The sequence below is a fragment of the Clinocottus analis genome, unplaced genomic scaffold (assembly GCF_023055335.1).
Source record: "Clinocottus analis isolate CAN_PGR_092001 unplaced genomic scaffold, fCliAna1.0.p SCAF_17, whole genome shotgun sequence".
Taxonomy (NCBI): Eukaryota; Metazoa; Chordata; class Actinopteri; order Perciformes; family Cottidae; genus Clinocottus; species Clinocottus analis.
The window spans coordinates 12,044,386-12,160,468 of record NW_027175898.1 but is presented as its reverse complement, the minus strand read 5'-3'; the positions used below and the strand labels follow the sequence as shown (position 1 = coordinate 12,160,468).

Below are 116,083 nucleotides of genomic sequence, written 5' to 3'. Positions count from 1 at the left end.
CAGGTCTTTAAACAGGTAAACTGTACATGTAAACACATTACCAGACATCTTTCTTCTGTAATAATGGCATGCATAAAAGATTCAGTGAGGGAGAACATGAACCGCATGTAGATAACAGTAAGCAAGCTATACATCTAAATCCAAACCGTATTCTCCTTTAAATTGCGGCAGGAAAAAACCTCCAGAACCGATTTCTGCCCTCAGTTCCTGTTGACTCTGTCACACAGTGAACAAATTAGCCTCTCATAGCATCTTAACTGCTCTTTAATCACGGAAAGTCTTTGCCCCCTCTGTCTTTGTTTGCTGAGTACAGTTCCACGCCCTCCCTCGCCGCCTTGCTGGCTGCTGCTCAGTAAACGGCTGGTGGGAGGGGGAAGGAGCAGGCTGGCAGGCAGCGGAGGGCAGCGGGGGAGGTGGAGGGAGGGGTGGAGGGGGGTTACTGAAGCTGCTCGGGCCCGGGTGGGAGGGCAAAGCTGGACAGTGACAGAGGGAGAGAGAGGGCTCTATGTATTCGGGCTTTTGGCCCTCAGCCCGTCTCAAGTGCGTCCTGAGGGGAACATCCTGCCCCTCGTTGGAACTTCCTCGGCCAGCTGAAGTGGCCCATTCACGGAGGTCTTGTGAGGGGGGCTTGTTTTTGCTGCTAAATGGATGTTTCTGTTTCAGAGGTGTTTGCGCTGGTGGACGCTTTCCATTCCTAGCCTACTCCTCCTCCTTCTCCTCCTCCTCCTACTCTCTCCATCCCCCCCCCCCCCATTCTTCCTCCCCACTCCCCTCTCTCTCTGCCATTATTGGCTGCCGGTCATGAAACCGACTCTCCCTCTTTAGGCTGCTGTGCGACCTTTAAACCATCTCTCACCCGGCCGACCAGAGGAGGAGGAGGAGGAGGAGAGGAGGTTGCAATAAAGCAATGATGCTAAACCGAAATTGATTATGAATATATTTCTTTGCAAATGTATTCCAATGTAAACTATGCAATAGTTTTCAAAAGAAAGGCTTGTAGCGAGCCAAAATGTACCTTTCAAGAATATTGTAGTTTATTTCACTTTAGATTCTTGTGTCTGGTCAACGTGCTCCATCGCTCTAAAACATTACTCTATAGCTGCTGGTGGACTTTATATTTCTGTAGATCATTCACTCTTCTTTAAATTTTGACTATTTAAAACAAATATACGTATAGACTCATCAGTGAGCACACGTTAGCATGGACTCAGATCCATGGCATTAGTTTTAGCTCAGTTTATTATCCTCTCTGATATTGTAGAGTGAAGAGGAGACAGATCCATGCCACTAAAGACAGGAAGCTCACGCTCCCGACGAGCTGGCGAGTTGTTGTGCTATTTTGGCCTGTCAGTCACGTGAGCTTTGCCACTTAAGTTGTAGTGGTTGTAGAGTCTCTCTTTTACTAAGTACCCCTACTGCAAACTGAGATTTTAGAAGACAACTTTTGAGAAGAAATATGAAGTATTTTGCAGCTGCTGAGTAAACTGTGCTCTCGAACTGAAGAGGAAAGACTAAACAGAAGAGCAGAAACCGAGCCAGACAACAGAAGGAAAGGTTTTCTTGAAGATTCTCATGATCCAGACAGGCCGAGCTGAGGGGCCTCAGTCGCTGAAAAAGCTCAGTCATTTTTTTTTTTTTTATCGCCCTCTGGGTTCATGTGCTGCCAAGGAGCACTTTAATTGTTTCCCATTCAGTCAAAGCCACAAAGCTTCGAGCACTCCACTAGACACAAACTATCAGCCTCCTTTTTTTTTTTTTTTTGCAGACAACTAAAAATAATTACAAGTTTCAGTCTGGCTTTGAAAATGCAGCTTTATGTGTTTTGCACAGTTTTGGAGTTATTTCAGTGAAGTCTGAGGAAAATCAAAGATGGCTGCCGAGCTGCAGGACTGGTCGTCTCATCATGAGGTTTCTTTACGCAGCCCATTGTGATAATGTGGGAGTTGTAGTAGTGTGTGTGCGTGCGTGTGTGCGTTGTGTGTGTGTGTGTGTTTGTGCGTGTGTGTGTGTGAGTGTACTAAGTTCCTGAAACTGGACCTTGGTATGTTGTCACTGTAAGTGTGCCAAATCAGCGATTAACCGCGCTCCCTCTGAGACAGGCGTGTAGCCGAGTGACGTTCAGGAACAGGTGTGTGTAAAACAATCCGGTTTTCAGCGCTCCTTGGAGAACTCCAGTCCCACTGAGCAGCAGGAAATAGACCCGATGATAGTTTAGGGACCAACATAGGTTTGTTTGCTGCTTAGGTCGTGGATGCCCCTCTGGCAGCGCCGCTCGTCTCGGGTGTCTGTCAGAAAAGCAACCGTTGGTTTTAGAAATAGTTCACTTTTGATCTGTTTTTGTCTTTTAAAAGCAAAGCAGAAATATGTGTGTGAGGTTTTTGTAAATACATTATGTTGAGTTAAAGTTTGATTTTAATTAAGCCGAGGTCTAACTGTACTACACAACATAGTTTCTGAGGACAAAAAGAGGAAAACACAAAGAGCAGATCGTCAAGCTAGAGGAAATCCATTTATGGAGTTAAGACATTACAGTCCCGCCCATGTTTGATTGACAGGTGAAAGCTTATAATAATAATAATGATAATAATTACCATAATAATAATTCTCTGAGACCAATCAGTGTCTGCAGCGTTTTAACTCTGACTCGTATCGCTGGCACCAAACACGTACACGGCACTTTCCACAAGTTTTGCCTTTGAAAAACAAAAAGTAATTCAAGTTGCGTAGAGGCGTGCTGTTCCATGCAGTAGAAAATGTGAAATACTGTGTGTGTGTGTGTGTGTGTGTGTGTGTGTGTGTGACTGGAGAACCAAAACAATGAGTTAAAAAAGGTTAAAAAGCTCCGCAGAGCTAAAGAGTTTGGTGCTAACGCTCAATGGGCTCGGCACGACGCGCAGCCTTTTCACATTGGGATGTAGTCACTATTTTTCAAGCAAAATCATCCAACAACCATTATACTTGAAGCATAATAACCCCTCAAGTATCAACCCCCCCCCCCCCCCACACCTCGCCCTACCTCACCACCCCTGGCAACCGACAGTGTTTAAAACAAGCCTCATGAGTTACAACAGCACAGTTTGACCCCCGTCTGTTCAGCAGGAGGGTGGCTGCTCCCTCTCTCTCCCTGGTTGTCCTCCTCGGAGAGATTAGGAATACCATCGGCGGCCAGGACTCCCTCTACCATTCCCATTTATGGAACATCTGTTCCATCTCCCTGGCCTTGTCTCTAATTGCTGGATTAGAGGGTGACGGGAAGGCCCTGGTTGTTGAGAGTCGTCTCTGAGCTGTTTTGACATGTTCACCCATGATGTGCGATCATGAGGGAAAAATGTCGGTGTGGGTCACGGTATCTCAGTGTTCAATAGCCTTTTGCAGGGATGATTCAAGGGAGAGGAGGGCACAGTGTGTTTACGATTCCCTCTGGTGGTTTTCTGAAGACGTCCACGGTGATCTACAGGGAGGGAAGCCATGCTAACAGATCACGACAAACTAAAATAAGTGTCTCACGATTACGTGACGTTTCTATCCAGCGTTCAGCAATTTCACACAAACCTTTGTGTGCATGAAATGTTAGCTTTTTCCATTTCAGTAGAATGAGGCTTTATGTTTTAGTTATGACCAATAGCATTGAAGTGCAGCAGCCAGCGACTGATACAATGAATATTCATCCGATATTCGTGTATAATGGAGTTTTACCAACCAGCTGTTTGAAATAGTTCTTTAACATATGCAATAGTTGCAATCACAAATTAAAAACACAGAAACTGGAGGCAAGAGAAAACCATCTCATGTACAATCATTTGAATACATGAATATTAATGCAAAAAGAAACAGAATGGGCTGCTTCAGATAAGATCTTTTATTATTTCCTTTTTGTTTTCCTTCGTGATGCAGCAGCTACCCAGTGGCTCCGTGGGAAATTACTGGATAATGGGAATCTGGTTTCCTTCTGCACCAACCTGACATAGATACATCCTGGTTACTAACTAAGACATACCATTTGTTCTAGTCCTCAATCCTGTAACACTTAAGTTAAAACAGATAAAGGTTCCTCACTGAGTTAAATGACCCTGAAGTATCAGAGTGGCAGCCGTGATAAGAGCTGGTCGAACTCTCTAAATGCTAAGAAAAGCTGCTACCATGCCTCCTTTCTTATCTCCTTCAGCATATAGGACACACTGGACCATTCTAAGGAAAGGAGGAAAGGAAAGAATGCCGTCCCACAATCCCTTGCGGCATCAACAATTCGTCCGTCAATGACATCCGTCGTCGCCGTTAAATTGTACTTAATGGATAAATTGAAAACGTCCTTCTTAAATCCTTTTCAATTTTTCTTCATATCTTTCTTTGACCTCATCAAGGTCAAGGAAAAACGGTTTGGAAAACACGGGACGTGATTTCCTCAGTCTGTGTCTTCCTGTTTTGTAGGCGTCAACATTTCATATTCCCGATAAAAAAAAAGAGTGTTTAAATAATCACTTTGAACAGGAAATTATGAAGGTTTTGTTTTTGGCTCCTGTGCGCCCTGAAGAATTAATCAGAACAAATATAACATACAACAAACCCACTGTAACTGAGATTAGATTAGAGGTTATATCTAGATTAGCTCGTTAGCCCTGCTGACCTGAATGCAAACAAGCTTTACTGGACTGGAGCTAGCTAGGTTGCGCTAGCTCCAAATTAGCAACAATTCTCTTGTTTGGTAAAGTCTAATTTAATCGTATTAGTTCTGTGAATTTTAAAAGTTGTCATATATCTTGCATTGATAGACATAATGAGGACTGTCAGCACGTGTTGGAGTGATGGTTTCCCAACTCGAAGGTCACCGGGCCTCAAACAAACAACCCGAACCTGAAAAACAAGATCACAACAACAAAACCAGGGCGCTTGCAGGTCGATTGGTAGATAAGAAAGGAACATTTTAAGCTGCTCTTTAACTGGAACAGAATGCAATTTTGTCTTGTAGCAAAGTGAAGAAAGGAGCGAGACTCAAAGGCATCATTGTTTAGTTTATTTGCCATGAAATTAGGAGTCATTAAGGCTGGGAGGAAAATCGTTCCACATGTGAAAATCGGCCTCCATCTCTCACTCAAGGTAAACAACAAAATAAAGACAGCTTTCTCCTGTTCTCTCTCTCTCTCTCTCTCTCTCTCTCTCTCTCCCTCTCTCTCTCTCCTGCCCCAACTCTTTTATTTGTATAACCTTTAGCTGGCTGCGTTTGCCCCACTGAGAGCACAAGTCTCTCTCTCCCGTCTGACCTAGAAAGAGGCATCAATGACAAGCTTAACAACGTACACCACCAAACAACACATCTCTCTTTGTCACCCCCACGTTCCACATTTGAGTTTGACCTTGCTGAGAGTTTTTGATCACGCACATAAACACACTTCCTCGTCCTACTTCTTTTGTGAGCGAGAAACGAACATGACGGATGACACCGCGGTAGCTCGATGCTACCGATGAGGAATTTAAAGTGCTCCTCTGAAACAGAGCTGCCACCGTCGGGACAGAGCTGGTGTGGGCCGTGTGGGAGAGGGAGATGGCTGCTGCACTTCTGCACAACTTTAAGGTACTTGTGCTGTACTTGGGTATTTCCATTGTATGCTACTCCGCAGTTTAGAAGCCAAAATTAATTATATTGGATTTAAAAATGTGAAGCCAGCCACACAATATAATCTCAAGTAGTTATGAATATGGGGTGCTATCTATCTATCCATCCATATATCCATACATCCATCTATCTATCTATTTATCTATCTATCTATCTAAACAAAGGACTTTCACCCACGGGGCCACACTTTGTGTCCCGTGTGAAACCAAAAATGAAAAGTTGACTTTTAGGAAAAATTATGAACAAAAGTTCTTTTGTTGTTAAGTCATGTTGCAACCTTGTAATTGTACTATTATAATGCTTTTTCTCACCAAGTGGTTTTGTTGCCTCAACAATTGTTTCACAACGTCAACCACATGCCATTGTGCGTTTCTGCAAGCTTGATACGAGGCTACGAGGCCAACATTTTTTCTGGCAACTGGTTCCTCCTGTAGAGGAGTGGCCGCCCATCCAGTGAGCACCATGAGGAATGATGTCATCTGTATGAACTCGGCCTATAATTATAACCTCCATCCATACACCTGCCGTCCGAGGACTAAAACACATCATAAATACCTCACCTGAGCCACACAAAGCACGATAATAATACCAGCTTTAGTAGGACACAATACTGTATGTGACGCTCTGCTCATACTAAATATTCAGTATTATTCGGGTTAAGCTGTCAGACCTTTATATGAACCTTTGATACTGTGGGATTAAGTCTCCCTCGTGTCACAAAAAAAGTTAATAGAATATTCCTGTCTGCTCCGAGTCGTCCTCTCCATAAAATATATGAAAGGGTTTTGCTGCCGGCTCCCTCGGTGACTGAGGCTTCCTCTAACAGCCTACAGGGGAAATAAATGAGGATTCCCATGGCAGCAGTGATCGCGGGCTCCGCTCGCTCACGCTGCCGTTTTATTGACATCCAAATCTACCTGCGACCCATAATTAAATTATGAGTTTAGCAAGGTGAGTCAGAGCGATGACATTTGTATGCATTGATCCAAGCAGGGCTGCCTCTGTGCATGTAAATGAAATATCTCTCTTCAGCGTTCATTTGTTTTCCATTCAAAGCAAAGATCTACGCGCTTTACGCATAAATCAAAGTATTATTTACTGAAAAAGGTCCTTCATTTGTCCCCCGAGACTCGAAATAATTTAAAAAAAAACGCTCGAGTAACCAGGTTAAGAAGTGAACACTCGCGCGGCGCGTGTGGACATCGCCGCTGTCTCCTGCGCTGTCAGCGTGTGATGGACGAGCTGTGAGGGAGATTAAACGCTCCTCAGTGTGCAGTGGCAGGTGAGTCCGGCGGCTCTTACTCCAGCGATTTCCACCCATCTCCAGATGGAACGAGGCCCTCTGTCAAGAGCCGGACTACAAAGACCCTTCAGGTCTCCGTGGTTCTCTGCAATCAATAAGGAGCTGCGGGTTTGGAAAAAGCACCGCGAGCACTGTTCAATTAAAAATAATGGTCAAATGTAGTGTATCGGGGGCTAAGAGTGCCTTTTATAGCCATGCAGCTGTAATGTGTTTATGCACAGTGATCATGCAGCGGGAGATTTCCATTTTCAGTCACAGTCTGCGGGTTCCTCCATCCTGGTTTGTTGGTTTTATCCACTCAAAGACCTGCAGTGATATTGTGATTGTAGTATTTGGGGGGAAGTTTCCTCTACTCTCCTCTTGTTTTCCCACATTATAGTCTGTCAAAGCAGAGTGGAATGAAGTCAAAGTCTCTCCTTTATCATCAGTCAGAGGCGTCACAGTGTTTAATGTATTCAAAGACTGCGCCTTGTTTTCGTTGCCTCGTGTTTTAAAGTGATTACAGTGCATCAGGCTTCCTTGAGCGCTATCCTTTATGTCCTTTTATCGTGACGAAGAAAAGGAAACCACATAATGGAATTTTTCATTCTTTTTTTTTCATTTGATATAAGAGGCGTGCAGCGAGCGCAACATATCATTACATGCTCTCATATATTTACATTTATCATCTGTATTTAAGGACAGTTTGACACACTTCCTGTTTTTTCCAACGCACGGCAAAGAAAAGCACCCGACCCTCGACTTCTTTACTCAATAACAGACGCCTACATGATGATAAAAAATGATGTAAAGACTGCATAGTGTTACATGCACATTTCCTACAACACGTTAATGCAGAGGCAAATGAAAGCAAGTGAATTTCAAACGTATTTTTCCCTAAGCAGCAGAGTCCGCATGCACAGCTGTGGTGAAGGTAATTATACAGCATACATATATGCATAAGCTATAACTCACATTCGTGCATACATTTACAGTGTGGTGTTGTACATGTATTTGAAGCAGAGCAAAAGCACACACACACACATCTCGTTTCCTTTTGTTGGGTTTGACAACAAAGGTCGTGATTGTGGTTTACTGCCTGACCCTCAAGTGGCCTAAATACAGTAAAACACACACTGCTGGGATGAGCTCAGAGGTGAAGAGAGGCAGTGACCTACAACCTTCCAGTTTAACAATGTGGGAGGATAATAACTTCCTCATTGTCACCAGTAAGGTCTACGTATCTCTGAGCGAGCCACATTGGACGACTCTAAATGTTGACCCCTAAAATGAAATACATGAGCGTCACCAGGAAGCAAAGGAGCTCATGCAAGAACATTTTCATATTTCTCTTACTTTGGTTTGTGCCTCATCAGATTTAGAAAATGCTTCAGACAGATGTCAGATGTGTGAATCACCACCGTGAACATGATAATTCATACCATAGAAGTGTCTTATATTGTTGTTCTGCTCTCAGAGATCCATAAAGGAAAGTCTATAACTTCTGACAGAAGAAAATATTCCATATGAAAAACGTCTCGCTAAAACAACACGATCAATGACTCCAACAGGAGGGGATTAAATCATTAAGATGTTCATGACATATTGTCTTGTCAATAGCCAATTTAAATATAGTGATATAGTTATTAACAGGTTTAGAATTATATTAGCTTCTAATTCAAACAAGATAATATCAACATCATTATGACATGTAATTCATAGGTATTCAAGAAAATATTGAATCCTGCAAGCACTTTGTTCACTGATCTATTGCACATTTTAATTCCTTTACTCACATCACACATAAAGTAGCGCTGCATGATGTTGGATGTTACAGGAAAAGTGAAAAATACAAACGTAGATCAGACTGCTCTGATTGAAAGAAAAGTCAACTTTTTTAAATTCATATTTCATGCACACGTGTTCTTTTAGCTATGACAGTTCTCATTGGATTTCAAACTAAATCTCATCGTATCGCACTATATTGACTTGTAACCCCTGCGTCACTATACGTAGCACCAGATTCTTGCCAAAACAAAGCACAAATCATGTAAGTAGAGATTTTCAAAGTAATGAAATACACAATCCATGAGTGAAAAACTTGCCCTTTCTTTTTACAAAGGTTCTTGCATGAGTTGTTACACATTGGTACAGCTCTGTCTTCCCCTCACAGGGTGAACTGTAGAGCAAAGGAAAGACGCAGACGTCTCGTCCTTTGCCTATTTTTTTCTCAACAACCGCCTCTCATGTTGAAAGCAACCACAAGCTGTGGTTTATAGTATAATCACATACTGTACTATATACATTGTGTAATTATAGTATCGCATGCAGCCATACAGTTGCCGCGTGTTTTCAAACATCACGCCAAACGAGAGCCAAATAAAATCACAGAAGTCTCCCGCTCTGTGTTCTCTGAGCTGAGTTTCTATACAGTGTAACTGCTCACACACATGTACGGACTGTGTGGGCATCGAAAGGGAGGGCAAAATGAAAAGCGCATATTTCTGTCTTCTGCTCTCGCAGAAGCGGAGCCTGCGACTGATTACTATAATTATATAGTAGATCCCTGCATCCATCCATCTGTTTATCCCATCCAGGGTCACCGAGGGCTGAAGCCATAAAGTACAAACATACATTCAGTGAGTAATTATGGTACAGTGGAGTCGGAAAGTGGCGGGACAGTGACATGTTTTCCTTTTCCACCCCAACTCACTGGATTCAAACAAAGACGACTGAGCACTGTGTGACACAAAGCTCTTTTTATGCACTGGCACCGTGCTTCATGTTTGACATATTTTTCTTTTCCATCTATAGTCAATTGTTCCTGTCCTTTTTTATTGAGTCTTCATGTGCTCAGCCTCCAGTCAGAGGAGGAGGTTTCTCACCACTTTTTTGATTTTGCATGATATTTCACTTCATGCCAAAAAATGGCAAACACAAAAATCCCAGAAACCTTGTTGCCTCGCTCTTCCGCTAGAGACGGTCAGACAGTCCATCCCAGCCAGAAGTATTTAGTTTGCTGCGAGTGTGACACTGAGCTCAGCCAGCCAATACACACACACACACACACACACACACACACACACACACGCACACGCACACACTCCACCAGCAGCACCGCTGGCTCTCGACCGGCTTGATTGGGCTGGAAGCGGGAGCCCGGCTTCAGCTTCGGGGCCGGGTCGGGTCAGAGGAGCTCAGCAGGGAGGACGGCCAGCTCTGGCGGCTGCTGTTCCTCTCCAAGACAACTGTTGACGGCCCAGAGAAGCCCAACCGGGCCGTGGCCGGGCACGCTCAATAGTTCCCATTGACAAGGCACTTCCTGGAGGCAGCAGCGCCCGGAGGAATAAGCAGAGAAGAAGAAGACGATGCGAGAAAGGGAGAGGAAGAGAAGATGGCGGGCGGAAGGAGAGCGGAGAGAGAGGGGAGAGGAGAGGGACGTCAACGAGGACAAAAGGAGGAACGCCGGAGGAGAGACGAGACGAAGAAGAAGGAGAGGAGGAGTTCGGAGGACGTGGACAAGAGAGGAGATGAGGAGAGAAGACGAGATTACAGGATTTGAAAAAAAAGCTGGCAGCTCGGTGGTCTATTTGAGTCTAAATGGAGCATTATTTACCAAATCAACATAATGCTGCACTGAAGAAGACTTGAAACTAGAGATTGAGACCATAAACTCCTGTTTCCAATGTTTACTGAGGGAATAAATCAAGTGGGACGTAGAGTCATTTTCTCATAGACTTCTATAGCCAGAGGAGGCGCCCCCTGAGAGAGTATACACATTTTAAGGTAATTCGATTTCACTTTTCGGAGCCGGAGGTTGCCGTCAGTGCTTTGAAGGCAACGTTTCCCTTCTGAGTTTTGCATGTTAGCATGTGAACATCTGCTAATTAGCATTCAACACAAAGTATCTCAGAGGCTAAAGCCATTAGATGTCCAAATATTTGGTCATAAAGTATAAGACAAAAATGTTTCTGCCTGGTGATGGTGCTCAAGGAAGTCAAAGGATAACCAAATAAACCATTCATCCTGACAGGATCATGGACTATCTGAACCCTTTGCAATTCATTCAACCCTTGTCGAGTTATTTCAATTAAAAATCTGAACCTAAAACTCGAGGAAAAGGTCAGAGAATCATTTAAACACATCGTCTACAAAAATGTTGTTTCCGTCCATCTTGGAGAGAGATTTTAATCTGCTGCCGTATCTCTGACTTCCACTGGAGGCGTCAGAGATGATCAGGGTTCATCCTCTGGGAACCCTGAATGTCTGCACACGATGATATTGAAATCCATGCAATATCTGTTGAGATATTTCAGTCTGGACCAAAGTGGTGCCCGGACTTCTGCTCGTATCACACCACTGGGCTTCAAACGCGACGGAAAGAGGAAGAAAGAGGACAAGAAAGGGGTGACGACGGTGAAGATTGTCAAGTCGGAGATGAAAGCAGAGAGAAGGAAAGGACATGAGAAGAAGGAAAGGAGGCAGTTTGAATGAATAAGATGAAAATAGGTTGTGTGTGTGTGTGTGTTTGGGGAATGTAATAATGTAGACCACGGTGTAACATAGTGCCCAAAGGTTTCTTCTTCTTTTTCTCATCACCTTCACCCCTCACCTCTTCTTTTACTTTTTGGTCTTTTTGCTTCTTTTTTTTCGCCCCCCTTGCGACTGTGAACAATTATCACATCTGGAACCATCTTCCCGGCGTCCTTCGCTCGCCGTATCAACAAGCATCTACCACCTGCTCCACCTTTCATGTGACCGGAGACAACCGGATCGCCGTCGCCGTCGCCATCTGGAACTTCAGCTCGTTCGCTTCACTGATGCGGAAAAACGTTGGCTGCTAATGTGCAAAAATGCACAAACAAATTACAAGTTTGTTTTCCTGGTTCCGTTTATCGCCGGCTGATGTAACGGAAGCGTGAACACTAAATGTTGAGTTGCTGTTTTTCTGCGTTGCGTCATCCTGTAACACGTTTTCTTTGGCAAATCCTATTTATTATTATTTGAAGAAAATAATGCTTTTTGAATTTTCTGAATTCCCGGCTATACAAACATTAAAACACACTTCAAATCACATGATAAGGAGAAAAAAATAAACTGGCTGCTGATAGAAAATGAGCAGGCTGTAGGTGACATTAGTCGATTCAGATAAAAAAAAACACTTCTGGAGGCAAACGTTTTGGCAGAAAACCAGCAGGGACGAGGTTCGAAAAAAACTGCAATTTGAGTTTATCTGCAGTTGGCGAACAGACATTAAAACAAACCCACAAGTACAAGATTAAATACAAAGGTTCAATACGTGTTTGATGATGATTTGAAAGCGTCTGAATAACAAAGAGCCGGGAGCGTCTCGCTGTATCTCTCGTCTGTGGAGGTTTTTTGTGTTTAAAAGTGAACTTTGTAGGAAACTAAAGACAGAACTATAGGTTTGTTTGAAGTTGTAAATCAGTCCAATAAGAACATTATTCTTGCTTTTTGTGTGTCATTTTACGCCGTGTTATTTGCACTTTGACTACACTTCATACCCGTGAATGTGCTCTGCTCACAGCAGGGCAGAGGAAAAGATGGAGGGAAGGTCGCTGAGTTATTCTTCCTATCATTATGTCAGTGATCAGGTGTTTTCTGCACTTAAGTTATTGATGTTTTACATAGTTTACATACTTAGTTTAAGCCCAGGCAAGATGTTTTATGAAACCCATTTAGTGGTTTTGTCGTAACTCCTCGTACGCAGCACTACAGCGAGCAAAGCAACAGAAGCATCTGAAGTATTCCTTTAAAGCTCATCTGCCGTCCACAATGATGCACTGCAGGACATCACATGTGGCAAAGGAGCAACTTGTGTATTTTAGGCAGATGTAAAAAAGTACAAAGTGGATTTGAAATCGTCGGAGGGCCTTTGGCAGCTCTCCTGCTTCTGCACACACACCTGCCTCTCATCAGCGGGTCGTCGCTGTGACCCGCCGCCTCGGAAAAACAGTTTGACCAACATGGACGGAGCTCGAAGGTCTAATACTGACAGGACAACGCAATCTTAAGGTTTTTAAAGAAGGTCTTAAAATATAGTTCAGAGAAAAACAACATTGTTCACACATTTGACGCCCCTGGAACACATAGTTTTACTTTGTGTCTTTTATTGTATTTTATCACATTTTATTCTATTTTTAAAAAAGCCTCCTGAGAACAGGTGTTGGAAATCAGCATTTCTCTAAATACACTTAACACAAGTGCATAGATGTATGGTATGAATTATCCGTCCACATCAAGTAAATAAAGTAAAGTATCACTTGGCCGTCATGACGTGTGGTGTTCAAGAGGATTGGCACAGAAACTCCGGCAATGAGCGCTTGAGAGACATAAATATAGCCATAAATAAAACACAAAAGCTGTTTAAATGGTGTTTAAAAGTTCTCCACGGCTGCATTCATTTAATTTTGGAGCAAGGTCTCTTTCAAAATGATGTCTCTTCACGCAAAAATGTGGCTTGAAGTGACACCACTAAAATTAAAAACAGTGACAATATCCCTTTTTTTCTTTTTACTAAATTCTGATGGCTTGTTAAATCGTGAATTATGTGCCGAGGAGTCACAGCCCGAGTGTTCAAGCGCCAACATTTAATCACTCACAGGGTGAAACGGAGAGGGGTGGTAGTGTGTTTTAGCTCTTTTTCTTCCTGCGGGTGCCTCAGTGAAAGGCCCGCTCCATATCTTCCCCGCTGTTTAGACTGAATTGCTTTTTAGAATAAATTCCATGCCTGATTTCTTATGGCTGTTAGCGCCTTGCTGTCCATCTCTTCTGTAGAAGGAGGGAGAGAGGAAAGACGAGAGAGAGAAACACTCTGGTTGCAAACCTAGTTAGCTGCAGCGCTAAAACTGTCCACGCCGCAGCGCCGCCCGCTCGCCGCGGTAAAACGATACCCATCCCCGAGGTCGTAAAACCTCTTTGCTAAGCAGAACACCAGGTTAGTGTGTGTGTGTGTGTGTGTGTGTGTGTGTGTGTGTGTGTGTGGGTGTGTGTGTGTGTGTGTGTGTGTGTGTGTGTGTGTGTGTGAGAATATCAGAATATAGTGATGTGGAGGAGAGAAGCGAGGGGAGCTGTTGCCTGGCAACGGGCAGGCCTGACAGGTGGATGGGATGTTGAGTTCATCCAGTTGTTTTCTTCCCCCCTTTTTTTTTTTTTTTTTTTTAAATATTTAGCTTCCTTTGGTGCTCGCCAGCTGCAAAGGCATCTGGCTTTCTCAAATAACATCATTTTTTCTCTCTTTTTTTATTCAGATGATGGCGCTACATTCGGCACCTCCATTTCTCAAACCAGCGTCCATCAACAAGCTCTTCAATGTCGCCATCCGTTGATTGTTTACACGGTAAACACTGAGCCGTATTCATCTGGACATTTGTTTGTGTCTGAACACGAGGTTAATATTCACGCTCCTGACGCTCGTGAGTGGACTGCTGGCTCTTTAGCGGCTAAAGTTAAAAGAAAAAGTAGAAAAAAACAATGAGCGGAAAGATTCTGTTCATTTTTTTTTAATTCATTTGAATACAATTGTCCTTCTAACGAGTTTATGTTGCTTTTGCACCAAGAACTCAGCAGGTAGAACAGTAAGAGAAACATTAAAATGTGAAATGTTGTGAAATGTGAAAGGTCCAATTTCAACATGACGGAGAGAAACTGTATTTGAGATTTAATATCCTTCGATCGCTGGAAAGTGTTGCCGACCTCCCGTTATAAAATGATCACCAACTGTATGAAGAGGCTCATAATTTCCTGTCACTGTGTCTGGATATCAGAGTTGATCTTTGCAAAGAATCTTTTCCGTGAGGTTCATTTGCACATAAAGGGCTCTGCATTTAAATACCTGCAAAGAGCACCGAGACGATATGAGCTCGGCCGCGCAGCTAGTTTGCATTTCACCCTTTGCGGGTTCATTTGAGAATCACACGGTTTCTTTTTTTTTCCATATTTGTGCAGGTTCAGACTCAAAAGCAGCACACTGGAGGTTAACTTCTAAGTATTCATAAGGTGTGAAGTACTCTAATCTTGAGACTATCCTGGTAAAAACAATATAAATATGTGTAAAGTGGGTGTAGACGGTTACTAATATACTCACAGGTCAGAAGTTATTTATCCGACACGCCTTTTGTTCTGTTAGTGCGCTGGTCCTCATCTACAGAAGCACTCTCCGAATGAACCGCGATATTGTGAAACAGATATCATTGTTTTCCACCGGCCGGAACCGTCTCATATCCATAACTCAGTTTTCCATCATTCACCTTTTGATAACGTTGACACCTTCATAGTTCACGCCCGCTCTGCACATCGCCTGCAGGGGGCGTGTCCGAAGGAGAAACCGCCTGAGATCAGCGAGTTTCATTCAACCTCTCATGAGCACCAATCCCCCCCTCCCTCTTCATCCTCTTTCCTCATCAGCGAAGTGCCGAAAATAAAAAAAAACAAAACAGCAGAAGAGCTTGAACACTTTAATGTTTCCTATGTGATTAACAAACCAGTGTTTTCTTAAATGAAATAAGCCCCTAAGGCTCTCCCTCTGGTGTGAAAGCAGGGAATAACGGGATGATGGAGTCTTAATCGCCCGCCGAACTTCTCAATCCCACCCACAGACGCGAGGAGAGGTTTTTTGTTGGGGGGGGGGGGGGGGCAGCCGCATTAGGAGGGAGGGGTGGAGGGCTTTACAGGTGGCTAGGTGGGAGGGAATGGATTAAAAAAAAAAGGAGAGGAAGAAGAAAAAAAAGCCTAGAGGTCAACTTGACTGCCAAGACGCTGCCTTTCATGCTCCCTCCGTCTCCCTTTCATCTGCCGCTCCTGCCTGAGGAAAATGAGGATGAGGAGGGCGAAGAGGAGAGGGGAGGGGGGAGGGGGCTTGGATCTTGAGGGTGAGGCAGGGGGAGCGACACAATGCATGCAGGGAGAGAAAGACGGGGCGCTCTTAAACCTTGCTATGAGATGGGTTTTTTTTTTCTTCCTTTTTTGATCTGCAAATTAACATTCATTACACATTACATCACATTCAAAGGGAACTTCTTTTTTTTTGCAGCAACAGCAGCAGACACAAAGTGTCAAAGTATATTTTCACGAGACTGAGTCGGTTACCTCACGCGGATGGAAAGCTGACCCTGGCATCACCCTGAGGACCCAGAAAACCCTCCGTTCATTACAGCTGTACAGTCGCTGCTGGCGCTGCTGCACTCACTTCTGCTGTGATGTCAAGGTTTTGGTGAGGAGTTGAAGGGGGAAGGAGAGGTGGGGGAGGGTGGTGGTGGAGGGGGGGAGGGGGGGGGGACAAGGGGCACAGCTGGGCAGCTGTTGGGGAGCGCCAAGGGTCCCTCAAGTCCTTTTTTTTTTAAGTAGGCCTTTTCATACAACACCCACTCCAAGCACTCCAAGAAACCGAGAGGAGGGAGAGCGCGGCGGCCGAGGAGGGGAGGCGAGCGCACCGTAAACAGAGCTCGACATATCGAAGCCGATACGCTTGTTTTACAGACGGCAGACGTAAACTGTAGTTCCCTCTGTTGTGGAAAAAGTGAGCCGCTGGTCTCTTCTGCTCCACGATCATTTCATGCTGTCAACGCTGTTGGTCAAGTGGCTTTCGGAGCGATGTATAAACAGAATGGGACGGGAAGGGAGAGTGGTGCACTCAACAGGACGTTTTTGGTTAAATACAAGTTTGGAAGTTCACTTGGATGCTTTGAGACCAAAGGTTGTTGACAACCAACCGCTTTTAGTTTGTTTTTACGGCACGTTCTGTAAACCAGAGGCTTTTAGGATCAAGGTCGAAAGCCCCACTGGTGACCTCTAACGGCCTCCCTGTTCATTACATCGTATGAAGAAGTTGACAGAAATATCACACAAGAGTCTGGCCGTCACTGGCCGTCAGTCTGATGAACAATTGAACAATTAATCAGACACCACCTGCACTTTCTGGACCACTGTTTACTGTTTTTCCGTTTTCTTTAACCTGAAAACAGGAACCGGCGTCAAATTCCATGTAAGTGAACATGTTTCTGATTCTGTAGGAAGATAATCCCTGGTTTACAATCTAAGAAATTCCACAAAACATTTTATATTTGAAACTGAATAGGCAACAATCTTAAATCCAAAGTAGAATAACACTTTTTCCAAATATATATACTTATTTTTCTTGCATACGGAGAAATATATGACCTTTAAAAGGAGAAATAATTGACCTTTTTTTCGCAGTCGGACGTGTTCTGTCAGCAGTTTTACAGATGTCTCTATTGCAAATGTTTTTGGGGCCACAGGAGATTTTTCTTTTCCTGCAATGTCAACTGGGACAAATTAGCAGCAAGGCTGAGTGGCCGATTCCATTAAAATGAGTTGTTGGTCTGGTGGGCTGCTGCGTGTTCATCTGGGACTCATCTTTTATAGGCAGGAGCTGAATCCTTGAAAAATAGCTTTTCAGGGCTTTTTATAGTGGCACAAGGTGAACAGTTAGGTGGGGAATGAAATATTCAGCCATCATTATTCGTCCCTGGAACATGTCAAGGATCACAGATCTGGATTTCATGGTCCACAGTGAGCTGCTGTCAGATAGACCACAATAAAGAACACACCACACAACAATATGCATAAACAAAATCACAACTGCAATCAAACAACAGCTGCGTGAGCACGGCTGTGGAAGTCCGAATTCATAATGTGAAATATGTAAAAAAAAAAAAAAGATGGCGAGGAGGAGGGGGAGGCGAGTCCAACGCGGCGAGGAACGCGAGCCTGTCCGCGAGTGGGAGATGAGAAGGTGACATCGAGGGAAGAGGAAGGGTGGGAGGGTGGGGGGGGGAAAGGAAGCGGAGATTATGTTTATGAAGAGCCCTCATTATGTAACCTTATCGGCTCCGCATTACAATCACGGCCATTCCAGGAATTTCTCGTTGGGTTCACATGGAGTAAAATGGCGTCCGTTGTTTTTCTGGCTTGGCAGCTGTCGCCCCGCTCGGCCCTGCGGTCGCGGAGGATTGTGGCCCCACGATGAGGCACGACATTGTTGAGGGAGCATAAGTGCAGCAAAATGCAATACCCCAAGAATGTAAACCCCGACCCCCCCGACACTTCCCCCAGAGTGCTGTTCTTACAATTATCACACCCCCAAGTTCCTCACATACATTTGTACTTGGGGTTTTCTTCAAGACGCAACTGTACAGTGAGAGTTGACCTTTTTTGGAAGCGTTGAGATTAAATATATATATATATATATATATATATGTATATATACATTTTTCTTTAGCTTCTTTTTTGGCTGGATTCTAAGAGGAAGTGCCTTTTTTTGCTTTTCGCAGGAGCGGTGCAGCATATTTGATCTGTAAAAATATACTTTTTTTTTGTTTACCCCACAAGTTGTCCTTTCTGCTGCTGCTGTCTTTTTGTTGATTCACAAAAATCCTTGAATTTCAAATTTGCTTTTTTGAGACAACTTTTGCAGCATGTTTTGATTTGTCCAACGTACAAACTGTCAGCTGTTCTTATGTACAAGTTTGGCTCATTACTATTACTTTGCATTAGTTTATTCCACATGTTCTCAGGCCTTTCTTGCATATATGGAGTCCTAAAATATCTACAATGTCCTTTTTTTCAGTATACAATATGGTCTTGGTGAGGTTTCTCTCTGATGGACGGGAATATATTTCTTGCTTCTCTCGACTGTAGTCCGACTAGTCTGAGTCTGGATGTAGACTGTGCTTTGAAGTCTGGCATTGGTCGCCATTTTTTAGCCAGGATCCCCTTAACTATTGATTTTGCGAGGGCGTTCCGTTTCTTAACGCCGCCCAAGACGACTGATTGGTTGGAGAGGGTTCTTCCCCCCGACAGCAGAATAACGATGTGTGGAGCCGGATCGACGGCACATCGCTGTTTAGAGAAGGTATGGACGAGTAGAAACTCTTGCTGTTGGCTGAGCAGTTTGACAGGATGCTTCTTGGGTCCAGAGCAATATTTAAACATCCCTCCCTTTTGTCTTACTCACAGATTATAATAAAGATCGACAAACCGGAATAGAACATACAACTAACAGCTCTAATAGTGAAACCTCGACACAGTCATTAGAGCAAGTGGAGAAACAAAATAAAACGCCCCGAGATTGTAGATTGTGCCGACTTAAATACAAATAAAAACTTAACATAACCATGACAGCTGCGTGTGTTCACTTGTTTCAGTAAAGACATAACAATGAATGTATTAAAGACGATTTCCATTTTATTATAACGTTTCTTTTTTTGTAAGAATATATGTGAAATAATCCGTCTTGGTTAGATAAAAAAACAAACAAATGCTGACATATTTACATACAGAATCTGGACCTGGATACATATATCACTTTATATACCATAAACACAGACAAGGCTTTTATCCCTTTGCAGCCAAAGATGCAACAGAGCAACTTTTTCATGGTCTAATGTGAAAACCTTCTAACGCTGGAAACAAATCAACCGTAACGCAGCGTGGTGTTGTACGTCATTAATTCCCCACACTGACTTCATAAGCAATGCAGGCCTATCATTTAGCTAAGAGGGATCCGTGAGTCAATGCAGAGCGCATTAATGGGTGAAGTATCGAAGCCTCGGTGGGAACGAAAGAGCTCGATCCCCACGAGCCGCCGTGAGTTCACCCTGCCGGTTCATTTATCACGCCGTACCTCTTACCGCCGCTTCCTCCATTTTGTTTACCCTGTGCCCAATGAATGGAAGGCTTGTCCCTCCACAGGGCTTTCTGAATGCACTATCAGAGTCATTTTGGTGATCCTAAGCCATGAACCATGTTTAATCTGCCCAACGGTTCCTAAAAGTACTAATACTCAATTTATTCAAAGTGTAGTTAAACACTAACCCAACACCGAAACTCATTACTACGCTTACATGGCTAACGAATAGTCCACTCATATTCCTGTTTACAAGCAGACGTATATATGTATTTAATGAACATAAAACCTTCTTCCTACTGCTACTCAACTGCAGTCGTGTTGCTCCCATGGTGCACCCTCTAACCAAGTATTTCTTCATCATAGTCTAAATGTGCTGTATATTCAAAGAATGTTCCTAAAACCTGAATAATATCGATCATCTGGCTGAGAAGTTCAAATGTTGTTCCTCCTTTTATCCTACGAAAGATTGGTATCTGATACTGAATACAAAATATAAACAATGAGTCGGGGAGAAGACATTTGCAAACCCATTGGTGGGATCATCTTTAAAGCGACATGGAACTTCTATTTCTGGCGACCCCTGTGGACAAAAGTGGTAGTGTTTCCCAGCACCAGACTCCTTTTCAGGAAACCTCTCACTTTGCTGCAGGTCCGCCGGTCTTCCCCGTGGCCCCAGCAATACGAGCTGCGTCTCCAGCGGCGGTGTCGGCTCCCAGCGGGGACCTGAAGGAGCAGAGAGGACAAGCTACTCATGAAGGTCACAGGGGATTACATCGGGACTGTTGCACTACCAGTTACAAAGTTCCTCACGGCAACTTTACTCAAAAAGCTCTTCTTCTACCTCTGACTCTGCGGGATATCCATCATATAGACCCTGAAACACTGGACATCTGAATAAATCCCCCCGCCCCCACCAAGAAGCCCCAGCTAATCCCGCCCCTGCAGCCCCGTGTCAGCTGTCTGCACCCCCTTCCAGCTGTCTCCCTAATGATATACCTAATGAGACATCTGGGGGGTCTCTCTCTCACACTGAGACACTATGAGCTAACCGGAGGAGGTGGGGGGGGAGACGGAGAGACATCAACTTTCCCACGTGTCCCAGTATAGCAGTGTGACTAACTCTTTCATGAAATTTCATCAACTGCTCCTTGAGGTTTTTGACCTGCAGAAGCACAAATCCACAGAGAGATGAAGCCGAGCGTGACGCCGAGCCCGAGTGTCGGGGGTTATCCGTGAAATCTACCAATATTTGAGATTCATAAGTGCCCACGCACTTGAAAGGATAAGCCCGAGTCAATCAATCACATCTACCCCAGTAGTTCTGCATAATGTCATGGCAAATAGGTTAAGCCTCCCCGCTTTAATTCTTATTTCGCCGGAGATCTTTTGATACTTGAGTCTGCACAAACAGAATAAATCTACTGCAGTCGACAGTTCGCCGTGCGGCTCGAGAAAAGCTGCAGTGTCTCAACAGCTGATTTTGTCTTAATTGACCTAATAATAGACGCATGCATTTGTCACTCCAGTGGACACATTTTCTTACATTTTAGACTTTTTTTTTAAAGGTATGATTCGCTTTTTATCTACTCTGTAAGAAAAGAAAAATTGTATTTATATTCAATCTGCTTGTCTATGTGGTTTTCTATTTGTGAGCCAATGGGAATGTGCTGTCATCAAAAGGATATTTGACAAATATGAACGTCTGAATTCCTTTGTAATGCCACTCTGTTCTTTTAAATGACAAAAATTGTTGTTACATACGAAGGGAAAGTTCAGCCTGGTTCATGACCAGAAAGACATCTAGACATTTTTTTGGGGAACAGCGATCCTATTCAGTCAGAAAAACTATATTTGCCATATTTTTCCCACAAATTAAAACCCGCATCTGCCTGTCATCATTAGTGAAGGTAGAAGTGAGGACACGCTCACACACAGTTTCAACTCAGCACAACTGGACCGGCAGCTCTCTGCAGGTTCGCTGCATTTGGATTCACACATCGTTTGGGAAACACTCCACTCAGCAGGTTTGCTCGGATCCAATCAGGTTTGTTGGCAGCGGCGCCGTCTGCCAATCGGAGCCCAGATGTTCTTAACCTTCACTCATCGGGAGGAAGTCGCCAGAGCCGGAGCTGCTTCACATTCATGTTGCGCAGTCCCCAGGTCGCCCACAGACGAACTTCCTCTCGAGCGAGCATCGATTTGTTGTATTTTGTAGATCGCACAACTCCCGGAGCGTGTGGAATAAAACTGTGACCGGGCGTTTTTAGGATTACATTCATCTGTTGTAGCTATTTAAATGAGTTCATCAGAAGGATCCAAAACTTGCATCTTAAAATGTTTTGTTTCGTAGAATATTTTGGCATCTCATAAACCTTTTAAAATGCATATGTATTAATACAACTGGACCAGCTGGTTTGTATTTGATCTTTGCAAAAGGGCCTTCAGCAACACCGCCACACACGGAGGGATTACTGAAACATATCTACGGGGCAAAGGCCCAGGTGCTCGACAGGTCCGGCGTCCCAGAGCCTCTGTTTGAAGTTACTGCAAACATTTATTGTTGGGAAGCCACGAAAAGAGACGACAAACTAACTACAAAGAGATTAAAGAAAAAAATGTGTCCAAAAAACAATTACAAAGGTATTGAGATGGACCAAAAAGAGACACGAAAAGCGACAAAGAAATGAAAGATTGCAACAAAAAAATGTGCAAAACAACCGCAAAAAGAGAGCATGAGGAGACGCTCAAGGTCTACAGTGAGAAGCAAAACCACCCAAAATATGTCTCTTTACATCTGTGGCTCTTGTTGTTGTTGTCGACGTTGTTGTATGAGGGGCGGGGGCCCGTCACACAAAAACAGATCGTTTTTTTTATTTTTTTATTGTAATTTTCCTATTTGTGTTAGTCGTGCTCATACATGCAAAAACTCCATCTGTCTTTCAAACTTGCCACACCTAACAGTTCAAGACGAAACAGGCGTTTTAATGTAATCCATTTCAAAGCTTTTCGATGCAGCTGAGACTGAAGCGCCTCGGGGAGAATCGTCTCGACACGTCGCTGATAACATTAAATCGTCTGCCGTTGTCCTGCTCCCAAAATAAAACAATTGTGGTTCGTGGTCCACGTGTTCTTTTTTTTTTTTCACTTGTATTTAAGTGTCTGTCTGCCTCCGGATAAGAAAAGTAGATTCCCCCCCCCTGAGACTGCGACTCCACCGCAAAGCCTGTCCACAGACAACAAAACACATTACTGCGAGGAGAGCGGGCCTGCCGCTCACCGCGACCCTCGGGAAGCTCTCGATGGCGGGGAAATCACAGAGAGGCGGTAAGAAAAGGACTCCGGGCTGCCTGTGCGTGAGGTCTGCCGGGGGGCCGCGTCTCAGTTTAACCTGCAACCATGGATTTATGTGATCTTTTTTTATATCTATAATATGCTCATGTGAATAAACTGGAAGTTTAGAAAGTGGGCAGAGAAAAGTTTTTGGGGAATCCATAGCGTGGTCGTCCAGCGTCTCCATCTGGTGAGGCTGTTTTGGCTGCGTAATGAAAACAAATGGCGATGCAGCCGCGCGGCGGCGGCTCTTCAAGGCGCTCCATCCATCCCCGTCTTATTGAGATCTATTCGCCATCACGGCGAGAGGACGCGGCGCTCCCGAAGCCCCAGCGCTGCAGTTAGTCCTCCGGACTTTGGGCTCAGGCTCCTAAATGTGTTCAATTCAATCGATCTGAGAACTTTGCACTGAAGCCCCAGCCTCGTGGAAGTACCAGAGAATTAACACCAACACAGGACTTAATTTCAAATAGATGCTGAGACCAGCTCGAGGGAAAGAAGGTGTGATCTTTCTCTTTAAACAATATGTTGATACACATTAAGACACGTTTAAAGAGTCTTCTCACCGGTAAATTGTCAGCGTTGCTCACCTGCTGATGCTAAAAACAACTATTTGAGTTCAGCTTTAATACCACTATAGGTGCTGTATAGTTAAAGAGAACTTATCAAGCTCATTTTCAGGTTCATACTTGTATTTGGGGATAATGGAATATGTTTATAATGTTCAACAAACACTTGATTGTTCCCAATATTGTATTATTCTAATGAGCCTGGATGTGACATAGGAACAGGAGTTTTGTGTCCCATGTAAACCAAATGTTGTTGCCTAAACATAATGAGGTATTTTAGTTTTTGTATGTGTACATTTTTTATGTAATTTAGATTTCATTTTTTAATAAACCAAACAAATGAGTTGTGTTGCTTAAACCTCACCAGGCAGTTTAGTTTTAGTTTCAACTGCGACGACCCTGGAAAAAACAACAACTTTGGGCTGTCCGGGGCAAACAAACTCAAATGTCTGAACACACTTTGATGCACTAAAACTAGAGCAGGCACCAGGCAGCTTCGCTTTGGTGTCATCAAACAAAAAAATATGTGCCACATTTCCCTAAAAGCAGTTGGCAAGCTTGGTAGCAACAAAGGACGGATGTTCGCAAATTTCAACTATGTTTACAAATGTCCAGGACTTCAGCACACAGGCTTTGGTTTTGATTAATTAAAGGAGTCAAAATGATCAAGAGGACATGTTTCTCTGGTTGCCAATCCCGGCGTGCGAGGTGCGACGATGAAAGAGCACCCAGAGTACCCAGAAATACAACAGCAGTGAACCTCACACAAACACGTTCGTTTGTATTACTATTAGCAGGATCCATTATGTCTTTTAAAGGCACATCTTTGTTGTTTTATTAAATCCTGCATCACATAAAACGTTCAGCCATCCGTGTTTCATTCCAGATGGGAACATACGACACCAGAAAAAGTTTCCTGTTGAGCTGAACTGCATGAGATATCAGAGAAGAATGAGGTTCTCCACACATATAGTGTTCATCTGACTCCATTGCAGCCTGAAGACAGATATAAATTGGTTAATTTTCTACTTATACTCTGGACTTTTTGCCTGCTGAGGCCTTAAAAATTTCCAATCGAGTGACTGAGGAGAATCGGCCATGCAAAACAAAACATCAAGACAGAAAGAGAAGAAGAAGCGACTACAATAAGGGGAAGTAATGAGAGACTGGACACGATATAACTCGACCTGGCAGACCGAGGTGCACCTGAATCACAAGTGCTGAAGAAGAAACATGAAATAACTGCAATATATTGTGTCTTATTATAGCATTTTAAAGTATATGGCACATTACTTTACATTGTAATTACACCGTACATGATGAGTTTAGCTGTTAGAAGTCTTTATGGTTATTTTCCGTCTCGCTCATTGGTAATATTGGTTCCCCACTTCACAACAAGTGGCTGGATTAGCATGAAATATGGTACAAATATTCATAGTAACCGGAGAATGACTTGTTTGAGCAATACCGTGTGCTTCACAATAGATTATGAATACACATAAAGACCAATGCAAAAAGAGAGAAACATTAACTACAAAGATGTATTCACAAGCATCTTTTTTTTTCTCCCTCCCTTTAATCTACAAGTAAAGTTTAAACCAAAAAGTAGGTTATTCCTCTTCCTCCTCTTCCTCCTCTTCCTCCTCCCTTGAATTAAAGGCGGTAAACAAAGAGCGGCGCTGCTGTCGGTGTTGGGAGAGCTGGCTCAGGACTGCATCAGTCACGATGAAGGCTTCTCTCCCTCTCATCAACAGCAGCAGCAACCTGGCAGCCTTCCAGTGTGTAGGAGACAGGGCTGGTGTGCGTGTGTGTGTGTGTGTGTGTGTGTGTGTGTGTGTGTGTGTGTGTGTGTGTGTGTGTGTGTGTGGACGCCCTTCAAACACTGGTCTTGGCCGCATAAATGAAAATGCAGTTACTTGGGGAGAAGCGGGGAGAGGGAGAAGGAGGGAGCTCCACCTGTCTTCCCTCCTGCCAGACTGCGTCTGTGGGTGTGTTGGTGGGGGTGTGGGGGTGGGTGGGGGTGGGTGGGGGTGTAGGGGTGGGGGGGTAAGGGATGGAGGGAGTCTCCTTCCAAACAAGGTGAGCCCCACTGCTCTCCACCTCCTCCAATCTCCTTTTTCCATCTCTCGCTCTCTGCTCCCCCCCCCCTTCCTTTCCTCTCCTCCGTCATGCCAGAGTTTTAAATTGGAGGCTGAATTGGTGGCTCCTGGGAGGGAGGGGAGGGGTGGGGGAGGCTTGAGGATGGGAAGGGAAAGTGGGGCTTCTACCTCTGTGCCCTCCCCCCCCCCCCCCCCTCACTTCCTCCACCCCCTAAATTTCAGAATGTCCCGCCTGTTTGAGAGCCAAGGTGGCGGCAGGTTATCCAGCTGTAGCTCTGCCAGGCCGTCAGCAGTCCAAAACACCGTGAAACCGTTTTTTATTTTTTTTAAAGTGTGTGTGTCCTTTGGTCATCTGTCTGCAGAGAGGGAGGGGGCAGGGGGAGGAGGAGCTTCTGGAAAAGGTGTTGCAAGAGTTGGGGAGGGCAGAGTTTCATGCACACACACACACACACACACACACACACACACACACACACACACACACGCTGGCCCCTCAAAAGAACTAAGAATGAACATTCATAACGCTGGTGTTCGTTTGGTGGAATTTTGTGCTGTTTTATTTCACACCACAGTGTCATCATGAATGTTGCGCATGTGTAACATAAAAGGGTCGTGTGCAAAGGACAAGTCCATGTGCATCCATCTCACAGATGGGCACGTTATCCATCCTGACCCTGAAACTTGTAACTTTGACGTGGGGGGCGGCGGCGGCTTACGCCCCACCTGCCACCGCCGATCAACCCAAACAATAGTCATCACAAGGTTTTAATCTGTTATTGCACAATGATGTGTTGTCTTGTGTTGCTAGTTTAAGGTTTTTGGAAAACACCAAGTGAGAAGACCTCGTTGCCGAGACCCTTGAGTTCTTTTTGTTTTAAACTAAACTCGACAAAACCTCTTCCACAGAAGTGGGAAGTTAGCAAACATGAGCAATGTAATAATCAATTTCTTAGTATTCTGTAACTCTTTCTTTATAGTTATTGCCTACAACATGATATCATTTTGGAAAGCACTATTAAACAATGTTGTCCCACCAGAAAACACTTCTATTCCTGGAAGAAAAGTTAAGCTTCTGTAAAGGAGTTATTATCATTGCACCAAAGCTCCCGGCATCGTGATGATGAAAAAAAGGTTTTGCTGTTGGTTTAGTGAAGAAAACAACTGCATGCAGAAGCTTATGAAGAAGTTCCTAATATATTATGTATTTATTTTTTGCTCTTTCCATATGTTTTCAACAAGTTTGTTGGGTCTGACAGCTAATCCTGAAAAATGACTGACGGAACAAAGTCAGTTGTTTGTATGAAAGGATCCATTGTAGGAAGATGATCTCTTCATCCTTTTTGGCAAACGGGTGTGATTTATGGTTACCTCCGCCAGAAAGGTTTCATTTTTCATGCCTAATAGAGAGTTTGTCCGACTGCCAAACTGGAATCGAGCGTCTCGATACCTGATCGACACGTCGCCGTGACATTCGGTCGACACACTCGGGGCCGAAGCACGGTTTTCTGTTCAGGAATCAGGAATTTGGGGGAGAAGATTATTGCTTTTCGGCCATAACTATGCAGATAATGAAAACACAGGCTGGAGTTCAAATCCAGAAGGAGGTTTCCATGATAGAGAAGTCATGCTTAACTGACAGCTGAGATTCCTTTGACAGTGGCAGGAAGTTAATGATTTTTTTTGGCATTCGGAGTTTGAGTCCCAGAGCTGAGTTTCAGACTCCGATGTTTTTCTTTCACCGGATTCAAGACCCTGCTGTCTCTGTGAGTCTTTTACATCCCATCAAGGTCAGTTTGTGTTTTTTGGGTTTTCAAAGTACTTTTAAGTGCTTCTTCCATCAATTAAATCTTCCTTGCCTCACTTTCACACCCTTTTTTATTTGTTTTGATCCCAAGCCCTCGAGAAAATCATTTTATTCCACCATGAAAGCGACCTCACATGCTCACTGATACTCCGTATAACTTTTCACCCCCTCGCTTTCCTCTCACCGGTCTCTCATTTCAAAGCCGACGTTTAAAAACGCCGTCTCTTCTCGTTCGTCTGTCGTCATCGCCGAATTCGAAGACATCAATCACCCATTTGTTTTCCATTTATCAGAGATGCTTTTAAAAGAAATATGGAAATATCCTCTTGGCAGCGCGTCGGTACGCTTTTCCTCTTTCAAGCCGTCTTATTCAGCCGGGCTCACACCCCCCCCCCTCCCTTCACACAGCAGAGCTTCCACCACATCTGTAGTGTGGTTTGGTTCGGAGAGGAGGGAGAGCCCGAGGGAGGGAGGGAGTGTGTGTGTGTGTGTGTGTGTGTGTGTGTGTGTGGTGAAGGAGAGAGTTAAACTTCTGCATGCAGCTCCATCACATCCCCCCCCGATGACCCTGAGAGCCGTCTTCAAGATGCACGCAGGTGTGCGCTGAGCAGGCTCTCTCAGAGGTGATGAAACGGCATTAGCATGAAGATACGGGGCATCTTATCACACCGGGAAGCTGCTGGAGGGAATCCCAAATTTGGTCTTGAGGGGAATGTGGTTCCTAATAGGGAAGAGGGTGGGAGGGAGGGATGAGGGAGGAGGGGGGGGGGGTCATGGCACGTTTCCCGGCCGGCTGGATGCCACTTTAAAGCACCATGCTGGTGTTTTTTTGTTTTTTTAATACATTTTAGCTCATTATCCACAAATCTCATGCGACCTACCAGAAACTCTCCCATTTATTTCCAACCATGTGGATGACTGCTGGCAGAGATGGAGACTCCAGAAGTCAACTGCAGGCGGATTTTTGTGAACTTTGACCCATCAATGCAAGAGCTGGGTCGCTCCACATTCGGTTGCTACATTAAGTTATCGTTGCGGCCGAGTGCAAAAATGCAAAGACACTTTACATTTTTCTTAAGTCAAGCGTTCACGGAAATGCCAAATATTTCACAAATAATGATTGTCACTAGTTTTTTTTTCATATCCCTGATACGGTTGTGAACCTCTGTGTGCAGTAGAAATAAAGGGACAACAGTTGAAAGACACGTTGACAGGTTTGAGTGCATCGCTGGGTGGAAGAAGGAATCTGGGTCATTATCTCAAATTGAGAACAGACTTTTACCACCAACGTATTCAAATGTTCACATTCAAAGGCGAGATTATAAAAAGGAAATATAGAGCACTAGCAAATGCCAAAAACCGCAGCTAACTAGCACGTACGTTCTGCACTTCCATGAGAGGAAAAACTCCCCAATCGGTTGTCTGTTAGCTATTCCAGAAGGTACATCAAAATACATCGCAGGTACACAAGCTATATGACATGAACAATGATATCAACACAAAAATAATCATATAAGGTCACCATCAAGCTGCTGGTGGCTCACTTTCACACTGCGATCTGGAGCTTTAGCTTCTATCTTTATCTTTTTAACCTGTTTTCCCCGCTGGATCAATCTGAAGGATAGATACCCAGGATGTGACCCTTCTGTCTGCTTCTCTCTGAAACAGCTTTTTTTTTGTTCCCCCCCCCCCAAAAAATTTGACAATATCTGAGCTGGGAGTGCAGTCGGGGACAGTGTGGGCTCCACGGTAACGCAGCTGACAGCTGGATGGAGTAGTAGCGGGGGGTCCGAGCTTCGGGGAGGGTCAATTGACTCGCATCAACGCTGCGGAACAGGACGGCGGTGCGTCGTAAAAAGTTGACGAGTAGACGTGGGGATGACGACAAATACTTTTTCGGGGCAATATTCTCAATGTGTCTTTGGGGATGGAGGGTGTGTGTGTGTGTGTGTGTGTGTGTGTTGAGGGGGGGGGGGGGGGGGGGTCACATCCAGCTTCCAGCTCTGCTGCTGTCCAGAGGGGAAGAATGTGACACATGACGGTGGTTGCCGAACAGGATACGAATTCTGTCACTCTGCCTCTGTCGGCTGCTACCGGGGGCGGACATTTACAAACCCAGACTTTCTCTTTTCCCTGTTTACAGGAGATGAGTAAGTGCACAGGAGGAGAGCACGTCTCATTCTGTGCGGCGGTGTGAATTAACCATAATGGTGATAGAATGCTGATGATGGTCCTTAAAAAGCCCTCAGTGAGAGAGCTGCCAATTAGAGGGAAGATGGTGATTAAATGGGAACAATAAAAGCTGTATCTGCTTTGCCGTGCGCACACGCACGCACAGACACACACACACACACAGATATACAGACACACACAGAGACATACAGACACACACACAGACACAGACTTGCATGTATAAAATAGGTACATGTGCAGCGTTCAGAGAGTTATACACACACCATTATGACATCACACAGAACCTCAGACACCCACACAAACAGATGTGTGGACTACTTGTGTGTGCCCATTAAATGCTGTGTACTTTCTTTCCCCTTTAACCTAAATGTCACGTTAACCTTCAGATAGCCATTTCAAAGACTTGACAAAATTAGATCCCCACCTTCAAAATCCTCTCTTTGCAGTATTTTGGCCGTCTCCACCTTGGTTTATTGCCACCAGTAAATGGAAGTGACCCTATTTGGACTTTGGAGCAGTGGCATCGGGACGTCATGCACGATCCTGAAAGCACACTCTATTTTATTGCCTATTTGACTCTAAATGAACCATCATTTACAAAATGAACATCATGCTGTGTTGACGAAGACTTGAAATTGAAGATTGAGACTATAAACTCATGCTTACGATGTTTACTGAGGGAATAAATCAAGAGAGAAGTAGAGTCATTTTCTCATAGACTTCTATACAACCACAAGAGTCACCCCCTGGTGGACACTAGAGAGAATGCAGCTTTAAGGGTCTTCCTCATTAGATGATTGCCGTCCTGAAGCTCCCCACAAACCCACCGGCAGAACTCTGGACTTTCTTGTTCCACAAGTTCTGTCACACCGAAAAATAACATCATAGATGAGATCAAACCTTTATTGATCCCCGTGGGAGGAAACGTTTGATGAAATGTCCAGAATTTGAGGGGCTGAAGCTCATTCGTGCACAGATAGTATTCTCAGGGCACAATGCAATCCCACCTCCCTACACACACACACACACACACACACACACACACACACACACGCTCTCTCCAACAGAGCAGTGCTCCTGCCAGTGAAGCAGCAGTTGTGGGTTTTGCTTTGTTTTCTCTGGTGTTTGTGAGTTGAACTCAGCGATGCCACCAGACATCAGCACCCGATGCAACTCCTAATGAGTCTCCGAGGAGCGGTGAGCTGTGCAGCGGCCAGGAAACAACCCCGTTTAAAAACTATCATGTCATCCCTGACGCTGGCCCACTTCCCTCGCAGACATCCCAGCGCTGCATCGGACCTCAGCGCCGGCCAGGCAACGCCTCAGAGTCCGTCCCTCCGTCTCTCTGCACTGAACTGTGAACCCGGACAGCCGGCCAATCCCTTGGCCTCCAGGCACTCGAAGGCATCGTCTGCATTTAAATTGGAAAAAAAAAAAAAAAAAAAAAATCACTTTGGTGACTCATTCTCACTCCAGGGGTCTGGTGGTGTTTCAGCGAGAGGATTTTCATGAAGGAGAGCGACATAAACAAGGCGCAGTCGTCGTTTCTTTAGCGAATGTCCGTGGCTTTCTCTCTGGGAAATGAGGAGTGGGATTTGAAGAGACGTAGATGTACAGATAGAGATAATAAGGAGACACATTTCTTCATCTCATGTGTGAATGCAGCCATTCAGAAATGTGAGATAAGAGTGAATACATAAATACTCAACGACATTAACAAGAATGAAGGAGATGTCCTGATTCTCTTTATGAATAAAAGTACATTTATTATATTTAAAATGACGCCTGATTCTACTATAATAGGTAGAGGTGAACACTTCAGGTCAATATCACCATGAAACGTCCCCACTTGATTATTTATATTGATAAAATGTTCTGAAATGTTATGTTTGAATATGCAAATGAGGCCTTATCTTGTCAACTATGTGGGAATTTGCATACAGAACACAAATCTGGACATTGGATGAAACCATTAAAAATGATGGTGTGATTTTGTTATGATATTTGAGGTAATTTGGTTATCTCTTTGTATCACAATCAGAAAATACTGCTAACAGACAATAAAAATAAATCTATTTTCTCCATGTTTTTAGTCATACAATGTAATAAAAATCAGGTTACAAATGATATTTGAGCAAACCCCTCTGTGAAAAGCTTCAGAATGAAACTGAAAATATGTTTTGTAAAATTGCGTACATTTAAAGAATTGGGTAAACGATTAAATAAAAGATATCACCATGAAACTTACCCACATGATTACGTACATTGAGACTATTTAATACTGTTTTGGATTACAAGTTTCCTGGAATGTTATTTTTGAATATGCAATTATCTAATTTGTTGAATATGGAAGAAAATCTACAAACTGACAAAGCAATAAAATAAACACATAAATGTGTAATTTGGATGTTTTCTGTGCACTCGTCTGAAAGAAGACGTATTATGGAAGCAGAATAGAGTAAAATCTCTGATATGATCATCATATAACACCATATATTTGCCTGTAGTGCCCCTTTAAGCTCCGATGGGACGCATATTGGTCACATTAATTTAGTGTTTTGATAACACGAGGAGGGAACACAAGCGTTTCTCTCTCTGGTCGCGGTTGGAGTCGTTCCCAGTCAATATCTCCTACAAGGCCGGAATAAAAATGGCTCCCCTGTTCATTTAGCTCAAGCGGCGCAAAGAAACACCACTGTGAGAAGTTTGAGAAGTTTTATTACCTCTTCAAAAACTCCTGTGTGTACTCTTGGTGACTGTGAGGCCGCTCCAAGGCGTTCATCATCGCCGCACTAATGCTGATCCCCCGTGAGTGACCACAGAGGCTGGGTGGCCCCGCAGGCGAGCCAACCTGTTTACGGGGGGCGCCAGAGAGAAGGCTAAGTCGACGCCAGATAGCAGAGGTCACCGGCGGCCGGGCGAGATGGATGTGTGTTTGGTCTGGAAGGGAGACAAGGCCTCGCTCTCTCGCCGACAGAGAGGCCTCAGTGCAGCGAAATCACACATAAAGACGTACTGAGCGGTGAAACACCGTCCGCGTTGACTCCTGTACTGCGTTTAGGAATGATGTCGCGGTAGTACTTGACTGGTATTTCCTGCTACCGTAAAAGACAAGGCTGCACATTTGTTCTTTTGTTAATATACGATGCGCCCGATAAACTAGATGGCCATCAGGCGGCGAACTTCGCCTCTGACGTTGAGGCAATACGGGAGTGTCTTAAACGTGCATTCTCTCTACTGACCAGCAGGGGGCGACTCCTCTGGTCGCAAAAAGAAGTATGATTGTATAGAAGTCTATTAGAAAATGACTTCTTACTTGATTTATATAAGTGAAGTAGTTTATAAGTAATGACTAATCACAATATCAAAATCAAAAATACTTTATCTGGTTATTTTTCTTTTTGATTTGGTTTTAGAGCACAAAAAACATGTGGCTGTCTGGTAAAAAATCTTCTCCAAAATGTCACAATTTGAGACATTTTAGAGGGCGGTAAACAGTTGATCTTTAAAACATGCCATCTTTTCATAATAATGTCATTTTATATGTACATTGTTTGGATTTATTGATTCATTTTTACAAAAATAAAGACCATTTTCCACAATTAGTCACTCAAATGTCAGACATCTGGGACAGTTTTTGGTGCTTCTGTTTAACATTCTTGCAAAGTAACATTTACATTTCACGTCCATTATTTTTGTGTTTGTTTTACCGTTGTGGTGTTTTTAAAGTAAAGACGTTCTTCTTCCAGACCATATTGTATTCACCATACCCTGAATCATTGTGACATTTTTAAACAAACAAAACAGTGTGCATTTTGTCAATTTAACCCTACATGACAAGTTAACTCCTTCATTGATTCAGCCCATGCAGTTTCATGAAGAAACACTTTTCTAATGGCTGGATTTCCCTGAGGAGATGCCATGAAGGCGGAGTTTCTCTGCAAGGAAATACAAAGAGCGGAGAGGTTACGCAATCACAGGGAAGTGAATGCCAATTAGACGGCGTACAAAAAATAAACTCTCACCTGATTTAAACCCCCGTGTGAGGACAAATGGTTTCGTTGTCTGTGTATATTTCAGTCGCTGTGCGGCTGACTGGTCTTTGCTCATCCATCACTCACCGGTGAGAGAATTCTTTCATCTGAACCGTTAAAACAGTCACACACTGCCATCTGGTGGCCACGCCGCAAACACCACGAAACCGTTGATGTGCATGAAGCTTTTTGCAGACTGACAGCTGATATTTGGTTTATGAAGTTGCTTTAATCTCAGTTATCCGACTGTCCTGAACATTGAAAACGAAGAATCAATGATGTTTTGCTCCATTTCAAATATATCTATAGACAGGTGAAATAAACGGCTGCACAGGGAGAAGCTGTTAAGTGATGTATTGCAGTTTTATTTCAAGCGATATGAACAACAGCGTGATCACAGCAGCGACTGAACAATCCAGATGTCTCAGATGTGTTCGGTGGTCCTCCGTTTAGGAGCAGAGCAGTTGTTACATCTTCAGACTATAAGCAGACAGACAGCAGTGTGCAGTTTACACTGCAGCAGACAGGAGCGGGGCTTCCCTGTCACTGGATCTTCTTTATTTACAAACCACTTTGAAAAGATTGGAATCTACTTTTTCTCGCCTCAAGTGTCTCCGTGTGAAACGACAGTTACTAAATGAGCACATTTTCAATCCGACTGTGTTCAATCCCAAACGTTCTCACAGTGCTTCCCCAGCTTCCTGTCGTGTGACATCATTGAGATGTCGTGACTGACTGCAAATCTCTAACATGGCGTTGAAATACAATCACAGAAAATATGAACCGATGACGCTTAAAGCAAAACTCCAAGATAATGTAGAAAATGCCATCAAATCTTCAACTGATAGTTATAACATCATGTCAATTACAGTATGGTGAAAATAATGAGTAAATGTACATTCCTGACACCTTTATCAGCTGAATTAATATCATTATTGCAAAGCCCTTAAGATGTAACAAAGGGGGGTTCCTAAATCAACATTTCCAGCCAGCACAGCTGGCTGCTGATACATTATCAGTTAGCACCAATGTGATTGTGTTTGCATGGATGGTGTATTACAAACTGAAATCTGGGCCGATTCTCGCAGCGTGCAGCCTCTTTGACCTCCGTTCATCTGTAGATGTTTTCACGGCACAGTGACTAACACACGGAGACTCGTCACCCAACGTCAGAGTCTCCTTTTAGTCCGGTTTGGATGATTTGTTCTGGTTTTCACAGGCCGCAAACTCAAGCTGCAGAAGGCTGCTTTCAGATAAGAAACCCAGACATAGTTAGAGACTGGCAAGTGAATAAAGTGGAGCATCTAACTGATACAAATACATTAAAAAAAAGATGGTGGTGGCGGAGAGAAAAACAGAGCTAAAAGGAGAGTGTGTAAATAAGCAATATTTGCCTCATAATAACAACTTCAAAAGATTATTGTATATCACTGTTGTTTTCACAGCCAAAGAGATCTATTAACGCAGCTTTCCATCCGATCGTACAGTCTGACAACTGACTGAAGCAAAAATAAATGGAAACATAGTTTTCCGTGAGAGTCCAGGTGGAGAGGCACTGAGGCAGCAGAGCGAGTCGTGATACTGTTGAGGCGCTCTGCAAGATGCAAACCCAACGTTCACCCGCAGCAGAACAACCGCTCCAGTTGAAGGTCAGAGGTCAGAAGGATGGTGTGTACGCGCGTGTGTGACTACAACTTTAATTTAGAGTTTAATTATACTTCTCTTGACATTTTGGATGTGACCCTCTTGCTTTTTTGCTGGATGTGTTTTGGTCTCTTTTTCTTTATTTCAAATTGCCTTTTCCTTGTGATTGTGTTGCTCTGATGCATTTCTTTACCTTTTATATTGAACTGTTTGAATTGCCTCTGTGTATGAAAGGTATTGTACAAAAAAAAAGAGGCTTTGGCCTCTTTTTTCCTGATGCACGCAATGTAAAGGAAATTAAAAAGCCTAAATGTTCATTGTTCAAACATGAACACAGTGGAAAGAAATCTTATATTTGTATTTAAACCCACTTGTTTTTGTTTTTTTTAAACTTCAGTCTAATCAAAGGCCTGACGAACGTAATGTTGATGGACGACTGAGTGGGAAATCACATTTTATGGTGATAAATTCCTTAATTTCTTTTTTATGAAATCGTAACTTCTAAAATGTTAAAATCCCCTCGTAACACACACATAAAACCATCATGCTGCTGTGGAAAAACTAAATAAATAAAACTGAAACCACAAGTTCCTTTGGGGACCGAAACAAGATGCGGAAGTTAATGTGTTTACAAAATTAAAATGTCTGAAGAACAATTTGTTTAAAGGTTAACCAGAATTAAAATGATTCCCAGGCACTGATGTTGCAGACGAACTGAAACGCTGGACTTCCAGAGAAAAATAATAACAATGACAGTACATAAGCATGAAGCACCTGCGGTGAGATGATATTTCAGCTGAGAGAACATCAGCTGTGTTAAAACAAGTCACTTCTTCTTCTTGAGTGTTAACAGTCCAGCAGTCTCCCGGTGAAGCCGGCTGGTCCAGTCAGTTTACATATCTGAGAAAACTGCAGCTCCCAGATCAACACGGGAGCAGAGAGAAGAGTCTCAACACTGAAATGTTCGGGGTGACAGTCTGTGTGTTGTTTCTCAAAAGCATCAGGAAAAAAAACTCCCCCAAAATGTGAGATTTACAACATTACACACTCATGTATTTCACTATTATAACATATGGATCTTTAAACCGGCATGCAACAAGATGGTTATGTCTTCTCCAGCATGCAGTAACTCATTTACATTAAAATGTTACTTTAAAAAGAAGGCCTTTGTACAGTTTAGACAGCAGTTGGGACCTAAATTTGCTGTTTCAATAATGTGGACTGAGAAACACTTTCAAGTTTTCTGACTAGATCTAAATCTCTGGTAAGTTTTATTCATATAAACATCTCATCTGGAGCCCATATCTATCAGACTTCTACAAATTACACTTAAAAATGTTCTAACCCACCAACATAAGCGTCAAAAAGCCAATTATTTATTGAATCTTCCGAACATTTCGTACCTGCAAAACCTTTTAAAGCTACTATGAGGAACTTTATTTCTGTGTTGAGCCTGGCGCCCCCTGTGGACGAAGGCGGTAGTGTTGCAGAGCACCAGAGTCCCTTTAGAAAACCTCTCATTTTACTGCAGCGGGGTCTGACACTCTGCTCAGTCCTGGTTATCTCGTGCCTCCCTTCCCTCCAGCTATATTTATGATATATGAATGTGGGAAAGAGATGAAAAAGGGATGAAAAAAAGTAGGAAGTTCGCTGAAATGGAAACAAACGACATAACGCATTGTTTGTGAAGCGCAAACGTGTCCACTTTTTGTTTGTACATTAACATTTTCATCAAGAAATCTAAATTGGTAGTGTACAAAAGTCATTTTGAAGAAAGAGACTTTTTTTTTAAGCCTATAGGGGAAATAATTTATACATGAAATAATCCAGTATGTTCCCTTCCTGTCTCAACATCATTTACACTTCATGTCTGGGACAAAAGGCCCTCAAACTCATGACCTCAGCTTCCTGTATTCCTTACAGCCCTGATTGTCAACACATTTTCATTTTCAATTTCTAAACCGCTTCAGAATTTTCCTTTCTCAATCTTGTATCCAACAATACCTCCTTACTTTCTATTTACAGAATATTTAGTGGGCAATAAATGGTACATTTATTTTATCTCAACTTCTAAACGGTTCCTACAAATATAGCAACGAATAATAAATAGTTTCAAAACACTTTTATGTCTGCAGCAGCAGCAGGAAAATTGAGTTTTAGGATGAACAATTCTGATTTCCCAACCTTTTCCGTGCACATTTTATCTCACACATCTGCACATAACAATTCTGATCCGTGGCATCAAAATCTCAAAAATAAAAAGGGATTCAGGCCCCAACAATATCTGCTGTTTGAGCTTTTTGAAGCCTCTCAAAAGTCTCTCTTTTTGTTCTCCTCCCTCTGTAATCTCACCTCCTCATCGGAAATATCGTACCTCAAAAAGTCCCTGAAGTCACACGTCATACGATCAATGAGCCTCTTTAAAATACATTTGAAATACAATGTCGTAAAATATTTTTCTGTCTGGACAAAGCACTCAAAAGGAGTTGGATTAGACTAGATTTGCAAATATTTAGAATCTACAAGGTCCAAAATATTTGTTAGTTAGGAAGTTAAAGTTATGTTTTGCATTGAAATCCAGTGCTAAACACTGAATATTATTTGCAGGTACATGACTACCTAAGACACAGATTAAACTTTAAAGGTGTTTTAACTCTTTTGAAATGGACGATGAAATTGTCGCTGCAAAAATAAAGTCTGGTTGCATTGCAGCAGCTCTGTGAGGAGTAACAGAAAATGGCTGCGTGGAAGGAGAGATGACACACACACACACACACACTATCTAAAAAAGGCTGTGTGGAAGTGATGAGTTAAGTATAAGATGAGATGAAAAAACAGGACGAAAAGAAAAGAATCCAGGATCATCCATAATTTATTCAACATTCCTGATTTCATTTAGTAAATGATGTTTCTTTACATGAACATGTTTAAAAAAAGAGGAGAAAAAAAAGAAAACTGATGCTTCTCATACATTCCAGAGTCAAGTTAAACTAGAATTAAGTCCAATTCGGTCATTTTTTAAAGATCTTTTGGATGAAAAACCAAAAAATAAATAAATAAATAACATAATTATCTCAAAACAAAACTGCAGTAGGCTATATCTGATAATGATTCAATGACTATATTTTTGAAATTGTATTTGCATAAACATAGTGGTGTTATACTGCAACATGTTTCACCTTTCAAACTGAGATGTATCCAGATTTCCAGCTGTGAAGTTCCTTTTAAAAAGCTGAAAAGAGCAACACTGGATCTCTACTTGTCCTTTCAAGCGTTCGGCTGAAAAATTTGTGTTAACTTTGTATCACAGCGGCCCAACATGAGGCTTTCAAGTGACTCTTCACTGTGTGTCCAGACAGAAAGTGAAGCGCATCTGTCTTTTAAATTCTTCAGACAGTTGCATAGCAGTGCGCATATCCCGGGAGGACAACAGAAAGAAGCAGAGTTTCTGCCTGAACACATCGTTTTAGAAAAGCAAGTTTCCTGTAATTAAAAGATGGTGGCTGCACTATTATTGAAATGAAATTAGTCAGTTTTCGCAGACCTGAAAAAAGGTCGGAGCTGCTCCTTTAGGCCTCTATATGTAGAAAACGACAGAATCCTCATCATGTTTGCTTTCAGTCTCCAGCTGCCCTTTTTCTCTGCCACTGAACAGTTCTCTCCCAGAGTAAACTCATATGCTTCTGTATCCTGCGAAACAGTAGCATTCGTCCGGTAATGAGTGGGAAACGTCTCGCACAACGATAAACTACTAACCCTGATGTCAGGAAGAAAAACTGAATCCACACATCACTTTTTAGTTATAGCGTCCCTTTGTTTCTCGCTGGCTGCACGAGGACATCTCTTTAGTAAAAACTCAAACTCTCTTGATCCGCCTCAAAAAGGGAGGAAAGCTAAAAAAAAAAAAAAAAAAGAAAGAAAAAAAAAGAAAGAAAAGATGCATGATTGACTTATTGCTTTAAATACTTTTGTTCTTCTACTACACGAGGTCCACAACTTTGTCTCCTCTCACCCTGCAGGAATCTTTTAGGACGGTTTTGTATCGTAAGATCACAACACTCTTCTTTCCGAAAACCCCACGTTCTCTCTCGCACACTCTCTGTCTCACACTCTCACACACACACACACACTAGTGCATTTTACATTGAGGCAAAACTCAGCAGAGGACAGAAAATCGCCAACCAGCTTAAAAAAAGTTAAACTAAATCAGACATTTCTTCTTCTAACGAGCTGAAAACCTCATATTGAAGTCATTAATTTAAGCTTGCTGACAAAACTCCATCTGCTGCCGACTTTTTCCCTCCTCTCCTCCTTCCTTAGGTAATTAAACACAGTGCAACACTGCTGCCGGCGGCGACCTCCGCTCCTCTCGCTGCAGCCCAAGACGACACAACCACAACACCACCGCGCAGACGGCTTCCTTTGGAGGTTTTTGGTGGTTGTGCGTCCGTGTTCAGTGATTAGCTCGGGGCATTCGGATAATACTCATATCAGGGCTCCTTTATAATTTCTAATCAATTTTTTTTTTCTCCAGGATTTCTTGAATGCATGTCATCAACGCATCCTAGTAGCATGTGGGAAATATGACATATCACTGACTGTATGCATGAAATAAATTCCTGACACCAGAATATACACCAGAACATAAAGTGACAGCACAAAGAGAGGGAGATTATAAAACCTCTGATCATCAATATATCTTTAATTACTTTAAAATCAATTTCCTGTAAATAACCAATACCATAGTACTGTTTTTGTACTTCGCCATACAAAACGCGCGCTTTGACGACGCTCACAAATTGTACTGCGTAAGAAAAACAGAAAATAAATCAATTTTGATCAGTAATCAAATGCTTGTCTTTTAAATTTGAGGTTTTATTTAACAGGTTTTCGACTGTTAGTTTGATAAAAACAAAGGTTTTAAAAGGCGCTGGCTCTGGTGCTGACAGGTTGTGAACAGCAATTTTTCTCACGTTACAGACTAATTTAAGATTAAGGTTGTCATGCAGCCCCCGCGCATCTGACCTTTGACCCCCTTCGTGCCTAGAAACAGTGGCAGTGCTGCTGACGTACACAGCGCTGCCCTCCGCCCGACCCGTCACACCTCCCCTGCCAAGTGTAATCGAGAAGTTGTCACAACGCAGCCGTGACGTGTTTACACCGCCGGCTGATTCATGCGTCCGAGAGCATGCCATGTCCCGCCGGACCGACTCCAACCTAAACACAACCCTCCAGCGGCGCTGGCTTTGGCCCATGTATGGGGCGAGTGTTTACCCAGCGCCCATCAGTCTGACTGGTCCCAGTCCAGGCAGCGCCGGTTCCTGGACTGGGACGGGTGCTCTTAATCATCCGGATTCCAGGAACGGATTAAACGGAGCGTCGTCCACTCGGCGTTATCTCAAGCACCGCTTTGTCTTCCACCTGAGCTCCTCTCTGGTTACCGTGGAGAGAAACAAAAGGACCACAAAGAAGACGGATCGACCCTTTACTAGGAGTTCACACTGCAAGCAACATGAGCATGGGATTCATAAAAAAACAAACATGTGATCAGATATGCCTTACAAGAGTGGTCAATTTATGTTTAATCATTTTCATATAAATGACTTGATTAGGTAGTAATTTAATTATCACATTACAAATATCAACAAACAAACAAATGACTTGAAAAGATCACGTTAAAGGATTAACGATACGTTGGTCGTGGGACGTTATCGGGATAAACGTGAATATTGTAGATATATGTGGCTTGAAAAAGCTTTCCAGCTGGTTTTGATGCTCTAGAAATTAAAATCCCTGATAAAAAGAAAAAAATACAAGAATTAAGAAAGAACAGACTCTTTTCTATTTATCAAAACTATATTTTTTATTTATGGAGAAGAGACTTGTGCTTTACAATGCTTTACAAAATGTATTATAAGATAAGATATAAGATTTTTTTGTTGTTGTTTGTGTTAAAAGGTTGTATGTTTTATCTGTAATAAAAACATATACGGAAAAGTGATTTTCGGATTATTATTTTGGCAGGATAGTGGTTGAAATTAAATATTTTGATATATAGATATTTGTGATGGCCATCTTTCTTTCTTTTCAAATTTTATTCATTAACTAAACAGAACAAATCAAATCAAATGAAAATAAACATCCGTCGCCGCCTTAACTGGAATGTCCAGTCAAGGACGCGCTGGCCGAGCTGCTTGCAGTGGGAAACCAGTCGAATGAACGCCAACAGACAGCGAGGTGAGCGTGAAGGTCAGCAGTTGACTGGAATATCAACTGAAATCACTCCGTCGGTGTTTACAACCCACGCATGTTCATCGCCACAGTGCAAATAACAACAAACGCACCGAGGACTCCGTACGCGCCTCAAACCACCTGATCTACGACTGAATGAACCGCAAAAAAAAAGAAAAGGATTACATCAAAGGAAATCCTCAGTGAAAAGAATATCAGATCCCCACCATCTCTTTATAATACTCAAAAATAAATACACAACAGTATATGATCAATAATATCGGTGTATGATCATAATATCTATAAGGCCACTTTGCATTAAAAACTATGGAGGTCAAGATTACAAAAAAGGTTATTGTGTTACTCTTGTGCACAAAATAAACTATTAACGTCCCCAAAAAGCCACTTTCACCCTCAACATCTGGATACTTTCTGAAACAGAAACTAGTAAAAAAAAAAGATCTAACTCTAACTACAACTGATTGGTTATTGATTGGTGGGCTGCTTTGGTGCCCCGCCTTGATTATGCTCCTCACATTCAGTCTGAACTGGTTTGTTTGTTTGTTTGTTGCTTTGAGGAACAATCAGAAGCTGTTATTAAATGTGCCACAGTGCAACTTTGGCATATTACAGAAATCTATTGACCGCAACAGGAATATATTTGAAGATATGTGCTACAATGTGACACAAAAGACAATTACGCTACAAGAACAAAATTAAAATAAATTACAGTAGTCATTTTGATATAAATGTTGCTAACTTCAGTTCTTGGCTTTTTTGGACAAACGCTATAACAGCATGAATCCTCCATTTACTTGGGTTTGCATGCTAATAATGACTGTAAAACTATGAATTATTATTTTTTTACGGATTGTTAGAATAGACTCATATAATTAGAGGTTTTTGAAAGAACTTCTATGTTGTGTGCCATTATATATTTGGTTGCAGCCACCGTTCTATCCTCCTTTAGCGCGCAATAAGCTACCCTGTTCGAGTACAAATCAGAAAAAAACAACAGGTTATGTTACAATGTGGGAGTATGATGAATAAACAAAATCAAAAAAGGGAAAATAAACTTTGTGCTGATGGTAATGATGATGATTTTCACTGTGCAAAGTCCAGAAATGATCTCTCATTTCTCTGTGATGATGACATGAATGAAATGAAAGGCAAGGCGCTTCACCTCAAGCTTCAAACAATCATTCTCCTCATATGTATTTTTCCAAACATATTTTTTCTGATCAATTTGCCATCTTTCAAGTTTGGAGAACAACCATTGCTTCATGTCATTTTGTTCCCTCTGTCAATAAATTGAGTAAAATTACACAAAACCAAATATCAGCATATAATACACAAACAGTGCGGAAGAGTTTTAACATGATGGCAATTTTAGTTTCTGTTTGATTGTGTGCTTTTTTTTGAAAGGCAATGTGCCTTTTTTTCCAAATTTTATCACAATTACTTTTTTTGGAGCTCAAATTTATGGTGAAATTATGTCTAGAGAAGGCAGCTGTTCCCCTCCCTCTCTATTTTTTTGTTTTTGTTTACAATGCTATGTGTCTTTATGGAAAATGAGTTAGCGGTTGTGTGTGACTGCCTGTTCCTTCTCAGCCTTCTCTTTGGCCTTTTCCTTCTCGATCAGCTTCTCCTCCTTTTGCAGCATCACCATGATGTCGGCCACCTGAGTGGTGGAGATGTCGATGTCCTCCTTGTCGATCAGTTCCACCACCTGGGAGAATAATGCAGGACAGGAGGAATTAATTAAAGCCTTTTAAATATTAAATATTGCTGTATGTTAAAGAAATCTGCTGCCTTTTGATCAGATTTGAATGGTAAACAAAAAAGCCAACAACTAAATCTCTCATGTGAAATTACCAAAACTGTTTTAACCTTAAAAGAAATAAAACATAATTTGTATGGGGTAAGAGGCTTACAAAGAAAAGTATGTTTTCAGAGTGATGAATATTGTTCATATGGGCATCAAGGATTTTTACATACCTTTGACTTGAAGTAGAAGTTTCTAAATAGAATAACTTCAGTGTTCAACTTCATTAAATTAAGTATAACATTAATCCTTTTAATCAATCAACTTATGACTAATCAATAGCTAATAACAGGCATGAAAACGGGTCAGGGGTGAAAAAGGTGAGAAGGATATTATTGGACTAACTTAAATTAACTTAAATTAAAGATATATAAAATATTATATTACCATGTACTCGCGCATCTCTTCGCAGTTCACTGAATAACCCCTCATCCCCCCCCCAAAAAACTCATCGAATCTACACGATTCACGTAGGTCACCTATTTTGGTTTCAAAATGGCGAATTTCGCCGAAAGGTGAGGGATTTTCATGCCTGTAATAACTGATCTTAATTACTATAAATACTCTAACATGAATTCAACATGCACCGAGAAATGGGCAACGTGTTAAAACCAAATTGTGCTTGTTGTGGTCATCGAAGTGACGCGATTTACCATTTATATGGAAAACCACAACACTGACTTATAACACACCTTTTTCTCTTTGAAACCAAAAAGAAATCAAAAAGAGAAATCTATCCAGTAATTTAAGAAACTACAACATGACAAACACGACACAAATATTTTCCCCGTCAACATACTTTGATGACGTCGTCGATGTCGATCTTGCCGTCCTTGTTGTCGTCGAGGGCCTCGGCGATGCTCTGCAGCTTGTGCTCTGGAATGTTCTGGATCTGCCGCATGACGCTGATCAGCTCGCTGATGCTGATGAGGTTCTCCCTGAAGGAGTAGAACAGACTGCATACAGGAAACGGTGTGTAACAAAATGCAATGGCAATGTGGTGGAAAAATCTTGAAGGTCAACGTGCTGCATTTCAACGTTCCCAGATCACACCAATCAAACCGATTTGTATTAATTTTGTCCAAGATTCATTTCTAATCATTCAAGCCTACAATTTAGGTGAAAACTGCCTGAAAGTTAATTCATGCTGAAAATGATACTTCAAATGATTAGTGAGACGCACCGGTGCCGATACTGGGCCGATAATGGGACAATCGGATGTGTTTATATTAGAAAAATAATATACTAGAAACTTAATTCCTCTTATTTATTTTTTTAAAAGGTGTTTTACAAAGTTATAGTTTAGTATATAGTGAGTCAGGTCTGACGTTGCCCGACTCATAACAGGATGATCCCAGTCTCTCCCACACATTGAGAATACAGCTTACTGATGGAGCGCTGGTATTTAAAATCGGTACTCGGTATCGGCAGACACCAAAAGTTAAACCGGTGCATCATTAATTAATAGATGATTTTAGATTATTAGTTTTTAAAGCAGGTAAATATGGTTCAATACTCAGAAATGGCAGCAAAAAAGAATCGATTGAGCCCTTTTTTTTGCATTAAAATATCGTCCTGTAGTTTTATTTTAATTTTAAATCTAATATTTGTTAATTCTCAGTAGAGGAAACACATCTCTGACAACTAAGCTAAGCTAAACTTTCTCATCAAATCGAGCAGTTTGAGTTTGATCTTTTGGAGTCAAACTGATTTCCTTCATGAAGGAACATTAATATGTGAACATTAATACCAGTTTATTAAAGTGGCAACACAAGAGCCAGTGTGGAGAACTTCTGGTGTCGGGAGCAGAAAATGGCAGCTGGTTGATCTTTTCCAGCTAAATTTTCAGCAGCTGACGCTTGAAAAACCACAATGCAATGTTAGCATATATATATAGCAAGCAAGCAAATGGCGGTTTACCACAGTTCAGCTTACCTTTTGGCATCACTACATTTAAAAAAGAACAATCTGTAAAAATTGTAATAAATTAGAATTTGTTTTTATATTTGTTAACGAATAACTGGCATTATAACTGACAGTATAAATATTTTGTATCTTTGTTTTATCTAGGAAACCTGTTGTCCCTTGTTTTACGTTCACCACCATTTTACAATGAAAGTGATGATGATGAAGATGTCAATGCGGATGATGATCGTGACATTATAGTATAAGTTCAGTATAAATAAAACAGATCACTGCAAAAAACAAGACATATAAATAAAAAATTTTGATCAAAACTTCTAAATAAAAAGTTATATGTTATATTAAAAGATTAAAGAAAGTCAACCTTTTAAAAGAAATTATGAAGCAGAAGCGCCTCAGGCAGGACTACACACCGTAGTTCTGTGGTAAACACACTTAATGCAAAGCCATGGCAGACAGCAAAGCTGTTTTTCTTAAAGACAAAGTTCAACATTTTGAGAAATACGGCATTCATTTTCTTTCCGAGTGAGATTATTAATAACTTGCTGGCTCTGGACTAACATTGTTTGTTTTGATCTTTTTCAAAGATTTTGTTGACAACATAACAAATATCTAATATTTCAAACCTATTACCTGTAAACAGTTTTCAGCAACCAGATGTACATTAACAACTCAGACGACTTCATTTACTCTTCTGAACCACTACGGACAGCAGCGTGGGGGTTAAAATAGCATATTCTGGTCTTACCCGACAGGTGGGGTGGCTCCGCTGTCCACCTGGCAGTCCAGAATAACCTTGTCCTTCTCCAGCTCCCCGATAATCTTGCCGATGCGGCCGATCATGCGGTTCACTCTCTTGGACAGACGCTGGCTCGCCTTTGACTCCTGCAGTGCCTTTTCTTGACCGGTCTTAGAAAGCTCCATCTTTATCTCCTCCAGATCCTAGAAAACACAGCACATTAAAAAAAACACAATTGAAATTTGTCACAGAAAACAAAACAACACTTGTCTCTCTGCAATTGCTACTAGCCAGGCACCTCGTTGTATTCCTGGACATCGTCCTTCAGTTCTTCGAGCTCTTCTTTCTCCAGAGTCAACAGCCTCTTCTGGTCCTTCAGCTTTGAGCACGCATCACTCAACATGTCGATCTCCTCTTTGGTGATCTCCTCACCCTGGAACACAAACATACGATTGAAGCTAAAAGCGAAATGTCAGAAACAACATCTACCACCTGGATTAAAACTTCTATTAAAATGTCCTTTTAAAACATACAATATGTTGTTAGATGCAGCCTTAGTTAAAACTGCTTTACATACGACTTTTCAGATACCAAATGATAAACAAAATTGATACAAAGTCAAAAAGTCCATCAACCAAACAAGTACCGCATTTAATACAAACCCAAATAAGAGACCAACCTAAACACACAAAAAGAGTAGAAGAGGAGAAGCTCTAGAGGACACTGGGATACTCCCCATAACCGCCAAACACACTACCACAGGATGAAGAGAACTCTGTGGAGCTATAAAAGCTATTAGTTAGAGAGGTGAAACATTCAACATGGTCAGTGACATCGCCAGGAAGGATGGATAAGGAAAGGAGGAGGAGAAGTCCTGATAGATGTGGTCCAAACAGAATTTGCAATTCATATTTAGCATTTATTTAACCTATTCACAGCAACAGATGAGAGGGATTTTCTATAATAAGCAAGGACATGCTGGTAAATGTTGACCATGACTTGTCCGCAAGATTTGTTTTATTTATTTTTTCTAAATACAAACCTATATTTTAGGGTTAAATGGTCAAAAATATAAGATTTTAGTAAAATTAGTTATAATAACAATATTATTTGATGTTAAAACTGTGATTTGTCTGGACTCTTTGCTATAATTGACCTTGTCTGCTCTTCAACCCACAAGCTGAATTTCAGCATTTGTGGTTTGCCCTCAATTCTGTCAACATTCATCTTACCCAGCTAGTAAAACCTCAACATTAAAGTTAGAGCTACTTGTGTAACTAAACATGCTCACTCCTGCTGAACTTTTGATCAAATGGCAGTCTGAAATAGTTTTTCAAAAAATGCCAGAATCATATGCAAGTACTGTTTCACCCTCATCTGGGAAGGGGGTGGGGGGTCCGCTCAGAGAAAGACCAGATAGTGTGCGTGCGGGGATAAACTGGTGAAGCTGTGAGGGTCTTTTGGGAGGAGAGACATCGTCAAACCTAACCTGGTAGCGCAGGAATCTCTGCCACTGTTGGTGCAGAAGGCGCCGACGTGATCAAATGGAAAAGTGGCAACAAGCGACAAATAGATGACAGTGTTGGTTATAAATCAGTAAACAAGAAACTCAAAATGAACACATTAATGTTACGTAAAAAAAAAAAGAAGAAAAAAAAAAGGATTGTTGACAGAGGTTGTAGTTTACCAGAAACTTTAATGTCCAAATTACAGCTAAATGTGAATAATTATAAGCAGCATTTAAAAAAAGGCACAATGAGTAGGATCTTCTTTTTTTTTTTAGGAAGCTAAAAAAATGGCAAACAGAAAAGTGAGTGAGGCAAAAAGCCAACGGACAAAGCTCATTACAAAACCAGAGGGAATGTAAGGTTGCACCCTAAACCCTCGTTGAGCCGGGGAGGAGAGGCTAACTTTGTATGTCGTGCTTACATAATTGACAAATCCTACTCGTTGAGACCTTTGACACAAACCTACTGATGTCCTACACAGCACATTTGGAGACATTACCTTCAGCCCTTCTACGACAGGTGCCGTGTCCCTCAGCGTCTCTGAATGAGCAGCCATGTCTGCTTTGACTGGCTCTGCTTCCAACTCCAACTCACCGTCCTGTAAAAGACAGAAATAGTGTCAAATGATGAAACAAAAGTCAAGAAAGTCGAACAAATCCGGTTTATAATCTGTAGGATAACATAGTTGCGGCTCCGCATGGGTTAAGTTGAAGTTTATACAAATGAAAACCTCATGAGCTGGCGTGGGGAACGGGTTTATCAGGCTGGGAAATCGTACCAAGACGCGGTTACACAGTACTCTATCTGTTGCCTGCAAGTATCAAAAGCTGTTCAGTAAGTATCATTGTAGTGTTACCCTGGCAGCCTTCTCTGCAGCGTCCGCCAACCTCTCCATCTCCCTGTCTTTGTTGTCCTGGCGTATGGCCGCCTCCTCCCGTAGCGTGTTCTCCAGCTTGGCCTTATTGTCCACTTTGGAGAGCTCCATCTCTGCCACCATCAACTGGGCCTCCTTTGTCTGGGAAAGAGAAGAATAGAGCATTAAAGGATAATCTTTTCATAAAAAGAAAATATAAACATAACCACAAACGAAACCTTAAATGCCCACGGCTGAGATAGACCGCCATACCTTGCTGGGAACTGAAGCCGCTATCGATGCTCTGAACAAAGACTCCTTTAACAAATATAGTGATTTTTTTTACCTTGGAGAACACGGGAGTTGCTGGTCCATTAGTTAGGTTGTGTTAGTGTGTGACTTTGGTGTTTTAAAAGGGTTAGTTCAGATTCACTGAAGTTACCCAAATGACTGTTTTTGTCAATGGAGTCATGTGGCTTTGAGGAGACAACATAGATGGATGTAAAAGTTTCAGTTACCTGTCGGAAAGGGCTGACTGGCAGCAAGGTAAGGCAGTGAAAATATTTTGAATATAGCGTACAGGTTTTTATTAGGTATCTAAAACATATCCACAGAAGTGCATCGGTTTGCTCTCTTGCTAGAGTGCCCTGTTTCTCAAAGTGGAGGCGACCACCATCTCAGTTAATAAACCAACTATGGATGAGTACCTCATACAACCCCACTTCAAAAACATCCAGACTATCCCTTTAACATACCACCATCTCGGGCAGCGTCTGCAGTGTGGTCTTCAGCTGGTCGGCGGGGGAAAGGGTGTCAGGGAGGAACATGGCTCGAGACAGCAGCAGCAAGGAGGTGGGGATCTGCTGTTTCAAATGAAGCTCCAGCCACTAGAAGAGCCGAAGATAACGGGACAGAGGTTATGACAAGTATGGGATCAAACATGGACAACAATAAGACCATTTCAAATCTCCTTAAACTTCTATTAATTTACTGTGGGAGTCTATATAACCTTTGTGAATAAGAGAATATAAAAAAATATTGTTAGCTTCAGATTCTTCTCAGACCACAAATAGATTAGATTTAATTTTGCATGTGCACATTACTTTTCCATTGGTCTACAAAAGCCTATACGTTTTGAGTGAATGCAATCCAAATTAAAATGTTTTGAAAATGTAGACTTCATTAATGATATTTAACAGTGGAGATTTAAAAAACACACTGAAAAAATGCTAAAATGGGGACAAGAATGAGACATCTTAAGACTAGAACATTTAAGTTCTGTAACTGAAGAAACATGAATGCATGTGTGCCAAAGATTGAATACTGAGAGTATCCTCCATCTCTGTTTGCTGTGGTTACCTGGATGAGTTGCTCTCTCAGTCGATCTTCTGTGACTCCGAGAGACCTCATCCCTCTGGCGCGACAGGCCGCCTGCACCTCGTTCACGTTCAGACTCTCCACGCCTTCTTCTGCAATCAGCTGGGAACCAACAGAGAGCGCAGAGTGACCTTCCATTCTAAAATCAGGTCAGACATGTACAATTCACGACAAGGCTCATACCTTGTCATCTGCACGAATGGTCCTTAGCTTCATGATGAGCTGGAAGCGGAGGAAGTTGTTGGTCCCGATGGACTGCTGCTCCAGGAGACGGCAGAGAGCCACCAGCTGAGGGCGGGTCAGGTTGTCCAGAGTCAGCTCGTCCTCGAACAGTTTGGAGAATCTGATGATCTGCTCGTTACTGGGACGTTCTCCGGAGTCCCGGATCTACACAGGGGATGAAGAAAGGTATGACTTATAACTTTTCATGCAAAGATATAGGTTTAAACACGATTTTACTGTATAGAATACGCCTTTTATTGTTTCCACCACTTGAGGGCAGCACTGAGCACAGTCTTCACTCATTTCATGGGGCCCTGCCTCAGCAAAACAATGACACTGACCTTCTGGAAGAAGGTGGAGAACTCCTCCGTGGCGTTCCCCTGGGCCGCCTTGTTCCGCAGAGCGATCTCCTCGATGGTGTCCTGCAAGAACTTGGCCATCTCCAGTTTGACTCTTAGCTCCGTTTTCAACCTCTCCTCCTAAAACAATAGAAATAACTCTTCATGAGAACTATTGAAAAAAATTGCTGAATACTCTGTTCACAAGAATATGATTAACTATGTGGTAAAATGCATCTATAATCTACTTTTAATAGAAGTATTACAGTATTGTTTTACAATTTATGTGAGGTCAATGTGTCTATATGTATATGTTATATAAATTAATTCAAATCACATTTTATTATTCAAATCTGAATATATTCTATGCAATTAATGATTTTACCAAGACTTACAATTTAGAAACAACAAAATATACTAGTGTTGAGTTAGGCTGCTATTTTGATAATCAATAAATGGCTTTCGTCATTTTTTAAAGAATAGTGTAAAACATTCTCTGGTTTTAGCTTCTCAAATATCTGGATTAGATGCTTTTCTTTGTCCTATATGATAGTAAACTAAAGATCTTTATTTTATTGTTTTATTAAATAAAAACATTTGAATGAACAAATGGATGATGGAAATTATCATTAGTTTGCAGCCTTATTTGAGCTACTGCGTCTCAGACCACATTGTCTACAATGTGGACCAAAACTGGGCTACAACTTATAACTGTTACAAAAACGACGCATTGATTTTATGCATCGTACAGCTTCAGTCCAAATATTTCAATTACCTTTTTCGACTGTGTCTCGAAAGTGGACGGCAGCATGTTGGGGAAGAGCTTCAGAGCTACAGGGAGCAGGAACTCCATGAAGGGGACGATGATGAACACCAGGAAGGGAAGAAGTCTGAAGACGTCGGCACACGTTCTGAGGAACTGGGGAGAGAATTATTGCAAAGAAAACTTGGAATTAGAATGGACTCCTTAAAAATGAGAACTTGTGAAAACTGTGGTTATCTTGAACACCTGTAGTTGGTAATTATACACTGATGCTGTTGGTCTGCTTGTGTTCAAAACAAGCACCATTCATTTCCCACCAGGCTGAAGTTCGTCCCGGCCGCCAGCAGAGAGCAGCAGCGAGAGGAAAAGCCGCCGTGTAAAAATGTTTACCTCATCTTCCTTTGTCTGTCCGTACAATCGCTCTGCTCAATCCCTCGAGTTTCAACAGTCAGCACTTTTAACCCCGTCCCCATACATCTCCACGGCAACAGAAACCTCCTAATTCACTGGTGCGTTTTTTCACTGGAGCCGTAGACCAAAGTGAACATTCTGCCTCACAAGGCTCAGAAACTGTCCTCTTAAGGGCCAACAGGAAGCACGTTTGTTCTGCACAAAAAACCTGAACAATCCTCAGAGTATAGAAGTACCAGGCAAACACTAGTCTGCTTCATTGTACGGCTGTCGAACCATGGCTTTCTGACCGAAAGACCGGGGACACAATCCCCAACCAGCCATCTACAGAAATGTCGCTGAGGGGAGAAGGCCAGAACACGAGCCCTTCTTTCTCCACCCTTTCCACCTGCATGTCACAGGACCAGTTGGGTGAAGGATTTAGGCCAGCATGAGTGAAAAGGCCTTTGTCCACAGCCCCATTGACATGTATATCATCTCCCAGAGTTCCACATCAAGGGAGGGAGGAGGACAGGGGGACCGAGGGGGTGAGACAGATTAAAATACAAGAAGCCTTAAAACGGAGGCCTGAATATTGTGAGTGAATATGAAAGGAGGAGATTAAAGAGGCAAAGGCACTCCAGGTTAGATGAATAGGGCGTAGATGGACTCGGGACCTGCGCTCCGAGGGAGTCAGCTGCATTTGAAAAGGTGCAGATGGATCAGTGTTGTGGATTTAATGAGAGGGGGGACTGTGATCATCATCAGCACTGACCAGCAGCTATTAGCACTGCTGTAAGGCCGCATTTCCAACTGTGACTTAAGGGGGGAGTTAAGCCTCTATTGTTCATGTTTGGAGAGTTTTATCTGATGTAATGTTTAAAAGTTGTTTTGTGTACATTTCCAAATTGTGATACATACTGATATTGTCAAGTGACTGGATGTACATGTGCACAATTTCATTTAAAACTGTATTAAATAAAATTGTTGCATCTGTCAGATTGAGGGGGATTCACATTCTCAATTTCTCTAAAACAAGATATATTTATATATTTATATATATATATATATATATATATATATTTATATATATATATATATATATATATATATATATATATATATATATATATATATATATATATATATATATTTATATATATATATATATATATATATATATATATATATATATATATATATATATATATATATATATATATATATATATATATATATATATATATATATATATATATATATATATATATATATATATATATATATATATATATATATATATATATATATATATATATATATATATATATACACACACACACACACACATATACATATATATATATATATATATATATATATCGTTTTAGTGATATACATTCTGTGACCTTCTTCTGAAAGAAGGTCACAGGAAAATGTACTAAAAAAGCTCTTGGTTGTACTGCAACTTCCTTCTGTAAGGCGTGAGAGGCCCCCTCTGTCATCACTGTCATTAATCAGAACACCAGTGAAACTACATTGTAAACATACCGCCGCGCTGATGTCTGTCAGCGATACGCATTCAGAGCACTTGAGCAGGTAAATGTTAAAGGAGACGTAAAGGTTAATACATAAACGCTCTCTCGAGGCTCTAGATAATTAAATAAAATGTGAATATAAATGTGGCACTAAAACACCATTGTCAAGATAGTCAGTGTGAATATTATAGAGCACTTTCCAAGAATAACTTCTGTCAGTCACTTTGGCAGATAAACCACCATCATTTAAAGAGTGTTTTGTTGTTGTTTTAACTCCATTTAGTTAATTAAACAACAAAAGCAGTTGTGCAGCAGCACTGCTAATGTTTTCCACTGAGTCTGTACCATCTTGTGCTATTGACTCATGGCATCAATAAGTGTGTCCTGAGCTGACCTGCTCATTCTCCCTGCAATGACACCAGTGCCAGCAACTGCATCCGACTACTGCAGAGACACACTGGGCCTCAATGCAAACACATTTTGAGCGTTAGACTGCAGGAGGAACAAACATGACATTTCGTCACATCTTAAGAAGACATTTAAACTTCCTCGCTGTGCGATAGCGACCGAACAAGCAGTGTTGTCCTGCTTATGGAGCTGGGCCTCATTTTGCAGCAGTGATCTCAGCTTTTTGGCTCAATCATTAAGACATTTATCAACTACATCCACCGGCAACACTGATTGGACATCAACAAAAAAAGGTGGCAAATTGTGTCCCTTTCGATTGAGGAGTTATCGACTCAATCGTAGCTTTTTCCTGAAGAGCTTTAAATCAGGCAACACAATCTGCTGAGCGCCTGTCCAGCAAACACTAAGTGTCCCGCCAGTTTCTATAATTGATCCCAGTAAGTATGAGAAGCTGTGGATTAAACATTACAGAACAAGGTGTCTCAGACGCTCAGACTTAAGCCATGCACAGTCATCTGTGATCTCTAAACTCCTGCAGGGCATCCACTCTATAAACTCTGAGTCAGACTCTGACTGAACACAAGGTTTACCTACTTCTGTTCATGTTCAAATTTTCTGTAATTGGACAGACCATTGAATGGTTTCTGCTAAAAGGACTAAGGACTAGAAAACTACAGTATGTATTCCTACCAGACGTGGTCAAACCAGTACCAGTCATTTAAGTTTGCTCAGCCCCGACCCTCCTTAGTTATAGTAGCTACATTTGTCAAGCTTTCCAATCCCAAACGTCACACATGACGCGTTCTCCCCTTTAAATTCTTAGTTATTTCCCAAAAAATGGACCCTTGATTTTAAACAGAAGTAGACAATAGCAGGCTTCTCCTTTATAACCAGCAACATGCAATTTGTGACATAACAACAAATTGCAGCTAGTTAGCTGGTTATGCTAACATTAGCTACATAAAATGCTTGAAAGTGCCATCTTTAGCTTTCTTTTTCCAAATCTTTTTAGCCAACTTATTTGGAGACAAAAACCATGCAAAAGTGCTCACAATCCAATTGTAGGACAATGTTATTTTGTAATGGTTGTATAAATGTGGGGAAAGCTTGTCCTTATTAAATAGATGCATAAGTAAAACCATAATTTGAACATATTGTTGCTCTTCAGAGAAAGCCTTTCATGACAACAGGAGAGCTATACTTCTTCACCTAGTGACCTCACCTGTCTCCTCTCGCGGCGGGACAGCGGGTGTCCGTTCAACACCGTCCACAGCATTCGCCCCGCAATGGTGGTATCAATCCACAGCAGCCTGAAGCCGTGGTAGTAGTGCTTGACCTCATCTACGACCCACTGTCGGACTGACCTTCTAACAGTCACTGCATCCGGCGTCGGGCTGTACACCGGCCCCCCTTCCTCCAGCTTCTTCTTCTTGTCCTTTAATGAACGCAGCGACTTCTCCACCTTAGAGTCGTCCCACCTCCTCCTGGAGGTGTGTATCCAACGGACACCAGGGATGTCCTGCGGTCGTGATATCGTCCAGTGGGTCCCCGTTGTGAGTGCGGGGTACGCCGAAGACGAGGCCCCCAACACAAAAGCACAGTAGAGGCGCTGTGAGTCCGGGCTCTGGAAGGATCCCACATATCCATCTGGTGAAGGGACGGATGAACCAAGTGAAGACACCTGGACAAAACGTCTGAGAGGAAAATAAAACATTAAAATACAGTTTATTGAAATACAGTATCAAAAAACCCTCAAAATAACACGGTATTGCTATGTTTTATTTAAGGAGCATTTAGAGTTTAAGTCTTTGCTGCACAGAATAAAAACAATTTGGATAGCTGGATATTGATTAACAAAATTCTGTTGAATACATTTTGGTGAAATAGATATAAGAAAAAAAAACATATTACTACCTCAAAATTATGAAAGAAGCATGTCTGCATGTCTGCAAGTTAAGTTAAATGTGTGCAGAAAAGGCCAATGTGAGAATTGGGCTTGTACTTTTTGTTTTTAAACATTGAAACAGCAGAAATCACAACGCTTTAAAAGCGAAATCTATAAAATGATGTTTTATTAAAGTAAATGTGTATGAGGTGACGAAACACAAGGCAAATCCGAATTGGAATAAGCAAAAGACTTTTTTTCAAGTTTTAAAGACCTCTAAAACTAAAGTAATTGTTATATTGTACTGCATACTTTATAAAGTCTTACGTCTTCATACAATAAAGGTTTTTTTCACATGTTTGAAGGAAATATAGACACTGAAGAAACCTTTGCATATGTGGGGCTTAAAGCTTAACGTAACATAGGCTTACGTTTGACTGGAGAGTCGGAGAGCTGTGCAGTTGAAACAGGCTCCATCTTGTACCCTTCCTAAAAAAGGAAGAGAGAACAAACAAACAAGCATGAGCAGCTGTGTTCTGATAATCAGCCATTAGACACACGGGGGACACAAACACACACAGGGCATACTCAGGGATTTTGTCAACCACTGTTGGTGAGAAAACAAGCAAAATCAGTAGCTATCCATACGTTTCTGACAGGTCTGAAACATTAATACAACTATGATATATTAAGGTATGAAACAAGCAAAACCCCACAGAGCCTTTATCTGGTTATGCATTAACATGATATGTAGTGAAGGCAGTCCTGATAGTGTTTCTAGGAATGTATAACTAAAAGTTTGTCGCAATCTTGCCTCAGGTCTCACTAATGCAATACCTGTACATGTAAGGCACGTGGCTTGAACGAGATGGATTCATTAATCATCCAAGATATTCAAAGAATTCCTTCCAAGTCTTTGTAATTTATTATTTTTTCTTGTGGTCACATGTTTGTTTGTTTCTACATTCAAAGATTATCTTTGCTAAACTTAATATATTTTACAACATGTTGTAGTGTATGCAATCTGTGTAGATCTCTCCAAAGTAAATGATGTGTTTTTCTTCTGCTCATGTCTTTCCGCTCATCTGTCTTGGAGGCCAGGATATTCCCCCACTGTGAGGCCCACAGCGAGGCTCCCAAACCCCACAGGCCGGCTGTCAGGGTGACACACATGAAGACTGAAGGCGGAGTGGTGAGACACTTCCGACCAATCACGTCAGAGCACATGGCCTAGCCACGCCTCTCCCTGTGGCTCTCACATGGCCTGCTGGAGTAAATCCAGCAAGGCCTGGTTGAACATGGACGGCCGTGGCTGGTAGGGCCAGAGGACACAGAGTTTACTGGAACAGTGTCACCTTTGTGGCTGAAAGGCCACCTACTGTAGCACAGAAAGAAAATGCTGGAAATACAGTAGATTACCTAACACTCTAGCATCCACCTGAGCTGTACTAGCAAACCAACCTCAGCCTCTGATCCTCTTGGGTTTTTACAGTTTTGGTTTCACATTCGCTCCTCTTTCAGTCTGAGATTTGTCACACTAGGGAGATAATTTTGTAATACTGGTTGCACAACTATGAGATATCACAATGGAGAAACTTTGGGAGAGTTTTATATTTTACTTTAAGGATGACAAAGTCATAAAAACATGACGCCAGACACTTGAAGCTACAGTTAAAAACCATATACATATTTGGTAGCTTTTTTGTCATTAGGAGCTCATATGGTCTTATATGTTTACTTTCCCAGTGCTCAATTGAAAACCAACCATAGCTTGGAAATAAAAACGACACAGACTCAAACAAGCGTGTGTATTGGACAGTATGTCGGTAAGCCCACGTCCAGACTGCGGTTTGTTTTGACGTATGCCCAACTTTCTGAGAATGCAGCTTTAATGAGCTCTCAAATATCGAGCGCCTTCTTTCACAGTTGCCATAAAATAATATGTTACTGGGTCAACCCTCTCAGTCACACTAGTGTGTAAGCGGTGCTCAAATGAGACTGATCAGCTGGGGAAATCACATAGAAAGAGTAAACGCTTCAAATAAGAAATGCACTGCTTCATATTGGACAAAGCCACTAAAAGGACACTTACACCAGTGCATGTGTAATTGTTTCCTCAGTTGTTTATTAAGGCTCTGTCAGATAATCCTACAATCTTTACTACATCTGACCTTGCAGCCTTCACTTCTCTGATACAAATCTGCTATGTCGAGACTGCATACTGGTCAATGTTCAACAGTCAATGCAGGACCTTGAAGCCCGTTGGTCGGCATGTAATGGCCCTTAGGTCATCACAGACATGGCAGCAGAATTGGTTAAGATTAGCCGGTCTCAGGTGGAGTTAAAAGAGGCACTGACCTTTCGTTGTGGAAGCGCCACAATTTGTCTGATAGGCTAGCTAGGCCTAAAGCCAAGAGCTCAGCGTCAGTTCGGCCAGTGCAGATAGACAAACTGCCTTTATGACCGTCTCGTCTATTTATAAGCACAGATTTAATATACCAACTAGAGACATGCAGACATAAACTATTCATTATGTGGCTTGTCCACTCACTTAGACACACACACACACAGTAGTATCTTCTGTTTACATTTTACTTAATTTACGTTCACATTTTATTTAATCTCTTGAATGCACTGAATTTTAATTTAATTTCTGTTACATCTTATTTCATATCTGAATACACTCTGTATATATACACATTTCATTTGTCTGTGTATGTGTTTGTATGTATGTGTGTATAAATGTATGTGTGTATATATATATATATATATACACATATATATATATATATATATATATATATATATATATATGTATATATATATATATATATATATATATATATATATGTGTGTATGTATGTATATATATGTGTATGTATGTGTGTATATGTATATGTGTAAATATATATAAAATATATATATATGTGTATGTATATATATATATATATATGTGGACTATAGTTATATATATATATATATATATATATATATATATATATATATATATATATATATATATATACATATTTTCTATTTCTATTTTTTATTCTGTATACATCTGCCGTCCCTGCTCTTCTTTTATTACTTATCTTGTGTGTTTAGTTTATTCCATTAATTGATGTTGATGTCTGTAAGTGTGGGACGCTACTCTGACAAAAAAAATCCCCCTTGGGGATTAATAAAGTACATATCTATCTATCTAAAACATGCAAGGAGACATAGAACTTCAGTTATTCAATAGGTAACATTCAATGAGATAAGTGAGCATCAAAATGAAAGCATTTCTCTACAAAGATGAGAACACAAATAAAATGGTCGTTGAGTGTTTTAGCCAGTGGTCAGTGGTGTATAATAGTAATATATTAGACTTCAGAGTGAGTGAATCCTTTATAAACTATGCAGTATTCTGTAATTTTATGAAAATGTTATTGGCAAACAATTAATGGATATAAAGGTCATACAGGTGTGTCTGTCAGTGGGTAAAAAATATCTGACAAATGAAGATGCCGCACAAATGCAAAAATGATTGCTCCGTATTTAACAGCTTTTTTTCCCTCGACAATGCATTTATCCACCCAGAAACAGTGAGAAGACAGCTACCGTGGTATAAACAGTGTTCTTCATAAAAAAATACTCCTTTTGATTTAAAAAAAAAAAAAAGCTGATTAGTCCCACAGACATATAATGCTCTCTTCTCCAAATGAATAGCCTACTTTGTGTTTATTTTAGCTATTGGTCAGACAAAGAAAGCGTTTTTACATTTGTTAAATACTTTGAGCTCAGATACCACAACAAAAGGTAGCACAATTAGTCACTTGGTGCCAGATAAAACACAAAGCCTCTGTCCCCTTTTGTTTGACATTAATGTTCTCTCTCTGTGTGGTCTTATAACTCTAACATGTTACAGCATAATCTAAATGGTGAGGCGTGATATGCATCATAAACCCACAACATCCCCACTGGACTCCGCATTTGCGACATTTCCCAGCCTTGTCCACGCATCGACAATAAATAGACGACCAAGATCAAACTGTGCTTCACATATCAAAACAAGTAACAATAATAAAGCCATCTTGCTTTACATCCGGGTATCTCGCGGATGCTGAACAAACAGACAGGGGCACAACAACGACGATGACGACGAGCGTCATCACAGACTGCAGTGAAAGGAAGGGGGCGCTCGCCCGCAGATGAACAGACGTTGTCCTCAAATAACCTGAATCCCAAATCGTGTCTTCTACCCTTCTTTTTAATTCTCGCCAAAAAAAACAACCTCTAGGCCTAGGCCTTGAGCACAGAGGTGATAACGCTAAACATTCAGTGAAACACAGACGTTATGCAAAGACGTGTAGCGTAAAATAATGAATGGCAGACGGTTTAAAAACATTAATATGTGATGCTTAGTTATCCTGTTACCTTGGGTACCCCACCATTTTCCCTGAAAACCGAAACAGGGCCCATCTGCCTCAGTCCTACGTTAAACACACGACTCCTCTGTGTGCTAATGTGATTACGTTAATTACGTCTTGGCTCTAAAGACATAATACACATGTAAGTGAACTGGAAAGTAACAAACGAACATAGAAGCCTTACCTTTACTTTTCCTGAATTCGTTCTTCAACGACCTGGAGGTTTTCATTAGAGGTGCCCGAGACCTCGTAAACAGGATTAACGCCATGAGGCAGTTTGGAGTTACCTTTTTTAACAGTTAACTAGTTACACGCTAGCTAGCCGGGTCAGCTAGTTAGTTCAAGATGTCGAAAACAAAATGAGCTGCGGACCTGGAACATAGAAAATACCCCCCTGAAAAAGTCCGTATGTACTTTTAAGAAGCTACGACGCATGTATAACTATATATCGGGAAATGTATCTCCATGTTATGCCCTTCCCTTCTACGTCGTTGACAGCAAACCTGACCGGGCTCCCAAGTGACGTCAAGCTGGTGTTTGTTAAGCAGCTCGTGCCTCGTGAGCGTATAGTGAGGAGCAACATCCGGTACGTTTATAAAACAAAAGCCGGTGTTTCTGAGTGGTGGAGGGTGTTGCAATGTGGTGGTTTAACGCAAATATGTCTATTTTTTGTTTTCAATGAAATTCATTTGGGACCTAATATCAAATCCAATTACAACATTGCTTTATTTTGTGATGCTGTGAATCTTCTAAAATTATTTTTGGGAAACTGTCAATGGATAAAGTAAAGATACAGGAATGTCTGTTTTTGCCTGATCCAATATCCTACAAATTCAGGAGCTTTATTGATACAAAAACACATTAACATGCAACATTTCTATAGAAACAAATCCATATAAGCTTGATTGATGTAATTAATCTTCCATCCAGTTATTGCTCCAGCAAACATCATGTTGGGTTAGGGGGTAAAATGCATCAATAGACTTGACAATTGGTACAGTAAGAGCAAACGAAACCAAATACTGTGAACATAACAAGATAAGGGTTTTTGTCTGTTTCCTTTTTGCATTTTTTTCACATATTCCTTCAGGACTGGTCTTGCATATGTGTATGATCCCCAAACCAGCAGGGTGTGTGAAATGTGCTCCTCACTCATTACCACAACTGAAGAAGCCCCTGAAGCCCTGCTGAGCCGGTGGACCTCCTCAGCGGCCACCTGTCAACATGACAGACTGTGATCAAAACAAAAAAAGCATTGTGGTTGCTAGAGGCAGCTTTCAACTGTGAATGTGTAACAATGTAAGCGGGAAGCATAATAATGCTTGAAATTCCCATCCATAGATAAAAGCATTATCAATAAAAAATGGGTCTCCAACACAGTTTTTCATCATTCAGAATAATATTGTATCAGGGATTGTGGCTTTTATTTTGAAACCGTAACGTGTTCAGGAAGTGGCATGAATTATTTTAATTAGTTTCTGGTTCCACGTCCCTTAGTTTCCTCTGGTGGCGCTGCAGCTTGAATTTACTGTACTTCACTGAGATATGCACATTTAAATGACTTTGGATCAATGCTGATACTGATTTTCAAGTTAAAATGAAAACTATAGGACCTTAACTCACATTGGGCCTCTCGTTAAAATGACCAGTGTCACCACATCCTCAAAGGAAAACAACCAGAATTTGAAATATACAAACACGATTATTGTGTAGATATTACAATAACCAGGATTCAGACTCGTCACTGAGAGGAAACTGTTCGTATGTCAATACAAAAAAATGCTTAGCGTTAAAACGTTACACATTTAATGACGTATATTAGTACTCACAACTTGATTAAATTATTAATTTAGGAGACAAATAAATATACGTACGGTGTTTGTAAGTTGTGAGCACTAACGATTTAAAAAATAATGTAATAAAAAAAAAGTCGTGGATCTACGTCAAAACAGACGGGAGACCCCGGGGTCAGCCACTTCCTACGGTTGGGCTTTTTCTTTTTTTTTGAAAGAACCGGTTGAAGCCGCTGAGCTCTCGACCAATCGGAAGTGAGTATTTTTCGCGCTGGTCGGCCCCAGAGTTTGAGTTTCCCGCAAGCTTTTGATTCGGCTTGAATGAAATCCTTCGCTTTTGCAGGATGAATACAGACATATTTCCAGTTTAACGACCAAAAGGAGACCCAACAGGTAATTACACAGAAACTGTATTTCATGCGTTGTCATCCCGAAGGATATCAACCGGCGGGAGTTTCTTGTAAATACACTTGTTCGTCCCGACCGACCATTTTAACCTGCTAACGTAAGCTAGCTAGCAAGCTAACGGCAGGGTAGTTTTACTGGGCTAGCACGGTTAGCTTCATTTTAAACGAGCTGTCATGGCGCCCACAAATTGAGTACATCAGCGAAACAACAGTACAACAATTCCAACACGCTCCTGTAATCATCCAGTTGTAAAGCGCTTTCGTTTATCTATTTAGTCACGTGTTTTTGTTTTTCTCGGGGGAGTGTACAACTGTCTTTAGCTAGCTTTTTGGGTGGCGGCTTGGACTATTTGCTGGAATGCGACGTAATGGCTGACTGTAGCCATGACAGAGATACGATTGTACGGTAGGGGGGTGGGGGGGAGGTCCTCTAATCCGTGCCTGGGGTCCGTGAGATTCCCACATCGTGGCTTCCGCTTCAGATTTTAGTCGGGGCCCCAATATGACATGATGGTGCAACGACGGAATATGGTGTTTTACGTTGTTACACCTATTAGTTAGACTAACCGTTCTGTTAACGTGAATTAGACAGCAGCCCTGCCGTTACATTACAACCACTGATCAGCAAATTAACGTCATCGTGCAACCTAAACTGCAACGTAACCTGTTAAGCTTCTGACTGAAGTGGGACTCATTCAATTCCATAGATTAAACGCACCCCTATAAGCGTTAGTCCAACTTGTCAGCTGCTTCCATTTCCGCGGCTTTTCTAACCAGTGATGTGGTGGTTACACAGCACAGCTAGCCACCCACTCATTGGGCATTCGCTGCATGCGGTGGAGCTTTGCAGACAGCCTCCTGCATTATCCATTCACTCCTCCAGAGACTGCAGCTAGTGCCCCTTTTTCCAGGAGTGAAAGCAAACTTGTCGCGGTAAGAGGTTTCCGCCCGCCCTGTGGTTTTTGTTCGTGCGCCTGGATGTAATTTAGAATAGTTTTGACTTGATCTCTTTCACATTAGTTGGGATCAACGTACGAGTCTGTGTTTTATTGAGGGGTTTGTCGTCGTTTACCAAACTGAGGTGTTGTTGCGTGCGACTTTTTGTCTTATTAAAAGCATCCAGAGCCACGCCGCTGGAACATTGCGTGACAGGTGCAGTTTTCTCTGTCGCCTCCAAGCTCAATGTCCGTGCTCCGCTGGGGCAAGTGAGTGAGTGCCATTTTGTAGAATATGTAACATTATGCTCTGAGGTTTCATATCCCAGAATACCATTTTACAAATTGCCTGAATGAAGAGCTCCAACAAATGTTCTACACGCTGTGTTTAATGTTGTCTGATTGAAACCTGTGGAGTAAGAAGTTTCTGTCCTATCCTTTTAGCTCAGTGAGCCTGGAGGGGGTTAAATGGGATGGACGTCAAAGGTAGCTCCCTGCCTTCGATGCCCGAACCAGCCAACCCGATCAGTATGAAGCAGCCACCGGAGCCCCTCAGTGTAAGGAAAGGTGGGGGGGACATGAGCAGTGACCCTGCTCTACTAATAATGGACAAAGCTGCTGCTCAGCTGGCCGCCACACTACAAGACGGTGTCCTGCAGAAGATGGCTGGCCACAGTCATAACAACCACAGCCATGAGCGGCTCAAAGACCTTACCTCCCGTGTGCTGAATGGGGACCAAGACACGCTGCCTAAGCTCTGTGCTCCAGAGCCACCAATGTTTAAGGGCACTGAAGCTCCTGCTACTAATGGCACCCATCAGCATAATTGCACTCCTCATACCGAACATGAACTGAAAGCGACGATACCCCAAGCGGTCAAGCAGCTGTTGGTTGAACCATGCTGTGCCAATGGGACCAGTTTGTCCACGGCCACCGAAGATGCGATGTCTGCACCAGAGAAAAGGCAGAACGTGAAGAAAAGGAGGGGGGGACCTCACAAACCGATTCTCGGTTCGTCTGCCATTCCTGTGGAACCACTTGACCACACCAACGCTGTAGATGTAACTGGAGCAGCTAATGAGGTTTTTGCTTCTAATCCTACTTCTAAGAAACAAAGGATCTGTATTTTTAAGCGAGAACTTTTGTATGTCTGTGGCAAATATATATAAACTGCAATAATTCTCGCTCATACTGGTTTAAAGAGTAACAAGAACCCAACAATGAGCTACAGTTATGCTGACAGATGGTATTAAGACTAAAGGACCAAATATATATTTACATTTGACTAAACAGTACTGGGCCTACAATGGACAGCTGAATACACAGTTTTCTATCCAAAATATTGCGGAGGCGGAGACCTAATGTGTTGTATGTGAATTATTGTTAGCCAATAATTGCAAGTGTAAAATACTGGTAGTGGTACATACCTGTCTGAAATACTGTGTGAGAACATAAATGATTTAAGGAAGAGGGTTTATCCTTGATTAGTTTCTAATTTTATCTATTGATTTAACTAATTCTTTTTTTTTCTCTTCTCCAGCCTGATCACATCCCACAATTGACAAAGGAGGATACAGAAAAGTCCCCTGTAATGATCAGGTTTTCTGTTGGTGATTTGGTTTGGACCAAGGTGTCAGGATACCCCTGGTGGCCTTGCATGGTGGCCACAGACCCAGAATTTAACAATCACATCAAACAAAAACAGTCAAGTGAGTAACAGTCTCTACTACCTGCATCAATTTGCCCTAAGTGATCTGTTGACGTTATGGAGTCCATGTTTTTATACCATTATTAATTTGATTGTGTTTTCTTGCTTCCTAATTCAGCAGTCAAAAGCAGGCTGGGCCCCCTTTACCATGTTCAGTATTTTGGAGACGCCCCAGAGAGAGGCTACATCTTTGAGAAGAACATGGTGTCCTTCACCGGAGAGGATCAATACCAGGAGCTTAGCCAGGGCAACAAACAGACAGCCTCTCGTGTCATCCACAAAAGGGTAATTTGGCTTCTTCTCCTACGGTCTCTGTCTGTTGAGGATGTGGTTTGCTGCTGTTTAGAAAGACTTAGCTTAGAAACCTTGACACATTGCCTGATTTTTTTTTTTTTCCATTTAATTTTCAAATATGAACAAACATCCTCATTATACATAGTCACAAACAGGAAGTACTTTTTGCTACATTTGTTACTGTAATATCAACAACAGTTGCTGTTATTGTAACCGTCACATGCTACTTATCAAGTTTGTAACTTTGCTTTTAAATATTGCCCACTGTGTAAAATCAAGTATTTGTAATTGGCATTCTCTTTGTTAGCAACATGTGTTCCCCAGTTGAACACGATGATTAAACATTATGACTGTGTTGTATCTTTTGTAATTTGTAGTAAAACCTTGCTATTTTCTCCTGATGGCATGCAGACGGCTCCCTCTGTGCCCCGTAAACTCCAAGCTCAGTGGAACATGGGCATCATTCAGGCCGAGGAGGCCTTCAGCATGTCACTGGATGAGCGCATGGTACGCTTCAGTTTTCTGTATGATGATGACGGGCCCCATCTGAACCCCTGCATCCTGGAGAAGATGAGGCCAAAACCGAGCAACGAGATGGACCAGGAAACAGAGTCTAGACTCAGCCCAGATCTCCCCTCAATGCCGGTGGGCCCTGCCGATAACCCCACAGCCGCCTCTAAGTCCCAAGACAGCACTTCAACAGGGAAAAAGACAAAAGCACCAAGAACAAAACCCGGCTTGGCACAATATCGACGAAGGGGCAAAGGCCATCTAACTAAGTTGCTGTCGAAAAAGCAAGTGAAAGACACTGTTTCTTCCAAAGAAATGCTACATCCGCAGCCAGCCTCACAGGTTTGGACACCTCGCTAAAATGTTTCATCCACTTTTGTTTGTCTTCATGCAGACTTGCAGACACGTCTTCAGAGAACCGGGAAATGAATGAAATTATCAATATTTGTCTTAAAAATTCTGAAATCAGACAAATTGCAAATCACAGGAAACATCTTTTTAGCTCAGTATAACTTTGGTACAAACACATAAATTGTAAATCTCATCATTGACCCACCCGTAACTCTTATTTTATAGTTGCTGATGTTGTGAGGAACAGGCTTCAGGTATAGACTAATATTAACCCATCATTGACTGCATATTTTACCGTTTCAATGTTAACTCAAATTAGTCACTTCAGTAGCAAATTCAAGGTATGAAAATACAACAAGCATTTTATACCGGAAACTGTTGTGGAACCCTGAAAGACTAATTTCATGATCACATTTTAGCAGCTTGAAAAAGCCTTTGCCTCTTTATTTTTTAAAGATGATGCCATTTGATACATTTGGTTGTTTTCTTTGTAGGATCCTACCACTTCTGCACCAGATCTACAAGCTGAAACAGTCATACCTCAGAGGAAAAAGAGGGTACCCAGACAGGCTCAGTCTCCCACAAAAACGGTTAGGAGAAGGAAAAAATCTGCAACGGACCCCGTGAAGAAAAGGAAATCAAAGCTGGTTTCTTCGACGGACAATATAACAGAACCAGTCTCACTTCCAGTTTCAGTTCCAGGTTGGTTGAAAGTTGAAACTCTGATTGGGTCGGTTAAATCTGAGCGTGGCTGGTATGTGTTTACCAGAGCTGCGGAGTCTGCTGCTTTAAATTGCCACATGTGGCTATAAAAGTGGTTAGGTTGTTGGGGAATTTATCACTGTGTGACCAGTATATTTAAGAATTCTCCCGCCTGGTTGTATAAAGATTGTACTTTTTTTTTGGTGTGGGAGAAAGCTTTTGAAATGAATCATTAAGATACTCACAGCATTTTGTGTTTTAACCATTAACCACTAAATCAGAACCAAATCCGTGAGTTTGACCTTTTTTAACATTGTCATTTATTTTTTAGTCAAGAGGCAGCGAAAGAATGCATCTAAACAGTCGCTAAAAGACGCTGCCGCAGACAAGGTTCAGCCGCCTAAAAAGAGACGTAAAACAAGCAAAGATGCAGAAAACCAGGTGAGGTTTCCCTCTCTCTGAGGATTTTCTTGCTGCAGATTGGCATTTTTCTTCTTTTTCCTTTTCTTCTAAACTTCAGCACTAAAACGGATTGTCAGCACTTTGTAATGAAGTGTTGATTTTTATGTTTATCTTTTCTACACACCTTTTCAGGACTCAACTTCAGAAGGAATAGTCAAAAAGCAGATAAGAAGGAAGAAAATCGACAAAGACTTAAAAAAACCCAAGAAGAGACTAACGAAGTCTAAAGCTCTCCTCACTGGTAAACCACCTTGTTAGTTTGTACTGAAAAACAACATTGCTCTTTAAAATTCACATCTGAAACCCCCGCGATTTGTTGTGTGAATCTTTTTTTGTTACGTACTTAGTTGTCTTTGTCCAAACACTTTGTCTTCACAGAAGACAAAGATGCAGAAAAACCAAAGCGTAGGAGGAAAAGGAAGCAGGATGGAGAAGCTACACCCTCTAAGGCAAAGAGAAGGCGGGTCACACCGTGTCCTGATCCCGAGGTGAGAGGCAATAACCCCAGATTAGTACGAAATGTACTGATAAACCAAAGCGCTCGGGAGCCACAAATCTTAATCTGATTAAACTTTACAGACTGGTATTGCTAAATAGTTATTATAGTTAGTTTGATTGTATTCATTTAATTTCACATGCTTTTCACCAGTGGTACTAGTGGACATTTGATTGTTCATGTTGCGTAATGTGTGAATTTAATTATAATTCTTGTGATTTAGCCTTGTCTGTTGACGTGTTTGCTGCAGGGTTCTGGAAGTGAAGGACGTCCTGATTCTCCGAGTGACAGCTTAGATGGGACAAAAAAGGGGGAACGGAAGAAAGAGTTTGTCTGCCAGGTAAGTCTTTGAGTCTCTTTATTTAAATGTTGGACATTTCTCGGAGAAAATGTCTTACCTTTTTTGTAAATGAAAACATGTCTGGACGAAGTATTTTCATATAAACACGCTGGATCACACAAATCTGCATCCCTATATAATCATTCGTGGTATATAAACACGTTTTCAGCTATATTCCAGTTAAGAATAATAATACACATTTCTATATCAATGTTTCATCTTTTGTTTTGACAACATACACTGAAATATCCTGGGTTTTGAGATCGGTATTTTATTTCCTCTACAGACGTGTGAGCAGGCCGGTGAGGACTTAGTGCCCTGTGAAGGCCAATGTTGTGGGATGTTTCACCTCCACTGTCTGGGTCTGCCATTGAAACCTGACGAGAAGCTGCTGTGTCAGGAGTGCAGCACCGGTGAGGAACTCACACTTTGTCCAGAAAACAACAATCGATCTGGGGAAAGAAACAACCTCTTGTATCTGTCTATCTCTTATTGTCTCTAAATGTTGCACTTGAAGCAGTTCAGGATATTTGATGTGGATCATGTGGTTGCAAGATTCGTTTTTGGGGTGGTATCCATATGGTTTCATTTTTGTATATATTCTTTCCAATCAATACCTGACCCTTGATAACCAATCATTACCCATCAAGAATAGTGCCTTGGTGGGCTGAGAGTTTGTTGTAGTTGTATCTGTACATTTTTCTTGATAATAGAAGTAATGTTTGTAACATTCCTTTTCTCTTTATTATTCCCTTCCTGTTTCTCCTCTCAGGAATTCACTCGTGTTTCACCTGTAAGCAGCCCGACGGCGCTGTGCGGCGCTGCCACGTCCCACATTGTGGCAAGTTTTACCACGAGGCGTGCATCCGCCTCAACCCCCTCACTGTGTTCGACAACAAGGGCTTTCGCTGCCCGCTTCACGCCTGCCTGAGCTGCCACTACGGCTGCCGCACCAAGCAGAAGTCCACAAAAGGTATAACACCAGATGTTTTTTGTTTTTTTTTGCTCAACAGCAGTATTTCACAGCAGACATGTCGTGACACTTATACTCCTCGTGATGAATGTTGTTCCAATCTGGTGTCCCGCTCGCTCTCTGTTTTGTAGGGAGGTTGATGCGTTGCCTGCGCTGCCCCGTTGCATACCACGTCGGTGACCTGTGTGTGGCTGCGGGCAGCGAGATGATCACCAATACCGCCATCATCTGCACCAACCACTTCAACGCCAAGAAGGGCTACAGCCACCACAGTCACGTCAACGTCAGCTGGTGCTTCGTCTGCTCCAAAGGTTCGCCACCTCATTTTATCACCAAAGAGGGCAGTTATAATATCATGTATCAAAATGTGACCCTTTAATAAGCAATTTCAGGATGCTTTTTTTTGTTAAAACAAATTTCAGCTGTTAAATTACTTAATCATTAAAGTTTTAAACAAAACTTTCTTTAAACACTAAAACTGTCATGGGGTTACCTGCTGGCAGTTATAAGTAAAAAAGAGAAATAAAAGGATTAAAATAAAACATTTAAAATCTGGCTTTATTGACAACGTTTAACAACAGAGGGTGCTTTTGGAAAGTCAAGGCTGGGGGACTTGAATATTTTATAAAAACTTACATACAATTGGAAAAACATAGAGAAATCCGGCTTGTATGTCCAGGCCCGTCGTCACAGGGTTTCCCTCGGGATCTTGTTCAGCTGAGGTGATTTACCACACAGATGCTGACTCAGCTTGGTTCGTGATCAGTTTTTGTTGTTACATGACAGCAAAAGTAGACGCACTTATTAAGTTTATAACAGTTTGCTGTGTTAAACTATTTAATTTATGAATGTTTATAAAACAAACCTGATTCATTTATTTAGTTTTTTTGTTGTATTTTTTATCACAGGCGAAGTGACTGAAGACTACTTTAATATGATGTAATAGCTCAATAGAGAATAGGGCAATAAAGTGTGGGCCAAGTCTGATATTTAGTATCAACAGTTATGGAAAATCAGAGGAAAAGCTGAACTCAAGAGTTTGTCATGCAAGAGTTAAAGTCCCAGTGAAACGAAAGAAAGAGCGTCTCTGCTGTACTATGACATTCCCCAGTGAAACAGAATATTTGAGTAGTCTATAAGTACAAGACGATTTAAATAAAAGCCTTTGCATCTGTTTAGACTCCGAAAAAGTGAATCTACAGAGGACTACGTTGTGCATTATCATTGCCAATAGTTATTAAATTATATAATTATTATGTGCAAAGTATGACTCGGGATGTGATCTAAAACAGTTAAAAATATAATTCAAAACCCTGTGTGAAGGCCTCTGAGCCATTGGTACCAGTCCGCCCGCTTTATCCTCTCAGCCTCACAACTAAAACACTCAGTGTGTGTGTGTGTGTGTGTGTGTGTGTGTGTGTGTGTGTGTGTGTGTGTGTGTGTGTGTGTGTGTGTGTGTGTGTGTGTGTGTGTGTGTGTGTGTGTGTGTGTGTGTGTGTGTGTGTGTGTGTGTGGATTAATGAGTGGGTATGTACGTGGCAGTGTTTTCTTTCTGCTTGTCAGAGTTTTATTGTGCTTGGTTTTATGACCCTTGCTCAGATGACTCAACTGTAAATTAGAGCTCTCTCAGCAGCTTTGATGCTTCTGACTCGTACCTAAACGTTTGCACTGTTCTTGTGTTGCAGGAGGGCAGCTGCTGTGCTGCGAGTCCTGTCCCGCCGCTTTTCACCCCGACTGCTTGAACATCGTTATGCCTGATGGGAGCTGGTTCTGCAACGACTGCCGGGCCGGAAAGAAACCCAAATACAGAGACATCATATGGGTAAAACTGGGAACATACAGGTCAGAGAAACAGATCCCTGATTCGGTACTGTGTTGTTGTTCTCCATTGTGACCATGACTCACACCTCCCTTTTCTATCCGCCTCAGATGGTGGCCTGCAGAGATCCAACACCCCAGAAACATCCCCACCAACATCCAGCATCTTCGCCACGAGATCGGAGAGTTCCCGGTCTTCTTCTTTGGCTCCAAAGACTATTTCTGGACTCACCAGGGCCGAGTGTTTCCATACATGGAGGGAGACCGGGGCAGCAAGCACCAGAGGACCGGCATAGGAAAAGTCTTCAAGAACGGTGAAGATCTAGACTACCTCATTAAAAAAAATATCCTATTTCATTCTATTTCTGTAATCAATTGCTTAGTCTTAAAAATGCATGAAAGGAGTTCCTTCGTTTTATTTTTTACAGTTTACGTTTGTGTTCACTTACAGGGACATTTTTTAATCAAATTTGATATTGTATACAAGATGTCAAAAAGAAGATTAAAACAATCTAGAAAAGCAAACATGTTGCAGTTGAAATGTTTTCAGATTTGGTGGAGTTTTGAAGTTGCACTTGTTACATTACAGCAATGACTGTTAAGCATCATGTAAAGCTGAATGTTTCCGGAGATGAAATGTATTGAGCCTCTATGTTGTCTTGTTTCTGAAGCTCTGCTGGAGGCTGAAGCTCGATTCAAGGAGATAAAAATCAAACGAGAGGCCAAGGAAGCACAAGAGAACAGCCGAAAGCCTCCCCCGTATAAATTTATCAAGGTGTGAAATCTAAAAGTTTGAATCTTTGCTTTTGTCTCTTTTTGTTTGAATACATTTTTTATGTGATGAACCCAAATATTGGGGTCATACATGTGAAGAGTTTACTCTAAAATTATACCCTCCAGAACAGATGAAACTTATCCTCGGTAACTGTTTTTTGTCTGCTTTCAGGTGAACAAACCCTTCGGTAGAGTTCAGGTCTACACCGCGGATGTTTCCGAGATCCCCAAGTGTAACTGTAAGCCGGCAGACGAGAGGCCGTGCGGGTTCGAGTCCGAGTGTCTGAACCGCATGCTGCAGTACGAGTGCCACCCTCAGGTGTGTCCCAGCGGGGAGCGCTGCTGTAACCAGGACTTCACCAAGCGCCTCTACCCGGAGACCAAGATCATCAAGACGCCTGGCAAAGGCTGGGGCCTGATCTCTCTCCGGGACATCAAGAAGGTGAGGCGAGGGGCCGTCCTGCTTCAAAACCGTCTTTTCAGCCGCAGCAGCCGGTCTGGTGCAAATGTGTGAACTGTCGGGGAAAGATTCATCCCATGCGGCTTTTTGGATTTTTAAAAAATTTGTTCTAAAAAGAATTCACCATTTATAGTCAGTTAAGTCAGTTGTGTCTTCGTGGAAATTAAAGTTCATCTTCAATATACATTTTTTTTAAATATAATTAAAGGGAAGATTATCAAATGTTAATTTCATGATAATAATTACCTGATTATCAAATTCCTTCGTGGCTGGGAAAAATATTTCTGGTGCCTAATTTTAATTGAATTTCATTTCTTTGGGTGGCATTTTCATCTTTGTTTGAGAGATGGTGGTTTAGAAATTAAAGCTCATCTACCCAGAGTTCAATAATTTACAAAACAAAAGTTGATCAGGCTCACATACACTATATATTTCAGTTTAGATTTAAATTTTGTACTTAAGGGTATTTTTCCCAATCAGTGTCACAAAAGCCAAAATAAATCCCCTTTTTGATTATTATTAATGTCAACCAATAAAACTTTAAAAGGCGCTGTAGTAACAATACTGCGAACATTTCTTATATCAACACGTTGCCGGTCTGGTTTCTCAAACAGGGCGAGTTTGTAAACGAGTACATCGGAGAGCTGATCGACGAGGAGGAGTGCAGGGCGAGGATCAAGTACGCCCACGAGAACAACATCACTGACTTTTACATGCTCACCATCGACAAGGTTAGTGACCAAACCAACAGTGAAGTGCTTTAGTTGTTGCTCTGCAGTGTATCGGTGTGCTGTTTACTATCAGCACTGCCATTTCTACTGGGAGCTAGATGAACAGACTGGTATTGCATTGGGAATGTTGCATGACAAGCAACTGTAGCATTACAGGAGTCAATACTACAAATACATCTGTTTAAAGCTAAATATATAAATAACATAATAAAGTTGTGTAATGTTGTACAAGAAATTAAACTACAAATTGTAAAAGCTATAGATTAACTCGGAGGCACTTACTCTCTGTGGTTTGAAGGACCGGATCATTGACGCCGGTCCGAAGGGGAACTACTCTCGCTTCATGAACCACAGCTGTCAGCCCAACTGTGAGACGCAGAAGTGGACGGTAAACGGCGACACGCGGGTCGGGTTGTTCGCCGTCTGTGACGTCCCAGAGGGTGAGGACGAGTTAGAAATGAGACTGACTTCGTCCACGCATTGCTTTCACAATCCAATCATTGACTAAATATATATATATATATATATATATATATACATATGTTGTTTTTGTATTCCAGGCACGGAGCTGACCTTTAATTACAACCTCGACTGCCTCGGGAACGAGAAGACCGTCTGTCGTTGCGGTGCTCCCAACTGCAGCGGTTTTCTTGGAGATCGACCCAAGGTTAGCTTAACAATCAGAGCTGTAGGTTCATTATTAGATTCAAGCTGTGTTTTGGGGATGTTATTAAAAATGATTTGTTTGCAAATTCCGGGTTTATTTAGTTGGCAGTATGTTTATGGGATCAGAGAGCATGTCCAGGTTTTTCTGGAGCAGTTTGAAAGACTTGAGTTGGGTGCTTTGAGGCAAGTTTAGAGACGTTCAAAAGTTAATTGCAACCTCCTCATAGAGAAACTGGTGTGTCGGGAAGTTTACATGCAGCAAATCAGGCTTTATTCACTGCCATTTGCACAGCCAAATTAATTTATGCTCCACAAGAAAAACAAAAGAGAAGCCATCTTTTTAGTATTTTCTTTTTACTAGTTTTGAGTGATCAATTTTCTTTCTTGCGTTTAGAAGATGAGCTTTACCCTCCCTCCCCTGAGATGAAGCAAAAACGTTGATCAAATTTATCCCAACCTTGCATCTCCTCTGCAGAACTCGAATGGCCCGACAACCGAGCCCAAAGCCAAGCGGTTGAAGAGAAAGTATAAAAGGAGGAAAACCGAAGGGAAGAAGAAGTCCGATGACGACTGTTTCCGCTGCGGAGACGGAGGGCAGCTGGTGCTCTGTGGCAAGAAGACCTGCACCAAAACATATCACCTGACCTGCCTGAACCTCACCAAGAGACCCTTCGGTAAGAAACAACTAATGTACACTTTAGCAGAATCACAGATATTCACCCAACTCACCCGGAAGGAAAGCTGCGTGTTCTTGTGTTCATTTATTTTTGTCTGCCTCCGTGTATGTAAAAGCATCCTGATGTTCCCCTGAAAGGTGAAATAAAAATGCAACTTTCTGTTATTGTAGATTTTCTTTGATTGATTATCGATATGTCAAACCCAGTCATGTGGCTGACATAATGCACAAGCACAATTTTAAAATAAATTGTTTTCATTTATTTTCTACATACCTTGTTGTTGTTGCAACATTTATTCATTAGAATTAGAAGCAGCTATTTGATTACCTTTTTTTTTAATAAATACATTTTTGATTGTAAACTCATAAAATCACAGGCTTTTGAATTTTTAAAAAAAAATTGTGCACCCTGCTGCTCACGGAGTTAACTACTTTATGTTAAGTGTGTTTATATTCACGCAAGGTTCAGGAGCATAACTTTTAGTTAAAATCTTTTTAGAAATTCTGTTTACAGAGCTTTCTTTCCGTCTTTGTCCAGCGTTTTGAGTTTATTCGATTCATTACGACGTGTTCTAAACTTGCTCGCCCTCGCTCCCCGCAGGCCGCTGGGACTGCCCCTGGCACCACTGTGACGTCTGCGGGAAAAACTCAGAAGCCTTCTGCCAGCTCTGCCCCAACTCCTTCTGCAAGGCTCACCAGGAGGGGGCTCTGCGCTCCTGGCCCCCCACGGGACAGCTGTGCTGCCAGGAGCACGAGGAGCTGGAGGGACCGAACCACCAAGATCAAGGCGCCAACGCTCAGGCGATCGTGACCGCGAAGACCCCCGCCGTCGCCACTGCTGCCGTCGGCAGCCGTCCACCCAAAGTCTCCAGGAAGGCGGACGGAGTCAAGGTGAAAACAAAACGCTCTAAGAGGAAAGCGGCAGAGGCCTAAAAGTGACCTTTGACCCCTTCCCAATCCTCTGTAAGCAAAAGACCAAACTAGACTCTTTGACGCCTGCTTCCACGTTCATGAACAAACCCCTACATAATGTCTCCCAAGATCACAACAATCAAGGCACTGTACATCTCCGTCATCAGGGAAAGCCGCTTATCTCTCGTATGCTCGGCAGCAGCCTTCGGCTCGCCGCTCAAACCATTTAAAAAAAAAATTTTTACATAAACTTTTTATTATTTTCCTTGTCTGCACTGAAGCACAAAGCAGCAGCAGGTCAGGAAACTTTGACTTCTGGATTTCTACTCTCATTCTTCCACCAAACAAAATGCCCCGTTTATTATTATTTTAGTTTTAAAAGATTTCTAGGTTAACAAAAGCAACCAGTTGATGTTGCCAAAAATAACCAGTGATAAAACTGAGCAGCAGCGTCACTCAACAAACTATCTTTAGACGGCAGAGTTTTATAGCTATATCTATATATGTGTATATCAAAGACAAAAATATGATTACTGGAATAGTGAGACATCAAACAGGTTGCCAAATGTTTTTATTTTTATATATATATATATATATATACATATGTATATGTGTCAGATTTAATATCGAAACACCAAGACACTATGGATAGGCCTCTGTTTTGTAGTCGGAGGTAACATTTAGCTCTAGACGTTCGTTTGCTGTTTTCCAACCTGTTTTGTTTCAGCTCAGTTTATTTAGATTCAAATTATTTCTATCTTCTTTTTTTTTTTTTACTATTTTATTTGGGTGTCTGGTTGTTGACCACAAACTGTAATTGACCCGCCTGTCCAGAGAACGGGGGCCGCTCTTAAACCTGTGTCTGACATAAAAACACTACTGGGAGGGTTGTCGGTCTTTGGTGCTCAACCAGACAAATGAAGGAACACGCGCCATTGTAACTTTTTTTTGTTTTTTTTTGAGTCCTGGCCTTTTTTATTGAAGTATCAGAAGTCTGAGGGACAAAGATTTATAGACATACACATCATTAGGATTCACATTTTGAAGGAACAGGCTTTTTTTTTTAAATTGATGGTAAAAATCATTGAGTGATTAAAAGACAGACATCTTTTTAATTCTCAGGAGGGTTTTGGTCTCAAACTGCATCCTCGTTGTTGATGACTACTTTAACTCAGGCTAACAGCCCACTGGCTAACATCTGATAGCGTTTTTCATATTGGTACTTGACATGAAGCATCACAAAGAGGGTCAAGAAAACAGTGCGGTGGTACATTTTAGTCTGACTAACTTTTCCCATGAGGTGATCGTGTTGAGCTCCAGCTGCACTTAAAGCTGCGCTGTACTTAATGTGTCACGCTTATGCTGCTTTTGGAGTTACCATAGTTGGCAGTACTCGATGGATACCATTTGCATTGTCCACCATCCATGTCAAAGTACAAATAAGTTCACCAGACTGGAGCTAGAAACTAAGTCTTAAATGTCGTCATATGGCCACTGTACTAGGAGCTTTAAAACAATTTCCAGTGCATGTTGGTTAAGTAAAACATTTTTAAAAAACTCAAAAGCTCTCCCTCTTTTCTTTGCATTGACCATTTGAGGATACCAGATTAAACTGATCATTTGTCTCAAATGTCATATTTAAGTCTACGTTAAGCAAACGGACCATTTAGAATTTATGTCGTCCGTGAGTTTTTCTTTTAGGAGTTCGGTTATTGATTTTTCCAGCAGCACAGAGGCTACAGACGGTTCTGGCACTGTTACGTTTTCATATCGTAACATTCATTTTAAAAAAAAAATGGGACTGTTTTTATTTTAGAATCTGAATCACTCCAAACAGGCAGCCATTTTTATGTTAAAGCCACTACCTGTGCTTTTTTCTTTTTTCTAAATCGTATCCAAAAACCTGCATTTGAGTTGTATAGACACATGGGAGCCCATTTTTTTTTCCCATAACTGCACCTTTTTTGTGTGTTTTCCCGCAGGGTGTGTGAATGGGACATGTCCAGAGGTGCAGCGAGTCTCGTACAAGTGTTTTTTTTTCCGACTTTGTATGTATCCTAACCGTGACTTGTGTTGAGTGAATGTAGTCCAGTTATTTTTGTAAGCACTGTAATTCCCTGTAGAGCTGAAGTGTAAACATGTGAGTAGGGGTTTCATTCTGTAACTACTGTCATAGTAAAACCAGAGACTAATATGTACATAATGTATAAGTGGTAATAGTGATGCATCTATTGTAAATATCATACAATTTCTCTGATGTATGTTTTCTATTTTTTTCTTTTTTTTTCTTGATGCAGTGCTGAAACACTTTTCTGCAGGATCTCACATCTGTTGAATCGTGCAATAAAAAGTGAACGAACATGCATTGACTGTTTGCTTTAATATCAAAGAATCTGAATCGTTAATTGGCCAAATACATTGTACATACAAGGAATTTGTTTAGGTGAAGGTGCATAACAATAAATATAAACAGACATAGGATTAAAAAAAGTGTGAAAGTAGATACACTATAATCTTTAGTCTGCTTTAACTCATCAAACCCGACACTCAGGAATGATCAGCCTCACACGACTGAATAGAAATTATGATAAATGTATGAAGTGTATCGTCTCTTCGGCTCTCTGACTTTAATTGTGTCCGTAATGAAAGTTAGTGAAGATAAATAACAGATCAAGAAAAGACAATTATTTCTAATAACTTAAAGTGGTTTGTGGCCCTTTTTCTCTTTACACCTACATTTAACATATCTTAACCAGATGGTGAATCGGAAAACAAATCACATGTAAAAGTTGAGTGTAATCTGTGATACGTCGTCACTCTGGTATGAAACTCCAGTGATCTGCAGGGTCCAATCAAATAACGACTGAACCATAAGGGGGCGTGTCGAGCGTTAAAATACTTCCTGGAAGGCTGCTCTCGTGCGTCCCTGCTCGCGGCTCCTCGGAGATCGAGGGTTGAGGAAACGACAAATACGAGACTTGGGATATAACGAATAAGGAAACAGGACCCAGACCCCTAGTGGAAGGGAGGGATCGTCAAAAAAGAAGGCTTCTCATTGGTCCGTTGTCATCCGTCAATCTCCTTTAACATGCTAGTGGCAGAGTTCTTGCTAGTTGTAAACATTAGCATGCTTAAGTAACGCAACTTTGTCACAGATTTCGCGTTCAGATATGACATGAAAGAGGACACACAGTCGGAAAGGTGCGGGTAGTTAGCCGGACGTTAATGGTGAGTAAATTAAGATAGCACATGCGAATGTCTTAATGTGTTAAGATACATGAAAGTCAACCGTTTTTACGTAATCTCTTAAATGAAGCAGGGCTTCAGGCAACTTCATGAACTGACTACAATGATTTTAATCTTTAGAAGTAACTTAAAACCTCCTTAACTTACTGTGTCATTAAGTGTTTAGTTTATCACATTGTATAGGTTAATTTTCTGTTTTGCGAATTCAAGTCAAAAATCAGGTTGTTAAAATTGGACTGGTGATATTTACACAGCGAAAATAAAAATCAGTAACCTATCAGCCAATACATAAGCTGCCTATCGACTCATATTCTACTGGAGGACAACACTTTGAGACTACATTTCAGCAGTGGCTCAACAAAGCAGACAAATGGGTTGGGACATGTAGTTTTAGTTGTAGTTTACCCAGCTGCTCCACACACCTCGGCCCAACTCCATACCAGGTAAATAAGTATAAGAACATCGGCTGAAATGAGTGACTGCTTCCATGTTGAGAAAACGGGTTAATAATTCATCCTTTTTTTTTTCCCTGCAGCCTGTTTGCGCCTATACTCCAGTCATGGTGGGGTTTTTCCAGAGGACATTAAGACTGAGGACAGCTCTCAGACATCTGAGCCCCCACAGCACCTTCTCATCAACGGCCACAGCAGGACGTCCACCCGGATCTTCTCTTCCCACCTCCTCATGGCACGCTGGAGTCTGCTGTCGAAAGCTGCACTCTGGGGCAGGCGGGTCGGACCCCGCTGCGGCCCCGGACAGACGGCCCTTCTCCAGAATAACTCAGGAAGATTTAGCCTTCTTCAGGAAGACCCTACCAGGCAGAGCCATCACTGACCCTGACCTGCTGGAGTCCAGCAATGTGGATTGGCTCAAGTCAGTGAGAGGTAATGACGAGAAAAGTCGTTCGGCTCATTCCACTTCAAGGTAGAAATTACACCATTTCCCAGATAATGTCTTTTAGTTCTCATGTCTTTGTTCGTACATCTTCGGCAGGTTCCAGTGAAGTGTTGCTGAGACCTCAAACAACAGAGGAAGTTTCTCAAATTCTCAAGTAAAAAGCAAATAGTGGATGGAATGAAAAATACACAAGCGAGGGGTGTGTAAGGTGGTTTAAATTGTTGTTGTTCCCATCCTGTAGGTATTGTAACGGTCGTAATCTGGCGTTGAACACTCAAGGAGGTAACACTGGGCTGGTAGGAGGCAGCGTGCCTGTTTATGATGAGATCATCCTCTCCACTGCCCTTATGAACAACATCCTTACTTTTGATAGTATCTCTGGTAAGTCTTAAAATGTGTTCAATGTTTGCTTATGTACTTGCAGCATATTACACTAATCTTTACGCATCATTTCCTCCATCTGCCAGGCATTCTGACCTGTCAGGCAGGTTGTGTCTTGGAGAACTTGTCCATGTACCTTGAGGAGAGAGACTACATCATGCCACTTGATCTGGGGGCAAAAGGCAGTTGCCACATTGGGGGAAACGTGGCAACGAATGCAGGTGGACTCCGGCTGCTGCGATATGGTTCCTTACACGGGACTGTGCTGGGTCTGGAGGTGGTGAGTGGAATAAAGAAAGGAGGAACTTTGATGTTGCTCAACAACAAGTATTATATTGAACAATATAAAGGATGTGCACTAATGTTTGTTTGCATATGTATGTGGCATGTACAGGTGTTGGCAGATGGGCGAGTGCTGGATTGCTTGGCCACGCTGCGTAAAGATAACACAGGATACGACCTCAAGCAGCTCTTTATCGGGTCGGAGGGCACACTGGGGGTCATCACTGCAGTGTCCATCCTTTGTCCACGGAAACCCAAATCTGTTAATGTGGTTTTTCTGGGTACGATTTTCTCGATACTTCTCTCTTTTACAACCGCTCAAACTGCATTACAGCTGCATACAGAACGTGAGGGGAATTGTGCCTCAGTCCAGTTGATGAATGTCAAGTTTTGTTCTCTTTCATTCTCGTTAGGCTGTGAGACCTTTGAGCAGCTCCTGGAGACATTTCAGCTCTGCAGAGGCATGCTGGGAGAAATTCTGTCAGCCTACGAATTCCTGGACAGTGAATGTATGAGGTTGCTGAATATGCACCTGAAACTACCCAATCCCATCTCTGGTAGTCCAACACACACACACACACACACACACACACACACACACACACACACACACACACACACACACATGCAAACACTTAGTGCATAAAGCGGTGAACCACACCCCCCCACGCTAAACTCTTTCCTCCATCTCGCAGCTTGTCCATTCTACGTTGTCATAGAAACATCTGGATCTGACCCAACGCATGACGGGGAGAAACTCCACAATTTCCTAGAGGAGGCGATGAACTCATCATTGGTCACCGATGGGACTGTGGCAACTGAAGACTCCAAAATAAAGGTCTTGTTTCAAAATTATTTTCAGAATAAGATTGTTTACATCCTCCAACAAATCCCATGGTGCTTTTAAGCAGCTCAATGCTCCTAAATTGCTAAACATGGGTTGAATGCAGAGACCAAATTGCAGATATATATGTATTTAATATGACAAATAAAGTATTACAAATAGTTCTGTCGCCAAATTTGGATAAAGCGTATTCCTTTGTGCTTTGAGGCTCCATTGCTTTCCAATATCTATTAAGAAAAAAACCTAAATGAGCCACATTGTTGCATTAAGTGACATGCTCCTTTATTACTATGGTTATTTTTGAGTCAATCCCACATCCACCATGATGCTGCTTTTAAGACATGCTAAAGCAAAAACCCTGCAGGTGAAAATAGTCCCCAACAAATACAATATTTTGGGAGAAAATGAAAACCTTTTTATGAACAGAATGTCTCACGTTTAGCCTTAACTGTGTTTATAATCCTGGTTTAGATGATAATAATCTTGTAATCTACCTTTCCACTTCGACCTTTCCAGGCTCTGTGGTCGTTTCGTGAACGTGTCACAGAGGCGCTAACTCACGAAGGCTTCACTTACAAGTATGATATCTCACTTCCGGTGGAGCGGATCTACCAGCTGGTGACGGACATGAGGGAGCACCTCGGGGACCGAGCCAAGAGTGTGGTGGGATACGGACACGTTGGTAAGACCAGAAGACGGAAAGACATGAAACAATCATTTATATGTATAATAGAGAAATAATAGCCTGCTAGCATGTGATATGATCTATTTCATTACAATACATACAATGGCTTGATCTCCATTCTGAAATACTAAGTAATTGTGGTATATAGGTGGTCTACAAATCGTTCTCACTTACGCCTTTCCATCCCGACTTTTAGGAGATGGAAACCTGCACTTGAACATCACCTCTCCTGTCAAAGATCCCGCTCTTCTCGCTGCCATCGAGCCCTTTGTCTACGAGTGGACGGCCAGCTGTCACGGCAGCATCAGTGCAGAGCACGGACTGGGCCTGAAGAAGAGGAACTACATCTACTACAGCAAACCCAGTCAGGCTGTAACGCTGATGGGTAATATCAAGGCCATGCTGGACCCTAAGGGCATCCTCAACCCATACAAGACTCTACCAGATGACCTGAAATGAACCAAAACTCCCGCAGGGCCTCAACCGTATTGCCACATGTTTGTTTATGGCGGCTCCTGCTCTGTCCTATGAAACATTTTTCACACATTTCGGGCCGAGCGGCAGGTTTTGCAAGTTACAGCTAAACATTATCATCTACCTCTGCTGTTTCCACTGACTGGTAGCTTTAGGCCATGTACTACTTATTCCATAGAGCACTTGCTGGAAGAAAGACCAGCAGTGCACCTTAACACCCATCATGATCAAAGTTGTGTGAATTACGAATGTACATATAAACTATTTAAATATATACTTGAAAAATTGTGACCCGTAAATTGTATTCGTACAAATACACTCCTACTGTTAATACTCGTCAAAATAGGATGATCAAAATAATAGAAACACCTGTCAGTACAATACAATACAGTTGAATCAATGCCTCTAAAAATTCAAGAAAAACTGAACATAACCTTCAAGAAGGTCTGATTTATTGCAGGACTGTTGTATTAGACTGCATTAGTCTGAGCCAGCTGGACCGAACAACTGCCATTGATTGTACATATTTTCTAAAATCACAACACAGGCTGAGTAAGACAACTGTTCTATCACATAAAAAAAAATACCTTCTTTTTTTTGCATATGTGAACAAATGGATTTGTAACCACACACCGAGTCAACTTGCTCTGTTATGAATCTTTAATAAAACAGTTTCCAAATGATTGTTTTTTTGTTATTCAGGCCACTTGTGCAGTGTGGCATGATGGGAGAAAAGGAGTTAATTGAAGCCTGTTTCGCTGCAGAAAACAGCTTCACCTCCAATATAAAAATATCGGTTCTACCACAAACAAGTCTTCCTTCATCCTTTCTGGTTGCACAGGTGTGTGTGTGTGATCATGTATGTTATATTTATCCTTTCCTTTTGTTAGTTCATGACACTTTTGCTCTTTCTCAACCAATAATTTCTTACTCTTTTATGACATCAATATACAATTTTAAGATATTTTTTTCTGAAATTACTCTTTAAAAAAACAGTGAACTACTACATTAGATTTTTATATATTGTATACTGAAATATGTCCTGTTTTTTTATAGAATTGCTATGACATACATTTTATAAGACATATTTCCATGTTTTTATGGTATAACAGACCAAACTCATACAGTAACAATAGTTAAACGCAGAACTGTTGAATCAGACTGCATGCTGCCTCATGAGTGTTCATCCATTCAAAACTCATTAGTGCCTTTGAGCAAGATGCCAACTCCCAACTGCTGGTAGATAATAACAATAATGCATTCAGGTCCCGTTTGTGCACTTTTGTATTTTAGACCCATGAGAGTGATGAACTGGAGCGTGAAGGATTAATTAAGAATAATGAGAACAGTCTGGCTAATCACTAGGCAAGAGTACAGTAACGGTTTTATTACATATAAAAAAGACAAAGCAGCTTTTTAAACAGACCCAGCATTTGAGAACAAATTCATTTGTGACAACAAACCTGTCTGTTTAAAATTAATCTTGAATAAAACACTTTTTTCCAAATGAAGATGTTTTTCTTGATATTCAGGCGACGCGTGTGACGCCACATGATGGGAGACGAGGAGAATAAAAGTCCGCAGAAAACAACCTCACCTCCAATATCTTAAAAATGTCAGCTCCATCACAAACGAGTCTTCCTCCATTCCTCTCGGCTTGCACAGAAGAGCCACAGCGAGTTTACGACGTGCGCCAGGCGGAGAGGATCATATTCAAGTTATATTATACAAACTAATTCCTATTGACAGGTACTTAGTGTGCGTCTACTCCAGAGCATTGCCTATCTTTAGTGTTTTATCCGTTTTCTCCACATCCTACAAACAAGCTCAGTAGGAACAATTTCCGACCCTTGTCTTACAATTTCTCCAAAAATGATTTCTGACGAGCTCCAATAATGACAATACGGGTGCAGAAAGTCCAGTAGAGTTAATGCCTAAGTATACAATCCTTTTCACACATCATCAGCGTTCCATTATCCACAGCAGTTTGGTAGCAGTGGCTATTTAATAAATATAAAATATAAAATAAAAAGTTTAAAACAGTTGATTCTATTGGCTGTTTTCCTTTTGTATGTTAACATATTTGTGTGGTTTGTCTTGTGAGTCTTTGTATCGACCGTTGTAATGTTCTATTAAAGCTAAATGAGTGAAACACTTCTGATTGTCTGAGCAGTATGCCACAACCACATGCCAACAGAAATGTAATTATAAGAGACACTGGGTATGTGTGTGTGTATGTGTATGTGTGTGTGTGTGTGCGTGTGTGTGTTTGTGTGTGTGTGTATCAGCAGTCTTGCATGGGCATTAAAGCATTGGGATGGAGTACCACAATGTTCCATCCGTGTTTGTCACGCTCGGTAACAGTCTACAGTTCAGGTTAGTGTGCACAACGGCAACTGGTTGGTGTCCTGTCACAAAGGCTGGCTTCATTCTGGCAGGACAAGTCCAAACGTTTATCGGCTTCAAGTAAGAGAGGGATGTCAGAGGAAGGCAACCACAGCGAAAGTGAGAGAGCCAGTGAAAGATGAGGCCGGATGACACTTGAACAATGTTTATCCTCTGGTTGTCCGTCTTTTCCTCTTGTCGTCCTTTCACATTCCACAAACACTGGACTCTTCTCTGAGCCGATCTCTGACATCAGGGAGCTTCACCCGAGGCTGCTCCCGCTCTCATGACTCCTTGCCCTTCTCAAGAGAGCTGTGAATCTTGTCCAGGGTTTTCTTGATGCGCAGTGCTGTTAGCCTTGCAGAGGGGTTCTGGTACCAGCACTCCTTCATCAGTTTCACCAGAGCAGAGAGGGTCTAAGAGAAGGGAGACATAGTGGATGAAGAAATATAAAGAAGAGGCATGCAGTGATGTATATCCACAGGCAGCGGTGGCTCTTGCTATGGAAATCTTGACATTTTTGATAACACTATGATGTGGATATGATGTGTCTTGAAGCAGTAGTTCTGCACTTCTTTGGCTAGGGTCAATACAATTACCATTAAAAAAAATGTCATAAGTATGTCATAAAAAGAATGATATAAAATGATATAAAAGTCATGTTATAAAACAGTCAGTGTAACAAGAAAAAAATTAAGTAATACAAAAAAATCATAATAGTGTCGGTTATAAAAAAGTCAGTGTAAAGTGCCGCCTGCATTAAATACATCGATACAGTACAATAGAGTAATACTCACAGGGTCAGAGAACCAACGATTAGGAATGAAAGGCCTCTGCTGCTCCACACACACCACCTTCCTCATGTCCTCGAAGCTGGGGTCATTTGGCACCTGATCATAGAACGGAGGCTTGTACTCCTCAACAATACCTGGAAAGTCAAATTGAGATGATCGAGATTAGAGCGAGTAACTGGATCAATAGGATGAATGAGTGGCAACATCTGTCTCCCTCCTAACAGCGGAGCCTGAAGCCGATCTGATTACACAATATTGCATGAAAGTAAATAAGAAATTAGAGGCGTTTGTTTGTGTAACAGCCACTCACCATTGCTGTATGTGCGTCTTGCAATCTCCCACAGCACCAGCCCAAAGGCCCAGATGTCTACTCTCTTATAGGCGTCAAAGCAGTCGATCTGAATGGTCTCGTCCAGCACTTCAGGTGCCATGTAACGCTTGGTGCCAACCTTCGGATTGTTGCCCACATCCAGCAGGTTGTCTGCCTGGGAGTGGGTCACAGCCAGCCCTGAAACAATCAGCAACAGACAGTATTTTAGTCGAGGACTAGATCTGTGTCGAGACAGACACTCTGGCATGAATATTTTCCAGGAACGGACGCTCCTCTCAAACACAACCAATCAAATCCTGCGAGAGGCAGCTTTATTCCTTCAAAGACACGCATGTGCGGTGTCTGATATGATGGGTGGTGGATCAAATAAATCTATAGCAGAATTACTACTTTAGACTTAACTACTTTACTCCCTGTTTTGATGCCGATCAGTAGGAAGGAATAGTGGCAGGCAAATGCTGCCAAAGGTTGATATTAGCAATATGGAATTAGGATGATTAACTTTATGACTGAAAAGCACAGCATAGGCAAGCGTGTGATATCAACTTGGATCCATTGTTTTGCTTACGTAGACACTGCTGGTTTCCAAACATTAAAAAATGTTCAGATGAAAGAGATGCAGTCATCATATTTGTTTGACATAATGCATTTTGATGAGAATCATCACACTTAAAAAATAATAATAATAAATCTGTAAAAAGAATATAGCAACAAGTGGCTTGGTTTGCCTATAGCATGAAGTACTAGACTAACATGATGGGTCTGAAAACCCAAAGACAGGTTAACAGTAGTCGTAGATGAAGCACAGCACACTGACCCAGGTCAGCGATGCAGCAGCGCAGTTCCTTTGTGACCAGGATATTTTTGCTCTTCAGGTCCCGATGTGCGATGGCCGGTTTCCCCTCTGTGCCAAAGATCTCTGTGTGCAAGTGCACCAGGCCGCCAGCTATCGACGCCGCCATCGCCAAGCCCTCCGATGTCTCCACGGCAACGCGTTGCAAGTAGTCATAAAGTGAACCGTTCTCATGGTAATGGGTGATGAGCCACAGCTGGGTGCTGGAGTTGCGAGAAGTCATGTCGGACGCCATGAAGCCTGAGAGAAGAGAGAGAAGGAATGAGAGGAAAGATCATCAAAATGTGTATAATATATTATTCTCTTTAAAAAAGCCAGATGACTTAGTTTTCCTGTTGTTTGGAACAGATGTCGTGGATCTAGCCAATACGATCTAGAAATGTGTTTGTTTTTGTTGTTTTTCATTGGGAAACAATTCAATGTATTTATTCTGAAGATTCATTCTCAGAGAGAGATATAAAGTGAGCGAGTGCACTCAGAAAAGACCGGTCTTCAAGTTATTTTTAACACAGAGAGGGATTCTGCTGTCGAAGCAGAAACAAATTAAGACCTCTGTGTGTAACATCTTTCATACATAAAGGTGTTAAGACATTTAAACGGAAAATGAAGTTGGGATTACAAACTCACAGCATCTGGCTTTATAAAGAAACATAGTTAAAATCTGTTTTCCACAACAAGGCAAACTACTTTTCATAAGAAATATAAAGCCCGAAGTCAAAGATATATCACAAACATGTACTAGTTAACAATGCTAAAAAGATTATCTCTGAAAATAATGAATACATTGGAGAAAATCTATTTTCATACAACGAGACATTAGACTTTTCTTTCCATCAAAATTTGTGTGTAACTCACTTACCCAGTATGTTTTCATGTCTTAGCAGCACAGTGTTGTAGATCTCTGTCTCTCTGAACCAGGACCTCTCATCTCTTGAGGAGAAGATCTTTACAGCTACATTCTCCCCCTGCCACTGGCCCCGCCACACCTCTCCATACCTCCCTTTGCCTGGAAAAGAGTGAGAAGAAGAGGAAATATATACACATACATATATATATATATATATATATATATATATACACATATATACATATATATATATATATATATATATATATATATACACATATATATATATATATATATATATACACATATATACATATATATATATATATATATATATATATATATATATATATATATATATATATATATAAATAAATCATAAATAAGACTGTGGTGCTTTATACATACCTACACACTCCATCAGGCTAATCTGCCTGGCCACAGTTCTCTGGACCAGGAAGGGAAGACCTGAACCACTGCCGGATGTGCACGAGTGGTCCAACAGTTCCTGAAGACAGACACAGATATCAGATTACCTGCTTATGCCATAATCGTTAGAAGGCACACAAGTATACCCGTATCGCACGTAGCAGCAAGGCCACTGGATTTCGGCATCAACATAGATCTGACTTGGTTGGAACTAAAAAGTTGCTTTGGATTCAGTGAATGGGCGTTATGCACTCTCTGTTTATTTCAAGATATTTTTCTGCGCTACAGAAATTTGGGGCCCAATTTAGGCACTGAGGACCAGTGGACCATATTAGACTTTTTAAAAGTGAATTTGAAACACAATTTGCAATTATTAACTCAGCACCATTTATGGTCAGATAGTTCCATCAATCACATCAATATGTCATTCTTTACCACAACTTGTACATACCCTGAAAATAACTTAGATTGAATAGTTTCTGGGAGAGAAAAATATCGTACTAATAGAGATATACACACTGTTAGATCTCTGTACAATTTGTTGTGAATCTATTTCTATTGTTTCAAAAGAAGCTCTCTCATTCTTACCGCTAAAGTGCTGTCTCCCACATTGGAGGTGATGAGGCCATCAATGGCTCCCTGTTCAGTGTCAAACTCTTGCAGCCTCTGCAGGCGGCCGTGGTGGAGCCTCCTGCAGGCCAAAACTGACACTACAGACAGCAGAGCCAGAACCACCACAGGACCAAGAACAAAAAAAGCTAAGGTCTCCACGCGATAGCGAACTGGCTCACCTTCTGGGGCTGTGGACAAAAGGGAAACATTAGACAGTGACATGTCTTTCGACTGACCGTTTAATAGAGAGCTACGGAAATCATTCTTGTATTTTACATTTCACCATGCTTAGATGAAGCATGTTATGATCTATTACCTACCTGTTAGAAGCATAGACATCAGCGAACTCTTGGTGGTGTTGCCGTTGCACATTTCCTGGGAGCAACAAAAAATGGCATGGTGGAAAGACGGCGCTGTGGAGCATTGCAAACGGATTTTGTCGAGCCCCTCAAGGCAGCCATGCTCAATCACCACTCCACTGCTGCTGACTTTGACAGAGGAAAAGCACCGAGTACCATGGCACTTCCTGGCCTGGAGGCATTGAGCGGTTTCACACCGACACTCCAACTTCCCATCTGTGGAAGAGATGATAGGAGTTCAGCATTCACTCAGGGCATTAAAGAAGGGCATAAAAAACATATGTGGACATATTTAAGGCAGCAAGTCAACAAGAAAGACTTCTGTCTCACCAACTTTCCCCCTCTTACTCAAACTAGCTAGCTTCCTATCTGGCAAACATAACTGTCAACTATAAGACAGGTGGGCAGCATTGGCTCTCTGGTCACCTTCAAGTAGTTGTCACCAGGATGGTCGGACTATACTGCGTCTAAAATTAAGTCTGTAGTAGCTAAAGATACGATAAGAAAGAAAGATGGATAAAAATAAAAACAACATCCCCATTCCGTGTACGATTCATTATTAAATTGCACTTTTCCTTCAGCACTTTTGTGCATCGAGTTATCACTGTTTCAGTAAACTGGAAACATCTGTTTGTTACCTGGAAGCCAAGATAACTACAGATGTACTACATTTTTCCTGTCACCGAACTCTAGAACCACATTTAACATAGAAAAGTTAGACCAGTCTGTTATTTGGAACAGATGTAGTCTAGCAAGTATATGAGCTGGAGAAAACCATTCAAACGGAAACAAGTATATTTATTCATTCTGAAGAGTCCAAAGTGACTTACAAATGAGAGACAATTAATTAAAATTATTAGAGAGCAATTCAGGGTGAGCAGGTACTTTCAGAAGAGATAAGTCTACTCTATAGAGAGGGATTCTGCTTTGTAAGCAAACAAAAATAGGTTGTCTGAACATGGTTTAGCTTTCTGGACATTGAATTACTTGTAGAAATCATAATGCAAACAGTTATGTGACACAACTGTTGTTGTGCTTCAGTGTAAATGTATGTATATTCATTTCCGGGAAACAGTTTTGTGTTTGGTGAATTTGCATGTCCAGAGCTTTGCAGTATGACAAACTACTACTACAGGCAAATTGGGACACAGTTATAAATAGTATCACCTACAGAGTAAAAAGCCACAAGATCTGAAGAGCTCCTTAAACTCTAGCTTAGCTCTGAACTCTGAAATGAACAGCTACCAGCCAGAGATGTCTCTCATAAGCGTCATCACAGTCTAAAAACAGTCAAACACAAACGAGGACAATACCTGAGCCCTCAGCTGACGTCTGCAGGTCCTGCAGAAAGAGCAGTAGAAGGACGTGGACACTGCAAGGACCCATGTTTCAGTGCACTGACAGAGAAAGGGAAGAGAAGTTTAAATGAGTGGACTCATGCAAAGACATAATTACATTTACCTCCTCTATGTCTTCTAATCCCTGCTAAGGCTTCAGACAGAAAGGAAACCACTACTTATAATGGCGGAATGCCAACAGTTCTCTGTCTGTCTTTGTCAAAGCATACTTTAAAACGCATGACTGATTAGGGAACAAACCACAGGCATCTAAAAGACAACCACCTATAATATAGTTACTCTATTCCATTTATGGACGTTAAAGGACTTTACTCTGACATAATACTGGTTTTAAAATTCTGAATTAGCCTGCTATTTATTAATAATGACTCTGAAGATAACACTCCGGGAGCTGCTCCTCTGCGAGTCAACAATATATAACGCGTCTGCAACAACTAGCATCATAATACAAATTCCGCTTAAAGTTAACACCTTACATTTACACCACCAAAGCAAAGCCATCATATTGTACTTTGTAAACCTGGCAGACGGACCGGGGGCCTGGTTGTGTGCGGTAGCTAACAGGCCACTAACGAGCTCTTTTATTGTCCGTGCACAGGCGCCTCGGAGGCGCCAGCCAGACGGCCGTCTGCCCGGTGCTGCTGCCGTTAGCCCTGCTAGCCGCAGAGCTAACAGCTCAGCCGGACGAGAACCACCAGAACAAAGAGACAAAAACAACAAAAACCTACCTGGCACACACGACATGCAGCCTCTAACTCATTATGGTGCGTTTGTCTCTCCCAATATTGGGTTTAAATGGTCGTATTAGCGTTATTTGCGATGTAAGAAGCCGAAAACAGGATCACAACCCAGCCCACCCACTGGCTGTCTTCCCTTCCAGCTACGCATGACGTCACCACAACATTATCCTCGAGGTGCATTGTGGGTCAAGGCAGTCCTCCTGTTGTATACCAAAATAACTGTAACATGATGACGAATTTGTCTATGAATAATTGCAGTTAAGTGACAATTTATTGGGAACGAAACATTTAATAAGTGTTCTAACTTAAGTTAATAATCTTTGTTTTGTCCACTTGATTGCTTTTTTAAATGTGAAATTCACTTTTGATGACTGAATTTCTGTTTGGTGTTTTTAAGGACAACAAGGGAAAGTGTTTCGCATATCAGCCAAATATTTTCATGACAAATAAATGCTTCTGCACATTTGAAGAATACATAACTATGTATGACTTTGTATTGCTAAAGACATACGGTTTGAGTTTGATTGAATAATATATACCAAATTAGTTTGTGGCATGTTTTCCACTGCCAAGATACTTATTATTTACATGAGAAGAAACACAAGAAAAAAAATATAATCCACTAATATCATGCATCACTGACTAACATCACTTTCTAGAGGAAAATAGCAGTGATGCTGTTTCACACAGAAAATGCAATGTGTTTATTCAGTGAGGCTGCAACATTGACTGTATGGATGAGAATTGTCAACTGGGTGACTTAACAGTTTCAGGATGGAAACATTGTTTTCTTTATAGGTTTGCTACTGCATTTGAATGCAAATACTGCTTGATTAAAAAAAAAAACACTGTGCTCTCTTGTTCGTTTACCCATGCATGCTGAGAACCAGATACCCCCCAACCCCTTCCCAAAAGGAGCTCCCACTCGCTAAAAACCACTTCATGAAAACTGAGATGACCCTTCATTTCCTGAGCAATCATGCAGATCTGCCATTGCATAACACTGCGACTAAAAGGTGGATTAGAAGATGAGTTCACTTTACTTGACTGTTCAACTAATGCTACCTGTTTCGATTGATGTAATTCTTGGTTGGCTTGGTGGCTCTTCATAAAATGTGTGTCTGTGAGTGTGTGTACAAAGAGAGAGAAATGGGAGGATTGTATGAAGTAGTAGATGTATTTTCCCTCAAGGATCCCGCGGCTGCGAACAATAGCCAGTGCTGTTTTGTTCTTGCTTACCTGAGGCTTTAGTATCCAGTGAACCGGAGCAAGACCCAGCCGGTATCTATTCTCCACGAGCATGTCTCCAATACAGAGACTCATTGTCCGAAGCTTTTTAATTAAAGACCCTGGGTCAAGATTCTGTGCCAGGTGACCTGAACTGCTTCGAGCCTACGTGTGTCTACCGCTATCCTCTCCACTGGGGATAAGTCTCGGTGGATAATTGGAGGTTGAAATGCAATACTGCTAACATGAGATGGAGGAAGGATTATCTACTGGGACTTTGCCTTAAGAAGAGGAATAATGCAATGTTTTCTTCTTTCCACATCCAGCCTACCTGCCTAGTGTTCCTACCTACTTTTACCCCCTCTCCCCCTCTCATAACCAGGTTACAAGAGAGGGAGGGAGTAGCGGAGTGACTTTTTTCTTCTTCAATGAAATCCACCTGCTCCTCATCTCTGTTGTATTAGAGAGATTTTTCCAAGCAGGATTCACACCAAAGCCAACATGGAGCGTCGAGAGAGAAGACTGCCTGTAGCTTTCCTCCTCTTTCTGCCTCTTCTGTCTGTCAGCTGTGTCTCCAATAAAAAAACTACAGGTACATCTAAAAGAGAATCAATTCAAGACTGTTTGTAGATTAAAATAGACTTGTCATTCATTTTTAAGTGACGTTTCGCATGTTTTAGAAGGTGAGGTTTGCGGTGTTATGAAACCCAGTATTTATTTTGCACTTAACGTGTAACTTTTCCTCATTGTTTTGTGCAGTCTCCTGGTGTGTGTTGTCTAACGCCGAAGAGCAGAAATGTCTGGATTTGGCCGGGAACGCCACAGCTCAGAATATCAGAGGAACTTTACTATGCGTCCGTGGCCTGAACACCAGAGACTGTATGAACAAAATCAAGGTATCTGAAGAAAAAGGGGTCGGGAAGTGGATTGTCTCAATTATATTACATAATATGACCAGTTTAACCTCCATTAATGACACAAATTTTGTTGAGGTTTTGGAAGCGAGGGTATAATGAACAGAAATATTTCACCTTAGCAGTTAATTTAGTTGTACACCATCTCAACATGTCCATATGTTTTCTTTCAGAAATAATTGGTAATTAGGCTTAAACAAGTCAAGGTTTTGTTGTGAATCATCGCCAATGTTCGTTACCAAATCAGACATTTGAAATTGACTACATAAATGTTTTTTTTTTGTCAGAATGGGACAGCAGATGCAGTCTCCATGTTTGCCGATGACATCTATGCTGCCGGCCTGTGCCACGGCCTGGAGCTGGCTGCAGGAGAGTCCCACAACGGAGTTGGTAAGTCACCGGTTTGAGCATTTCAGCTCTGAAGCCTCAGCAGCTTAACTAATGCGAGTCACTGAAGATGAGGTCATGGTTAAACAAGTATTTATGCATGCTAGGGCGACATATACAGATGTAGACACATCATTATTTGTGTCTTGTCTCTTTATTAATTACTATATTCCTTTTTTTCCCCAAGCACCGCTGATTTGACGAATGATTCCCACATGTTTTCTCCAGATGGTGTGAGCTACTACGTGGTGGCAATGGCTCGTCGTTCCTCCTCAGACCTGTCCCTGCTGGAGATGCATGAGCGCAGCTCCTGTCATCCCGGCATGCGCACCACGGTAGGGTGGACCGTTCCTATTGGCTACCTGGTCAACACGTCCCAGATCAAAATTGGGGAGCAGTGCAACTTCCCCAGAGGTGAGACAGAGCGGGGAGAGCTCGGGGAGGTGAGGCGATGTAGAAGTGTACGTGTGTGCTGATGTGTCGAGGCAATATGAGCGGCTCAGTGGGAGGAAGGAGGGAGCGCTGATGTGAAAACGAAGAGTGAAGAGATTCAGGGGATGAGAGGAGGAGAGTCGTTGAGAGAACAGTGCATCCGTCTTTGTAAACGTGAGAATGTGAGAGTTTAGCAATGAACAGAAAGACATATTAGGAGATGGTAATTTCCTCAAGAGAGGGAGAAAGAAAGATGATGCCGGTAGTATTTCTCAATAAATCCCATGTCACCAAAAATGAATTGATCCAACCAAAGAGTATAATGTTTCTATTTTTTTTTATCAATCTGATAGATCCTGATACTCTTTGCCACAGAGTGTCACTGTTGTTTAAAACACATAAATGTCAAACAACAGTGTTGCACTTGGTGACATGTTCCTTTATTGTGAAAAAATGGGCACTATTCGTTAATGTTGAGTCTGTAAATACTCACTAGACCAGAGAACCAAATCTCTATTAATCTGCATCTGAAAATAGTCAGCTGGAGATTATTACAGCAATGTTTACTCAGTCTTTAAAGCAATTAAACTACATATCTGTGACCCATGATAAAACAGTTTCTAACCCAGAGTTATAATCAATGCGTTTAGAGAGCCGTAGACAGCTAGTGTTGTAGTATTGGAAAGTATTAAGATACCTCTTATTGTTTTTTTGACATTTTATGTGAGCTGCATACAATCAGAAAATATATAGAAAATCAAATTGCATCTAAAAAACAATTCTGCTACCTTACAGTGTTATTTCCATTGTGATCCTCTAGTTCTTTGTATAGCAGCAGGCAGGAAAAAAGACAAGCACTGTCAGGAAACACTAGAGACGCTACAACACTACACACCAAGAAAAATGAAAAACAGCTTATAGGACAATTACTACTTACTTAAACATCAAACAGATGATTGCTGGAGAATACTTTTAGAAGACCCTAACTAATGCAACTAATGATTATTTTGGTTTGACCCTTCTTTTTGACACTCCACTTGCCTTTAATAGACCTATTATAATGTAGTGTAATTCTGGAGGAGTGCTAATCAGAGGACTTACTTAATAAAAGATGTATTTATCCTCCTTCAGCCTTTACTATTCTTCCTCCTAACTCATTCTTTGTCTTTTTTCTCCAGCCGTTGGCAACTTCTTTGGTTACAGCTGTGTGCCGGGTGTAAAGGACTTCCAGCACGACCCGAGAGGCAACAACCCCAAGAACCTGTGCGAGGCCTGTATAGGAGACGACAACGACAGACACATCTGTGCCAACAACCACAGAGAGCGGCACTATGGAGAAGCAGGAGCACTGAGGTACAACGCTGACGTTAATAACGAGGGAAATAATATGCTAATGGCACCCAGAGGTGGAGCAGTTAAAACCTCTGCCTCCGTGTCTCCCCTCGTTTTCATCTAGTTCAGCCTACTCTCTCCATAAATTAAAAAAAAGGTAATTAAAGCTGCCTCCTCTGAAAAAAAATAATGTGGTGATGATAGTCATAATACGATGAATGATTAATGACCCTCGTGGGTGATTTCAGGTCAGCAGAAGACCTAACATGGTGGTAATAGACACAAACTGTAAATTCTTTAAAAAGCAAACAGCTTGGATTATCAATTACTGTGTGCTTAGAAATGTCAATTTCTCTCAATGCCTGCATGTTATTTAATTGTAGACAAAACATTTCGTTCACAAGTCACATATACAGTATATTACTGTGTGTTACAGTGCAGTAGTGCTAAGTAAACTCGCCTTCAGCGGAGCAGTTTAGTGTGTGCAACAATAGGCGGCAGAGGGAGTTTACTTACGGCCTCCAGAGTCATGCTGCTACAACAGCACATTCCCGAGTGTGCTAATTTCCACTTTCTTCATCTAATTGTAGATTAAATGTGTCTGATTATTCATGTGTTTTATGTTTCGTCTTTCAGGTGTGTGGCGGAGAACCTCGGCGACGTGGCGTTTGTCAAACACACAACAATCTTTGACAATTTGGACGGTCAGTGTTAATACGCATTTTAAACTAAAACTACACCACTGGTTACATAATGATATCATTTTATACTTTAATTAAATGATGTATGATAAGGTTACTCGGGGCCGGCAGAGAGAAAGAGATAGAGTGAGAGAGAGAGTGAGAGAGAGAGAGAGAGAGAGAGAGAGAGAGAGAGAGTGCGAGTCCGAGTCAAGACACAGGATGTCAGTGTTTCTCTTCAGAGTCTTCACAGTGTGTGAAATGAACACATTATATGTGAGGCAGAGATATACAAAGAGACAGATGGATAACAATAAGACGGAAAGAGAATATAAGTGAAAAAAACTGAAAGATATGAAACAGACAGGAAGGAGAACGACAATGGTTCAGAAATGTTTGTCCAGCACAAAAATGCCCCAATTCTTTGTTTGCTGCATGTGCTTCTCCGCTCTGGGCAACATCCCAAATTAATGGTGATCATTATCACAGTCACGCTACACAGACTCTGCTGGTACAGCCGAGAAGGAGCAGTTTGACACCGGCTCCACAAACAGTGTAGCCGTCTAACGAAGCATGCTTTTTCATATGCTTCAGAAACGTCCAAGGTCATAGTAATTAACGGAGGTTAATAAAACACAGGAGGTCTGTGTTGTTGTCGAGAGAGGGATGAAGTAGCTTCAAAGTGGACTATCTTTTGCCTCTAATTTGTTTGGCTAAATGTGTGCTTTTTAGATTATTATGTGTGTGGCCAACCAGATCTCTCCCAAAAAAAAAACAATCTTGTTGGATGATACATTTCCTCAGTCCAAGCCACTAATATTGGCTTAAACTGTGACAATAAAGCACCGTGGCTCCCACACAGTGGATGTGTCGGGCTTGAACAGATATTTATTTTACTGCAACCCCACGAAATAATGTTGTTATCTAAGTCCCGCTCTTACCTTTGGTACAAGGGTTTTACTGTAGCTAATTAGCCAGTGATGCTAACGTTTGTGGCTTACGTTACAGCAAATGATGCTGTGTAATCCAGTCCACTTTTTGTCTTGTATCTTTGGTTTTGGAGAGGGCTATAGTAGATGGTTGAGCAATGGTCCTCTTCATAAATAATAGCATTTCCAATAAATATCTCTCTTTCATTTTTTTTACTTTACATTATATTTGTTGCTTCTTTAAATGTGAGTTTTGAACGGACCTAAATTAAAATCGGACGCTCCTCTGCGGCCCAGGTAAGAACCAGGATTCCTGGGCCCTGGATCTGGAGCTGGAGGACCTGAAGCTGCTGTGCCCTGATGGAACCGAGGCGGACCTGGAAGAATTTGAACGATGCCACCTGGCAGCTGTCCCAGCCAACGCTGTGGTGGTGCGCACGGAGGACAAGTGTCGCGTCTGGAAGTATCTGGAGCGTTTACAGGTGGGTGTGTGGACACAGAAATTGCATTGTCCACGTGTAAGTGTGTGTGTGTCTCCCGATTTGTGTGGTTATGTCTGTCTCATATCTCTGTGGAGCCTGTGGTATCGATCAGCGGGTCTCAGAGAGCAGATATCTGCTAAACTGTCATCCTTCTTCCTTACTGAATGTGTGTGTGTGTGTGTGTGTGTGTGTGTGTGTGTGTGTGTGTGTGTGTGTGTGTGTGTGTGCGTGTGTGTGTGTGTGGGAGACGTCAGGATGACTGATGCGTCCTGCGCTGATCCCTTGGCCACACAAACAAACCCCAAGAAACACAGACACATACACACACATTCATATACACATGTACACAAAGCACGCCAATGCAAATCCAGCATGCCCTCATGCATCAAGTTCAAACACTCTCTCTCTCTCTCTCTCTCTTTCTCCTGCAGAATGCGTTTGGCAACTCCACCGAGGGCTTCCGCCTGTTCAGCTCAGCAGGCTACGGCGAATCTGATCTGCTCTTTAATGATGCCACCCACCACCTGCAGAGGGTTCTGGGTAGCTACACTTCTTGGCTGGGCCCCACTTACACCACCGTGCTGCAAGCCTTCGAGTGTGAGGGTAAGAGTGATGATGTTTCTTTGCTTGTGTAAAGGATGTTTATGGGGATCTGTCGATAAAGGCTAGCGGCTAAGTGGCTAGAGGAGTGTTTTCTCCTTTGTGTGTGCGTGTGTGTGTTTGTGTGTGTTTCCACTGCAGCTGTTCTCATTATTGCGCTTTCCTTCCAACAGGCTTCTGCTGATGGAGCAGGAGGGTGACATCCAGCATGTCAACTTCCACCCCGTCCCCTCCGTCTCCGTCCCCACCCGTTCTGCCTCCCCTCGCTGCCATCTGTGCCCCTCTGCCACTCCGTCTCGCCATCTCTCATCCTCTCTGCTTTGCTTCTTGTGTTTGTGTCCTCCCAGCATCGCACCACCCATTCTTTATTATCGGGCCCTTGTCCTTTCTTTAACATAGTGCTCCACTCTAGTGTGCCGGCTGGCAGGGTAGGACATCGCTAAGAGGCGCTAATCAGCTAAGAAACGTCCCCGAAAATGAGCTTAGGTTTTAAAATGACACTGGGAAGAACGAGTGGTAAATAACAAACAATAAAATAGAATTGAAGTGCAAATTAACAAGTTGTAGTTCTCATTGTTTTGACAGATTGTGTTTCTGAAAAAGAGGATGTTGATACAGACTTTAATGGAAATACAATATAAACATAAAACACCTTCCCTAATACTGATTAAAAAACACCAAAAAAACAGTCCTGTTAAATGTTTCTATATGTATGTCAGGAAATTGTGTTCTTGTTAAATTCCTTGAAGCACGACCCATTCACCCCCCACCCTCCTCACACAGGGTCTGTCTCTGGCACTGAACAACTGGGTGCTATAACTTTGAGCTTAAAGGTCTTAGTTACTGTATTTGTGTGTGTGTGTGTGTGTGTGTGTGTGTGTGTGTGTGTGTGTGTGTGTGTGTGTGTGTGTGTGTGTGTGTGTGTGTCAGTATAGACTTTCGCACAGCCGTTATATCCTAATTGGCAGGCGAGCATATCATACTGTGTGTGAGAGAGGAAACAGTGTGTGTGTGCAGGTGTCTGTCTGTGTATGTGTTATTGTGTTGATGGGGCTGCTGCTTTCCCATGGCTTATAGCGTTTTGCTTTGGATCACTGCTTTCTCACGTCTGTACGATGCCAGCTCACAGGGTATTGCTACACGATACAGTGAGGAGAAACTGGATTCGGGCTTAGGCTGCCTCCAGTGACCCCCGAGTGAGGTTTTGTGTCTAAAAGCTTTGATAATTATCTCATCTGTGACATTTGCTTCACCCAGACCACCCAAACGGTCTTCAATGCCTACTTTGTCTGTCCTGCTTCAGCACGTAGAGGAACAGGTGGTCGTCTGCTGCGTTTTTCTACAACTTAGCATTAATACTTTAAGGTTGCTCATAATAGCGAGACCTTGATAATGATAGAAGTTACTAACCGGAGGATGTCGAAGGCTGGTTTTAGAGGAAGAAATGAGTCAGTGCAGTGTGTGATATTAGCAAATAATTGTTGTGAAGAAGAAGAAGAATAAATGAACTATGAAGAAATGGTGATTGTCAAAAAATTCTTTTCACTTTCTGATGTGTTTAAAGGAAGTGTAATTAGAGACTCACAGTTGACCCACAGAATCATGCACTGTGAAATGTATACGTACTGTAATACTAGGCTTTAAATGTCATCGCCATCTTTATTATTTGTTTTACGTTCTGCACCACAGAGCTCGGCAATAAACTGATAAACCGGATGAAGTTACCTCGTCAACTGCTTTTTTTTTTTTTTACCTCATCGTACTGGAAGTCTAGTTGGAACTAATACAACAGATATCAATGCAGGATGTATTTGCAGTCTTACTGAGGCAATGCCTTCTCTTTGAAATGAAATACTGTCACATTTTTATAATGTATGGGTTACATTTTGGCTCTTGATGGCAAAAAAAACTCCCCAAGTGTGAATGTGTGAGATGAAAGACGCCACAATTCTTGAGAGAAGCAATCATTTGCACCTCGTTTGCAAAGGGTAAAGGCATGACTGGCTGAGCTCGTTCAGTTTTGTACCATTAGTGCTGTTTCTGCTGATGTCCGACAGGCTTCGAATGATGTAAATACTCCTCACAGCTTAAATGTGTAGTGCTGCAAACCTTCCTTTTTCAACCAATTAAATGAATGATGATTAAAAAAACAACAACTTGTCTTTTCTATGTGACTTCTAATTATCCCGAAACAGCGACATGGTATCAGTGTGGAAATGAATTACGCTTGATATCATCTCTCTTGGTACATCTCTCACTGCCTTCTCTCGCTCTCAGTCTTTCTGCCTATTGCACACACATCCAATCAGTAAAAGGCTGTTTGCTCCCTCCCTTGATACTTCATATTGGAAAAGTAGTTGTAGAGAAGTCGGAAAAAAAAGAGGTCTCACACACACAAAGGCCTGCATACAGAGACTTGGATGCTCACTCAGGTAGAGAGGAGCACCTCCCAGGTAGACAGGTGAGTCAGGGACTCACAATCATCATAGGTGGTCCCTGCATAGAGACAGACTTCTACTCAGCAGACAGCAAAATGCCCCTGCTGGCAACGCTTCAGCTCATTTACAACATTAATCCTTGGGAGGAAGTCCGTGGCTGTCTGTGATGGAGGAGTACCATTTAGCCGCGAGCAGATACTGTAGATTAAACTGCATTGCAGCAGAGCGCTGCAATCACTCTCAATCCTCAGCGCTCTTGCTGCCCATTTTGCAGTGATGCACAAATAAAAAAACAACTAATGTGACCTCAATGCAGCCCTCTCAAGCTTGAGATGTGGGGTTTGGAAGAGAGGAGAGTGTGGAATACCAGTGGGGGAAATTAGTAATTTAGTATTTTATCACTTTTAGAAACAGCATTCAAACAGACAACAGAAGTGAAGAAGATACAGACTGAGAAGTAAAAGAAGATAACCTGAGATAATCCAAGTAAAAGTTGGGAATTTGTGTTTGGTAGACTATTCCTCTATTGCAACAATGCTTCTTGTCAATAAATTGTATACCGTTGGAAAGTTTATTTCCCTTTCAAACGTTGCTCCATTTGTAAGTATCATGCGTTTCAGGGATGAGCAGCAAAGAGAAATAATCTACCAAACACAAATTTCCAAACTTTTTGTTCATAATTTGTGTTTTGATCTTAAAAAATGTTTTACTTCTGTAGCTGACAGCTGCATGTAGATGTTACAAAAACAATTACAATCTTATGAAATATGATGCGCTGTTATAGATTTAACTACCCAACACTATTTATAGTTCAAATGGCCAGCTGCTACATTACAATCTGTGAGACTTTTACTCAAGCAATGCACTTCAGTGAGGACTAACACTTCATGCCACTTCACTTCGAGTACTCCTAATCTTTCAAAATTAAATATTTTACATTTTACATTTGTCTGACCCTGATTAATGTTTCTACTGATTGTTCATATAAAGAATCAATTTGCAAAAATATGACTCATTAATATAGTTCCTAGTAGTATATTAGGTTGTTAAAAATGGCTCCACATTGAAGCAATACACCTAATTAAAATGCTGCGAACAATTTAATGCATCACCGATAACAATCTATATGCCATTTTCTTGCTGACAGTACTTCTCCTGAATGGAGGCCTTTATTTGTAATCGGGTATTTTCATAGTGGAGTTTGACTTTTATTTAAATGACTTATCTTCACACTTGGTTAATCTAAAATAGTCCAATATGTTGTAATAACACCCTGAAAGGGGACATTTTGCTCATAGAGGGCGTTTGTACATTTAACTTCAGTATTTTAATACTTCTTTCACAATTTGGAACAACTTGTGACCAACGTGTCTGTAAATAAAAGTGTACGTTTGCAGTGTGTGTGTGTGTGAATCTATACAGGCGTGTCATTTTGCGTGTTTGTGGGTGTCTTTATCTCCGCTGGCATGGGTGACGGCACGGGACAGGAGACAATTTGACCGGAGGTTGTGAGGCGAGAGCGGCAGAGAGGAGGACGACAGTGATGGAGGGAGAGAAGAGGGGAGAGTGACAGGTAATCCATCAGAGGCGTTACTGTCATTATTCAATTACCACCCATCCTTAACACTCCTGATAACCCCAACACACACACACATACACGCGCGCACACACACACACACACACACACACACACACACACACATGCAAACAGTAGGAAGTTGCATTGAGGAAGTGGATCCTCTTACACAAGGTGTGACTGTGTGTGTGTGTGTGTGTGTGTGTGTGTGTGTGTGTGTGTGTGTGTGTGTAAGTGTGTGTGTGTGTGCTTTGTGGGTGGCGATGTGAGTCGTGACACAGGGCTTGGCACCGGTTTTTTATATGCTTTTAGTGCAGCAGACCCTTAAATCTCCGCTCCTTCCTGCATGTCCTCTACCCCATCATATCCTCTACTTTTTCTCCTCCGCATCTCTCCTCCCCTATTGCTTCTTGCGCCCTCCCTCCTCCCTCCATCTCTGATTCCCACCGTATCCCCCTTTCCCTCCTCCTTTTCTTCTTCTCCCTCTCCTCAGTTCATTCCGTCTCCTGAGCACAGAGCCGATAAGGAACATGGAGTATGATTAGACGCCAGTGACACCAGGCTTATCGCTCTGCTCCCATAACGCTCCCCAGATCACTTGCACAATAAAAGCCAAGCAGCACACACACACACACACACACACACACACACACACACACACACACAGCAAGGCTCACGAGACCGGCTATCAATTCCAAATATGTTTTTTGCTCCGGGTTTGTGTGACAGCGCATGCTGCCTCCATAACGACGCACGAGCCGGGTGAGAAACGACCCGTGAGCCGCAGCTTGTTTGAGTGCCAACCGGCGGGGAGTAGGATGTTTATGCATTACAGTAGTTTGTGTAGGTGAGCGTGAGCGCGACACGAAGCGCGCAGGCCTCAGTGGTTCCTACCGTCTGAGAGAGTTTCAGGTAACGATCACTAGATGGCGCTGTCTCCCCAGCAGCGCAGCGCATCCATCACGTCATTGCCAAGATAACCGGTGTGATGCCACAGGGGGATCCAAATAGCTTCTCTCTCTTATTCCTCTCCTCCTCTTTTTCTCATTTCTACTGCTCCTTTACATCCTCACTTTACAACTTAACCTTTTTCCACTTATTTTCCTCTCCTCTACCCATTTTCTCTACTCCCCCTAATCCATACACTTTCTCATATCCTTCTTTTCCACTCCCACTTCCTGTTTTCTCCATACACATTTCCTCTTTCGTCATTCATTTATCTTCCTCGTGTCACCTTTCCTTTTTTCTCCTCTTTTCTTTTTCTCATTTCCTCATGTCCCTCTTCACCACCTCAACATGTATTGCCTTCTTGCTTCCCCCGTTTGTCATTTCTTCTTATTTCTCCTCTCCTCTTTCTTCTCTTCCTCTTTTCTTTTACATATCTTGGTAACCTTCTCATCTTCTCTCCTCTTCAACTCCTATCCCTCCTCCTTCTTTTTCATAATATCCTCTTCTCTTCTGTACTCTCCTTGCCTCTTTTTTTTATCATTCCCTCTCCTCCCATTGTCCTCTCTCTCCTCTCCTCCTCCAGTCTCCTTCATTCGCCTCTTCTATTTTATTATCTCTTCTTTCTTGTTACTTTTCTCTTTGCAACGACCCAACTTCGTCTTCTTGTCATCTTTCTAATTTCTTCCCCTCTTCTTTTCCCTCCTCTTCAACCTCTTTCCTGACACTTTTCTCTTCTCCTCATATAATTTCCCCCACTTACTCCACCTTTTCCTTATCTTTCCACTCACCTCTCCTCTCTCCCCTTTTCATATTTTGTTTCCCCTCTCCTTCTGTGCACATTTCTCCTCTCCTCTCCTATCCTCTCCTCTCCTCTCTCCTCCATGGGACAGTAGCTCTGTAATGTTGTTAGGACATGCTCTCATTAATAACCTACACTCTGAGAGTCTTTGCTAGTGAAGCGTGAATCTCTCGCTCGTTTGGGGACGAATAGAGGGTGTTTCACTTTGTGTGTGTGTGTGTGTGTGTGTGTGTGTACGTGTGCATTAAAGAGAGAAAAGACAGACAGAATAAGTGAAAACTCAACGGGTGGGTGCCATGTCCAAAAAGCATGTGTTTCCTCACGTTGTTTAATGGTGCTGGATCAGCTTGCGGTCCGCTGCACCGATATGTTTTATGTGTGTGTACTGTAGGTAGGCGCGTGGATCAGTACCAGACGTCCTTGAGTCTGACCCCGTTAGGGAACCTTGCCTTTGGGCATCCCATGGCCCAGCGCTCATTACTGCTGCAGGCACACTCTCTCTCTCTCCCACACACACACACACACATACACACACACACACACACACAGGTCAACCTGCTCAAACACAAACTCTGCACCGCACATGCCTCAAAGCCATCGTCTTGCGCGCTAACACCCACATCCAGTTGCAGGTATAACCAGGTGCATTCCTCAAGGTGTGTGTTAGTGTGTGTTTATAGGTTCATTGACTTATAGGATCTAGAGGTAAAAGAGTAGATCTGTGAGCGGCCCTTGTTGAACATCATTAGGAAAAGGGTTCTTTTAAGTGTCACACATTAACATGAAAGTTAAGGTAATGCCTGCAGGCAGGTCATTAGCGGTATTTGGAGGGGGTTGAAGGAAGTTAGGAAGTGAGTGTAAGTCAACACAAGTATAACAAGGATGTGTGTGGGTGCGCAGCATGTGTGTGTTAGATTTATGCTCCGCGTGCCACCTCTATCTGTTCCTGTGCTCCATAACGAGCCGACAGGTGTACGAGCCAGCAGGCTGTACACTGACTGATGCAGTGATAATGCTCTCTCTCTCTCTCTCTCTCTCTCTCTCTCACACACATGCACACGCACACACACACACACACACACACACACACACACACACACACATACACAGGTAATGTATTGTACAATAAGCGTTGTCTAACCTCAGCAGTACACCCCAGCAGAGGCAGAAACAGAAAGGAGGGGGAGGAGAGAGGGTGATTAAATAGTCTTGTTGTTCCACAGAGTGTTTGAGAACATTAAAAGCTTAGCCATTCATCAGTAAAACACGCATAGACACACACACACACACACACACACACACACACACACACACACACAGACACACAAACACACGCTACATATTATATACACGCACCCTCTAATATTGATTGCACAAGTTAAAAATGTCTGTGCTTGGTGAAGCAGCGAATTCTCAAAAGAAAACAGTGCACACATTCCCAAAAATTCCCATATGTACACACACACACACACACACACACACACACACACACACACACACACACACACACACATCTACACAGGGCAAATTAATGTTCTATCATATGCCCATCCTGTCATAAGTGCGACCATTTGCCTCATTAAAACTCTTCAAACTCCCTCCCACACTCCCACACCTCCCCACCCGTCTCCCTCCCTCTCATAAACGGACAGGGCTCCTCACTGGTATGGAGGTGTCGATACAGAGGGAGGTAAAAAAGAAAATGAGAGCCAGGGAGGATAAGGAGGTAAAGCTGGTTGGCTGTCAAACAAGAGAAGATAGGGGAAAATTGGTGGATTGTCAGAGAATAAGCAGACAAATGAGGAAGGAACAGGGAGAATTTCTACAAATAGGATGAAGAATGAGCAGATGGGGGAAAGGACAAACAGTCAGGAAAAGGGAGGGCAAGTGTGCAATAAGAAGGAAACAGAAATAGAAAAGATGGAGAGGAAGAATTAGGAGTGTTACAGAGGAGAGCAAAAAATATTTTAGACAAGGACGAACAAGGGAGAGAAAGACTGTGACAAAGGAAAAGGAGGAATGCTCCAAAACCAAGCAGGAGAAAACGAGGAAGAAGAAAAGAAGACAGGATGATGGATAATAGGGTAATGGGGTTGAGCGGGAAGACAACCAGAAATGAAAATGAGGCATTTAAAGTTGGCGATTAGTAAATGGGATGAACTGGGAGGTAAAGGAGAGGAGGCAAGGACATCATCAGAGAGAGGAAGCAGGAAGGGAGGGAGGGAGGGAGGGAGGGAGGAAGGGAGGGAGGGACGGAGGAGAAGAGCGATTTCTCCTTCTGCTCTCAGTAATTCCTAAATATGAAGTCCCTTGTTATCACTGTTTAGTTTTAATCTTCAGCTTAACAGTCTTTTTCATTATCAGGATAATGTTGGTTATTACCTCTTCATCACCAGGAATATTATGATGGATGTGTTCCAATCAACCCCGGCATTAATACGATCAGCGTGGACATTAGCACAATCAGTCAGCACGCCGCTGATAATAACTCATAATTGTTGTGATTTAGTCCCAACGCCACGACAGCTGGAGCTGCGTTTAAGGACCATTAGTTACAGAGAAATGGTGCGAGGGAGGGAGAACAGCGAGGGGAAAGGAAAGAATGAGGAAATAGTTGAGGAAGAAGTGCAGAAAAGGGGAAGAAATGAAGAGGAAGGTGGAGAAAATGAGAGGGTGGTGATGATGGCAGGTGGTGAAAACAAATTAAAGCTGCATTCACAAGTGTGTTTGAATTCAATTTCTGGAGTGTTTACCGCTTTAATTTGGCTCGTTCGAGCAGGTGAGTATAATGATATTCAAACTCAGGTGGGCTCTAACAAGACACCTGAAACTGCAGGTGTTTCAGGAGAAAATGAACACGGGTGAACATCACATCAGTGGCTTTTCATTTTTAACAGAGTGCTCAGAAATCTCCCCGAGCTGTTCAGCTGGTTTGACATCTGGTGACAGTGAAAAGTCTACAGCGCATTATTCACTTCATTTTTATGCTCATCAAACCACTCAGTGACCCCTTGTCCCCTATATGTCCTGCATTTTATTTATTCATGATTTTCTTTTAATTTATCAGCCATCTGTACATCTCACAGTCAGCATTCACTCATGCTTCAAAGGTATAGCAGAACAAAATGAATCAAGGACATAGCAATGTGCATATTCAGCTATTTTTTCATGTGTTTTTTTTTATTGATATGAGCACCAGAAGAGGTAATTATGGGAGCAACTCCTCCATACTTTGCTTAAATTAGAAGAACTTGTTTTTCTATTGAGTCCCCTGCACGGCCTCTAATGTCCGACCTTGGCAGATGAGTAAAACGGCTCGTAAAAGATGAACTATTTGTGATCCCTGCTTACAGGCCCTGGTTCACTTGTGATCGGGCGAGCGTGAACTCAAAGAGACCGACGGCAGAACTGCAACAAAGTAAACTTTGGGCTGCAAGAAACAAAACAAACCTTTTGTGCGTCTGTGCCCTCAGATAATCACGGCCAAATTGGTTGGCCACAAAGACAGTGGACTTTGTTTTGCTGCCAAGCCAATCACTGCCGTCCTGTACATCTACACACTGGAAAGTGTGTGTGTGTGTGTGTGTGTGTGTGTGTGTGTGTGTGCAAGAACCAGAATGTTGCTCAGCAGGAATAAAGCCCCCACCCCCAAAAAAAACTTTTTCTCTCCCCTGCAGCATTGCAGCACCCTGCTGTGAGATACAAACAAGCTCCCATCGTACGTGTCTGCTGTAACATGGGAGTGCTGTAACGTTACATGTGCGAAATGGGGCAGAACGAACAACAGGGTAGAAGCTATATCTCACACAACTAGCATTAATATTATATTAGACCACATCACCAAAGGACCCGATCAGTGTTGCTCACACTCACACTCGTCAACCTCTTTTACACAGTAAGTGGAGCACTCCTTATGAATATTACACACTTCTCTGTGTTAAAAGCTTTCTGTCTGCGTGACATGGCTGGCAAGCTTCCCCACAGCTGTCAAACCGGTGTTGGAGAGCGAGAGAGAGGGTGTGGAGGTGCAGAGGGCAACCGGGAATGAGCGCGTACGAGCCGGTGGAGGGGCGGGGGCGGTTTCTGGATGCATCTTGTCATCATCGCACAGCTGCGAGGGACCAGTGTGACCAGAGATAGCTTCAGAGGAAGAAACAGAGAAGCCATCTCGTCGTAGGCTCATGAATATATATCACAGGCTTTCAATTCAAGACACGTGTGATTATTAAGTCATTGGTCTGTGCGATGTTCGCAGATGTTCGCAGATGTGTGAAAAACGCATGTCAAGCTGCGTGTTGGGTGAGATTATAAATAGATAAAGCAATGCGCATATATCAACTCTGTCTACAATAAATAACATATCCATAGGCAACCACTCATATAGTTTCCCCATTAGGTTCTGCCTCCATTATATTCCCCTTTTTGATATAATTGGAAGTGCTACTGTAATAAACTAGTCACCAGGGAGGGATTGAGGTGGATAGGGGGCGTACAATGAGCACGACCTGAAGAAATATTTAGACATTTTGGGAATGAGGCTTATTGCGTTAGATGAGAAGATTGATGAGCGTTGTATCAATCAAGGGCAAGAAAGCGAATAAGAGAACATCCCGAAAAATGTTAAACTTTTCCTACAAGGCTAAGGAAAGAGATTGTGGACATGATTAAATGTCAATACAGGTGATATAATACAAAGGCTTTGTGTGTCTTGCTGTTCATTTTTACTTTTTCATAAATATATGTCCAACATGGCAAATATATCAATTAAAGAAAATCCTATACTGATAGAACATTTTATTTAATTGCGTTTCTTTCATAGCATAGTAGGATTTTTATATATATATATATATATATATATATATATATATATATATTCTTTTTTGCACACACACAGACAAACACACACACACGCACAAGCTTTGGCTGTAACCCCAAACACCTTTAAACCTTAAAATCAGCTTTTCACTAATGAGGTCTTGAGCATCGTTCTCATAGGTGACTTTCACCCAAGATTTCTATTCTTGCAGGGTCTAAGTGTCCCCACGTGCCAGTTAAAAACACCATTTATTCACACACACACACACACACACACACACACACACACACACACACACACACACACACACGCTCTGCTCCTCACCTCTCCTTGGCACCGCTCCTCTGAGGCCTCTGAAGGCAGCTGGCTGTGAGAGCAAGTCTCTGCTCTATTAAAACCAGACCTCATCTCATCTGCCATCTACTCCACTGTAAATACACTCTGTATTTTCACACTGTGCTCTGCTCTCCTTGAGTGCCTCGACCCGCCGTCCTCCTGCACTGGCAGCGAGGCATATATTAGGTTCTTCAAGGCTGAGTATCCTTGAACCATTATAAAGTGCCTTTTCAGTGCTTCCTGTGCAGATATCCAGCAGCTCAGTTCACTGAATGAAAATGTGACCATAAAGGACGTGTGGCTCTTTATTAACACCAGGGAAGTCTTTAAAAGACACACTTTTAAGAAAATGTACTGTTAAATTGACTCTCGCGACAAAATAAAAAAATAATATGAATTGAAAAATTCTAGCACCATCAATTCATGAATCCTCCATTACGGATCAAAATGGCCTTCAGAATATTATTTCCGACCTTCAATAGATGTTTCATGTGCATCTTTATAAATGCTTAAACACCATCAGCATTTCTAGTGTGAAAATCATATTTAATTTAAAGATTACTGTACAATTCCACAATAATGCGTGCACCAGTGTTAAATCAATGTCATGCTACACCCCATAAATCCGTTAATCAGTTTCCCAACAAAAGGATGCCTTTTTCCTCGTGAGACTGTAAAAGCAATAAAGATGTCACATGCTGTACATTAAAACTACGTCTATAGCATATTGGATTAGACAGTTTCTACAGATGTGAAAAACACGAGGATTTAAAGGGTGGATGAGCTTTAAAGTAAATAAAGCTCTGGGTTGGGCATAACATACAAGATGTGCAGCATGTTTGCAGCTGTTCACGATGCTGTTGGAGGTATCAATGTGGATGTGAATCAAAATACATGTAGGATTAATGTTTCTATTCACGAGGAAACATAAACAAATTTCAAAGATTCAGTTTCCTGCAATATTAAAAGACCATTTAAAAACAAAATGATTCCCTTGTTCTGTTCCCAATGGCCTCTAACCAGGGTTTTAATTATTCTGAGGCCATGAGTCCCAGAATCTTTGAAAAGAAAAATTGGGCAAAAATAATTTAGATTAACCAGTTATGAGATTTACACTGCTAAAATCCCTGTCATAAAACACAACATAGTTTTGTTAAATGTCAATTCCAATAATACAATAAGACAAATACCCACCATGTGTACATTTTTTTTGCCATTTTTAAGGAATGATTGTCGGTCTGTCGTTCCACCACTTTGATACAGAAAAATACAATATTTATAACAAACAAATATTGTATTGATTGCCAAGAAAAAGGTGTCCAGACAATCATGCAGCCCTCATGCTGATTGTCATACAGCTTTGGTGATCTCCTGACATTTGTTCTAGTGTCATCATAAGGTCACAATTTCCGCTGTAGTCATATAGTTTATGACCAAATATTTGCAAAGCTAATGACATTCCCATCATCTTCAGCCGTGCTTTGTATTATAGTGTTAATAAGCAACTGCTTAGGCGCTAAATACGATATTTTAGCATTTATTTTACCTCTCTGACGACAGAGTGCTGACAGACAGTGTTTACCTGGTGGGGAGCGGAGGGTGGACATTTTCACGACGGTGCCGTTGGTCTGGAGGCCAGTATCTCAGATGTATGAGCCGTATGAGCAGAGTGCAGAGTACACGTAGAGAAAGCACAGCTAGCACTGCAGGACCCTGAGGTAGAGCAAACTGTCAGATTCACATAACTGCATCATATCTTTACATACGAAATAACCGTTTGCTGCTACATTTTTGGTCTGAAAATGTAATTTAGCTGCATATTAGTTATAACTTTATTCAATGGTCGACAATGATTAACTTCCACGTAGCAAAACTATTTAACTTTGGGCATTTAAATAACATTGAAACACACTGAACAAAGCAATATATTTGACATTCTACCGTAGGAAATGAGCCTTAATTAAATAATGTTAACTGCCTGCTAGCTAGCTAGCTAGCATGTCTTGGCTAGCTATTAGCCAGAAGACTCAATGGCAAAAAAAGTCACGTTACACTACGCTTGACGTCAACACATCATTTTATATGAAGATAAACAGCCTGCATAAGTAAATATATTTCGTCCTTACCTCCTCAAATGAAAGAATACTCCGGACACTTTCTCCACCATCACCGTCAGTTAAAAAAGAAAGAAAACGGATGTGTAGATAACTCAGTCAGGAGTGCATTGCCTCAACTCACCGAAACAACCCCGCTGCCAGAGCTTTTTCAGCACTGCGAGCGCTTGATTAACACCCAAAACAACACTGATCAACTCAAAAGATTTTACATGATTACACTGGAAAATGAACACCAAGTAACACTACCGATTTTGCTGTGAATGAGTGAAAGTAAAAGAGAGGGAGAACCTGCGGCAATTAAAGTCATATGACATTATGTAATACGTTTTCCTATATTTCAGTTTAGGAAAACATCACAAAGAAATGCCACATTTAGGTTGTTAGCAGTCATAAAGATACAACTATAGCCACAAGCATCTTTCCCAAACATCTGTCTAGTGTAACTCACTAATAAGAGGTTCCCAGTGGTTGGAAGGACTCATTTTACCAACAGGTGTTCACAGGAGGGAGAGGTGCTCGATATCTATTTAAAAACATTTTCTTCGCTTTGTCAAAGAAAGAATACCCCTTCTTTACATTTTTTTTGATAAAAGTGGAACCTCAGAGGTCTTGGCGATTGGTGATTAACATTTTAAAACAGAATACTGCGAGAACAGTGCTAGTACTGTGTCGTTGAGCAACAGAATATGTTTTTAATACAGTCATACAAATCCATGTTAAAATGCAGCACATGGTTTGTTCATAGTAGGATGATTAATACAAAGTTTCACTTCAACAATGGTATTGAACGTTAGTTTCTCTTTAATCTTATCACCTGAACAAATTACAACCCGATAGTGAATTGGATGGGAGAGTGCTTCAGAGCGATTGAGACTAATCTTATTTTACAAGGGGACATAAATCTTAGAGGTCTCCGGCCGTTCCTCGACTCATTCCCTGCCGTTTTAAAGGTTAAGAGCGCCCCATAAATAAGCAGGACACCACATTAAGTTTCTGATCAAGATGAGGATACGCGAGGCCCTTGAGCGCTGTTGGAATGTGTCATGTTGCATAAATTCCCCGACTTAATTGACAGCGATTACTCCCTAATTAGTCTGCGGAGACAAAAGAGGCGTGATGAGGGTGAACCATTTCTGTCAGTTTTCACACAGCGGTGCCGTCGTGACGCCACGAGGTGCAACCTACTTGTGTCAGAGAGTGAACCACTGGCTCTTGGTGTGTACACATGGAAACAACAGAAAGCAGGTAATCATTTCCCATTCATGCTGCATGAAGCCACGATGTGTGGAGAGTTTGTGTTACAAAGTTTGTCTTTGTGGCAGAGTGAAACAATCCCAGAGACAGTTGGTGCTCCAGTGTGCAGTGCTTTCAAAACTCAGTGTTCTCAGAGTGGAGGTAAGAGTGGGTGCCAACGTGCATTTCTGTGCCGCAATGTTCCCTGGGGTTGCCAATTTTCAAATGAAAGGAAAACCTTGTTTAAGCTCGGTCTTATTTTTGTAGTTTTGACGATAACCTCTGACAAAACAACCTCCCTGCTGAGATCAGGGGACGAGGTGCCGTTGCTACGATGGAGTCTGAACAGCATAAGCAACACAAGTGGATGATAAACAAGCCATCTGTTTCATTTAGGAGAGAAAGTGAAGCCAAATGTAGGAAACATATTTTTGTCCAATTTGTCCCAACAAGTCCCTCAAACTAAAGAACAGATATGTTGAGAATATTATAATCTTGCAAGCCAACCTTCAGGATGAGTTTTTCTGTGTTTTTCAAAACCTTTTATAGATGGCTGTTAAAATGATTTGTATGACTGTTTTCTGATCTGGCACTGGGTTGAGCAGTTAAAACAATATTGTTAAACATAAAATAACAGATTTTTTTGTCCAGTGGAATATGCAGCAGCAACTTATCTTCCCCTTTTAATTCATAGTTTGGTTAACATGTTAGCACACAATTGCGTGTTGCTTGTCAAAGAAATGTACTCCAAAAAGTACTGTGACTTTCAAAAACAACTACTCAGTAAATGTAAAAATAACTACTTGATAAACGGTGCAAAAGTATTTACTAAAGAATTACTTAGGAAGCTAGGAAGGTCCTGGAATTATTTTAACCACGGATGGTGTTCCTTGTGTAAAGTTAAAGCAGTACACACCTTTGTTTGTCTGCCACATGTAGACCAGACAACACTGCCCATCTTTACAGTACATTTAACACAGTAAATGTGACTTGTTACCTCCCACTTCTGTGGTTACATTAGCATTCATTTGCGGGCGTGTTTCTGGCCACCTGGTTCTGGGCAGACCAACTGTCCTCGAGCTGGAAACAGCTGCACGCTGCCTCCGAAAACTCCTTCGACACATTAGCATTTAACTCTTTTGGTCTGCAACTCTCGCAAATGTTGCTTCGAAGAAGTGTCTTCCATTCAGGTTTTCACAGTATATGATAGATTAGTTGAGTTCTTATTGTCATCTTCAATTTGTCATTATAAGACATTTGTATGCGCTCAAACAGTAAAAGTAGAAAACCCCCAGACACACACATGAAGTCTCTCAGTTTCCCAATAACACACATACACGCTTTCGTTTCCACTCTTTCCTCTATCTCCCTGGTGGCGCTATCAGAGGGGTGAATCTGTATTTGCTCCCTGCAGCACTACATGAGCTCCACCGCCTCGCCTGCACCACCTGTAACATGCAACAGACAGCGATGCCCGAGCAGCAAGTCTGTCAGACAGTTAGCCTCAGACCGATGGAAAATCTATATGGAGAAGTGAAGGCGAAAAAAAAAGAGAACGCCCTTAAACGCACTGTAGGCCATTTGCTTTGCTCACATCACACACATACACACACAAAGCGATGATGATTATTATTACCCTTCTCCTTGTGGAGGTTTGAGATGACCTTCTTTGTCCGTCCCCCAGCGTGCTGCTGCTGCCGGGGCTGCTGGGTTGAACAAGCCAGAGGGCACACGGGGCCCTTTGAGGCCCCTGTGATGGATAGACCACGCTTATTTATGGAGAGAAAAACAAAACTCCACTGTGTGGTGCGTTTGGTTTGTTGGATGCAGGTAAAAAGAGAGTAAGGTGAAGGGGTTGGCAGTGATTTTGATGTGTGCGCTAACCTTGACCTCATAAGATAAGGCATAATGAGTGTGTGTGTATTTATAATATGTATATGTGTGTGTGAGGGAGCAGAGCTGACAGGGTTATAAAGGCCAGAGGATAGTCTAACCTTGGCAGAGAATAGGTTGGACTCCAGCCAGCCTCATCTTCACCTTAATCCCCTAGCCTCATACATCCTTCACTAGACCCTGTAGAGACGATGGCATATTTCACTTTATGACCTGATCGTATTTCTGATAAATCTTCACCATTACACCCCAAAAGAGCTCACTGAATAGCGCTCCGATAACTGCTCAGAGCCGGTGAGAGAGCGTCACTGCCGCCATGCACCTGTTGATGGCACTATTGAGCTTCTGTGTCCTGACCCGCTATCTCCAGCCATCAACAGCCCGATAAAGGCAGAAACATCCCCGGTGCAGCCCCCCTCACACCAGGTTCCTGCCCTCCTCCCACCCTCCCCCGGAGCTCTGATGGATGTGTTTGCCTGCAAAACTACTTATGAAACACTTAACAATAATAATGTTGTTTCTCATTCACCATTCTGCAGAGCTTCCATTTAGTCATTCCAGCTGAAGCAGAAGGTAAATGATAAAAACCCACGCTTGTCACAAAATGTCATATAACTAATATAAAATGCGAAAAACATGCAAAACAAAAACGGCATTCATTCTAATGGTAGCTGCGGATGCAATGTCAACAATGGCACTGCTGAATGTTTAGATTTGGTGAGACTGTGGCTCAAAACAAGAAGCATAAAAGCAAAAAATAGAAGACTACAGCTGCGGCAAACTATGGAATGTAATGTAATTTTTTTTTCACTCTCTCAGTCTTCGATGAGATTATGTGTCCAGTGGTGTGTGTGTGTGTGTGTGTGTGTGTGCGCACGTACATGTGTGTACGTGCTTGTGCATCTTCCCATCTGTCTCCCCATAGATAATCTTGCATACGACTGAACCATCAGCCTAATATTGTTGATGCTCCTTCATGACTGTACGCTCAAAGACTTCTCATAATTGCGGCATTCACACTTTTTGAAAAAAAAAATTTCAGCTGCCTTTGACCGCTGACTCCTCACTTCTCTCAACAAGCGTGTGTAATCAACAACCGCTTCAGTTTGGACTCTTCTTTCCGTCACAGATTTGGAGTTGTGCTGCTCTTGATGTTGGACACCTGGGTCAGATGATTTCATTTCATAACTATCACTTATCGACTGACAAACTGAGCCCAGCGCGTCCGCTTATGTCGGTATGGAACCCATCACGGCAGCGCCGGGAGATTCTGTTCAGAGGAAGCGTTAAACGGAGGAGAACTGCAGTTTAGCCGCATGCAGACGGCGACAGCTGCATATTAAAATGAGAGCGTATTAGTTATGTGAGACGAGTAAAAGAGGCTCGCGGTTTAGATGGAGGGCAACTGTGGTTTGTATACGTTCCATCAAACATCACAGCAGTGGTTGTTGCAGACACACCTGGCCTCGATCTGCGCTCTACCTCCACTCAGTCATACTCATGGAATGTGCTGTAACTCTGTTTCGTTGTTCATTCTGTACACATCCAACTGTCCATATTGCTTCTGTCCATCCGGGGAGAGGGATCCTCCTCTGTTGCTCTGTTGCTCCTGAAGGTTTCTCCCCTTTTTTAGCCTGTGAAAGGGTTTTTTCAGTTTTTTGATGGGGAGTTTCCCCTGATCCGACGTGAGATCCCGGGACAGGAATGTCGTATGTGTACAGATTGTAAAGCCCTCCAAGGCTACAATTTTCAACTTGGGATTTTGAGCTATACAAAGTAAACTGAATCAAATACTCCACTCCCTTTGATCCATCCAAATGGCCCAAATCTACACAGCTACTTCTAGCTTGGCTTTTTTTGTTTCTTTATCTTTTTTACATTAATCAGCATGCGCATTATTAAACATTTATCGTTTCCTGGAAAACATGAAGAACATTCAAAAAAGTTAGCTCTACCTTGGCGGTGCAACGTGTTCCCATTGAAGCCATCTGGGTGTTTTGATCCCAACTAGACCAAATAAGCTTATCTAATGAATGAAAATTATGCTGCGTTAGTGAGTATCAGAAAACTGTTTTGTCTGATGCAATTATATAGATCCGCCCTGGCAGTGGATGCTGATGCATTATTAATATCTTCATATTACAGTGTTCTGTTGCGGTAACCAGCAAAGTTCTGCTGCAGAGAGGAAATCAAATCTGACAAATATCTTGTTTGTCACTGAGGAGAGCTCTCAACACGGACTAATGAAAGATGGAGGCCGAGCCAGAAAGGCAGGCTTTCTTTGTAAACATGCAATTTTCATCTTGCCTTAACCCTAACCCTGACCCTGCGTCTAACCTCCACCCTGTCCAACACCACGGACAAAGAGCCCATATTTCATGTGTTCAATCATTGTCGCTGACGTTATAGCCATTGGCTGTGCGGTGAGGCGTGACCACAGCATATACTGGCTAACCCGTGGGTCCCTGCCAGCACAGCGACAGCAGCTCCTCAGCCTCCTACGGTGATGGCTGCCCGGGAAATAGAAGTACAGCCTCCCTGTGATCATTCCAGGAGCCATCCTGCCTAACAGCTCTGGGCTTTATGGCTCCACTGCCTCTGATGATTCACACTCTGTCGTATAGTGCAAGCACAGCTACACGGACAGACAGATTCATGGGTGCACACACACACACAAACACAGAAACCTATACGCAAACACACACACACACACACACACACACACCAGAGGCTCATACACAGATACGCTGGCAAACGAGGCACATTCCTGC

The 116,083-nt window shown here is 41.9% G+C and overlaps 5 protein-coding genes and 1 long non-coding RNA gene across 17 annotated transcripts; 4 read left to right on the top strand and 2 right to left on the bottom strand.

Moving 5' to 3' along the window:
- Window positions 1-36,490: 36,490 nt before the first annotated feature.
- Window positions 36,491-60,200, bottom strand: letm1 (leucine zipper-EF-hand containing transmembrane protein 1). Of its 6 annotated transcripts, none has more exons than XM_068580774.1 (15): window positions 59,833-60,200; window positions 55,668-55,725; window positions 54,574-55,045; window positions 51,028-51,171; window positions 50,256-50,393; window positions 49,876-50,079; window positions 49,675-49,794; window positions 49,071-49,202; window positions 48,319-48,477; window positions 47,962-48,060; window positions 47,444-47,467; window positions 46,253-46,387; window positions 45,964-46,157; window positions 44,092-44,248; window positions 36,491-43,196 (listed from the first exon to the last, which is right to left on the bottom strand). In XM_068580774.1, exons 1-15 carry the CDS (start codon window positions 59,915-59,917, stop codon window positions 43,044-43,046), a joined length of 2,274 nt encoding a protein of 757 aa, XP_068436875.1. In that variant the 5' UTR covers window positions 59,918-60,200; the 3' UTR covers window positions 36,491-43,043. The 6 variants fall into 6 exon arrangements, with proteins under 6 accessions (XP_068436875.1, XP_068436877.1, XP_068436876.1 ...); XM_068580776.1 differs by having other exon boundaries at window positions 44,092-44,230; XM_068580775.1 differs by having other exon boundaries at window positions 59,839-60,200.
- On the top strand, window positions 59,877-60,908 carry LOC137787988 (uncharacterized). The gene is made up of 3 exons (XR_011077702.1): window positions 59,877-60,050; window positions 60,147-60,234; window positions 60,739-60,908. It is a non-coding gene; the product is annotated as an uncharacterized lncRNA (long non-coding RNA).
- Window positions 60,909-61,667: 759 nt separating this feature from the next.
- On the top strand, window positions 61,668-77,017 carry nsd2 (nuclear receptor binding SET domain protein 2). 4 transcript variants are annotated; one of them, XM_068580771.1, is made up of 23 exons: window positions 61,668-61,696; window positions 61,785-61,834; window positions 63,228-63,865; window positions 64,324-64,492; window positions 64,610-64,776; window positions 65,197-65,637; window positions 66,141-66,348; window positions 66,680-66,789; window positions 66,943-67,051; window positions 67,189-67,298; window positions 67,557-67,646; window positions 67,933-68,059; window positions 68,419-68,619; window positions 68,751-68,930; window positions 70,305-70,461; window positions 70,549-70,751; window positions 71,109-71,212; window positions 71,384-71,653; window positions 72,286-72,402; window positions 72,701-72,842; window positions 72,963-73,069; window positions 73,544-73,742; window positions 74,346-77,017. In XM_068580771.1, the coding sequence occupies exons 3-23, from the start codon at window positions 63,257-63,259 to the stop codon at window positions 74,675-74,677; spliced, it is 4,152 nt and encodes a 1,383-aa protein (XP_068436872.1). In that variant the 5' UTR covers window positions 61,668-61,696; window positions 61,785-61,834; window positions 63,228-63,256; the 3' UTR covers window positions 74,678-77,017. The 4 variants fall into 4 exon arrangements, with proteins under 4 accessions (XP_068436872.1, XP_068436874.1, XP_068436873.1 ...); XM_068580773.1 differs by lacking the exon at window positions 61,668-61,696 and having other exon boundaries at window positions 61,697-61,834; window positions 74,346-74,635; window positions 76,639-77,017; XM_068580772.1 differs by lacking the exon at window positions 61,668-61,696 and having other exon boundaries at window positions 61,697-61,834; window positions 64,613-64,776.
- Window positions 77,018-77,588: 571 nt separating this feature from the next.
- Window positions 77,589-82,167, top strand: d2hgdh (D-2-hydroxyglutarate dehydrogenase). Of its 3 annotated transcripts, XM_068580395.1 has the most exons (11): window positions 77,589-77,714; window positions 77,812-77,884; window positions 78,438-78,786; window positions 78,896-78,953; window positions 79,041-79,180; window positions 79,267-79,460; window positions 79,575-79,743; window positions 79,876-80,019; window positions 80,158-80,300; window positions 80,823-80,988; window positions 81,188-82,146. In XM_068580395.1, the coding sequence occupies exons 2-11, from the start codon at window positions 77,882-77,884 to the stop codon at window positions 81,448-81,450; spliced, it is 1,629 nt and encodes a 542-aa protein (XP_068436496.1). In that variant the 5' UTR covers window positions 77,589-77,714; window positions 77,812-77,881; the 3' UTR covers window positions 81,451-82,146. The 3 variants fall into 3 exon arrangements, with proteins under 3 accessions (XP_068436496.1, XP_068436495.1, XP_068436497.1); XM_068580394.1 differs by having other exon boundaries at window positions 77,589-77,884; XM_068580396.1 differs by lacking the exons at window positions 77,589-77,714; window positions 77,812-77,884 and adding an exon at window positions 78,178-78,345 and having other exon boundaries at window positions 81,188-82,167.
- A 660-nt stretch (window positions 82,168-82,827) lies between these two features.
- On the bottom strand, window positions 82,828-110,300 carry acvr1l (activin A receptor, type 1 like). 2 transcript variants are annotated; one of them, XM_068580085.1, is made up of 11 exons: window positions 110,196-110,300; window positions 109,652-109,782; window positions 89,389-89,472; window positions 88,037-88,291; window positions 87,693-87,904; window positions 87,084-87,183; window positions 86,688-86,834; window positions 85,793-86,068; window positions 84,955-85,152; window positions 84,648-84,778; window positions 82,828-84,266 (listed from the first exon to the last, which is right to left on the bottom strand). In XM_068580085.1, the coding sequence occupies exons 3-11, from the start codon at window positions 89,459-89,461 to the stop codon at window positions 84,135-84,137; spliced, it is 1,524 nt and encodes a 507-aa protein (XP_068436186.1). In that variant the 5' UTR covers window positions 89,462-89,472; window positions 109,652-109,782; window positions 110,196-110,300; the 3' UTR covers window positions 82,828-84,134. The 2 variants fall into 2 exon arrangements, with proteins under 2 accessions (XP_068436186.1, XP_068436185.1); XM_068580084.1 differs by lacking the exons at window positions 109,652-109,782; window positions 110,196-110,300 and adding an exon at window positions 90,162-90,305.
- Window positions 91,887-97,522, top strand: otomp (otolith matrix protein). The gene is made up of 9 exons (XM_068580982.1): window positions 91,887-91,992; window positions 92,160-92,296; window positions 92,602-92,704; window positions 92,930-93,115; window positions 94,312-94,486; window positions 95,102-95,169; window positions 96,372-96,556; window positions 96,988-97,159; window positions 97,330-97,522. The coding sequence occupies exons 1-9, from the start codon at window positions 91,902-91,904 to the stop codon at window positions 97,338-97,340; spliced, it is 1,128 nt and encodes a 375-aa protein (XP_068437083.1). The 5' UTR covers window positions 91,887-91,901; the 3' UTR covers window positions 97,341-97,522.
- Window positions 110,301-116,083: the final 5,783 nt, after the last annotated feature.

Coding starts and splice junctions, on each gene's coding strand:
- otomp (XM_068580982.1), top strand. CDS start 91,902: ATGGAGCGTCGAGAGAGAAGACTGCCTGTAGCTTTCCTCCTCTTTCTG. Junction 92,297..92,601: donor ACTGTATGAACAAAATCAAG/GTATCTGAAGAA, acceptor TTTTTTTGTCAG/AATGGGACAGCAGATGCAGT. Junction 93,116..94,311: donor GCAGTGCAACTTCCCCAGAG/GTGAGACAGAGC, acceptor TTTTTTCTCCAG/CCGTTGGCAACTTCTTTGGT.
- nsd2 (XM_068580771.1), top strand. CDS start 63,257: ATGGACGTCAAAGGTAGCTCCCTGCCTTCGATGCCCGAACCAGCCAAC. Junction 66,349..66,679: donor ACTTCCAGTTTCAGTTCCAG/GTTGGTTGAAAG, acceptor TTTATTTTTTAG/TCAAGAGGCAGCGAAAGAAT. Junction 67,647..67,932: donor AGAAAGAGTTTGTCTGCCAG/GTAAGTCTTTGA, acceptor TTTCCTCTACAG/ACGTGTGAGCAGGCCGGTGA.
- d2hgdh (XM_068580395.1), top strand. Junction 79,181..79,266: donor TACTTTTGATAGTATCTCTG/GTAAGTCTTAAA, acceptor TCCATCTGCCAG/GCATTCTGACCTGTCAGGCA. Junction 80,301..80,822: donor CTGAAGACTCCAAAATAAAG/GTCTTGTTTCAA, acceptor CGACCTTTCCAG/GCTCTGTGGTCGTTTCGTGA.
- acvr1l (XM_068580085.1), bottom strand. CDS start 89,461: ATGGGTCCTTGCAGTGTCCACGTCCTTCTACTGCTCTTTCTGCAGGAC. Junction 87,905..88,036: donor GATGTCTATGCTTCTAACAG/GTAGGTAATAGA, acceptor TTTTGTCCACAG/CCCCAGAAGGTGAGCCAGTT. Junction 84,267..84,647: donor ATCGTTGGTTCTCTGACCCT/GTGAGTATTACT, acceptor CCCTTCTCTTAG/ACCCTCTCTGCTCTGGTGAA.
- letm1 (XM_068580774.1), bottom strand. CDS start 59,917: ATGGCGTTAATCCTGTTTACGAGGTCTCGGGCACCTCTAATGAAAACC. Junction 46,388..47,443: donor AGAGATTCCTGCGCTACCAG/GTTAGGTTTGAC, acceptor TTTGTGTTCCAG/GGTGAGGAGATCACCAAAGA. Junction 46,158..46,252: donor ATGTCCAGGAATACAACGAG/GTGCCTGGCTAG, acceptor TGTGTTTTCTAG/GATCTGGAGGAGATAAAGAT.